Source organism: Ailuropoda melanoleuca, chromosome X (genome assembly GCF_002007445.2).
Source record: "Ailuropoda melanoleuca isolate Jingjing chromosome X, ASM200744v2, whole genome shotgun sequence".
NCBI lineage: Eukaryota > Metazoa > Chordata > Mammalia > Carnivora > Ursidae > Ailuropoda > Ailuropoda melanoleuca.
The window spans coordinates 98,216,501-98,360,679 of record NC_048238.1 but is presented as its reverse complement, the minus strand read 5'-3'; the positions used below and the strand labels follow the sequence as shown (position 1 = coordinate 98,360,679).

General features: G+C 43.0%; 3 protein-coding genes and 1 non-coding gene across 6 annotated transcripts in view; 3 read left to right on the top strand and 1 right to left on the bottom strand.

Moving 5' to 3' along the window:
* The first annotated feature begins 33,336 nt into the window (after positions 1-33,336).
* Positions 33,337-34,818, top strand: GPR101 (G protein-coupled receptor 101). Its single transcript, XM_002919921.2, has one exon. The coding sequence runs from the start codon at positions 33,337-33,339 to the stop codon at positions 34,816-34,818; it is 1,482 nt and encodes a 493-aa protein (XP_002919967.1).
* A 9,281-nt stretch (positions 34,819-44,099) lies between these two features.
* Positions 44,100-113,430, bottom strand: LOC100469088 (transmembrane 9 superfamily member 2). Of its 3 annotated transcripts, XM_034649391.1 has the most exons (18): positions 113,163-113,257; positions 112,028-112,101; positions 111,609-111,676; positions 110,432-110,525; positions 107,790-107,917; positions 107,440-107,566; positions 97,234-97,361; positions 91,685-91,796; positions 79,246-79,325; positions 76,023-76,131; positions 75,238-75,370; positions 74,061-74,180; positions 73,802-73,859; positions 65,155-65,314; positions 61,243-61,391; positions 59,463-59,574; positions 56,732-56,903; positions 44,100-44,309 (listed from the first exon to the last, which is right to left on the bottom strand). In XM_034649391.1, the coding sequence occupies exons 2-18, from the start codon at positions 112,028-112,030 to the stop codon at positions 44,242-44,244; spliced, it is 1,821 nt and encodes a 606-aa protein (XP_034505282.1). In that variant the 5' UTR covers positions 112,031-112,101; positions 113,163-113,257; the 3' UTR covers positions 44,100-44,241. The 3 variants fall into 3 exon arrangements, with proteins under 3 accessions (XP_034505282.1, XP_011224134.1, XP_034505281.1); XM_011225832.3 differs by lacking the exon at positions 112,028-112,101 and having other exon boundaries at positions 113,163-113,430; XM_034649390.1 differs by lacking the exon at positions 112,028-112,101 and having other exon boundaries at positions 76,035-76,131; positions 113,163-113,430.
* A 23,326-nt stretch (positions 113,431-136,756) lies between these two features.
* RBMX (RNA binding motif protein X-linked) overlaps positions 136,757-144,179 on the top strand; it is a 9,086-nt gene continuing 1,663 nt past the window's right edge. The window contains exons 1-10 of the mRNA XM_002919915.4: positions 136,757-136,910; positions 138,022-138,150; positions 138,352-138,458; positions 138,978-139,149; positions 139,735-139,887; positions 140,430-140,544; positions 140,637-140,762; positions 140,862-140,944; positions 141,572-142,801; positions 143,701-143,783. Of these exons, the coding sequence (XP_002919961.2) occupies positions 138,042-138,150; positions 138,352-138,458; positions 138,978-139,149; positions 139,735-139,887; positions 140,430-140,544; positions 140,637-140,762; positions 140,862-140,944; positions 141,572-141,882 (1,176 nt within the window). The 5' untranslated portion in view covers positions 136,757-136,910; positions 138,022-138,041 and the 3' untranslated portion in view covers positions 141,883-142,801; positions 143,701-143,783. The remainder of the gene's footprint in view (positions 136,911-138,021; positions 138,151-138,351; positions 138,459-138,977; positions 139,150-139,734; positions 139,888-140,429; positions 140,545-140,636; positions 140,763-140,861; positions 140,945-141,571; positions 142,802-143,700; positions 143,784-144,179) is intronic.
* Positions 138,199-138,270, top strand: LOC117797564. The gene has a single exon (XR_004622571.1). It is a non-coding gene; the product is annotated as a small nucleolar RNA SNORD61 (small nucleolar RNA).

Here is a 144,179-nt window from a genome sequence, read left to right as displayed (position 1 = left end):
ATATTTTATGATTCCTGCAGGTTGTATTCCTGTCATTATTACACATCACAGCATCACATTAGCTTTCAAAAAACAAACCAGCATTGATTTGCTGACTCACTCTATGGTCTCCTATGACGCCCAGATCTTTCCATTATGTTTGCATCTCCAGGCAAGGAGAGAATTGATTTCCTTTCCAGCCCTCTCTAAGAGGTTCCTGTTCACTTGCTGCTCCCCATCTCCACCCTGCCTCAGTCCGGCACGTGGAAAAGTGCAGAAAGCAGCAAAACCCTGAGGTCTATTTGTTAAACCCCTGAGCAACAACAAAACAAGACAAAACAATCACAAGAAGTAAACTAAAGCCTCTTGCCTACTTTCCACCAGAAGTCTCCAATGTTCCTTTGGAAAAACTTGGAGGGCCAAAAGTAGTTTATTTCCTGGGCTGTACGTGAATACACTGGGAGGTAGTTAAGACCTTAAGCTACAGGGTCAGAGAGATCTGGGTTCAAAATCCAGCTCCAATACCTCCTAGCAACAGAGATCTTTTTTTTTTAAGATTTTATTTTTATTTATTTGACAGAGATAGAGACAGCCAGCGAGAGAGGGAACACAAGCAGGGGGAGTGGGAGAAGAAGAAGCAGGCTCACAGCAGAGGAGCCTGATGTGGGGCTCGATCCCACAATTCCGGGATCACGCCCTGAGCCGAAGGCAGACCGCTTAACCGCTGTGCCACCCAGGCGCCCCAGCCACAGAGATCTTGAACAAATCACTTTGCCTCTTCAGACCTCAGTTTTACCACCTGCAAAAGGGGAGTAATTATGGTCCAGTCATTTCTGCTATAAAGTGATGCTTGTGTTTCTAAAAATCACATGCTATGTAAAATCGTGCATTAAAAGCCACAGGACTTATGGGGGGAAAAAATAAGTTTAGAGGCACAACACTCAAACCTTTCATCAGCAACATATTTTCAAAGATGGGAAAGTAATAAAAACGGTATCACAATTTCATGCATGTTAAATGGTCAAGTAACACATCAATACTACAATAAAGGTGGCCCTTTAAAAACACCTGGAGTTTGCTTGTGCAAAACTAGTCGGAAGAGCTGCAGCCTGCGAATTCTTGCCAGGTGGTGGCAGGAGGGTGATCTGAAATGGGCCAGAAATTGTAAGAGCGGCTGTGGACGGGTGTGGCTCCCAGCACGCATGGGGAACTGAGAGGGCTGCTGGAGGGTCGGGGGTTGTCCGTGCACTCTCGTGCATGCACGCACATGCTTTGTGTCCTCCTGTGTGGTCCAGTTCTGCAGAGCCCCATTTCCTGTGCTCAACTACCGTTCCTTGTGGAAGAAATCATGCACAAGCAAATAAGAAGCTCGTGTTATGCTCAAATTGTTCCCTAATATGTCAGTCGCTTTAGAACGAATTCATATTTTTCAAAACGAGAGTTCTAGGAGAACTGTCTGTACTGACCTCCTCGGCTCGGGAAGATTACGTGAAAAGAGACTTTTAGCAAAAGGTCTGGCACATTTAGCAAAAGGTCTCCCTCCATGGGAGGCGATGGAAGCCCAAGAAAGCTCAGCTCTGCTCAGAGTCAACTCCCCCAACACCCTACCTAGTGCCTATTTGCAATTCATTCTCTGAACCTCTCTTATGGCCCTAGCGTGCCAGATGTCTAGAGTAGCTAAGCAGGGCAGGGTCTACAAGAGGAGCCAGGGGCCCAGCTCTTGGTCTAAAAGAGCTTCCTCTCTCTCCGATCAGTGAGAGGGGGCAGTATAAGGCGGGGGGGTGGGCGGCAGGGCTGGCTGGCTGGAGGGTCTCCAATAAGCAATAGGAGACACTGTTGGTTCGGAAGCGGGGAAGTGACAGGATCAGAGCCATTGTTTAGAGCAGGTGTCAGCAACCTCTTTCTGTAAAAGGCCAGATAGTAACTTTTGGGGCTTTGCAGGCCATATGATCTCTGTTACAAGGGGTCAAATCTGCTACCAAAAAACAGCCATGAACACTACATATATGAATGAACATGGCTGTCTTGCAGTAAAACTTTATTTATAAAACAGGCAGCAAGCAAGATTGAGGCCACCGTTTGCCAACCTCTGCCTTAGGGAAGTCTTATCTAATAGAATTTGTGCCCCAAATGCAAACCACATTGGTAATTTCAAATTTTTCTGGTAGCCACATTTGTAAAAATCAATAGAAAATGGTATCATTAATTTTAATGTATCTTTGATTTAGCCCCCAATATATCTAACATAGTATCATTTCAACATGTAATGAACAAAACAATTATTAATGAGATCTTTTATATTCTTTTTTATCATACCACGTCTTTGAAATCTGTTATGGGTTGAACTGTGGACCCCAAAACGATGTTGAACTCCTAATCCCGAGTACCTGTGAATGCGATCTTATGTGGAAATAGGGTCTTTGCCAATGAACATGTTAAGACGAAATCATGCCAATAGGACAGTTGTCCTCATTAAAAGGGGAAATTGGAATGCAGAGACAGACAGGAAGACAGAAGGCCATGTAAAGAAAGAAGGCAGAGATTGGGGCGATGCAGCAGAAGCCAAGGACCACGAAAGATGGCCAGCAAACCCCCAGAAGCTAGAGGAGAGGCCTAGAGCAGATTCTCCCTGACAGCCCTGCGAAGGAACCAACCCCGCCCACACCTGGATCTTGGACTTCTGAGCCTCCAGAACTATGAGAAAATACATTTCTGTTGTTTAAGCCACGCCATTTGTGGTATTTTGTTACGGCAGCCCTAAAAAAAAGGAATGCAAAATCTACATCTTTGTATTTTATGTTTTTGGCACAACTCGATTCATACTAACCACATGCCAAGCGCTTCATGGCCAGCCAGCCATGGCTAGTGGCCACCATATTGGACAGCTTGAGAGACAGCAATTTGGCTGCCTCAAATTGATTAGCTTAGAGACAGAAAGGAGTCAGAGACGCAGAGAGCTTGAGGATTAAGTGTAAACAAAGGACTTTTTGAAAACTTCGACCTTCCTTGAAAAGGTATTAAATGGATGGTTCTAGGCATTTACTTTGTCTCAACTCTTTCCGGGCCCTCAGGAAATGATTCATGGCACAGCCCAGGAATGCCCCATTTTCTCTAGCTTTGGCCACAGTCATTTCATCCCAGAGCTCTGTTTTTGCTCCTATGGTGTGTGATTCTTTTAGTCTCCCAACTCAATATGTGATCTTTTCCCTTGAAGTAATTTGGCAGTGTCATCATTTTATTGATCGTGCATTCCCCATTAACTGTATTCATGCACGCAATATATCATGTGAAATGACAGGGAGATTTTAACAAAAAGTCTCGCTCCATTTCTGATATTTGACTGCTGACAGCTTTCAAGCTTCTTTTTCCTTTTCCCTTTTGGTCCCACGTCTATTAAGGCAGTAAGAAAGCCTGGGCACTCTGTCCCTTGGTGCTGGTGAGGAAGTTCAAACCAAGAACACCCAAACCCACGTGCCAGAATCTTCACCCCAGCCGCATCCTCTATTCACTATTAAAACCTGAGCCACTCACCCCTTCTTCATTCAAGCCAAATGGATGGGCTTGAATGCCTGCCCTACTCTTCCCAGAAAGCCTCATGATGTGAATTATAAACTTGGCCACACCCTCATGGTGCACGTGTGACATCATCAGCCTCAAGATCAGAATCAATTTTGGGTGGGAGGAGGGAGCTTGATCCTGCCGTCTGTGCAGGAACCTCAAGACAATCGGTGTTAACCACTGGATGATCTAAGAGATGACCATGGGCTCCTGGAGGTCTTTCTTCTATTGCTCTCGGCTTTGCTAACTGGCTGCACGTCCTGCTGGCAAGTGCGCGCTGCGAGCTGCTGCCTGCTAGTGAGCTTGCATTAGGGCTGTCAGTGCATTCAATAAGTCCTAGCAAGACTTGGTTAGGGGATATGACCAACCCAAGTCAGAAGTGTTGCATGTAAGGGCGAGAGTGTGGGACTGTGGCCCTTCTTCATGCAGCCCTGGGTTAGGCGCCTCTGTCTCAGATTGCATTATGTGTTTCAATGCCTGCACAACCTATGACGGATGCTAGACTCGGGGGAGTGACTCTTACTCTGTGACCACTGGTTGTGTTTCAAGTAGGCATTGGTCCTGTTTTATAAAGTGTTCAGGAAAAAGACCGATACCATGTGCAACATCACGGTCATGGGTGGTCACTGCTGTGAGGAAAAACAGTCACCATGTGGAGTGCTGAGACCACACTCCTAAAAGCAGATGGCTCATGAGGACCCTAAATGTCTCTGGTGAAACAAAGATTCTGATCCTCAAAATTCTAGGGGGAGAAACCCATGGGTACCCCCAAGGCACAGACCCTTATGAGAAGCACCCTGAGTGCATTATCCCCACCCCTCTTAAAGAGCCAGAGGATACCATCATTCATTGGATCAATGAAGACTCTAGGTTCTATTTAGTGCCACAGCTGGTCAACATGCCAAGAGGTTAATTCAAACTCAATTTAAGCCCAGAGTCTCTAGACCAAATAATAATAATAATAAATAATAATAATAATAATTGCCCCCCAAAAAGGTCCCTAAACTTGATGATATTGATTTGAGACTCTCTAGAGGAATAAACTTATAAATATAACCACTGTAGAGAGGATTCCCCCAACATGAGGTATATCCGATAACCCAAAACCAAAAATGAAATAAAAAATTTTTCATACACGGGGAGAAAGAGAAACCAAAACAGAGGCTTGAAATTTGACTCAATTGTAGATCCAAATTTTACTAAAATGACTTATGCAACAGAAAAATAATAGGGTTCTGAATGTCTTTTGCACTTCTAAAACACACATTCTAAATTAGCCTCCACTGAAATGCACCAATTGGCAAACTTTCATGGCCTGATTGATACCATGGGGCTCAAATTACAGTTATACCTGGAGGTCTCACTAAAGTTACCCAGGGCATCCTCTACATGCTTAGGAAAGTTATCAAACATAAAATAAAGGACAAACAGGTGTGCCCACCTTAACCATCAGAACTACTATCTTGGCTAAATTCCCTGTGGTCATCCATGCCTATAGTGGGCACACACTCTCTGACTCAATAAGTAATCAACTGAAATAAAGCTAAATATGTAGGGGCACCTGGGTGGCTCAGTCATTAAGTGTCTGCCTTCAGCTCAGGGCGTGATCCCGGCATTCTGGGATCGAGCCCCACATCGGGCTCCTCCGCTGGGAGCCTGCTTCTTCCTCTCTCACTCCCCCTGCTTGTGTTCCCTCTCTCGCTGGCTGTCTCTCTCTCTGTCAAATAAACCAATAAAATCTTTAAAGAAATAAAATAAAACTAAATATTTGGCATTTACAATTGGCTTGCTGAAAACAGAATCACATGAACTTCTTCCCTGCTGTTTAAAAATCACCAGTAATAGCCAATAGCCCAAACTGACCAATGCTAAAGCCTGATTAAAATGAATGGTGCCTAGCAGCGGATTACTTCAACCTTAACTACATGGTACTGCTGGTTGAGGCCCCTCCAAAGTTAGAAGGAGCACAGACCACAAGACTGCCCTCAATTCTGACACCAATTACAAGTTTAAGGGTTCTTGAGACCACACTCAGCTTCAGTAATTCACTAGAAGAAACTCATAGAGTGGCGCCTGGCTGGCTCAGTCAGTAGAGCATGTGACTCTTGATCTCAGGGTCCTGAGTTCAGACCCCACACTGGGTATAGAGATTACTTAAATAAATAAAAAAATAAATAAACTTAAAAAAAGGAACTCATAGAGATAACTGAAAGCTGTTATACTCACAGTTATAGTTTATTACAGTGAAAGAGTACAGACTTAAATCAGCCAAGGGAAGAGATGCATGAGACAAAGTCCAGGAAAGTTCTAAGAAATGTGGAGCTTCCAGTTGTCCTCTCTCCACAGAGTCATGGACAGCATGACTTTCCTGGCATCAATAATGTGACAATCCACACCGGGTACTGCCTTACAAGGAAGCATGCCTGAGCCTTGTGTCCAAAGTCCTTGTTGGGGCTTGATCATATAAAGCTGGCTGGTCATCCATGTGGCTGACCTCAATATCCAGCCCTTCCAGAGGTCAACTGATACCCTATGACACAAAGTCCCCACCCTAAATCACATTGTTGGGGTAGCCCAAGGCCCCAGGGCAAACAAAGATATCCCCATCAGGCATGTCATTTCAAGGGCTTAGATATTACTTCCAAGAAGCCAAGGGCAAAGGCTGGACCTGTCTTTGGACAAGGTTAAATTCCTTCCTCTACACCTCCTACCTACACACCCAATATTATTGAAATTATTAACTCCATCCAATCAACAACTGGAAACTCTTTTGCTATTGTAGATTTGGTGAATATGTTCTATTCAGTGCCTTTCTCAATAGTCTTTCAGCTGAAGTTTGCCCTCATCTTCAAAGAGACATAATAAGCCTTTACCCAGCTACACAGGCAGTATCTCAACAGCCATGCCATTGTACACCATCTTTCCAGGCATTCAACTTTCCCTATGAGCAGAGGTATGATATCACACTGATGACGTCTTCTCCAAAGAAATTCATTTGACACACTCATTCAGGACATTCAAATAATCCCAAAGGAGCTCACAAAAGGAGATAAGCCACACACAGAGTAGAAGAATCTGCCCTTCAGTCAAATTGCTGGGAGTCATTTGGTCAGCCGAGGGCCACTCTATCACCGACACTGTCAGGAAACAACTATTGACCTTCTCAGCACCCACATCATTAAAACAAGCCAAACATCTTTTAGACATGTTTGGGTTCTGGAGGCAACATAACCCTTGTTTAAAAGTTTTACTTAAGCCCACTTTATGCTGTTACTTACAAATCAGCTCATCTTAAATGGGGCTCCCTCCAACAAAAGGCTTGACAAAATAACAGGCACTCCCATTAGTGTCCTCCAGAGAGTCCTTCACTGTAGAGGTTTTAGCAACTTCCTCTCATGCCTTCTGGAGTCTCTGGACCACCCATGATGTCCAAAAGTTGTCTGTGCAAAAAACAAAAAAACAAAAACAAAAACTAAACCCCGGTTTTTCTCTGGTACAAAAAACCTGTTCTCCTCAGCTTCATGCTACACGTCATTAGAGCAACATATGCTGGGAGCATAGGGCACATCTGAAGATGGAGACTCTCACAATGACTCAATATTCTTTTGATCATGGAGGCAACATGATCCTTATGAAATGAAAATGATACTTACATGGTGCAGCCAAACCTAGTCCTCTGGTATATCTCACCTACAAGAAGGGGAGCTTCCCTGTGGTGCTGAAAAAGATGATCCCTCTCTTATACTCAATGGACCACCTGGGGAGCTCCTTGGGATCAACTGAGTGATCAGAAAAGGGAGTTTGTACCCTTTGCATTCAGCAGTGCTGCTGGAGAGCTGCCGTCCATCATCTAACCTGGATGTCTGTAATCATCATCTAACCTGGATGTCTGTAATCAAAGACAGGACTCCATTGTCAGCACAATTAGCTAAACTTCAGGCAATCATCCTAGCACTAGACAATACCTGGCCAACAATCGGTCCCATATGCACATTTTTACAGACTCTTGGGCTATTGCCAATGATCTGGCCATCTGGTCTTACCAGTGGCAACGATTCCTTATCCAAGGTTGCCCCCTTTGGGGTGAGGAATGCTGGGAATTTATTGCCTCACAGATACTCAAAATATAAATCAAGGTCACACGTATCTCTGCATGTATTTAATACCACAATACAGGGTCTCAGCAAAGCACCCCTTATCCTCTTCAGCGTTCCAGACATCATCGATAGTGAATGAGGCATTCATGTCACTTCTTAGACTATATAATGCTGGGCTCTTGAACAAGGTATCCAAAGGAACGTTCCATTCCCTTACTGGTCGCAGGCTGCAATCCTCATAGAGCACCACAGTGGCTTACTTAAACAAGTTCAAATTCAAATAAATGAAATAGGGCACAATTCAGTCATCTGCGAAACAACAGAGGTGAATTGGAATAGAGTGTGACTCCATTTTGTATGTTTGATTGCTGACAACTCTCCAGCCCCACTCACCCTTTGTCTTTTGTCCCATATTTGAGCAAGCCCATTAGGAGCCTGGATGATCCTTCCCTTTGTGCTGACAGGGAAGATCAAACCATCTAAATCTCAGCCCATGCATGGGAACCCTCAACCCTACACCACACCCTAACCATGATAAAACCAAAGCCACTAGCCCCTTCCTTTGTTCAAGCTAAACGGACCAGCTTGGGAGCCTGCCCCGCTCTCCCCAGAAAGCCTCATGATGTGAATAATAGCTTTTTTCATACCACCTTGGTGCATGTATGGGATCATCGGCCTCAACTTCAAAACCAATTTGGGACAAAGAATGGATCCCAGCTCCTCAGGGCAACCACAAAACAGAGATTCTATCAATTAATAACTAATATAAGACATACCATCACATTTCTAATGAAAACTAACCCCACCTCCAGAAGAAATCAACTTTTAGTCATAAAAGGGGATTTCACAATTGTATCCATGAGAGAATAGACATTTTAGAAGCTTATATAACATATCACATACCTCCCCCACTCCCACTTAGTTACAAATTAATTTCCCCTTAAATATATTTGCAAGAGCTTACTTTTCTAGCCTGGCAACATTCAAAGCCATGGTATGTACAGAAATCCTGTTAAAGAGTTTTAAAGAGCTGCAATTTCACAGCTACCCTGGTATTGTTAATCCTTGAAAAAGGAGGTGGTGTTGCCCAGGAAAGCTTTTAATACTATAACCGTCACACATTTGACCACCACCAACAAAAAAGTAGCAGCAGTAGGACTGAAACCCTGGTAGATTTCATAGAAATAAAGATTCTGTAAAGAAGCTTGTAGAGTGGAAATGATATTGACAAATGCCATAGCAACCAAAACTGCTTGTCACCTTGTGAAGATTAAAATCTTCCTCCTGATCAGGCACTTGGCGTGCGTCTGTAAGTGAACATATGAACAAAAAGCTTCCCTCGGGGGGCACCTGGGTGGCTCAGTCAGTCAGCTAAGCGGCTGCCTTCCATTCAGGTCATGAGCCCAGGGTCCTGGGATCAAGCCCAGCCTCAGGCTCTCTGCTCAGCAGGGAGTCTGCTTCTCCCTCTGCCTCTGCCCCCCCACCCCCAGCTTGTGCTCTCTCTCTCTCTCAAATAAATAAATAAAATCTTTTTTAAAAAAAGCTTCCCTCAGAATAAAAGCCATTCCAGGGCTGCTAATACTGTTTAAGAAAGAGGGAACTTTGATTCTGGAAGTCTCTCTTTTTCAGTCTAATCCTACATAGAAGATAACTATCCATTTCAGCTTCCAGTGACAACAGAAAGGAGAAATCTGTATTTACGTGAGAATCTGAAGTGAAAAGGCACTTCCAGAGGTACTCATTGCATTACCCATCCATCAACAAGGTTGTGCTCCCAGGCGGCGTTCTCTGGAAATACTGTGCTTCCACAGAATGGTATTTCATTTTCTTCCTTTGCCAGACGCTGATCACAGTCCTCACTCACAGAGTTATTTCTGGGTCTCGCTTCCATTCTTCCTGCCCTGGTTTCAGTGCTTCTCATTGTTTTGGAGATAGTTTTCCTTATGCCTTACTGGTAGACTTGATGACAGTTCAACATCCTGTGGGCTTCGTGAAAAGTCCTCAGCAATCTAATCCAGTCTTGTCCGTGGGCTGATATACTCAGAAATATATCCATTCTATCACAGTGCTCACCCTGGCATTAGTCCCCACTGAACACGAATGCTCTTCTCTCTCTCTCTCTTAGGAATCACTGGCACTTCATTCTTCCTACCTGAAAGGAATCCTAATGGAAGATTTCCTTTTTTATTGTTGAAGTATACTTGACATACGACATCACATTAGCTTCAGGTGCACAGCAGAGCGATTCAACATTTATATACATTACAAAATGCCCATCCCAATAAGTCTAGTTACCATATGTCACCATAAAAAGTTATTGCAATATTATTGACATATTCCCTATGCTACATTTTTCATCTTCTATTTATTTCGTAACTAGAAGTTTGTACCCTTAATCCCCATCACCTTTTTGCCCATCCCCCAACCTCCCTCCCCTCCCTGGCAGCCACCAGTTTGTTCTCTGTATCTGTGAGTCTGTTTCTGTTTGTTCATTTGTTTCATTTCTTAGATTCCACATATAAGTGAAATCATATGGTATGTGTCTTTCTCTGACTGACTTATTTCACTTAATACCCTCTCGGTCCACCCATTTGTTGCAAATGGCAAAATTTTGTTCTTTTTTATGGCTGAGTCATATTCCACTGTGTGTGTATGTGCATGTGTATACTGGACCTTCTTTATCCATTCATCTATGGATGGATACTTATGTGCTTCCATATCATGGCTCTTGTAAATAATGCTGCAATGAACATAGAGGGTGCATTTATCTTTTCAAATTAGTGTTTTTGTTTTCTTCAGATAAATACCCTAGAAGAGGGATTGCTAGATCATAAGGTAGCTCTCTATTTAACTTTTTGAGGAAACACCATACTGTTTTCCACAGTGGCTGCACCAATTTACCTTCCCACCAACAGTGTACAAGGGTTCCCTCTTCTCTACATCCTCAACAACACACGTTATTTCTTGTCTTTTTGATACTAGCCATTCTGACTGATATGAGGCAATATCTCATTGTGGTTTTGATTTGCGTTTCCCTGATGATGAGTGATGTTGAGCATCTTTTCATGTGTCTGTTGGCCATCTGGATGTCTTCTTTAGAAAAATGTCTATTCAGGTCCTCTGCCTATTTTTTAATTGGATGCTGTTTTGGTGTTGAGTTGTATGAGTTCTTCATACATTTTGGATATTAACCTCTTAAAGGACATATCATTTGCAAATATCTTCTCCCCTTCAATAGGTTGCCTTGTCATTTTGTTGATAGCATCCTTTGCTGTGCAAAAGCTTTTTAGTTTGATGTACTCCCAATTGTTTATTTTTTGCTTTTCTTGCCCTTGTCTGAGTAGAGAGATCCAAAAATATTGCTAAGACCAATGCCCAAGAGTTTACTGCCTACGTTTTCATTTAGGAGTTTTATGGTTTCAGGTCTTACATTTGGATCTTCAATCTGTTTTGAGTTTGTTTTTATGTATGGTGTAAGAAAGTAATCCAGTTTCATTCTTTTGTATGTAGCCGTCCAGTTTTCCCAGCACCACTTGTTGAAGAGACTGTCTTTTCTCCATTGTAAATTCTTTTTTTTAAAGATTTTATTTATTTGACAGAGAGAGAGATAGCCAGCGAGGGAGGGAACATAAACAGGGGGGGTGGGAGAGGAAGAAGCAGGCTCCCAGCAGAGCAGGAAGCCCAATGCAGGGCTCGATCCCAGGACCCGGGGATCACGCCCTGAGCCAAAGGCAGACGCTTAACGGCTGAGCCACCCAGGTGCCCCTCTCCATTGTAAATTCTTGTCTCCTTTGTTGTAGATTAATTGACCATATAGGTGTGGGTGTATCTCTGTACTCTCTATTCTGTTCTATTGATCTATACGTCTGTTTTGGTACCAGTACCATACTGTTTTGATTACTATAACTTTGTTGTATAGTTTGATATCTGGGATTGTGATACTTCCAGCTTCGTTTTTCTTTCTCAAGATTGCTTTGGCTTTTCAGGGGTTTTTGTGGTTCCATACAAGTTTGGGGATTATTTGTTCTAGTTCTGTGGAAAATGCTATTGGTATTTTGATAGGGATTGCATTGAATCTGTAGATTGCTTTGGGTAGTATGGGCATTTTAACAATATTAATTCTTTCAATCCATGAGCATGGTATGTCTTTCCTCTAATGGAAGCCTTCTTTTTTCCTCTTTCCTCTCTCCTCTTACACACACACACACACACACACACACTCACGTGCAACTTCCCAGGATTCACAATCTCAACAAAGCAGAAAGAACAAAAATAATTTGAGCTCTCCCTATGAGCTGTCAATTGGATGAACCCCTCTGATCCCCATTCAGCTCTACAGGTTGTTGTACTCCTTCTTCACATGAGGAAACATAAGCTCAGAATCAGAGAAGATGTACTCACGGTACTAGCATTTGGCGGAACTGAGATTCCAAGTTTTAATTCCTAGGTGCCCACAGTGCCCCAGTAACCTCAGGCTGGCCCAGTTCCCCACCATCAGGCCTGGAGATCAAGAGCAGGAACATAGCGAGGTCAGGCCATTACCTTCATCCTTCCCACCTTGAAAAGTACTAATAACAACATGAAAATATCCAGTGGCCTTTTCTGGAAGTTCAGCCTGAGGTTTACCAACCAACACAATCTTTCAAAAAGACCAAGTAAACAGAACAAACAAACCAAGCATAGTTCTACCCCTAGGGCTCTCTACCTACTCCTGTTGGGGGTCCTGCCCACTCCCCTCTAATCTAAAGGCATACAGACCTCTGCTGAATCCGCAGCAGTGGGAATCTTCTTCACTATGTAGCCTGGTATTCCCTCCTAGTTCTCCCCACTACAAGGAGGTTGCACAGTTACAAAGGGAAGCAAGCATTTGAACACCGGCAGAAGAAATCAAGTTTGAACTCTGAACTTTGCACACATACAACAATAAAATTAAAAATATAGGGGCCATGTAAGGAAAAAAGAAAAAGAAGAAACACATTTAAGAATATCCACACAATGCAAGCACTTCTGTAAGCTTTGGAATTTCTTAAATGTGACATGCAATTGTTTCTTGCAATTGTATTTCTCTTATCATTTTCTCTCTCCAACGTCTTACAGATCTGCCTTTCACAGAAAACACATTTGGCGATGGGTACTGAATTGGAACGCTCTACTTGTGATAAACCTGTCCTGCTGAGTTTATATAAAAGGAGAGGGGAGGGGGAGCTGGAAATCAAGTAAGAGAAGATAACGCCATAATTGAGACAATAATAATTCTTCTTCTTACTTTTGCTGTTAAAAAACATTTTAACATTTGAAGGGATGAATGCATATCCTCTCAGACTCTGCTATTCAATAACACAACTCCTTAGGAGGGAGCAGAGAGAAATCTCGGCGGCTTTAGAACACTGAGCAAGGGGGAAATGAAGGCGGGTGTTACAAGCCCCGTGGCCAAATTCAGAAGTGAATGATAATGAGATCGCCGATCAAAACGCACAGGCGATCCAGGCACACATTTTGAATCCCATCCACATTTGCAGAAGGAAGAGGTAACAACGCTTGGAATGTTGCCTTTCAAAACTATTAATGGTGCACTATAAATTTCGTCCACGTATTAACAATAATTCAGTCCTCATTAAGCGCCGATGCCCATAGCTACCCGCATTTCGGCACAGCAGGCCCTTGCAAATTTATTTTCCCTTTGTTAAATCTAGTTTACTTTAATAGTTTGCCATGCATTAGGCAGAAGCTGCGTGGGGGTGGAAATCAATTTCTACTTCTGATCGAATACCGGGCTTTCTAACCAGCAGCGCCCACGCTCTACGGCCACGCGGGCATCTTCCTGGCTTCCGAAGAGATGGGACTATGCCCGGGGCTGCAGATGACGTTTTAGTTCCGAACGCGCTGCCGACAGCTAAGCCCCCCCCGTTCTCCAAACGAAAATGGTGGTGGGGGCGGCAGATGACAGCCGCTGGGTCGCTGCGACACGAGGACTGGCAGGGACGCCGTGGTCACCTCGGCCGCAGAGTGCTGCAGCCTCTGCCAGCGGCAGGAGGTGGCGCTGTCGGGGGCGGGCGCGGCAGATCCCCGCGCCCAGGGAGCGCCCCGTCAGCGGCACAGTTTTGTTAAAGTAACCAAAGTCTTGAAGCGCCCCGGCGGCCGCGGTCTGTGCCCCCAGGGGGTCCCAGGATCCCGAGAAGTGGAGGCGGGCGGTGGAGGCGGCGCCGGGCGGGGCCGAGGTCTTGGCCACCCCCCCTCCGCGGGTCTGGCCGGCTCGGGGCGCGCGCGCCGGCGCANCGCGCGCACGGCTTGCTGCCGCCGCGCGCGGGGCAGGGTCGGGGAGTTGGGGGCCTGCGGGAGGGTGGGGACCCGAGCGAGTGCTCCCTAGCCCGCCGCAAACCGTCGCTCGTCGCCTGCACCGCCTGCAGGCCGCCCTGTGCCGTCCTGCGCTTCTCCCGAAGAGCCGACCAGACACTACCTGATGACAACCCAGCAAAACGCAAAGGAAGGAGGGGGAAGCATTCGTAACACCTACAGGAGCTCAACCAAATGTCAGTTCAGACTGCTGCGCCGGAGCAGTTGCCGTCAGACCCCGTCCCGAGGCACCTCACAGCCCCTCAGGGCTGGCTCCGTCCTGAGACACACCCCGCCTCCGAGACGCAACGGTGCCCCACGCCAAGGGGGCTTCCTGTGGGGGACGCCGCAGAACGGCCGCAGGGTCGTTGATTCCCATCGATCACCTTAAGATCCCCAAAAGAATCCCACAAGGCATTCTTAGCCCCACTTTACAGATGGGGAAACTGCAGCTCACAGGGTCTAGGAACCTGTCCAAGTTCACACAGAAACCTCGTTCTTTTCACAGCATGCAAGGCCTCCCTGATGGGGAACACAGCTGTCCAAATGGCTGCTTACACACTTCTTCAAGCCAGCAGGAAATATCAGAGCTAGAAGTATGCATACGAATTCATAAAAAAAATAACTCAGGCTCGAATCCCTTTTCACTTAGGAAAAAAAAACCCAAAGCTTCCTCTGGTGCCCTCTCAATGCTGTATCTCAGACGGGTTGAAGGAAACTTCCCCACTCGAGTTAGGAAGTGATCACACACAGCAGAAACCACGGCGGCGGCCCCAGACACCTCGAGCCTTTTCTTGCAGACTCTCAGGCACGGGGTCTCAGCAGCATTTGCAAAATCTGCCTTCGGGGCCCAGCAGAAGCGGAAAGCATCCTGTGGTTGAGAGGTAGCACCAAGCACACTGGTATGAGCTGCTGATGCCAGGGTCTTACCTCCTTCCAGAAGCCGGTGCCAGTTCCTTCGGCCCACATTGGCCTCTCCTGCCTCTGACCTCCCCGCAGCACTCACTGGAGGAGCCATCCTGTAGCAACTTGCTCATTGCCACCTCCTGGTCTCCGATTGTCTCATGAGTGCACATCTCCCCGGTGAGCTGGCGAGAACCACAAGAGCAGAGGCCATGTCAGCACTGGGCACGTCGCAGCTCTCAGAGAGTTGTGAAATTGAATTATGACTGCCTCTGCTTACAACATCTATCACTTTCCACCAATTAAACAAGGTAGCCCTGTTTGCTTTTCCTTCTGGTTTTTACGTTTGTTTATTGGAAACAGTGAGGCCCGCTGACAGGTATTGTTTATAAAAAGACAACAGTAATTGTGAAAATGTGAATCATCTCCTTTGCACAATACAACGTTCACAGCACCCTTCCTTCTCGTTTGGATCCCTGTTCCGCCTCTCTTCTTCAAGTTTGTATTTAAATTCCAATTAGTTAGCATACGGTGTAATAGTTTCAGGCGTACGATGCAGTGATTCCACACTTCCAGACATCAGCCAGTGCTCATCACAAGTGCCCTCCTTAATCCCCATCACCTATTTCACCCAGCCCCCCCCACACACACACCTGCCTTCTGGTAACCATCACTTTGTTCTCCATAGTAAAGAGTCTGTTTCTTGATTTGCTTCTCTCTCAATCTCTTTCTTTCTTTCTTTCTTTCTTTCTTTTTTTTTTTTTGCACCTGCATTTTGATAACAGGTAGGCATCTATACTATAGAAAGCCAAACACAAATTAACACTAATAGGAAACACTGCTGTCCAGCAAATTTCCATCTTGTCTACCATTTCCTAGAATATGCTTAGAGTAGAATGTTCTGTAGCAATCAGATGTGCTGGGCTGGATATCTCTCTCTCTTCCCCATAGTGTGGAACCCAAACTGGCTGTTACTGGTAAGAAATGGAAAGACGAGCAGTGAGGGGGAGGAAACAAGGATTGATGAAGAAACATGACGAAAAAGGCAGAACACTAGAGGGGATGTTGGAAATTGGAAAAGCAACAAGGCAGTATGGATATTACAAAGCCCAATAACTGAAGAAATGGAGTGTTATGATCTTAAAGCTTGTGTCTCCCCAAAATCCATATGTTAAAATCCTAATCCCCAATGTGATGGCATTTGGGAGTGGAGCCTTTGGGAGGTGATTAGGTCATGAGGGTGAAGCCCTTGTGAATGAGGTTAATTCCTTTATAAAAGGGACTCCAGAGAGCTCCCTCACCCTTTCTGCCACGTGAGGACACATTGAGAAGACAGCTGTTCGTGAACCAGGAAATGGGTTCTTTCCAGATACCAAATCTGCCTCGATCTTGGACTTCCCAGCCGTCAGAACTGTGAGAAATACATGTCTGCTGTTTAATCTCTCTTCTGTCACACCAGCCCAAACTGACTAAGACACAGACGAAGGCCTAAAGAGTTGGGACTTCTTGCTAGACCACGGTATGCCGCCCCAGTGGCCCCATCCAAAGCACGCACACCTGCAGAAGCTCTGGAGTTTCCAGATCACTTCCTGATGGAAGCACCTCACACCTTCTGTGAAGGAGTCTTGCCAAAAGGCATACGTGAGTCTGATGAAGCAGCAATCTAACTACCAATTTACAGGAAAACACAAAGGACAGAGGAGCATATTAAAAGACATCACAGGGATGCAAAGGTAAGATCCAGACTCTGGGAAACTCTACAGAACAAATGATCTCATTTCTTCAACAAATCAATTAGAGAGAGAGGCTATGGGGGAACCTGTAGATAAAAAAGGCTTAAATACCTATCAAGCAATCACAATTGAAGACCTTATTTAGCTCCTGATTCCAACAAACTGTATAACTTTAAAAATCCTACGGCATCTAAGAGATAATTGGAAATTTTAATACTCAATGGATAGCCTGTGATATTAACAAATTATTGCTGATTATTCCACATGTGGTAATGGCACTGTGTTTATGGTTGTTTTCTTGAAAGACTCCTGGGCTTAATTCAGAGATACGTACGGAACTATTCACAGATGAAATTATATCAGAGGTTCGCTTCAAAATGTTCTAGGAGTGAACATATATATAAAATGGTATTATTGATAACAGCCAAAAAGTGGAAACAAGCCAAATGTCCATCAACTGGTAAGTGGACAAACAAAATGTGGTATATCCATATACGATGGAAGATTATTCAACAAAAAAGTGTACAAACTACTGATACAGACTATAGCCTCAAAAACATTATGCTGAGTTTAAGAAGCTAGAGGCAAAATCTGCGTATTGTATGATTCCATTTATATAAAATGTCTGGAAAAGGCAAATATATACAGAAAGCAGATTAGTGGTTGGAGGGGGCTCCGGGTGGGAAAGAAAGTGCAGGAAAATGAGCACAAGGAATCTCTTTCGGGGTGATAAAAATGTTCTCAAACTGGATGTGGTGATATTGGTATGACCCTGTAAATTTACTAAAAGCCACTGCGTTTTACACTTAAAATGGGTGAATTTTGTAGTTTGTAAATTATGCCTCAATAAAGCTGTTTTGCTTTTAGTGCTCCAGGGGATGGGAGAAGGGAGCGAGTGGGAATTAAACGAAACAAGATTGGCTCTGATAATTGCTTAAGTTGGGTGATGGGTGTACGGGTTTTATTAAGCTATTGTCTTTAATTTTGCATACATTTGAGAATTTCCACAATAAAACTAATTAAAAAGTGAGAGGAGGAACTTGGAAGTTGAAAGTCATCAGGAGCTAAGGCTTCTCTGGGGACCTGCTACTCCCACCATTTCCCTTTCGCACGTGCCACGTTCTCTCTCCTGGTGTCTCTGCTTTCTTGCCCATGCTCCGCTACCAATCAACTGACCAAGCCTCTTGACAGTCTCTAGTCCAAATCCCAGAGGGCACTTTCTGCATGGCCTGGTTGACTGCCAAGTCCACTCTTAGGCCAAGGCCTTGGTGACAGCCTAGGTAGGGACCACTCTTGGGTCAAGTGTCCGTTCCAGGTCCAAACAGCCCATACCAAAACAAACAAAAACCAAAACAAAACACACAATGATATGAGCCTAGTACCCTGAGAAGGGGGGCCGTGGAATAGGCTGTTTGGGCTAGAAGCAGAAATTCAGCACAGCAGACACTGGCATGTTCCATATAGCTCCCATCCCTATTGCCTGTAGAACGTAACACGAGCTGGTGCGTTTCTGGATCTGCCCCCTCTGGATGTGGCTCTGGTGGGTGAGGCTGAAACTCAGAGCACGGCCTACAAGAATGAGCAAAAGTGATGGCAGGTACCCCAGTCTCGCACCGGATAGCAAAAGCCACAGAACAAGTCAAAGTCTTCTGAAGGGCCCGTGGACCTACATGGAGACTAAAGACACGCAAAGAGCTCCCAGCAACCTGGAGAGTTCACTAATTCAGCAGGCCTGGGACCCACCCTCAGCGCCTTCACTCGGGCGGCCAACTCTCAGGGTTCTGTCCTGAAAGTCCTTGACCATAAAGACGGTAAGAGAGGTCCAAGTAGAAAGAGAAAAAACTCCTGGGCAGAGAGAGTGGTTCGTTCGTTAGCAGCAGTTCACCCCTGCCGCCTCTGAAGTGGCTGATTATAAACATTTCCCCAGTTATTACCCCACAAGCACACCTACAACCACCCACAGAAACGGCATGTTGCCTTAGGCAGGGAAAGTGCTACATTTGAGCAAAAAAAAACCTTTTGAGCCTCCAAGCCCCACTGGCTTTCCCACTTGAATACGCCACAGGAAAAGCAGGATTCTCCTGCCTCAGTTACACTCCCGCCGCCACGCCAGCTCTTCGGCTGGGTCAAGGCCAAGGGTAAATTCATGATGCCAAGCAGATACCCAAGGCTGGCACAATTAATTCCAATGAGCTGGCCCCTTTTTCTTCAGCCTGTTGCTCCAAAGGAGTTTTCCGCTGATGGTGCTAGTCTAGCCCAAGCCCTCGCTCAACTCCGTGGCTTGGATACTCTTCATAAACGTTCACCACGGAAGGTGCGGACGGCCTGCCCTCAACGTTGCTCTGCCTCCAGCATGGACACGGTGCTTCACAACGGGCCAAACGCAGGTACGTGAAGGATGGATCTGCATGCCCCAAGCAACACCAGTGCCCTTTGCACAGCACCTTCTCTGGATCCCAATGTTCCCCTGGACTTTCTCCGCAGCTCCACGGCACAGAAAGGAAAATCACGACATCTCCATCAAGAAATAAAATATCCGTGTGAGACAGGTTCTGCCTAAAAACATTCCCTCTCCTCCACCGTTTACTTGTCCTTAGGCTCGCTTCTTTTTTAGGTCACTGGCTTTCTAAGTCTACTCATTTCACCCATTAGTCCTACACCCTCATTCAAACGGCCACTTTGCACCTGAACATACTTCCTTCCCTCTTTACCTTACTCTTTACTTGGACAATTTTTCATAGGTTTTGGCTGGTATAGTAGAAAGCATGGCTTCTCCTCCTCATTTGCCAACCACAGAAGCACTTCCCAGCCATTCCACACCCGCCAGCAAGCCTACCACAAGAGAAGCCCCTTGACCTGAGATGCTGTGAGAATCAGCCCACTTGGCCCTCATTCCCTCTCCTTATTATTGTTGGCAGAGCTTAGCACGACTTCTCAGCTACAGAATTACTGTCCAAGGTGAAATGGCTCCTTCCAGATACAGTCAAGGCTCTGGATCAATTCTGGTGGTTTGCTGATCACCCACACTGGTCCAGAGCACAAGTAAGCTGCAAGGGAGGATGCCAAGTTCAGCACAGGCCAGGAGCCATTTTCTAGAGCAGAGGTTAACCAAGGCTCCCTAGACTCCAGACTCAGTGGATTGCCTTCAAAGGTCATGAACACTCTACAATTAGGTTCAGACTGGTGCATATATGTGAGTGTGTGGGTGTGGGTACATGCATTTTTTGGTGGACAGGGTCCCTAACTTCCATCAGCTTTTCAAAGGGGCCCCTGATCCAGAAAAAAAAAAAGTTAAGAATAACTGTTCTCAAAGGAACAGTAGGCTTGGTCGGCGGTGCTCCTCAGACCATTGTGGAAGAGACTGGAAAGCTGGAGTCCAGGGCTGGGCCTGGTAGAACTGAGAATGATATTTCAGGACCCTTTTTTCTCCAGACCCAGACAGCCCCACCACAGCCAGCAATCCAGATCGAAATGCTGACTCCAAGTTTCAGACACTGAAGGGGTCCAAAACTCTTGCCCAAGGCTCAATCTAATTCCTTACTCATGGACAAGGGTGCACATTAAAAAGGTGGTAATGCAAACTGCATCATTGGGACCACAGTTATAGATCCCTGTCCTTCCTGTGGGTCGTCCCCTCAGGGAAAGGAGGAAAGTGAGCCCGGAGAAGGGAAATGGCCTTCTAAGTACCATACAGGGAAACTGTGACTGAGACACCACAGATTGGCATGGAGCACCCATTGGTTTCATCTGTCCTCCTCCTGCACCCCGAGCTGCTACAGAAGATGGAGACCTATAATTAGTAACAGGTACTGATCAGGTCATTGCGAGTGAAGCCTTCGGAAATGCGGATCCCAGAATAACCAGGGCCAGCATCCTGGTGGGACAGGGGAAGCCAAAGAAATCCACCACACGCTTATTTACTTCATGCTAGCAAAGGGAGCCCTGACCAAATGTGAACATTTGTTAGGAGAGGATTTGAAAGAGTTGTCAGTCAAGAACCTCAAGAGGCCTGTAGATGGTTTGGAAAACATCTAATTGGAAAACCAGGGTAACATGTGGCAAAAAAAAACTAAAATACCAGAAACTTGGGTGACACCTGAGTGGCTCAGTCAGTGAAGCGTCTGCCTTCGGCTCAGGTCGTGATCTCCCAGTCCTGGGATCTAGCCTTGCATCAGGCTCCTTACTCAGCAGGGTGTCGGCTTCTCCCTCTGCCTGCTGCTCCCCCTGCTTGTGCATTCTCTCTCTTTCTCTCTCTCTCTCTCGCTCGCTTTCTCTGACAAATAAAATCTTTTCAAAAAATAAATAAAATAAATAAATAAAATAAAATACCTGAAACTTGGAAAGAACTACCTTCCGGCAATAAGTAACCAAGTAAGAGAGAGATAAGCAGTGTGAAAAGAGCTCCTTCTCCAAATGGAAAGGTGGCTCAAGCAAAGGGAAAAAAGACACTATCCAAGAGTGGCAGGAAGAAGCAGACTAAAAATCAGGAGGGACCAAGGGAACTGGAGAGAAACCAGGCAAAGTACCGAAAAGCTAAAGCCAAGAGCCCAGCAAGATGATCAGTGAGGACAGCTGACAGGTGGGATAACAGCCATGCTGGAGAAGCCAAGAAGTGAACAGATGATACCATACAAGATATCACTGAGACATCTGTTCCCTAGCTCTCACTGGAAGTGTCCAAGTTGCTAGACCAGATAGTGGCAAATGCTGTGGATGCCCAAGGCCTACAGAGTAGGCTAGAACTACAGCCTTCACTAGAACTCAGTGGTAGAGTGTCCCCATCAAACTAGGCCAGAAGGTGCAATTTGTCCTCACCGAGGGCCCCCATGACAAAGGCTGGCACGTTGACAACATGAGTTCCATCGGTAAGGTAGGGTCCTAAGGAGGTCACAGGGCACAGGCTGGGAAATACATAATTTTTATAACAAGGAATGAGCTCAATGGCCAGGTGGACAACAGTTTACACAAGATGAAGTCATGCCTGACCAGTCTATCAGAAATTTTTAAGTAGTAAAGATGGGAATAAGCAGTAAAAAGCATGAGTAAAAAGAGAATGTGGAAACAGAAGCTTTTTGACATAGTGCCAAATCACTCTGGGATTGAGAGTATGTTTGTATCATGGAGAAGCAATGGGCATAGGGACAGGAAACAGGGATAAACCCAACTTTCTGCAGGGAGAGAAGCGTAGACACTATGGCCTCCCCCCAAAGACTGAGAAGATGTAACTTATTTGATTTACTCAAAAATTATGTGGAGGAAAGTCAGCCTAGTAAAAACTTCAGGTTTCCAAGCAACACCCAACCCTTCTGGGTAGTAACATGTTAAACTCTTTACATTAAACTGCAGGAAGATGCTGAGAGGCTGTGTGAGCGGGCTGAAAAGTAGCAGGTGAGCGTCAGTGTAGGCAAGTGCAACATAATGCGCTGAGGAAAAGAATCCCATTAACCACTCAAAATAACACACGGAGCAATCAAGCCTCCTTTGTACAAATCCTTGGGACATCTGCATACAAAATGAAGGGGCCAATTTTGCTATTAGACCAATGCAGTGACATAGAGGTCATCTACTCAAGCTCTTCCTTTGAGAAATGAGAATGTGGAGGCCCAGGGCCAGAGCCAGGACTAGAACCAGGAGTACATCCACTGGACAAGAGTATTTAGTCTTTACGCATCAGCCAACAGCTCAAGATCACGGAAACCATGTGGTGGAATGGAGGAACATGGGTTTTTGAACCACACGCAATCAGATCCCAGCTCCATTTCTAGCTGTGCACAAAGTAAGCGAGTCACTCAATCTTTCGGAGTCTCGGTTACCTCCACTGTAAGATGGGAATCATGCAAGGTTGTCATGAGGATCAGAGACATTTTAAAAGTGCTCTGCAAGAGGACCTGAATAGACATTTCTCTCAGAAAGATAAACACATGGCAGCACACACATGAAAAGATCATTAGGGAAATGCAAATCAAAGCCACAAGGAGACACCACTTCACATCCACGGGACGGCTAGAATGAAAAAATGGGAAATAACAAGTGTTGGCGAGAATGTGCGGAAATCACAATCCCAATACACTACAGGTGGACATGTAAAACGATGCAGCTCTTCTGGAAAACAATCCGGCAGATCCAGGGCTAAACGGCATCACCATATGACCCAACGATTCCACTCCAAGGCATATACCCAAAGGAACTGGAAACAGGGATTCAGACAAAAACTTGTGCACGGGGGCGCCTGGGTGGCACAGCGGTTAAGCGTCTGCCTTCGGCTCAGGGCGTGATCCCGGCATTATGGGCTCGAGCCCCACATCAGGCTCCTGCTATGAGCCTGCTTCTTCCTCTCCCACTCCCCCTGCTTGTGTTCCCTATTTCGCTGGCTGTCTCTATCTCTGTCAAGTAAATAAATAAAATCTTCAAAAAAAAAAAAAAACTTGTGCATGAGTGTTCACAGCAGCACTATTCACAGCAGCCCAAAGGCAGAAACAGCTCACGTGTCCATCAACTAATGAACAGATAAGCAAATGGTGGTCTATCCATACCATGAAATATTACTTGGCCATAAAAAGGAATGAAGGGTTGATACATATCACAACATGGATGAATCTTGAAAACACTATGTTAAGTGAAAGAAGCCAGTCACAACAGACTACATACTCTATAATCCCATTTACATGAAATGTCCAGAATAGACACATCTATAGAGACAAAAAGGAAATTAGTGGTTGGTTAAATCTGAGAGGTGTTAGTGGGGGGATAAGGGGCTATTAGCTAAAGGGTATGGGGTCTCTTTCTGAAGTCGTGAAAATATTCAAGAATTGACTGTGGTGATGGTTGCCCGTATCTGTGAATATACTAAAATCAGTTGAATTGTACACTTTAAATGGGTGTGTGACATGAGGGTTATATCTCAATAAAGCTATATAAAAAAATTGAATGCATTCTACAGACAGTGATGTGTTGGTAAAGGTTTAACATCTGAATCTCAGAGAGAAACGTCCTAATTTGTAGGGTTTGATGGTTTCCATGGTGAAAATATTCCCTTGGCCCATTTCAAGTGACCGTTGTGGTATCAGCGGATGCAGTGCTGGGAAGAGATGTGTAGAAAGCACATCATTTTAACATATTGGCGCCGTACAGACAGAATGGACGCAAATAACCACAAGATCACAGGTCATAGTAAAAGGTAATAAAATAACAAGAAGTGATGTGTTTTGAGTATTTATTACCTGTATTTTGTTCATTTAACGGTAGGTTTATATAATTTCACTTTTAACAAGCACTTGCAAAATTCCTGAAAACTTAACAGCTCTCACACATCGGTACAGACTGTCTCCAGGTAACTTCACTGTAACCACTGAATACCCCTTTTGAAGAATTTCACAGAAGCATCTTCTAGCAAAGTGCTACCTTTTGCATTCATGTGGGCAAAAACTCAAAAGACATGTATGGCCATTACAGTTTGGCTTGAAGTGGTTGATTTGTTTCCCCCCTCTAAGGCTGATATTTGAGCATGGCAGGAATATTTTCCTAAATGTGGAAACATAATCCTATTTTCTGTAGACTGGCAACATCACTACAACCCACAAGCAACACGAACTGTTCAAGGAAGGCATCTGAGCACACAAGAATTGCCTTTCTCTGGTCAACCCACTGGCTCCAGAGCTCTCTTCTGATTCTTAACTGCCATCGAGCTCAGTGCTCCTACTGTGTTGTGAAGCCAGCTTCCAAATGTCTTAATTCAGTGACCAACAAAATATAAATCAGCCTTTGAAAACTCCACAGACCCTGATATCTAATGCAGAGCCAGGAGAGTTTTGAAGTGTTCCGTACTCTGAAGATTCACTACTAATTAGCAGTGTGTCAGTTCTAACCACCCAAGCCCTCCACTCAAAGAATACACATTGTAGAAGGGGGCAGGTCTGCCCAGTGCTCCTGGCCCCGGACACTGCACCAAGGTCACATTGTGAAACTCTGAGCCTCTGGGCAAGCTGACTTAGCTTGGTTCCAAAGACCAGAGGGTTTCCTGCTTTGGGAGTGACAGTAAGCAAAGCGGCTACCAGGCAGTGAGCTCTGCCTTTTTCCACATGCTACTGGGATGACTTTGAGCAAATTATTTAGCTTCTCTGAGCCTCAGTCTTCTCATCTATAAGATAAGGAATATTGGCAATACCCATCTCATAAGACTGTTGGGAAATTAGATGAGATAAGGTGTATAAAGTTCCTTGCACATCAGTGATATGTTTTAAAAATTGCTTAGAATAGGGAAGCAAAATCTTGTAGCAGCTAAGCAACCACGTTGTAAAGTCAGACTCGGTCCTAAATCAAACTTTAGCCTTGCCTGTTCCTGAGTGATTCTGAGTAAGTCACGGCTCCTTTCTAAGGCTTCGGTTCCCCATCTATGAAATGAAGCTGATGGTGGCACCTGTCTCCCAGAGTTCATTAAATGAGCTCAGAGAGGTGAAGTGCCAGGTATGTTGTAAGCCCTCAGTAAATGGGCGCTGTTAGCCAGCCATGAGGGGATGGACACAATTCTGCAAGCCTTTGGGAAGAGCTTACATTGTGTTCCCATCATGGAAGGAAGACGGGGCAAGGACACTGATGACTAGAACACAAGGCTGGACTGATGACAGCCCAGACAAGGGTGCTGGGGGGCCTGATGGTTCCCTCGGACAAATGCCCGTGTACTAATGCTTGAGGTGGGATCCTGGGGACACAAACCACTGGCCTTGGGGTTTTCTTTTCCAGGGGCTCTTTTGTATTTACAGTTTTGTTTAAGTATAATAGATGTAGATTAAACCACACATATCCAAAGAGTACAACCTGATGAGTTTTGACAGAGGTATATACCCACAAGACCATCACCACCACGAGGATAACAAGCATTTGCATCACGTCCAAAAGATTCTTCATATCCCTTTTGTAATTTATTCCCCTCCCCTCCCTTCCCCCATCCCAAGGCAACCACTGACTTGCTTTATGTCACTTTACATTAGTTTGCATTTCTGAAACATTATATAGATGGAATCACGCAGGATGTACTCTTTTTTGTGTGGTTTCTTTCACTCAGCATAATTATCTTGACATTCATCCATGCTGTCATATCTATATCAACAATTTGTTCTCTTTTAGCTGAATGGTATTCCAATGTGTTGAAGATACCATGTGCCTGTTGGTAGACATTAGAATTGTTTCCGGTTTTTATCTACTACAAATAAAGGAACAATAGACGTTCGTGTACATCACCGCATGGGCAAATGTTCTAATTTCTTTTAGGAGTGGAAAGACTGGGTCGAACGGTAGGGCTATGTTTAACATTTTTTAACCAAACCACCTTCCAATGTGGCTGCCCTATTTGACATTCCAAAGGCAGTGTATGAAGGTTATAGTTTCTCCAAATACTTACCAACTATGTGGAGAAGCAAGCATTCTGATGTGCTGTGATACGGTTTTCTTCAGGTTCCTTGTGCTTAAATTTTGTTGAGGTTCTTGGATCTGTGGGTTTATAGTTTTTATTACCCTTTGGAAAGTTTTGGCCATTATGTCTTCAAATAATATTTCTGTCTCCCTAGCTCCCTTTGGGACTTCAATTACGCTAGAAGTTGACCCACAGTTCACTGTTGCTTTCTTTGGTCATTTTTTTCTTTTTTCTCTCAGTTTCATTCTGGACAGTTTCTATTGCTGTCTTCAAGTTCACTAAAGTTTTCTTATGCAGCATCTAACATGTAAATACTGTCATCTAGTGTATTTCTTATCTCAGACATTAATATTATTTATCTCTAGAAGTAAGATTTAAGTCTGTTTTCTCTCTTCTGTGTCTCTCCTTAACATGCCCATGCTCTCCTCTACCTTCTTGAACATACGAAGCCTATCTAAAAAAAAATTGTAATGTCTTTGTCTACCAATCCTATCATCTGCATCTGTTTCTATGTAAGGAGTTTTCTTCTCATTAGGGATCACATTTTCTTGTTTTGCCCACCTCGTAATGTTTTATTGGATTTTAGACTTAGCAAATATTATTTTGTTGGGTGCTGGATAATTTCTGTACTCCTTCAAATATTTTTGAGTTTTGCTCTGAGTTGTGGTAAAGATACTTGGAAGCTGTTCAATCCTTTCAAAGCTTGGTTTTAAGCTTTGCTGTGTGGGATCAGAACAAACTTCAGACTAAAGGTGATTTGGCCCCACCACTAAGGCAATCTTCTGAGTATTGAGTCTGATGCCCTATATGTTATGAAGTGTCTTCTCTCTGGCTTTTGGGAAACTGAGCTATAGCCAGCCATGCGTGAGTTCTAGAAATCACTCTACCTGCTCCTTTTGAGTCATTCTTTCCCCAGCCATGGGTAGTTTTCTCACACACGTGCTGATCAGTATTTGGTCAAAAATTTGAGAGGTACCTTTTACAGATCCCTGGAGTGTGCGCTCGCTCTCTCTCTCTCGCTCTCTCTCTCTCTCTCTCTCTCTCTCTCTCTCGGAAGCTCCTCTCTAGTATATTACCTTGTAAATTCTAGCTAAGTTCACCTCCCTGAATTCTAAACTCTGTTTCCTCAATTTAAGCAGATTTTCAGGTTCAACCTGAGTTCCCCACCTGGAAACCCTTTCTATGTACTGAACTGGGCTCACCTCATTTATTTCTCTTTTCCTGAGGATTACTGTCCTGTACTTCCTGTTTTCCAGTGTGTGACAATCATTATTCCATATATTTTGTCCACTTTTTTAGTTGTTTAAGGTAGAAAGGTAAACCCAGTTTTTGTTATTCTTTCATGGCCAGAAGCAGAAGTCCAGATTTCAGCTTTTAAATGTTTGAGTTGGATTAGTTTAGGGGATTTTTAATAACATCTTGATAGAAAGTAGATGGAATCAGGGGCGCCTGGGTGGCACAGCGGTTAAGCGTCTGCCTTTGGCTCAGGGCGTGATCCCGGCGTTATGGGATCGAGCCCCACATCAGGCTCCTCCGCTATGAGCCTGCTTCTTCCTCTCCCACTCCCCCTGCTTGTGTTCCCTCTCTCGCTAGGTGTCTCTATCTCTGTCAAATAAATAAATAAAATCTTTTTAAAAATAATAAAAATAAATAAAAATTTAAAAAAAGAAAGTAGATGGAATCAAAAGTCAGAAACTGACAAGATCCTTAGAGATTATCTAACACTCCCCTCCCCTCATTTGGTGGGTTAATAAAACAGATCAGAGAGGGGAGGGGATCTTCTCATAGTCACACAGCAAGTTAGCCACAGAACTAGGACTAGAACTCAGATCTCCTGCTCTTCATTTCTAATCCATCCAATTATTTTCTGCCAATACTCTCTTCCAAACCATTTGATTTGGATAGACATAGCTTTGAAATCCAGACCTTCCGTCCTGTCCAAACCCACAGAGTGGGCAATATTAGCTCACACCCAGATGGTACCTAATTTTGTTTGGATTTTGCAAACGCAACCCCTAGGGTTGGTCCTAAGTGAATGCCAGAGCAGCTCATACCATGGAAAAACGTAAAACGCCCCCATGGGTAGGCACTCCAGAACAAAACCATATATTATTCCCCACTGACTTATTACAAACTTGCTAACCAAGAAGGAGTGTGACTTAGAATTTAGATTAGCTAATTTAGTCATTTCACCACCTATGGGAGCCATGTATCCCACTAAGAGAAGCCATTATCACCGCACTTGCATTTGTCTTCCTGCAATTCTGGCAATTCACCGGGATTCCAAACGTTTTTTTCTGAGTTGGGTCTCTGGGGGTCTTTCTGTTTTGCCTCTTGAGCCTTCCTAGAAGCAGTCTAGGAAATGTCCCTGCGTGGGAGTTGGGTAGAACAGGTTTTAACCTCTCAGCTCTAAAATGTACTTGCTGTGTGGCCTTGGGCAAGTTATTCAACCTCTCTGTAAGGACAGGGATGGTACTATCATACACTGATTCTAAAGCACATTTAAAAAATTTGTTTTGCATTTTAGCATCTTTGAAATCAAGAGGTATATTGCTATGAGTGATATGACAGTTAAATTTCCAGCATTTTTTTTCCTTAACGATATATGATAGCTTGGGTTCTAAAAATACTGTATTAATCTCTAACTTGCAGAGTTTCCTCAAGGATTAAAGAGGATAAAGCAAACGTAGGGCTTGGCACATGATAGGCACTCAAGGACCCCTGCACCTCCAGTGTTACCAGAACCTACACCTGACTGGGTCGTGGGCCTGTGACTTCCCTCACTCAGCAGCTGGTTCAGCCATCAGAGCAGTCTGATGAGGTGAACAAGTCTGGGAAGAAGGCTGGTATGCTGCTGACCACTGCTGCAGCGTGTGACTGTCGCCAGGCCCTAGAGCCCTTTCTTCTAGGAGCTTCTTGCTCTCCAGCCCTGCCTCATTAATAGCATTATCCCCAGCTTACTTCTGCTGCCACAGAATTTTGAAGGTGGGAAAAGGACTAGGTGACTTGTGCCATCACCCCAAACTATCCCTGTCTCATCCCCCAAGAACCTCTCCAGAATCTAAGGAAGCTTGTCAGTTGAAGGGCTCTTCCAAGGCCATCAGAATCAGAGCCTGCAGGGCCTGAAGCCAAATCCACATTCTCCAAGGCCCCCCACATACCTCCAGTTGGGATGCTGATACTTGAATGCCTTTGAAATTCAAGGACACCAACTCTGTTCGCGCCTGGAGGGAATAAGAGGAAACAGACACCTGAGGATTTACAACCCTCAAATAGCTCCCCTTACCAAAAAAAAAAAAAGACTTTCATTTCTTTCCCAGAACTTCCTTGGCTTTCTTGCTGTCCCCTACAGGCAGACTGGCCTCAGTTGCACAGGCCTCATCCCACTGGGGCTGCTCCACGCCCCTTATCCCGCTTGGCGCCCAGGGGAGCAGCCGCAAACCCCATGCGCCCTGCCATTCTGAGGCACCCCCCTTTAATATGTACCTCATGGTCTGCGCCCTGTCCCTGATGGATCCCAGCAGTCCAGGGAACTCTCAGGACCACAGTGGACAGGAGGAAAGGGCGGGATGGACTGAACTGGCCTTTGTCTCTGGCCACTTCTCACGGTTTGACTGCCTCCCAAGGGATTCCAAAATACCGGGGTCTGAGGGAACTTCCACCTGATGATGCATGTGCCACCCCGGATTCTGCACCATGGCCAGCGTGAGGCTAGAAATTAATAACTGTGAGCGATTATCATGGAAACTCTCTCCAGGAAAAACGACCAGGTTTGTACCATTCAACCTTGGGAAGATAAAATCAGGCCTAGCAGAAAACAGACAAATGATCTACAGCAAATGTAGGACTTAAAATCCAAAGAGCGTCCTGGAGCCTGATTAGACACCTGCCTCGTCTCCCTGTCCAGGAGGCATGGGATGCAGGAGTAGGGGGCATCTCTCTCTAGCCCATCGACCAACTCAGAATCTTGTGCTCATTCTAGAGCCTCTCCAACACCTGCCCTTATCCTTCACCTCTGTCAGTTTTGCCTCTCTGTGGGTCTCTCTGTTCAGCCCCCTCTGTGTGACCTGTCAAGACCGGACTTGCCGCCTGCCACAGCCTCCTTTCTGCTCTTTGTCCATTCAATGTCTCAGCCACCCCCACCTCAGCCCTGCTTCTAGAAGCCCTGGAAAAACAGAAATCTCATCACATTGCCCTGCACGGAAACTATCGATGAACAATAATGGCAAAATATTTATCATTGTTAAGGCTGAATGGTGGCAACATAGGGGTTTACCTTATTATTCTCATTACACTTGGGTATGTTTGAAATTGTTCATGATGAAACAAATCCTCACCAGCCCTCCAGGGACCTCAGGATACAGTCCAAAGTCCCCAGGCTGGCGTTCAAGGTCCTTCAAGACCTGCCCCGGCCCCATTTTTCCAACTCCCCTCCTGACACTCACCATGCTGCACTCTCTCTTGGCACCCAGCTCTCTCCCGCAGCCTTATTTCTGCCAGCGTGTCTCCTTCTTGCAGAACATGTTTTCCCTTCATTCCTACCTAGAAAACGTTTCCTCATCTCTTGGAAACCAGATGCAAATGACCCTTGGACTGGGATACGGGATGGATACTTTCCCAGGCCTGGCCCTCCCTTTTGATTTGCGGGGAGGGGGTCGGAGGGGGAGACGACTATGCCCTGTGTCTGCCCAGGCGTGATACAGAGCAAGTACTCCATAGGTTTGGGAGAGACCAGAAAGTTTTGGTTAATAAAGCAGGTGCAACATTTACTTGAACTTGGGCAAGTATGGTAATCTCCCTTAGCTTCGGTTTCTGTCTCTATAAAATGAAAAGAATAGCAGTACTTATCTCACAAGGCTGAGGTAAGTATTTGGTGGTATTCTCCGTGTTAACAGCTTGACATGGTACCACAGTACCCGGGGGGGGGGCGGACTTACAGACAGACTTCAATCAAGTAGTATAGTGGGTACTTAAGCAGCGTCTCTTCTACGAAATGCTCCCAAAACCCACAGGAAAGGAACTACTGTTTAGCCCCTACTGGGAGCTAGAGAAAACTGGAAAATTAGTGACCTCAAAGTCAAGATTCCTCTCTCGGGCCCAAGGGTGGTTCCTACTTTAAGGGAGGGGGGGTGTCTTCAAAGGTCGTGGCCCGAGGCCCGGGCCCAGGTTTCTGCTCCTCTTTGGAAGAACTGAGCAGGTCCGTGGCTGGGGCCTGGCCCGAAATCCGGGGACCGGGAAGGCACAGGTTTGCATGAAAATCCGTCCTGGTGACAATCCCCAGTCTGTGAGGTGTCGACGAGTTCCGGCCGTCCGGTGGGGGACGCGGAGGGAGAAGATCCGAGCGGGGTCCGCGGTGGCGCCCCCCACCCTCCGGCCTGCTCCTCCCGGCTCCCGCAGCCTCGTGCGTCACCGGCGCGGGCGGGGGCCGAGGNGTTCCGGGCGGCGCCGAGCCCCGGAGCGCCCCGCTCGCCTGGCCGCAGCCCTCGCCCGTGCCTTCGCACTTCTCGCGCGCGGCCCCCCGCTCTCCCCTTTGCTCCCCATCCTCTGTTTCTTAGCCTCTCTTCGATTTTCTGGTCTCCGTCTCTCCCTGCGTCTCATCCGCTTGCTGTCTCTCATTCGTTGCCTCCATTCCGCTTCCTATCATTTTCTCTGCCTCTCCGGGTGGCTCTCATCCTGTCTCTGTCTCGCCTTCTCTTTCTGTATCTCCGGGTCTCATTTTTTTTCTCTCACTCTCTTTCTTTCTCTGCCTCCCGGGGTCTCCCACCCTGCCTCTCTCAGACTCTCGCAGCAGCCCGGCACCCCTGACTCCTCTCCTGCTCTCCCCGAGCTCCCTCTCCCCAGCCGCGCCGCTCCGAGAGATAGAGAAATAGCGGGCGGGCTGGAGGATACGGAGAGGGGGTCGCAGGAGGCATCCTCCCTGCATCCAGAGGTGGCTGCGCCACTGAGAAACTAGTTTTATCCGCCGAGCCCGCGGTGGCCAGGGCGGCAGCTGGTTTCCGTGGCGATATAGTGAACCCAGAGATAGAGATCGCAGACAGAGATCCGTCCAGAGAAAAACCGAGGTGAGGGATCGTCAGAGACAAACGGAGAGACACACAGATACGCAAGCACTAAAACATACAAAGAAAGTGTTCCGCGAGAGTCCCGGGGACAGAGGGAAAGACAGAGAATCCGAATCTGTAAGTGCACGCGCTAGCGAGATAGCCTGAGCAATGAGAGACAGGGACAACCGGGAGAGACAACGGCAGATCTTCAGAGGCAACGGCGAGAGACGCGCAGACAGCTGTAAAGAGGGAACTTCACGCGCGGAGAGACAGAAACCGCAGGGGGACACGCGGGAGACAGAGGGAGACGCGCAAGCGAGAGCCTCGGGGAGACACGGAGACCGACAGGGACACGCAGGCAGCGAGGGATACTGAACAGGTGCACTGGGGACCCACAGAGATTGTCGGGGAGATAGGCTGGGAGAGACCCGGAGAGAGGAGACCGCCTCGGGAAAAGACGGAGGAGCGCACGCACTAGCGAGAGACATAGACCGCGGCAGGCAGAGACACAGAGAGAGACGGGAGCGCATCAGCCAGAGACGCAGGGAGAGACGGGGACGAGACCGGGAAACAGGCGGAGAGAGACAGAGAGAGACGTGCGCACACAGCTACAGGGAAAGTGCGCTGGCGAAAGAGTAGCGGGGCGGGGGTCGCGGGGGGCGGGACTGAGTCCAAGAAATTGACTGAGACCTGGAGGGACAGATGGGAGTGACAAAGAGACAGAAAGGTTGGAGAGAGAGCGACTGACGGAGAACGACTGCGCGCACGTGCTAGCGAGAGACTGGGAAGGGGAGACAGAAGGCAGAGTGAGAGACACGGGCGAGAGAGTTGGAGAAAAACGGTAAGACACGGCCACGCACCCCCAAGAGACACAGGACAAGTGCGCCGGTGAGGGACACTGGGGAGAGATAGAGCGACACGTAAACAGGCAGAGAGAGCGCGCGGGCATGAGACAGCGCGCGCGCACGCGCCAGCGCAAGAGAGTGCTGGAGAGACGCAGAGACGATGTGGGAGAGACGCAGCGCGCGCACGCCCGCGGGAGCGGCGGGTGGGGGTACCCCGAGACCCCGAGACAGCGGGGCGGGGGGACCGGGAACGGAAGAGGAAGTGCGGAGAAACTGCCCTCCCGCTGGCCGGGGCGGCGCGGGGGTCCCGGGGAGGGGGTCCCGGAAGCGGCCCCTCTCGGCGGGATGACTAACCGGCCCGGGTGTCTCTTTCGTCCCCAGCACGGGCACTGACTCCGGTCCGTGCCCCCCTTCCGCCGCCCACCCTCCGTCGCCATGACGTCCACCTGCACCAACAGCACACGCGAAAACAACAGCAGCCACACGTGCGTGCCCCTTTCCAAAATGCCCATCAGCCTGGCTCACGGCATCATCCGCTCGACCGTGCTGCTCATCTTCCTCACCGTCTCCTTCGTCGGCAACATAGTGCTGGCGCTCGTGCTGCACCGCAAGCCGCATCTGCTGCAGGTCACCAACCGGTTCATCTTTAACCTCCTCGTCACTGACCTGCTGCAGATCTCACTCGTGGCCCCCTGGGTGGTGGCCACTTCCATGCCTCTCTTCTGGCCCCTCAACAGCCACTTCTGTACCGCCCTGGTGAGCCTCACTCACCTATTCGCCTTTGCCAGTGTCAACACCATCGTGGTGGTGTCCGTGGATCGCTACCTGTCCATCATCCACCCTCTATCCTACCCCTCTAAGATGACCCACCGCCGGGGGTACATGCTCCTCTATGGCACCTGGATCGTGGCCATCCTGCAGAGCACACCCCCTCTCTACGGTTGGGGCCAGGCTGGCTTTGACCAGCGCAATGCTCTCTGCTCCATGATCTGGGGGGCCAGCCCCAGCTACGCCATTCTCAGCGTGGTGTCCTTCTTGGTCATTCCACTGGTGGTCATGATTGCCTGCTACTCTGTGGTGTTCGGCGCAGCCCGGCGGCAGCATGCTCTGCTGTACAATGTCAAGAGCCACAGCTTGGGGGTTCGAGCCAAGGACCGTGTGGAGACTGAGGATGAAGAGGGAGGGAGGAAGGATGCATTCCATGGCCAGCACGGAGGTGAGGTCCAGGCCCAGGAGGGTGGCGTGGAGGCCAAGAAAGGGAGCGTGGAGAGCAGCGCAGGTGGTGCGGCGGCCAAGGGCAGCGAGGAGGTCGGAGAGAGCAGCTGGGTGGCCGGGGAAGGCAGCGTGGAGGGCAAGGAAGATGGCATGGAAGCCAACCGCCGCCTAATGGCAGACCTGTGCCGCATGGAGGAAGGCCAATGCAACATTGACCTGGGCGAAGATGACATTGAGCTTGGCGAGGATGACATCAATTTCAGTGAGGATGACATGGAGGCCGTGAACATCCCAGAGAGTCTCCCAGCCAGTCGTCGCAACAGCACCAGCGACCTTCCCCTGCCCAGATGCTACGAGTGCAAAGCTGCGAAAGTGATCTTCCTCATCATTTTCTCCTACGTGCTGTCTCTGGGGCCCTACTGCTTCCTCGCGGTCCTGGCCGTGTGGGTGGATGTCCAAACCGAGGTGCCCCAGTGGGCGATCACCATAATCATCTGGCTTTTCTTCCTGCAGTGCTGCATCCACCCCTACATCTATGGCTACATGCACAAGACCATCAAGAAGGAAATCCAGGATATGCTGAGGAAGTTCTTCTGCAAGGAAAAGCCCCCAAAAGAAGACAGCCGCCCGGACCTGCCTGGAACAGAGGGTGGAACTGAAGGCAAGACCGTCCCTTCTCGTGATTCTGCCTTTTTGCCTTGAAGCCAGTTTGGAGGCGAAGCCTGAACCATGCACAGTGTGCCGTAAAAGGAGCAGCTTTGTTTTACGTGGAGCACCCCCAATCTCAGTAATGCCACCCCATACCATTTCAGGCAAAGGCCTTGCACACATCCTTCTCACCACAAGATAGATACTTATATGGAAGAGGTAGGAACTGGAGTTTTACCTTAGAAGTGCGCCCCTCAAAGCCTGGACTTGAGGATTCTGACTGAAATTCCCCCCCCCAAAAAAAATTATTAGGCTCTAAATTTCTTAAAGCAACAAGGGCTATCCACTTTGGACCTGTGTCTGTCTCCCCAGAGCTACAGCGTGTAGGCTTTTGCTCTGAGGAAAAAGGAAGATGATGCCTGTGAACTTAAGGACTTTTAGGCCCTCAGGTCAAGAGATTATGGGTAAGGGCTATAGCCAGTGTTGAACTGAAAGGAAAGCAGCGGACCAAATCATTCGTGGAGCCCAAGAAGCAGAACCCGACTGACTGATCAATGTACGAGTCAAGTTCCAAACTCAGGAGACCCACAGTCTGGTGTAAAGACTACTATAGAAACTAAGGCAAAGGGCATTGTGTGGTGAAAATACCAAGAATGTTTCTAGATCCTCGAGAGGGATCCAGAAAAGCAGAAGAGGACATTAGGGCATGTTTGAAATGGGAAGGTAGTCCAGGGAAAAGTTAGAGAAATAACACACATCCATGAGGCTAAACAGTTGACTTTTTCTGTAAAACCCTGAGTTTGTGCAGGGGCTGGGACCCAGGTCATTCCGTGCAAATGGAAAATTGTCAATTGACACTAAAACTATTTTCTGTCTCCTATTCAAATAATAGTGAGACAGAAAGCATGCCACTATTTTACAGTTTTCCCTTTGGGATTGAATGGGATGTTCATAAGAATCCTCCAGACCTCCTCTGCCAGCCACTTTGGGGGGGGGGTGCAGGGGTTCCAGAAGAGGCCTTTTTGGTCAAACGGTATTTCCAGGAAAAAAAGAAAAAAGAAAAAGAAACGTAAGTGGGAGTGGCCAAAAGTTTACAAAATTCACACTGCCAATCAAGAGTGACGTGCCCATTAGAAATCTCTTTTGTGTCCATGGGATCATAGACAGGAAACGTGACCTCCACATGGGGAGCAAGTAAGGCAGGCTAAACATTTTCCTTCCTCCAGGCACACCCACGCGTCTTTTCCACCTGTGGCTCTCTCTAAAGCCTTTAAGCTCCCTGCAGAAGTGGAAGAGACAGGCGAGAGAGTCCGAAATAGCAGAGACGGTGATTTCACAATACCTGGCAAGCATCTGATCTATTTCAAACAATCCTAAACTAAAGCATTCAGGTCAGACATATCCTAATTATTGCTACTGCAATACATTGCTTTGGGAAAGACTTTCCAATGCCTAAATTATCCCCAGGGTTCACATCTCAAACGCCGAAATCACTTTGGGTTAGGATATGCCAGTGTATTTCTGAGGGCACAGACCACATCGACATGACCAAATTAACATGGACCCCCAAAATGGTCAAGACAGTGCTTTTGATCCTCTCAATGATCAGATTAAAGCAACTCTGTGGCCAGTCAACTGTTCGTGCAGAAATCCAACGTTAATATGGGTGGAGGGAGAGGAGGGGGTATTTGGTTGAAAAAATGGTTCACCAGGTGGTCGTACATAAAGACGGCCATATTCGGAGTTTAGCCTCATTCTTGTGTGATTACCATGTCTATATTAGAACTCAAACTTCATTCATGTAAATGACCAGCTCATTGAATTTTTTTTATCTCTTCCTCCTCACAGATTCCAACATGAGCTTCTCAAGGGGGAGAGGTAAACAGCAGTGTATGTGGGCTCTGAATAAGTCTGCGTGGAAATTTGGGATTGCCACATTCAGAGTTTAGGAAAGGAGAGGGGTATAGAAGCAAACAGTACTGAGCTGGCCAGTCAACTCAGTATGTCCGTGAAAATCTTATCAATTCCAATCTCATCACCGTGGCGCGTGTGGTAATTCAGACAAGACGTGTGGGCTGAAATTTCCCCTTGCACTATCATTTATTTTTCTACTAAAATGTATAAAGTGAAGTAATAGTCATAAATTTATTATACCAATTTATTGCCAAACTCTTATAGTGACCTATCCTCAAAGGATATGTGGGTGGAGAAATGGCCCTTGTGGCCAGTCCTCTTATGGGGGGAGGGGCATCGCCTTGAAGGTCTGTCATGGTCAGAACAGTTCAAAGTAGCGAGAGCCTGTCCTTTGAATAGAAATGCTTACCTGTGTAGGAAACAGGATTTCAAACACAAGTGTCTCCAAATATTTTGTTGAAACTGAACTTCTTGTTTTATTTTTTAAAGCTCAACCCCTTCAAAGTGTATCAGAGAAAATTGTTTGCCAAAATTCCAAATCAAAATGGAACCAGAACCTGTCCAAGTGTGGTAAGTTCACTTAACAGCACACGCAACAGTGTCCGGGGCGCCAAGACTCACCAATTTCCTTTTTAAAGTTCCTCTTTTCCCTATTTTAGTCATTGTCTATTCTTACAGCAAACTGGATTTTTCAAAGGTGAAAATCTTTTGAAAACAGGGGACTGGAAAAGAGGACCTTTGAATTAAGAGCACTCCGCTCTGTGGACATTTTCTACTTAATGAACAATAGGGCCTCTAGTTAGTTCGAGATAGCAACTGCTTCAAATTTTGTGGTATTTTGAATAAAACACTATCAACTTAATGAGGTTTTACTGCACATACTGTTTTGTTATTTAAAAATCTGAAAGCACACAAAAAAGTCATCATCAGCCTCACAGATCCTCTTGTGCAATAGCTTTCCCTAAATGTTTTTAAGGGTTGTATTCTTTTGCCAAGGCCACTTCATATGTGCAGTAAAAATCCCATTAAAGTACAGGGGCCAGACAAACCAGACTTTGAAATGATGTGATTTCCAATTTAATGATTTCCTTATTTTAAAATAATAAAGATTCTAGTTTGCCAAGGAGTCGCAGGTGCTTTCCCTGACACACCAATTTCAAAAAGCTTGGGAAGGCAGTAAGAAGGAGCAAGCCTTGGGCTTCTGTGGCTTCTGTGACTCGAGGATCCATCTTCTCGAAGGTACCACAAATAGCAGCTCCCTACCTACCTCTTGCCGTCAGGCCCCTACCCCCACCTGTCTTACTCCCCCTCCCCTTGCCCCGCTGGTCTGTCCCCTCCTGCACCCAGAGTTGACAGATTCGAAGGAACCTGGGGGCCCATGGAAGCAGGAAAGGAGAGAAGTGAAAGGTAGGAGTGACCAGCAGTGAAAGGTATTTTTCTGTCTCCTCCCCAACTCCAGTCCAATTCAGAGATGACGGAATAGCAACTTCAAATTCAACAGGTAAGGAAAAGTGCCATTTTACAACTTAGGAGGAGGTAGGCACCTCATTTCCTACCCATAAAGCCCCCAGTACAGCCCATCTTTGGGGACACATTCAATCCTGTAGATACTGTCCACGGATTGCCGCAAAAAAAAAAAAAAAAAAAAAAAAACCACTAAAAAATCTTTTACCTACAAAATTATAAGGTGCCTAACATTGCCTTATTTTATATATAATTAGCCAATTAAACTAGATAAAGTTACTTCAAAAGCTTTTTTCATACTACCTTGAAGAATAATTTACAAGATGAAACTAGGCATTCTTAGACTTTGCCAAAATGCTCTTAAAAATGTCTGAAATACACCATTTGGAGAGAAGAATTAGGCATGATCTGGGTTTTTTTTTTTTCTCTCACAACTGCCCTCCCCTATATTTTGAGGAAAAAAGAACCAAAAGAAGTGTTTGCCCCTCACAATGTTTGGTTGTTTTTTTTGTTTTTTGTTTTTTTTTTTTTTTGCTGTGTTCCTCTTTAAGACAAACTCCGTGCTGTCAGGAGAGGCTTCTCTAAGCAAAATGTCTTTTCCTCCTAGAGCAGACAAAAGATTAAAGGAACAGTTGGCTGCCAACCAGTTACCAAGATAAGGAGAGAAAATCTGGTCAGTCATGGCTTTTAACCCTCTCCCTCCTTATCTCTGTCCCTCTCATTTTCTATGGGCTGGACAGGTGCTCTTGAGCCCCCTCAAAGCCCCTCCCAGCTTAGGCAGGAGGGGACGGAAGCGGTGAGCTGCAGACAGCAGACCATGGCCTAAAACTTGAAAAGAAAAGAAGCCCTTGTCATAAAACTCTTTCCAGTTACTTACAAACGATCTCTTCCTCTATGGCCAATGCCCAGCTTGCTTACAGCAGTCTTCTGCTAAAAGCAACAAGACTGGCTGGAGGAAGAAGTAGGAAAGCTACAGTCCACAGAACTTGACCACTGATTTCCACGTCACTGGCAAGTTCACCGCTCTTTGGTAAGTAGAGTTAAGAATCCTCCAGGTAAACGAAGATTGCCAGTAGGAGTCAAATGTTCCCACCATGGCCTCCCAAAGCTCTTAGATCTCAAAGTACACACACCAGGAGGAAACAACATAATTTCTACACTCACGAGAGGCTCGCTATGTTTGAGGACTCATTCCCGGATCGCCCTTGTTCCAAACCGCAGATGAAAACAAGATTGGTTTTAGTTCGGTGCTTTAAAGTTGAGTGGATCCCCCCCCCAAACCCCGCTTCATCTGCGTTACAACTTTGATGTTAAAAAATTGATATTTTGGTCTGTTTCGGTGGTGTGTTCCTTTCTGTGGTCGTTCTCCTAAATGTAAGCTGTAACTGTATATAAAATACCAGTGTTCTTGGAGATAAGGTGCCAGATATTAGATTGTGTGTGTTCATAGATAGTGTCATCCTTAACAACGGGTAGTTCTTACCTGTAAAGTTAATAAAATGCATGCAGAATTTTATGTGTGACCCACACTTCGGTCAGTTTCTGAAATAGAACATAGTACATTCGTTTTTAAACTTTTCCTTCTCAAAGTGCATACTACAGACTGTATGAGATGGCTCCAAGGTGGGGTGGCAGGGACAGGTGCCCCTCATTCCTTAAATCCCTGATAGTCTGTGACGGGGGAGAACTTATTCTGGTACAATTGATCCTTACTGGGAATTAATCATCTTGGCTGAAGTCCTCACTGGTGGTTCTCCACAACACGCTTGGCACTGGTATGCCTGTTGTCCCTCAGGTGAATGTACAGAACGCAAAATCAAAAAAGACAATGCTTTCCCCCTCAAAGAGCACAGACCCCAGAATAGAGTCCTATTGGAGTCCTGTTGGCGGGATAAAAAAAAATACCGTACCCTCAAGACCCAACCAGTACGTGACTGTGAACTGACAGGACGCGCATTCAGCAGAGCTACACCGTGCCCATCCCTCCCCTCCTAGAGCAGCACCCAAAGCCAGAAGAAGGCTGCTCTGGGTTTTTCCTTTGCTCGGTTGCCTGAGAGGTGAGCTAGAGCACGAATGGGTAAAGTAGTGGGACTCCTCCGGGGGTCACAGCTAAGGTGTTTGAGAATATTACAGTCATGTAGCAAAGCATTTGCATCAGACAAAAAGAGAGAACCATGTGAGTTTATTATATTTTAAGAACAAAAATATGAAAACAGAAGACTGTGTATATATGTATACCCTCATTGAGAAATTTCTAAAACTGCCTTGAAAACCAAATTTTACGTGCTGCTGTGACTGAAAACCACAGAACGATGCATTCAGTCGAATACAGTTCTCTTTAGTATGTTCAATTTTGAATTTAAAATTTTCCTTTTCCTTTGAAAAAAAAATTTGTAATTTAAAAGTGCCTTTTCAAAGGATTGCCACATCACGATCCTGAGGCCAAGTTCCCGTTGGCACAACTTACCTTCAGGTGCACAAAAGGGGTGCGCTTTATCCTCCTGCCACAGCAAGAAGAGAAACCCCTTCACACCCCGATCAAATTCATTAATCAATACTGTTAACACAGGCCAGTAGTCTCAGAGACTCTGCCCAAGAACAAGGTTTCATGTATTGGTTGGTTTAAATTGGATCCTTTCTAAAATGGTTACAATGCATTTTTTGCTAGACAGGAATAAGGGACCCCAGCTTGGGGAAGGCAGAGAGATTGATGTTTGTGGCTTAACTAAATATTATTAAGTAATGTTTGTGTTTCTTAAATAGGTGCTGTCAATCTGTCCTTGGTATTCTTAAATTTGCTAAATAAAGTCTAATTTTAGTGTGCATATGTGGTCATTATTCCGAGCTCGGTGGGAAAACAGCGAGGAAGACACACAACTAGGTCTCCATGCATTTCTCTCTCGCTGGAAGGGAAGAGACGGGATAAACTAACGGTATTACGTGGTAGGGTGGGACATATGGGCTCCAAGACTTCACATCGTGCTGTCCCAATACAAGAAATATGCGACGGGATGGGGGAGCCATCCTGATGGGCTTGCTGGAAGAGGGGCATGTGCCTCAGTCCTCTGAATGAAAGGGATTCCAAAGTGACAGTGGGGAGGGCAGAGTGGAGAAAGGGCCGGGTAGTCTGTGGGGTTCCCAAATGCCAGCCTTTGTTCCCAAGGCAATGAGGTTTGACCAGGGGGAGGGGGGGGAATAGCCCTCATACTACCCAGCACCCAGGTCACCCCCACTGGGCTCCTGCCCCTGCTGCCCCACTACTCAGGACCGGGACACCCCCCTTGGCACAATCCAGTCCCAGCCACCTCAGCTCAGCCCCAACTCACCAGGGGTTACGGAACAGGAGGGCGGGTGCCTGTTCCCTGGAGCCCCAGGGTGAGAAAGCTATACCCTGAACACCAACCATGACATATGTAGACACAGGACACTGACGAGATAGTCAAATTCATCTGAAACCTAAGAGCCCACTCGTTCCTCTGGCGCTGACGTGCTTGCCTACTAGTAGCTCTTCCGTTGTCTCATCAGCAGCAGTTCAAGGAATTGCACACCCCGTGTTTCCCGAGTGGCATTCATGGCCCACACTCAGATGCTCAGGGAGCTATTCATCTCCGTTTCAATCAAAGTAAAGTGCTCTTCTCCATTTTCACTCCAAAATCAAGCTAAATTCTGACTTACACATTGTATTTCAAGATGTTCAAAGATGGCTGCCATGAGACCTGCATGCGGCTGCAAAAATAAATTTGCCCTTCTATTTCTTTTTAATACTTATTATTGAAGCAGAGGTGGCCTACAATGTTATATTAGCTTCAGGTGTACAACGCAGTGATTGGACAATTCTGTAGTTACTCACTGCTCACCGCAATGGGTATGGTCACCATCAGTCACCATACAACATTGTTAAAATATGATTGACTGTATCCTCTATGCTGGACTTTTCTTCTCCATCACTTATTTACTTTTTAACTGGCAGTTTTTACGTCTTAATCCCTTTCACCTATTTCGCCCATCTCCCATTCCCCTCCCTGCTGGCCACCACCAGTTTGTTCTCTGTACCTATGAGTCCCTTTCCGTTTGTTTGTTCATTTTTTTTAGATTCTAGTATGAGTGAAATCATATGATACGTGTCTTTCTCTATTTCACTTAGCATAATATCCTCAATGTCCAGCCATGTGTCACTAATGGCAAGAGCTCATTCTTTTGACAAATTTGCCTTTCAAGCAAACTACTACCATCAATGCAAATAGGAGGCCTTGTGAGCTTAGATAAAACTCCCAGGCAGCCAACCTGGTGGGAGGAGTCCCCTGAAGCTCACTATAACGCTGCTTAGTTCAAAGTATTTAGAGGAGAATGGAATTGGATCCGATGAATCTCAGAACAGCAGTTACTCCTCTCAGGCAGGGCGTAGGGCTCGGCCTGATTTTGAGGCTGAATGGGAGGAGGTGGAGAGGATCTGAAAATTCCACTGTCAGGAGACACTTTGACCTTCTAGAGCCACTCCCTCTCTCGCCAGTCTGCTCCTATTGGCCTGGGTTCTGAGCCTGATCCTTCAATAGAGACAAAGGCATCCTACTGGCTAGGGAATTACCTTCCTCCTTGAGGCAACCAGTCAACTTCCATTCACCTCCCCCCTCCTTCAGAACGCAACTCTCTGACCCCATCCGTCCCCATCCCAATCTCCCCTTCAAGAGCAACAGGGCTTCTTTGATCCCCACACACTCAAACAAGTACTCCTCAGCTTAAGGCAGGCTTTGAGAATGTTCATGAATTGAAGCTTGTGCATAAATAGTTTTCAAACATTTTCCTCCACAAGGAATATTTATCAATAAAATGTATCACAGAAAATATATGATTTTCATGACTGCTTTCCCAAAATTGCAAGCTTGGGGAATATTTGTCATATGAATTCCTGACATTTGGGGAGTTATGACACCTGACTATTGTTTAGTCAAAGCAAATAAATTCCAGCAAATTGGCTCTAAAGATTTTTCATCTACACACAGCTAAGTCAAACTTGAACATTCTCAGCCTCCAAAGGACAGCAAACAGAAAAAAGACAACAACCAGAAATGCGCAGATTTAATTAAGGTATAAAACAGCAGTACCTGGTATTTCATAAACTTTATATACTAAACCAAGGTGCAGGGCGCCTGGGTGGCTCAGCCCGTTAAATGCCTGCCTTCAGCTCAGGTCGTGATCGGGGTCCTGGAATGGAGCACCGCCTCAGGCCACCTGCTCAGTGGGGAGTCTGCTTCTCCCTCAAATAAATAAAAGCTTTAAAAAAAAAAAACAAAAACGATGTGCACTCTTAAAATGGTCATCCAGGGGCACATGGTTGGCCCAGTCAGTAGAGCAAGTGACTCTTGATCTCAGGGCTGTGAGTTTGTGCCCTATGTTGGACGTAGAGCTTCCTTAAAAAAGTAAATAAAATAGGGGCACCTGCGTGGCTCAGTCAGTTAAGCGCCGACTCTTGGTTTCAGCTCAGGTCCTGATCTCAGGGTCATGGGATCGAGCCCCATGTCGGGCTCCCTGCACAGTGCAGAGTCAGCTTAAGATTCCCTCTCCCTTTCCCTCTTCCCTGCTCTCTCTCTCTAAAATAAATAAGTCTCTCAAAAATAAATAAATACATAAAATAAAATGGTCATCCAAATACAAGGGTGGAATATAGTCTATACAATCCATTTAAGTTAGAAAAATTCACATTTTACCTAAGATTTAATTGACAATTGTTCTGATGCTGTAAACAAAATGAAGAAGGGAAAAAAAAAACAACAATTTCATCTGAAAAGCCCGTGTGCTCAGCTTTCATTTTGTAAAGAAATGTGCCTCCCTTGCTCTAATAGCTTTCAATTAAATCTTTTTATGGTATCTTTTCAGGACAGTCTGACTTAGAATAAACCTGTTTTCAAACCAACCTGTTTTTTCCACATAATCAGTATTTTGTGTCATACAAACTGAGGCCAGACAATGAGATTTTTGAGTGATACATATATTTAAAATGTGTCTAGGAAGCACATATATCTCCATAGATGTTCATAGAGATATAGATGTATATATTCAAAAGCAGCGGTGATGTGCCTGGAAGCCTCTGGGGGACACTCTTTAATTCACTTTCACCGCACCGTAGATTTTAGTAATAAACCAGAAACAGGAAAAAAAACCAATTGTTCCTGAAACAAAATGAAAAAGATCCTTGTTAACCAGACACTATAGCAAATCAAAGTAGCTTTCTCAAAAATGCAAAGCATGTCAGTTTTGAGGTGGACTACTGATTCTCTAAATCTCAAGACTCATACATTATCAAATAAAAAATCACCAGGCTCTCTTGCTGAGCAAAGAGGAGGAGCAGCAGGGCTGGAGGCAGCTGCCTGCAACAGGGTGTGAGAATCCATTTGATCGAACGCTGCGGGTCTCTAACCAAAGCAAAAAATAAAAAAATAAAAAAAATAAGTAGCTTAAGTTCTCTATTTCGAAAAGGATACAAAGAGGTCCAAGGCTAGTTTCTCATATAATAAACTTGGTATAACTTGATTCAATTTAGAAAATGTCAAGAACTATCATCACTGGATGTAACAAAAGTGCAATAATCTGTTATTTACTTGCACACTCAGGACATAAATTAGTTTTATAAATCAAAGTTTTGTCTTATTAAACGTGAGAAATATCCCATTTCTGGAGATTTATCCTAAAGAAATGGCCCCATAGGGGCGCCTGGGTGGCTCAGTGGGCTAAGCGTCTGCCTTCGGCTCAGGTCATGATCTCAGGGTCCTGGGATCGAGTCCTACATCAGGCTCCCTGCTCAGCAGAGTCTGCTTCTCCCTCTCCTTCTGCCCCCTGCTTGTGCTCTCTCTCTCTTTCAAATAAGTAAATAAAATCTTAAAAAAAAAAGAAATGACCCCATAGAAGAAAAATTACATGCAAAAGTGGTGTTCATAATACTATGATTAATAATATTGAAAAATTATAAACAAACCAAATGCCCCCCAATAGGTGACTTAGCTAAATGATGGACTAAGTGCTCAATGAAATCAGATAGTTATCAAAAATGACAAATTTAAAGACTATACAGCAGTGTGGGGTGATCTGTATAAAATGGTGTTAGGTAAGCCAGATCGTAACTCACCAGTGTGAACACTGTACATACTTAAACCTGTGGACAAGACAGAGGAGATCATGGGCCAAAGAAGATACCCTTATATGTAGGGTGATACAATTCTGGGCAAATTTTTCTTTAACATAGGATTTCGTTGATGTACATATTATAAAAACAATTCTCAGATGATATTACGGTTCAATGACTCAAAGAAAACTCTAATAGGAGTTTTCTTTTCCAGATCCTATAATCTAATGGGGCACCTCAAGACAATTCAGTCATCTAGGAAAACATGTTAATCACAGAAAGCTTTAGGCAGGGTTTGGTCCCTTTTTCTTTGCCAGCTTCCAAGCTCAGAGTAACTTCCCATCCAATATACCATCATGCCACTTCCCTCCCACCCTTCAAAGCTCCTTGTCAGGAGTCTGTGGTATAGTGATTAAGATCACGGGCTCTGGAGCGACATAAACCTACTCGTTGGTTACTAGCTGTCTGATCCTGGGCAAGTGACAATCTTGCCAAACCTCAGTTTTCTCAGCTGAAAAATGGGCATGATAATACCTATTCGCATTTTAAGCTTCCTTTTCTGAATCCAACAATTTCAAAGGTTCAGGAGATGACAATGTGTAGCTACTAACACCACATGTCTCTGAATCTAAGACATTCCTGACTTCAATTTGCTGCATTTTATCCCCATACGCTACGGAAATGTCTGTGAATTCTCAAACTTTTTGACGCAACTTACAATACGCAACTTGTCCCCTACCCGAAATACAAAGTTCCATCAACTCTCACACTGTTCTCATAGGCAGCTGAGCTAAGTCCTCTGAATTCTATCCCCACCCAACTAACGGGATTGACCTGAGAGAAAAAGATAAGGTACATTAGGGTGCCCGTCAGGGTACGCTCTTAAGAAATGAGAGCTAGCATTCATGTTCTGATTTGGGGCTTGAAAAATATAGCCACGTGGGGCTTATTTGACTACCGTAGTAGTCCTCAACATCGCCTGTACCCTGGAATCATCTAGGGAGATTTGACAACTACTATTGCCTGGATCACATCCCCCAGAGATTCTGATTTAATTGATCTGGGATGCAGCCTAAGTATCAAGATTTTTAAAATCTCCCCAGGTGATTCTAATACACAACCAGGGTTTCAGAACCTCTGCTCTAGCCTGCCTTTTTCCGTCCCTCCCCTCCTGTAAACAAACAGCGTTAACTATAAAGAGAGGTGGGGAAATTTCTCTTCTAAGGGCCACTGAACCACACAATTGAAAAGCAACTTAAAGGATCTGGAAAAATGGAAATTTTTTTTTTCTACGACCCAATTGCTTGTACTACAGTTTGCGGGTAGAAAAACAGACATGGGCCAGAAAGGAAGAGAATGGTCATTTTGGTGTCTTGGTCTAATTTTGCCTCAGGTCAGAGAAAATATGAAACCGATACTAGAAATGTCCTAGTTTCTTTCTAAGCTTCATAACCTTATATCATTAGGTCAGGGGATACAGGATCTTGATCAAGTCAAGCAGAGAAGCCCATATTTCCCCTTGTCCGGTCCCTAATTGCAATTCTGTAAGGTGAAGAACGCACAGCCTGACCCTGGGACTGCTCTCCAATACACATTTCTTCCGAGGCATTCTCAAAGTAGTCATTATAGAGGCACACTTGAAAAAGAAGAAGAAACTAGCCAAATAAAACATTTTGAAAGTCCACCATATTCCACTCCATATGAACAAACCTTGAAAGAGTCTTTCCACAGCCACTGTGGGGGCTATATTTCAATACACATTAATCTCAGAATTTGCAGCAGTGAGGAAGACATGCAGACAAAAGGTCTTCCTCAAGTTGGAAGGAAAGCCATTCCACAAAGGAATAAAGAAAAAGCTTGTTTGGAGAAAAGAGTCCTGGGGGCCTTGACTCCCTTCAGCCATGTTTCAGTATTCATGAAGCACTTTCTCTAGGCCCGGCCTTCGCTGGGTGGGTAATGAGAAGGACAGAACAGGGCTCTTGTAGGGAATGATCTCAGGTGATGGCCATCCTACACATCTCCGCTGACATAGACGTCACAGTCTCCTCATCTCTCATCTAGAAAACTCTCTTGGCTCACCTCTACTCTAGTCTCTCTCTCTCTCTCCAATCCATCCTGTACTTGGTCAGAGTGACTCTGAGCTTTCCAAAGCACAAATTTGATTGTCATGCCTCTACTTGCAAACCTTTAATAGCTCCCCATGGCAAAAGCACTCGAACCCCTGAGTGTATCAGAAACCTTTTAAGCGGTTAAAAATAAACATCAGCAAGGATTCTGAGTCAGGGCTTCGAGATGGGCCCTCGGCACCAGTTGTGTTGGTTTTCAATCATTCCCACAAATGAATGTGATGCATACCCGCGTTGGTGTCAGCTCACAAGGCCCCCCAGGACCACGCCCCAGCCTCCTTCGTTAGGACTTGTTCCTGCCGCCCCATGCCTTAAATTTCAAACTCCAGCAGCCCGAAATTACGTACAGATCTCCCCATCCCATGCCTTGCTCAGCCTGTCAATTCCACCTTCAAATTGTAAGACTCAGTCTTCCCTCAAGGAAGTGCTATCACTTCCTCCAGCAAAGCTCTTTCTGACCTCCTTTGCCCTCCCCATGCCTGCACTGGGCGCCCCAGTTCGCTGCTTTCATGAAGCCCTGAGCTTCATTTTTAGGCTCCTTGCTACAATGCGTGGAATGATCTGTTCAGAGGCCTTCTCTCTCCAGACTATAGCTGTGAGGCTGGGGGTTAAGGCTGATTCAGTTTTGTACCCCCGGTGCTGAGCACGTTGTGAGCAGATAACAAAGTTTAAACTGAACTGTTTGGATGAACTGCATAGCAATGTAAGCTCCACGAGGAGAGAAATCTTCGTCCCTTTAAATGAAGTTTTGTTCACGGCTAAAGCCCCGGCCTCTAGGGCTAGTGCCTGACACCCAGTAGGTATTTGAGATATACTTCTTGAATGAATGACAAGAATTTGGAGAGGGCATCACAGAGAAGGTCCTCTAAAGTTGAACTCAGAGCCGTTTGAGGATGGGAGAAGTACTGGGACATCAAGGGTGTATGATCAAAGAATTAAGGGAACATCGGGCTGTCTGGCTGGCTCAGTTGGAAGAGCACGCCACTCTTGATCTTGGGGTCATGAGTTCAAGCCCCATGTTGGGCATAGAGATTACTTAAAAATAAATAATAAACTGAAAATATTCTTTAAAACATTAAAAGAAAAAACAGAATTAAGGGAATATCAAAGAAAGCACATAGGAGAAAAAACAGCAAAAGTAGGTGAGAGCCAAAGAGTGAATGCCAAGGCAAGAAGTTGGGAGCCACTGAAGATACAGAAGCCAGAGAATAAGATGACCAAATTTGTATTTCATGACAATGACAACAATGATGATAATAATGATGAGGATGACATGTTGTTTACTAAATACTTACATGCCTGGCTCTGGGTTAAGTGCTTACATGTGCAATCAGATTGAGCCGAAGTCTCTGAGGTTAGTGCTAGGACTTTCCCCATTCTATAAGGAAACAGGCTCAGAGAGTCTCTTGACTTGCCTTACAACACCCAGACAATAAGCAATACAGCTGGGCCCCAAAGCCAATTCTGCCCGATTGTTGTAGGATAAGGAGATCAATTCGGGCTGAGGTGACCATGAACTAACTGCTTTGCGCAGAAAGACCTCAGAGACTGAGCAGCAGTTGGACAGGAAAAGCTTGGGTTGTAGGGAGTAGAAATCAATTCAGGTACGAGATGCCATAGAATGTCAATGACACAATACGAGGATGCCAAAGAATGCAGACTCTGCTTACCACCGCGAAAGGAACGCTTCCCTTCCTTTGAAATATTTCAGCATGACACTCTAAACTAGAAGAAGACGGCTAGCTACCGGAGGGCCCAGAGTTAGCGCAAGTGCGTAACTACTTGCACTGGGAAAAACAATGGGAGCCCCAGGTTTTCCATATCCTCAAGAATAGAGAGGACTCCATCCTGCTCATTCCTACAGCACCTGGCACGTAGATCCATACATGTAAATTGACATCAGAATGAGCTGGGCTTGAAGAAGTGAATGAAGTTAATTCCAGAGGAAAAACTGGAAGAATGTGCTTCCATTTTTTAAAGAAGGCTCAAAAGGGTATGGGAAAGACTTGAGATAACTCGTTTCCATCATCTATTCCCAAGGGCAATGTTGTGTTGTCTTAGATGTGCCAATCTTAGCTCTCCCAATTCAGAGCAGTCCACCTGATCAGAGGACCGCAGAGGAGATTCCTCAGGCATTCTCTGGTTGTTGGCTTGGCCTCAGCTCAAGGAAGGTGCCTCTCTCTTGAGGAGGACATGGAGAGTTGTAGGTAAGAGAATGAGCTTTGGAGTCAGAGCAACCTGGGTTCGACTGAATTGGACCTCCAACACTTACTAGCTGAGTGACCCCAACAAGTCACTTAATCTCTCTGGGTCTCAGTTTCCTCATCCATATAATGGGAGTAATATGACCTAACACCTCGTGATAACTAGACAATTAGGTGAAAATTAAGTGACATAAATGCATGCAAATAGTTGGCACATAGTCAACAAAAAACAGATCTATGTTTCTGTATTCCCTATTAATACATTGCCAAGCCCGTGGAAGCTTAAAAACTTTTTGTTGGTTGGTTAATGATTAGTATTAACATATCTTTATCCCCTTTTGATCTTTTGGCCTTTTAGAACTGAAATCTTTTAAGATTTTTTTTTAATTTATTCATTTGACAGCAAGAGGGCACAAGCAGGGGGAGCTGCAGGCAGAGGGAGAAGCAGGCTCCCCTCTGAGCAGGGAGCCCAAGGGGAAGGGGCTCGATCCCAGGACCCCGGGATCATGACCTGAGCCGAAGGCAGGCGCTTAACCGACTGAGCCACCCAGGTGCCCCAGAACTGAAATTTTTAATAAGGCAGAGACAAGTTGGCATAGTAAAACACAAAAGGCCCACTACAGCTAACATTTGCGTGTTGAGGTAATTGGACTTTTACTTCAGTGTATTTCATCACACTGTATGAGAACAGGGATTCTTCACTTTAATTTAGTGATAAAATATTATACAGTAGACATTCTCAAAACATACTGAGCTTCATTAGGGTTTTTAATGAATAAAAATATATTCAAAGCACAGACACTTAGTGAGAAAGCTACCAGAAAATCACTCTGCACTGGGATAATACTTCTTCTGGATATTAAAAGCTGCTGGTACCAAACTGGCTTCAATCACTGCACAATGATTGGTGATTCAGTCTCAGATTCTAAACATCATCTTGATTCTTGAGACAATCAAAACTGTATTTGGAAAATAGCATTAACTCCTACGTAAGAGTGAGGTTCAAAAATAGTTCACTCCAGACCAGACTTTCTTAACAGTGGCACGACTGACGTTTTGGGCCAGATAATTCTTTGTTGTAGAAGGCTGTTCTGCACATAGTAGGATGGTTAGCAGAATTCCTGGCCTCTACCCACTAGATATTTCTAGCACCCTTCCAGTCATGACAATTAAAAATGTCTCCGCATATTGCTAAATGTTCCCTAGGGAGCAAATTCACCCCTGGTTGAGAAACACTGGTCTAGAATAATAGACTGTGGCTGAATAATAGACCTTGGTTAAATACAAACATTTTTCATTGCTTGCTTAAAATATACATCATCGCATAAAAGATTTCATTTATCACCCAATAGCAATGCCAAGGTTTACCTTAGGCTATAAATGCCATTATTATAACACGACATAGCACTTCAGACTTTTAGAAAAGAAATCCTAGGTGTTAGATCTTAATTCTTGTGATTTTATGTCCTTCCTATCAAAATAAAACATTATTTCAATTCATTTTCTTAAGACTTTGACTCATTTGGGGCACCTGGTTGATTCAGTCAGTAGAGCTTGTGACTCTTGATGTTGGGGTTGTAAGTTTGAGCCCCATATTGGGTGTGGAGATTACTTAAAAATAAAATTTTTAAAAAAGACTTTAACTCAGAGTCTATAGACTCTCATGCTTCAAACTGAGGGCTTCAGAGGGGAGGGGGGTGGGGGAATGGGATAGACTGGTGATGGGTAGTAAGGAGGGCACGTATTGCATGGTGCGCTGGGTGTTATACGCAACTAATGAATCATCGAGCTTTACATCAAAAACCAGGGATGTACTGTACGGTGACTAACATAATATAATAAAAAACATTAAAAAAAGACTTTAACTCATTTGTTGATAACTAAAACAAAACTTGATGCAAATAGATAATCACTAACTATCCTCCAATCAATACCAAGTATCTGTAAGTGAACCATCAATGAGCATCCATTAGAAATCGGAGGAAAACAATCAAGGTAGAAAAGAGCATAGCTTACTCAGTAATGCACAGACTTAGTTTCTTTTTTTATCTAGATTAACCAGCTGATAAACTAGTTTTTTAAAACCAGTTAGGATTTGGGGCAAGGCACCCACACTTAACTGAAATTAATTTATCTTGGTCTATACATTACAAGGTTTCCGTCCTGGTACCCTTTGATGATATTGTTGATATATTGCGGCTTATCTTCCCTCGCTCTGTCCCTTGAATCCTATTTCAACATGTTGTTTACACATCTGTAAGTGTGCCACCAACTGAAAATTGGGTAGAGGAACACCAGCCACATGCACATCACTTCCTTTGGCTCAAAAAAAATGAGAGGAAGAAAACAATGGCATGCTACTTTAGCCATACTGTGTTAACAAAAAAGAAAACGACTTTTGGGGTTTTGTTTTGTTTTTTCAAAAATAATACTCAATGCCAGCCAAGGTTGTGGGGGAACCAATACACTGTGCTAATGGCAGAAAAGCATAAAGAACCATAAAAATAGGGGCGCCTGGGTGGCCCAGTCATTAAGCGTCTGCCTTTGACTCAGGTTATGATCCCAGCATTCTGGGATTGAGCCCCGCATCGGGCTCTCTGCTCAGTGGGAAGCCTGCTTCTCCCTCTCCCACTCACCCTGCTTGTGTTCCCTCTCTCGCTGCCTCTCTCTCTGTCAAATAAATAAATATAATCTTTTTTTAAAAAAAGAACCATAAAAATAGTCATGCTTTTTGACCCTGCTATCCCATTTCACCAACTGTCTTAAGAAAATAATTCAAAACAGAAAAAACAAGTTCAATAGGCAAGAAACAGTTAAGTAATCGTGGAAGGAGCCGAGATGCCCTTCAACAGATGACTGGATTAAGAAGCTGTGGTCCATATATACAATGGAATATTACTCAGCTATCAGAAAGAACGAATTCTCAACATTTGCTGCAACATGGATGGCACTGGAGGAGATAATGCTAAGTGAAATAAGTCAAGCAGAGAAAGACAATTATCATATGATTTCTCTCATCTATGGAACATAAGAACTAAGATGATCGGTAGGGGAAGAAAGGGATAAAGAAAGGGGGGGTAACCAGAAGGGGGAATGAAACATGAGAGACTATGGACTATGAGAAACAAACTGAGGGCCTCAGAGGGGAGGGGGGTGGGGGATTGGGATAGACCGGTGATGGGTAGTAAGGAGGGCATGTATTGCATGGTGCACTGGGTGTTATACGCAACTAATGAATCATTGAACTTTACATCGGAATCTGGGGATGTACTGTATGGTGACTAACATAATAAAAAATCATTAAAAAGAATAATAATAGGGGCGCCTGGGTGGCACAGCACTTAAGCGTCTGCCTTCGGCTCAGGGCGTGATCCCGGCGTTATGGGATCGATCCCCACATCAGGCTCCTCCGCTATGAGCCTGCTTCTTCCTCTCCCACTCCTCCTGCTTGTGTTCCCTCTCTCGCTGGCTGTCTCTATCTCTGTCGAATAAATAAATAAAATCTTAAAAAAAAAAGAATAAAAAAAATAAATAAAAGTGGACTAGGGTAATGGAGGTGAAAATAAAAAAAAGACTATGACTTTAAAAAAAAAGAAACAGTTAAGTAATCTGCTCGATAGATTAAGCAGCCTTATAAATGATAGATATAAAGGATTCATAATTGGGGCACCTGGCTGACTCAGTCAGAAGGGCGTGCGACTCTTGATCTCGGGGTCGCAAGTTTGAGCCCCATGTCAGGTATAGAGATTGCTTAAATAAATTTTTTAAAAAAATAAATAAAAATAAAGTATTTGTAGCAACATGGAAATATACTTAGTATATAAATAGAGAGTCTTCCCTACAGTCACAATACTCAATATTGAAAGAAGACAGCTGTGAAGTCTTATCCTTCTGCTGCGATGACACAGGGAATCCAAACACCAAAGACATTGTGGAGACCACGAGGAAGAGCTTGGGACGAATGCATATTCATTCTAAATGAGTGTGAAACTCCTCGGCATTTTTAACATGAGTGGATATTGCTGATTTTCAAGTCGCCGTTTTAAAAAAAAAACCCTCTCAGAAGCATTTGTCTACAGCAAGAAAGAGTAATCAGCAATTAATAACTGTACTTTTGTGTACATCCATATTCTCAAGACTAATGATTTAATTAAGGATGTCTTCCTCAAAAGTGAAACAATGTGAACATAAGCAATAAGCCTTGCTTCCTGCTGTGAGCCTCAAAATATAATGATGATGAAAAAATAAAAGTAACTCAACAGAAAAAAATATATAATGATGAAATATAAAGGGATGCCATTTAAGGCTCTATAAGCAGACAGGGCTTCTTAAAGAACAGTTCTAGGAAATAGATACCAAAAACACAGTTCATAGGATGCCCAGGTGGCTCAGTAGGTTGAGTGTTCAGCTCTTGATTTTGGCTCAGGTCATCATCTCGGGGTTGTGGGATCGATTCCCACCCCCATCCCATCAGGCTCTGCACTCAGCGGGGAGTCTGCTTCTCCCTTTGCCCCCCCGCCCCTCCCCTCCATGCCTGGTGTCTCTAAAATAAATACATACATCGAAGACGGAAAGAAATTAAAATGAGTCAGTCTTGGGGAAAGGAAGCACTACACTCACTGGAGTTGGCGTGTTGAGTTGGCAGTGCCAGTGGGCATGCAAATGTTCAGAACCTAACTGCACAGAATTTACAGCTTGGGGTACAGACTTAGGAGCTGCCAGCATTGCGGAGGTAGACAAAGCCATGGGACTGAATGAGCTCTGAAAGGGAGAGGGCACAAAGAGGGGACTGAAATGCTGAAGACCAAACCCTGTATAAAGGCTGGAGGTAGGTGACAGGAAGAGGGAGGCAAAAGAAGGCCCAGAGCAGTACAAGGAGAACAAGGAGAATGATGCAAATCACACTGAGAGGGTTTCACGGGATAAGTGTTGAGTAGTTAGCTGCGGAAGCCAAGAAGGGTGAAGGCTAGGGAAAGGCTATTAGATCTGCAAAGGGATCACTGGGACCTTTCAAGAGTCAGTATTCAGGGGCACCTGGGTGGCTCAGTCAGTTAAGTGTCTGCCTTCGGCTCAGGTCATGATCCTGGGGTCCTGGAACTGAGCCCTGCGTTGGGTTCCTTGCGCAGCGGGGAGCCTGCTTCTCCTTCTCCCTCTGCTGCTCCCCTGCTGCTTGTGTTCTCTCTCTCTCTCAAATAAATAAATAAAATAAATAAAATCTTTTTTAAAAAAGCAATCCTAGTATTAAAAAAAAAGAGTCAGTATTCAGTGGAGTGTGACAGAAGAGACGACAAGTGGTGGAGCGAACCAATGGGAGAAGATTTCTGTCAGCAGTGTGACCATTCAGCATTTCATCTACCTTCTGAAAGAAGCTGTTGTCATACAAGACGCCCAGAAAACAGCAACCTGAGTCAAAATACTAGGTATTAAAGAAAACAGAAGCCTGAAATTACTGTGTGAGACACATCCAGCTGCACATCACCCAAATATAAAAGCCAGTCAGTCACTGGGGGAGAAATCCAAAACAAAAGACATGAGGGGTATAGACAACGTCTACACACAGCAACATGGAGGAACCTCACCAACAACACCGAGGAAAAGAAAGCAGACGTAAAAGAGTACATCCTGTAGGATTCCATTTATGCACAATTCAAAAACAGGCCAAACTAATCCACGAGGCTAGGAGTCAGGGGAATGGCTGCCTTTGGGGAAGGGGAGTGGAGAGAAGTGGCTTCCAGGGCGCTGATCATGTACCATTCATTGACACCGGCACTAGTTTCAAAAGTGGGCTCACTTTGCGATAACTCATCAAGCTGTACGTGTATGTTGCGTGCACTTCTCTGTATACATACATCAAATACAAAGTTAGAGAAACTGCAAAACACATGAGGAGCCTGGTTAGACTAGAATGGTGAGACGTTCTCAGGCCTTCAGTTTTAAATAGAACGTCTGGTGGCTGAGACCTGAGAGGAATCCTGCATAGTCTTCTGTGTCCTGGGGGGATGAGACTGGCACGTCATGGGTAATACAATATTAAACAAGGAGTCACCACCAAGATGCCTTGGTTTCTCAGGTAACACACTTGTCTTAAGGCTTTGATTTCTTTTTCTTTTTTTTTTTTATTATTTATTCGACAGAGATAGAGACAGCCAGTGAGAGAGGGAACACAAGCAGGGGGAGTGGGAGAGGAAGAAGCAGGCTCATAGCAGAGGAGCCTGATGTGGGGCTCGATCCCATAACGCCGGGATCACGCCCTGAGCCAAAGGCAGACGCTCAACCGCTGTGCCACGCAGGCGCCCCTAAGGCTTTGATTTCTGACAAATTCCCACAGTTGCTTTTTACCTATCTGTTGAACCTGAGAGTTAAAATCAGAGACAATACTTGAAATTTGTCCAAGTGACCTGCATAAGTCATACAACTTGAGTGAAAACCAGAACTTAAAAGTGAGGCAGGTAGAGGGGTGCCTGGCTGGCTCAGCTGGTAGAGCATAGGACTCTTGATCTCAGGGTTGCAAGTTCGAGCTTCATGTTGGGTGTGGAGATGACTTAAAAATAAAATCTTAAAAAAAAATTGAGGCAGGTAGAATGGAACGCTGTCTTGCTCGTCCTGCTCTCCAACTTCTAAGCTCTCCAACTTCATTATTTCTCTAACTGGATCATTTTATAAAGCACTCCATTTTGCCACCGGCTTTAAGCAGTAATCTAAACAAGAGTTGCCATCACATCTTGAACCGAAATAACAACCCCAAATGAGTAATCCTGAGAAATATACATCTTGTCCCTCGCATCTAATTGCTTATATGACTACACATTTACTTAATCTATTTTTGCTAATTTAAAAGTTATTCAAGCCAGTTAATGTTTATGCTTGGAGGCTATTCAAAGGTGATTACACATAACCCTTTCTGTGCTTTGGAACACGTCCCTACTGTTTAAAAACATTCACAAGGGACAACCTTGAAGCTAAGTACATAAGGTCCCTCCAGTTCCCCAGGCTTTGCAATCTTGTAGCCCCAAAGCATAAAAATAACACGACGACTTTGTTCCTTATTCCTTCCATTAATTGTTAATTGATGCTTATTACATTATGGCTATCTCCAAGTCTCTTCATAGAGTCTGAAATGCATGAAGTAATTCTGTGGTTACCTGTAAAGAGGAAGAAAATCAAGACTAGGACCATCGTGTACCCAAAGTATAAAATGCTGCTTGCAATGCCCGTGATTTGAAGTTTGATAAAGAAGTAATAAACTGCATATATGAAAAGGTAGACAGCTGTAAAACCGCTGGTTAAAAAGGCTCTCCACCACCAATGATAGTCCTGAAAAAAGAAACAGAAAAAAACTTTTTAGGTGAAATCTAACTATTGTCATAAAATAGGCTCCGTTAGATTATGTAGTAAAAGAAATAAAAGGGGAAGTTTTTATAAGAAATTCAATGTGGGGGGCACCTCGGTGGCTCAGTGGGTTAAGCATCTGCCTTTGGCTCAGGTCAAGATCCCGGGGTCCTGGGATCGAGTCCTGCATCGGACTCCTTACGCAGCGGGGAGCCTGCTTCTCCCTCTGCCTGCTGCTCCCCCTGCTTACGCGTTCTCTATCAAATAAATTAATTGATTTTTTAAAATCTTTAAAAAAGAAAGAAATTCAGTGTGGTATACAGTGTCTCACTAATGTGCGTCTGCTTGGGGTGCCTCAACATGTCTAAAGTCTTTTGTTTCCAGGGAGACCACATGTGCCCTCAGGGTCTGCACTTGTAATGCACGCGTCCTTTCTATCAGGAGCTGCCTCAGCCTTGGAAGGCTTTCCGGTCAGCTTCAATTTACTGGCTAGAGCTGCCTCAGGCTACGCAGGAAAAGGTTAGTATAGAAACTTCAGCTAGAGCTTTATGGCGGATGCGATTTGTTTTACCCAGCTGAATTCGGGACCCACAGAGGCATGACCGAGGTCAATATGCAGGTTTTGCGTACTCTGCGGGCTCCTGCTGATGCTAATTTTCCTGTAGGGGCACCTGGCTGGCTCAATGCGTAAAGCATGCGACTCTTGATCTCAAGGTTGAGTTCAAGCCCCACATTGGGAGTGGAGCCTACTTAAAAAAAAATTAAAAGGACAGGGCACTTGGGTGGCTCAGTTGGTTAAGCGTCTGCCTTCAGCTCAGGTCATGATCCCAAGGTCCTGGGATCAAACCCCGCATCGGGCTCAGTGGGGAGTCTGCTTCTCCCTCTTCCCCCTGCTCATGCTCTAACTATCTCTCTCTGTCTCAAATAAATAAATTTTTTTTAATTTAAAAAAAAAAAGAAAAAAATTGTACTGTAAAGGCACTGTGATCAAGGGTCAAGGGGACCTACAGCGCAGAAAAGAGTTAACATAGCAGGTCTGAAGTTACTATCTTTAGAAGGGCCTGCTTGCAAGGCTGGCCCTTGGCTTACATCTGGGAATTTGGCATTTAATCATCCCTGACTGATAAGGCTGGTTTGCTATACCTAGACTGTACAAACAACATGATTTATGATGAGCACTTGCTTTCCTTTTGGGAGTCTGGAATTTTTGTAGTTGCTAGGCAGAGCGTGCCTATGCGGCTAGCTCCTAATGAAAACCTTGAATGCGGAGTCTCTAACGGGCTTCCCTGAGCACAAACATTGCACATCTATTACTCTCTTTTTTTACTGCTGGAGAAAGGAGCACAGTTGATATATCCTCCCGTGGAGAAGAGAAAGCATAGGAAGACTGTACATGGATATCTCCGGGCTCCACCTCTGTCTTTACCCCTTGCTGATCCTGTCGTGTATCCTTTGGCTGTAACAGGCCCTAGCCATGCATACATCTATATGCGGAGTCCCATGAGTCCTTCCGGTTAACTGCCAAATGTGTGGGTGGTCTTGGGAGTCTCAAAAACATTTCTTTTTTTTTTCCTTAAGTAGGCTCCACACTGGGTGTGGAACTCATGACCCTGAGATCAAGACCTGAGCTGAGGGGCGCCTGGGTGGCACAGCAGTTAAGCATCTGCCTTCGGCTCAGGGCGTGATCCCGGTGTTATGGGATCGAGCCCCCACATCAGGCTCCTCTGCTGAGAGCCTGCTTCTTCCTCTCCCACTCCCTGCTTGTGTTCCCTCTCTCGCTGGCTGTCTCTATCTCTGTCGAATAAATAAATAAAATCTTAAAAAAAAAAGTATAAAAAAAAAAAAGACCTGAGCTGAGATCAAGAGTTGGACACTTAATGACGAGCCACCCAGGCGCCCATCTAAGAAATAGAAATATACACATCATATGCCCATGAAAATGCTCTCAGACATCATGTATATGATAACCATTCCCTGAACTCTCTATTGTCACATTTAGAGAGTCATTCTTAACTACCAAAACAAGAAGGATGGAGGTTATTTACGAAAATAATGTTCACTACCACCTTAATTATCCAGAATGACATCAGAAAAAAAAAAGGGGGTGGAGTGGGGTAAACAGAACTATTTATGTCCATGGTAACCAAAACGCAATGAAATGAAAATAAGAGAAAGGGCCTTTAGCAGCAATCTCAAACCCATAAAACACAATGCTGGCCTAAGCAGCAAAAATTTTAATTGTTAAAAAAAAAACCACCATTGAACCAGATCTTTTATATGTCTAAATATCAAATCAGTTCCCTATATTTTTCTATGTTAACTGAATAGTATGCAGCAATTATAGTAACTAGCCAGAGAAAAATTGCTTTCTGTTTAAATCTTCCATCAAAGTCGCATTAACTTGATAGCTCCATCAAAATCAAAATGTGTCATCAGGAAACCATGTAGTTAACAGTTGTTTCAATTCCTTTCCCAACACAGGCTTCTAATTCCAATAACACAAGTTCAGGAAGCAGAAGATACATTCATTTCTTAGGTCTTTACCTCAGCGCACAAATGGAAATAACACAGCAAAACTGTAGCTTCTGAACAGGTAATCAGGAGAATTATAAAGACCAAGAAAAGGAAACCAAACATGAAGTACATCTGATGAGACCTGAAAATAAAAATGACAGCTTTAAAATTAACTTCACAGTACACAGAAAGCCCAATCCAAATCCATGCAAGAGATGGCCACACTTCTCGACCCTTAGCAATTCATTGCAAATCTTTCTCTCTCCATCCAGTATCCAAGCCATATTCCCTGACCTGTGTGGCTTCTGAGTTCCGCGCGATCTTGTCCAGGGCGAATCCGTGTGGCTACTTACCCATAATTCTCTGCTCACGTCGTTCAGTATTCACTTGAGACCCATCAGTATCTGTCATTTTCTTTCTGCACATTTTAAACCATGCTTTCTTTTTAGTGACAGAAGGTTGTAAGTGCCATAAATACCAGCAACTACGTTATATAACAGAAAGCCACAGAATCAAATACCACTTTGCCTTTGAAGCTCTATTGACAAGGAGCCTCCCGCAATAGGTCTTGATAGGACCGCACACATAATTCTATCAAAATACTTTCAGACATGCATCTCCTTAAAGCTCTGTGTGCGCATTGCATTTCTGCCAGACTTGGGAGGAACAAAGTCATTCCTTTCATTATTACAGAGCCGAGCTGACTAAATTGGGATGAGCAATTTTAAAAGCCTCCTGAAGAAAAGAAACCGAGGGAACCGATCGATACCCCATTTTAACATCTCCTGCGGAATGCATACCGGGGCACGGGGGCGAGGGACGGGGCTTGGGGAGAATCATCTCTATGGATAATGAACATATACAAAATTGCATCCCGCAAGCACACTCTGTTTCACTGATATAAAACTTGTCTGAAGACTCTTCTAGTTTTCACTTCAAAATTCTTTTCCCATCAAAAACATCTGGAAAATGCAGTTCCCATAATCTATTTTGCAGCAGGTTAAATATTTAGTTGCTGACGAGGTAATGGATTTTATTGCTTATCTCTTAAACAAATTTGGCGCAATCCTGTTTAAAAGGTGAGCAATTAATGTGCATGATGAAGCCTAACTTTTGAGGACTTGAAGGCTGAAGCTGTCACCCTTGCATCAGAGAGCAGGGGTTCTTCCTTTACATAGCAGAATTCTTACATCACGACAGATTCAAAGTAGCAAATAGAAAGAGGAACGCTGCAAGGAGCAGGCATCCTGACATCAGAGCTAACAGAGGACAGACGGGAAAGCAGAAAAATATTACTTACAGCTCAGTACAGAGGAAGACCCAGAGTCAGTGGTCTTCAAAGTATTTTTAGCAGAGGAACTCTGAAATCTTGCGTGGAAGGTCAGTACGGAAAAGACATACACATCAGGGCCGCCTCTTCCCATCTTTAGGCGCCTCCTTCCAAGGGACACCCCTGCCCCACCCCCTGCAAAGGCTCAGAGAAGTACAGTGTGAGCCAACTTTCTAAGTCATCTGGAAAGGCTTAAAAAGAGGTTATTACTTTTTAAAAAGGGAACACGCATAGATATTTCCATCAAAAAGTGTCTTTAAAAACTTGTGAATTAAGTCTCAGTTCCCTAGGAAATTCCGCCCCCACCCCCACCGTCAGATCGCCGTTTCCTGGATAAAAAAAGCGTGCAGAGGGGCGGGAGGGGGGGCGGAGAGGGGGGAATGAAGTTTTCCATACCAGAATTCAACCTCCTTGAAATATAGGAAAACTAATTGATCAACAATTAAGATTTTTTTGAAATTATGAAGATACAATACTCACCAAATACTATTCAGAATAAAAAAGAGTTGAATGAAAATACAGCCAAAAGGTAAAACGCCACCGATTATGATGCCAAAAAATGGTTTGGTAAAGAAACTCTGCTGAGGAATATGACGGGGAATCCGGTTTGTGTCAACTGGACACTTACACTGCTCAAAAAGAAATCAAGTGAAAGTCACAATGACATGAAATTGAAGTGAATTTATATACATATAATCACAACACAGAATCCTGACTCATAACACAGAAGCCTGAATCGGAATGGGACTTGGAACACTTCCAAGAGCAGTCATGTGGGCAGAGGCTAGACCAACACTGTGGGATAGAAATATTATGCAAGCCATATAGGCAATTTTAAACCTTTTAGAAGCTGCATTTTAAAAAGTGAAAAGAAATACACAACATCAGGACACCTGGGTGGCTCAGTCACTTAAGTGTCTGCCTTTGGCTCAGGTTATGATCCCAGAGGCCCCGCATCGGGGCTCCCTGCCCAGTGGAGAGCCTACTTCTCTCTCCCTCTCCCTTTGTCCACCCCCCCCCCAGCTCATGCTCTCTCTCGCTCTATCAAAAAAATAAATTAAAAAAATTTTAAAAAGAAATAGGCAGAATCAATTTATAAACACATTTCATTCGATCTAACATGTCCAAATATTATCAGTTAAATTTTTCATCAACATAAAAAGTACTAAATAGATGTTTCATATTTTGTTGTTGTTGTTGTTACGTTTGAAATTCACTGTGTATTTTACACTTCCTTACACCACTTACCAGTTTGGAACCAGCCACATTTCAAGCACTCAAAAGGCATGTGTGGCTGGTGACCACCATACTAGAGAGCACACAGCTAGATAATAAGGATGTTTATCCATTCATATCAGTTTCAAGGGAGAGATTAGATAAGATTTAGTGCTGATTATTCCAATATGAAGTAATCAATGACAAAAAGTCCTCTCAGAATGTGTAGAAAACCTGAAAGACTCCACCAAAAAACTGATAGAACTAATACATGAATTCAGCAAAGTTGCAGGATATAAAATCAATGTACAGAAATCAGTTGCATTTCTATACACCCATAATGAAGCAGCAAAAAAGAGATCAAGGAATCCATTCCTTTTATAATTGCACCAAAAACAATGAGATACCTAGGAATAAACTTAACCAAAGAGGTAAAAGATCTTTACTCTGAAAACTATAGATCACTTATGAAAGAAATTGAAGAGGACACAAATGGAAAAACGTTCCATGCTCGTGGATTGGAAGAATATTGTTAAAATGTCTATACTACCCAAAGCAATCTACACTATCAAATGCAATCGCTAATCAAAAATGCAATCCCTATCAAAATACCACCAGCATTTTTCACAGAGCTAGAACAAACAATCCTAAAATTTGTATGGAACCACAAACGTCCCCGAATAGCCAAAGCAATTCTGAAAAAGAAAAGCAAAGCTGGAGGCATCATGATTCCAGACTTCAAGCTCTATTACAAAGCTGTAGTCATCAAGACAGTGTGGCACTGGCACAAAAGCAGACACATAGATCAGTGGAACAGAGTAGAGAACCCAGAAATAGCCCCTCAACTCTATGGTCAACTAATCCTCAACAAAGCAGGAAAGAATGTCCAATGGAAAAAAAGACAGTCTCTTCAACAAATGGTGTTGGGAAGACTGGACAGCCACATGCAAAAGAATGAACCTGGACCGCTTTCTAACACCATACACAAAAATAAATTCAAAATGAGTGAAAGACCTAAATGTGAGACAGGAAACCATCAAATCCTAGAAGAGAACACAGGCAGCAACCTCTTTGCTCAGTCATAGCAACTTCTTACTAGATATGTTGCTGGAGGCAAGGGAAACAAAAGCAAAAATAAACTATTGAGACTTCATCAAGATAAAAAGCTTCTGCACGGCAAGGGAAGCAACAAAACTAAAAGGCAGCCTGCAGAATGGCAGAAGACATTTGCAAACGACATAGCTAATAAAGGGCTAGTATCCAAAATCTATACAGTTTGTCAAACTTAACACCCAAAAAATAATCCAATTAAGAAATGGGCAGAATGGGGCGCCTGGGTGGCACAGTGGTTAAGCGTCTGCCTTCGGCTCAGGGCGTGATCCCGGCATTATGGGATCGAGCCCCACATCAGGCTCCTCTGCTATGAGCCTGCTTCTTCCTCTCCCACTCCCCCTGCTTGTGTTCCCTCTCTCGCTGGCTGTCTCTATCTCTGTCGAATAAATAAATAAAATCTTAGAAAGAAAGAAAGAAAAAGAAAGAAAGAAAGAAAAAGAAAGAAAGAGAAAGAAAGAAAGAAAGAAAGAAAGAAAGAAAGAAAGAAAGAGAAAGAAAGAAAGAAAGAAAGAAAGAAAGAAAGAAAGAAAGAAAGAGGCAGAAGACATGAACAGACATTTTTCCAAAAAAGACATCCAGATGGCTAACAGACACATGAAAAGACGCTCAACATCACTCATCATCAGGGAAATACAAATCAAAACCACAATGAGATACCACCTCACGCTGGTCAGAATGGCTAAAATTAACAACACAGGAAACAGCAGATATTGGTGAGGATGCGGAGAGAGGGGAACCTTCTTGCACTGTTGGTGGGAATGCAAACTGGTGCAGTCACTCTGGAAAACAGTATGGAGGTTCCCCGAAAAGTTAAAAATGGAACTACCCTACGACCCAGCAACTGCACTACTAGATATTTACTGAAAGGATATAAAAATACAGATTCAAAGGGGTACATGCACCACAATGTTCATAGCAGCAATGTCCACAATAGCCAAAATATGGAAAGAGCCCAGATGTCCATCAACAGATGAATGGATAAAGAGGATGTCGTATATGTGTGTATATAGATAGATAGTAGTAGTAGTTAGTTACAGATGTGGTATGTATATATACACATATATATAGATGTGGTATACACACACACACACACATAACAAAATATTGCTCAGCCATCAAAAAGAATGAAATCTTGACATGTGCAACCACGTGGATGGAACTAGAAGGTATTATGATAAGCAAAATAAGTCAGTCAGAGAAGGACAAATACCATATGATCTCAATCATATGTGGAATTTAAGAGACAAAACAGATGAACATAGGGGAAGGGGAAAAAAAAGAGAGGGAAGCAAACCGTGAGACTCAACGATAGAGAACAAACTGAGGGTTGATGGAGGGAGTTGGGTGGGGATGGGCTAGATGGGGGAAGGGGAGTAAGGAGGCACTTGTGATGAGCACTGGGTGTTGTATGTAAGTGATGAATCACTAAATTCTACTCCTGAAACCAATATTAAACTACAAGTTAACTAACTAGAATTTAAATAAAATTTTGGGAAAAAAAGAATTTCTTTTAAAATGTGTCAGTACTTCTCAGACATTTTTCTGTTTTCTGCTCTGTGTGGAACCCTTAACTCCTGTTTTGTCTTATCTAATTTCTCTCCTGCAAACTCACACTGTATCTTTATACAATCTTTTTGCAGTGTGGCCTCATTTAGTCTTTTTGATATCCTGCTCCTTTACCCTATGCATGGAATAAGCTAACTTCAGATCTATAAACTGAACAGCTATATTTTTCAGACTGTATCTTTTCTTTCTTCCCCCACTGTATAATCTTATTACTTTTCTTTGTTAAAGTCAGCCTTCCGACAATATGTCCCTTTAATTTCACCCAACAGAGATAGACAGAAATATAAACAACCTATAAAGTGGGAAGTACATTAAATAGTGTCTTTTGAAGTATTACTGTGTTTCATTTAAAAAAATTTTAAATCTTTTATTCCAAAATGATTATTCTTTGTAGTTTTCACCAATGGTATATTTCACATTCCATGTATAATAATATACGCGTTGAGGTATTATTTTAGACATCAGTCAATGGCCAAAAGCAGAATTTTACAAATTTACCTTTTTCTTGCTTCCAAAGTATGCACCCAAAAATGTTAATGGTACTGAAATTCCAAACCACATCACGAGGATACCTAATAAGGTACCAAAGGAGATGGCAGCTGATGACCCTTCCACCCAAAGAATCAGGTTTATAAAGAAGAAGTCGACAAAGACGACACTAGGGAGAAAAAAAAGTCATCAGTAAATAATACGCTTTCAGGAAAATGTTATAATCATACTTGATGTGAATGTCAGAACATCCTTTTGGTGGGAAGGATATAAGAAATGACAAGGCTAAACCCTAGAAGAATATTAAGTCTCCCTGTGGAAACCCAGCCATTGAGCTGGGGCTTAAACCCCATACTACATAATAAGGCAGCACTTTATTATAAGACATCATTTCCACATCCTACTCATCTTTGCATCTCCAGAATCTAGCAGAAAAAAAGTAAGGTGTGGAGTGATATACCATGGAAAAACTCAATGTGCAATACAGCAAACACAATTAAGAACATGCATATACTACAAACAGATTTTAGAAACCCAGACTGAAAGGGGCTGTGAGCCTCAAGTCAACCAAGTGCTCGCTTCAAACAAGAGCTTTAAATCAGCCACTCAAAATCAACGGTCAGCTGCTGAACCTACTGGATAAATCACCAGGCAAGCCCAGCTATTGTGCCCTTATTTGTCCCAGACAAGCTTGGTCTAAGCTACAGGTGAGTATGGGTATGGGTAGGGATGTGAGTGTTTCTGAAAGCCTAAAACATGAGGGTGAAGAGGTGGGCAGAGGCTAGGTTGTGGAAGGCCTTGAACGCCGGGGTAAGGAACGTAGACTTGCTCCCGGTAGCATCAGGAGGCAGCTGAAGGGGTTCTACGCTCAAAGCTCTGGGGTACATAGCGCAGCCTTCCAGGCAGACGAGTCTGCATGGCCAAGGACACACCTAAGGGAAGAGAAACTAGAGACAAGGAGACCAGATACAAAGCGGTAAGTATGTGCATAAGGTGATGGTGGTTAAAATGTAAATGATGTATATAAAAGACAGGAAGCACTGAGAGACTTCTGGCAGATTGAAATCATATATTTAGTTCTGCCCCCTCCTCAAAACTCCGATACAATGATAGTAAAGGAACTTTAAAGGGGCACAAAGACACAAGGATGGGGGATACAGGAGAGAAGGCATTAGCAACAAATTTTGGAAAGCAGACAGCAGATGGACAAGTAGTAACTGAGTTAGTACCACTGGGAAACCTGTATCCCAAGTCATCTGCAGGAAAAGCTGAAAGACAACTCAGGTTATAGCACAGAACTCCAGAAAAGGTTCACAGATGTGTGGCGCCAGGTACCCCTGTTAGTGGGAGGGGAGGAGTGGCTAGAACTAGGACTGGTTGAAAGGCAGCCTAAGACACTCATAGACTTGCAGATTCCCTCCCCTGCACCGCAGAGCCTAAGACCTTTGCTTCCCAATGCCGGCAGAAGACTGGAGGGTCTAGCCTCTTAGAGAAGGCCCCTGTAGCTCAGAAGAAAACTTTAGAAAGGAAAACCTATGATTGACATCCGCAAAGAGATTACAAGAGCCACTGCAGCCATGAAGCAAGATGACACTTTAAGGACTGGTGAGAAATAAAAGAGCTCTTTGGAATTAGAAATACGACAACGGGAATGAAAACCACAGTAAAAGGGCTAGAACATAAAGCTAATGATATGTCTTAGAAAGCAGCGTTAGGAGGAAGAGGACGAGGAGGAGGAGGGGGAGGAGAAGAAATGAAAACACCCTAAGTGCCCATCGAAACATGAGTGGATAAAGAAGTTGTGGTGTATATATACGCTGAAATATTATTCAGCCTAAAAATGAAGGAAATCCTACCATTTGTGACAACATGGATGGACTTTGAAGACATTTTGCTAACTGAAATAAGTCAGAGAAAGACAAATACCATATAATCTCACTTACACATGGAATATAAAACAAAAACAGAAGCAAACCAAACTCGGGGCACCTGGGTGGCTCAGTTGGTTTAGCACCTGACTCTTGGTTTCGGCTCGGGTCATGATCTCAGGGTCATAAGATCAAGCCCTGTGTTGGGCTCTGTGCTCAGTGAGGAGTCTGCTTGGGATTCTCTTCTTCTCCCTCTGCCCATACCCTGTTTGCTCTCTTTGTCTCTCTCTCAAATAAATAAATAAATCTTAAAAAAAAAAAAGCAAACCAAACTCATAGAAAAAGAAATCAGACTTGTGGTTAACTGTGGCCAGGGTAGGGGGAGGAACGTGGTCAAAAGGTACAAACTTCCAGTGATAAGGTAAGTACATACGAGGGACGTAATGTACAACATGATGGCTTCCGCTAACTCTGCTATGTGACAGATAGAAAGATAGATAGATAGATAGAGAAGTTAAGAGTTTAAATCCTAAGAATTCTCATCATAAGGAGAAATTTTTTCCCCTTTTTCTTCTTTATTTGCCTTTTATTGTAGCTATATGAGATTACGGACATGAGCTGAACATACTGTGGTCATCATTGCGCAGTATATGTAAATTGAACTATCATGCTGTACACCTTCAACTTACACAGGGATGGAAGTCAATTAGTTCTCAATAAAACTGGAGGGGAAAAAATGAACAGATCAAAAAGAAAGAAAGAAAAATTAGATGAACAACCCAGGCACAGGAGAAATAGTAGTCACTTGAATAGACAGTGTTCTTCACGTCTTTAAGGAATATTAAGTAATTTGCTCAAGGTCAGACAGCTGATAAGAGGCAGAGCTGGGATTCTAATTCAGGTGTGTGTGTTTCTTTACCAGCAAGCTGTTTCCATTCCACTGTGCTATCCTAAGGCCTCCATGGTGGGAACCCACCCCACCAACCAGGTCTATCTTCTCTTCCCCCAGCCATTGTGTCAAAGACAAGAGAGAGGGAATGTGGCATCAGCCATGTCGTGATGCACCAGCCAAGGCTCTGAGGTCTCCTGTTTAAGGAATTTCTGGCTAATTCTTTAGTTGGAAGTTCTCTCAAGGTCCATTCTAATTCTAGGATATAATGCTGCCCTCCTATTTGCCATCTTTCTCCAATTTCTTATTCAGGACCATTTTTTTTAATGTTCCTTATCTCTCATTATAAAACAACTTCAGCCATTTCTTCATGTTACTATTTCTGCTTCACCCTCCCCGCTGTGTGTACGATCTCTGCTGCCGACTAAACCTATGTCGGTAGGTACCTCTATTGTGCTTTTTAAAGGCTCACGCGTGCTTCTGCCAGAGATGTGGTTTGAAGCCCTTTCAAGCAACAACAAATGCAACAACAGTAAACCTCCACCTCCGGTCTCGTTAGTTTCTGGCATCATAATAAGGGAGTCTGGTTTCCTATGATTTAACCACACTTCTTCAAATGTTTCTTAATACTTTTCTGCTCTAATGAATTTGTTCAGCCACAATATTCCTCTGCCAAATTTCCTAGCTTTTGGAGATTCATTTCAGCTGTTATCATTCCATGGCCAGAAAAATTACTTCTCACTTGACAAATCATAACCTCCCTTCTTATACATAAACTCAATTAACCCGTCTCAACAATTTCCCTTTTGCAAGTACACTCTAGAATGTTAATATGTGTTTAACAATTCTGTCACTGCCCTTCAGTTTCAAGTTTTTATATTCTAAATAGTTCTTCCTTTGTTGATCTCTAATTATTTCTAGACCTTTTCATGGAATTTTAAACAGCAAAACTAGAAGCAAACTTAAGAGGTCATCTGAGTTCATCTCCTACCTGAAACATTTATTCACACATTCATCAAACATTTATTGAGTACTTATGTGTTAGACCCTGGCATTCAAAGATAAATAAAAACCCTGGCTCTGAAAAGCTCAGTGTACTGGGGGACAGAGATAAACAAATAAATTACAATACAACATGGGAAATACTATAGCAGATGATAAACACAGAGCAGTAGGAACACGGAAGAAAAGAGTGACCAAAAATACTTTATAGCTCACAAAACAATTTCACAATCCATTAGTTCATTTACTTCTCGAAACAACTCTGTGACACAGGCACTATAGGCAAGGAAATGGACAATCAGGAAGGTGCTGGAATTCAGACTTGCCTCTCTCTAATTGTAAAGTTTGGGTCCCTGCCTATCAAACTAGGCTACCTCTTCCTTTTCCTACCTACCACTTTTGGGGTTACATGAAGGAAAAGTATATGGTTTAATAATCTTACTTTCTTCAATTTCTTTTAGGGAATATCTATGTTCATTAGTAAACGCTTCTCCTTTTAAATTTCAAGCCATTTGTGGCAACATATGAGCTACCCTCACATTGACATCCTATGAGGCACTGAACTTCTCTTTCAACCTACTACATTCTAAGAAATAAGAAAGCCAGCACCTTACGATTCTCTCTCCCTTCTACCTAAGACAGCCCTTAAATCACTTGAGGGAAACATCTCCTTTATATCATGTCTAGTTTATTGCTTTAAAATTGCATTCAGTTCTAACAGAACTAGGAAACCAAATCTGTTTTGCATTTTTAAATTATTCACTTGATTCAATCATATAGTAGATATTTACTGAGTGCATACTCCATATAAGGCACTTATACTCCCTATAAGGCACTTGGTTACACGCTGAGAAAGATACAGAAATGAATACAACATAGTACTCACCCTCGTGAGTTTTAGAATGCACAATGAGATAAGTATTGCAAATAACTCCAATCTAAGGAACACTGTGATAAGTGTTATAATAATGATAATAGACACTGTATAATTCCAGAACATGGAAGTGGTGGCATTTGAGCTGGGACATAAAAAAGAATAGAAATTTGGCATTGGAGAATTGGAAAGGAGTGATTACAAAAAGATGGAACAGCATAAGCAAAGGCATGACAGCAGAAGTCAAGAGTAGCTAATAACCACAGCGACCATTTATTGAGCACTCAGTATATGCTAGGCACTCTTTCAAATCCATTATACACATTATCCCATTTAATCCTCACAGCAACCATGAGATAGACATACCATGATTTGCATGCATCTTGGAAAGCCAAGATCAGAAAGGTAAAAACCACTTACCCAACATCCCATGATCAATAAATATGAGCTGAGGCTCTTCTTTGCCTAATTTAAAAGACAACTGCATAATGCAATCATTATAAATCTGTATTGACGAGCATGCAAAGTATTAAGACATAATCTGTAATGGCGATAGCAGCACAAAGAAGGAAGGAGGGGGGGTGCCTGGGTGGCACAGCGGTTAAGCGTCTGCCTTCGGCTCAGGGCGTGATCCTGGTGTTATGGGATCGAGCCCCAATTCAGGCTCTTCTGCTATGAGCCTGCTTCTTCCTCTCCCACTCCCCCTGCTTGTGTTCCCTCTCTCGCTGGCTGTCTCTCTCACTGTCGAATAAATAAATAAAATCTTAAAAAAAAAAAAAAAGAAGGAAGGAGGGAAAGGAGCTATAGAGGAGCAAAGTTTTTTTATAATATTGAAATTAAATTGGAATTAATCCAAACCAGATTGATATAAATGGACACATTAACTGTAATCGGTAGGGTAACCACTATGAAAATAACTAAAAAAAAAAATAGAAGAAATGACAAGGGAATAAAAATGGTGCAGTAGAAAATAACTATTTAACGCAACCGAAGGCAAAGCTCTCAAAGAGATGCCTGAGCCCCTATGTTCATTGCAGCGTTATTCACAATGCGCTCAAGGCCTGGTAACTAGGAGGCGGCAGAACTGGGAAATGAACTGCTATGTGTGTGTGGAGTGTAGGGTATGTGTGCATGGGAGCACGCGTGTGTGTGTGTGTGTGTGTGTGTGTGTGTGTGTGTGTGTGTCTGACTCTAAAGCCTGTGCTTGTAGCTTCTATGACTACCTCTCCACTTTAATATATGATTATGAGTTGTTATTGTTGTTTATAATGAAATTATTTAAAAATAGGTGGGGTGCCTGGGTGGGTCAGTCAGTTAAGCATCTGACTCTTGATATCAACTCAGATCTTGATCTCAGGGCGTGGAGCCTACTTAAAAATAATAATAATAATAGAAGTAAAATAAAAATAGGTAACACACGCATATGGTATACGATGCAAAAGGCTAAAAAAAAAAAGAGTGAAAAGTAAGTCTGATATAAATAGTCTCCTTCACATTCCTGTCCCCCAGCCACCCAAAAACCCACCCAGGACGCAGCCACCATTACGTAAATTTGCTTTTCAAATTTAAATTTGTTTTTTACTTTTACAAAACTGTGGCTTGACACTGCATCATTTCATAGTCCATGTAAACCTTAGCCATGTTATTATGGATTTCTACTCAAATTTTTAAATTTTTCTGTGTAAAACAGTCTTCAAAATTGATCCCATAGAAAACATGATGAAAACAGCTCATAATGCATCATGAATGCTAATGCTTTTCAGACATTAATTGTTTAATTTGGCTAATCAAGCTTAGTGATATGGTATATTCTAATTCTTTTACATCTTCTCTTTCAATGATGTGACTTCTTTTTGCAATAAGATGGAACATCTGTGTGATGAAAAATGGGCCATTATTATTCATCTTAAGCCACGAAGGCAGGGATTCAGGGGCAATTTGTATTTATTTCCTCTACAGTGCCTAGCATAATGCCTTAAATATAGTAAAAACAAAAACAAAACAAAACAAAAAAGACCACAATAAGTCTGTTGAATGAGTAACTAAATAATGCAGAGAATAGTGAATGGCTTATTGACTGGCTCTCACGTGTAATATCTCTTGTATTACAATCCAGTATAATGACTTTTGCACAATGGCACTTCATTGCCAAATTTATTCAGTTTTAGATTCATCTGAGTCTTGAACTTGAAGCAACAACTATCTGAAGTATTGTCAAGGACATCGCTTTCTTACAGAAATGTAAGAAAGCATTCACCTCAGAAAAGACCACCCTATCTAGTTCCCTTGAAAAGAGTTATAGGAAAAGCAGATGGCTCTATTCAAGGTGGGGAAGGGGAGCGGGGTGTATTGTCCTTATTTTAAATAAGTCAAAAATTCTGAGCTTCCTGGATTTGATGTGCAAACTTGTAATGTTCAATCCTTTCAATGATCTAATCTTTTTCCCCCTGGACTTTTGAGAGAAGCCAGCCACATGGAGATGAACGGTTATGGGTCTACAGAACACATCACAGCATTGTATGATTTATCGCGTGACATGCATTCACAGAGCATTAGTACCACACTGGCTCTCACTGTGTCACTAATCAGAACATAACTGAATTTACCATGTTTAACTTTCACTGTAGGACCTCTACCACCACTGTGACATACTCCTAGCATCACAGACGTGGGAACTTTGTAACAAATAGGAATTAAAGTACCACATGACAATTAAGATGTCATCCACTACTTTTTCCTTAGAAAAAAAAAACAAAACCGTCCTTCATAACGTATCAAGGAAAGAGTATTAGAAATGAAATGTGCTATGGACTGCATGGCGTCCTCCCCCACAATTCATATGTTGAAGCCCTAATCCATAATGAAATGGTATTTGGAGGTGAGGCCTTTGGGAGGTGATTCAGCTTAGATGAGGTCATGAGAGTAGGGCCTTCATGATGAGATCAGTGCCTTTATGAGAAGAGACACGAGAGTTCACCATCTCTGCCTGTCATGTGAGGAAACAGTAAGAAGGCAGTCATCTGCAAGCCTGGAAGACAGCTCTCGCCAGGACCCGACCCTGTTTGTGCCCTGATCTCCAACATCCTTGCCTCCAGAACATTGAGAAATCAAATTTCTATTGTTTAACCCCCCCGCCACACACACACATCCCAGTCTATGGTATTTTGTTATGGTAGCCCAGGCTAACTAAGGAGATGAAACCCAAAGTGCTGGGTGCCCAGGCAGCTGGCTCGGTCGGTGAAATGTCTGCCTTCAGCTCAGGTCATGATCCCAGGGTCCTGGGATCGAGTCCTGCATCGGGCTCTCCCTCTACCCCTCCTCCCACTCGTTCTCTCAATCTCTCTATCTCTCTCTCTCAAATAAATAAATAAAATATTTAAAAAGAAGAATTCCAACAAAATCTTAATAAAAAAAAGAAATCCAAAGTCAGCACTTCATCAGCGAGGCTCTATGGGAAGAGCCCTGGACAGAATATAGGGGGGACATTCACTTATGTATAGCCTGGGCTCTGTCACTGACTTCCGATGTGACCTCGAACACTTGCTCCCTGGCTTGGCCACCAATCCCACCACTGTGCAGCCCTGTCCACTCCCACTGGGACAATGACTCTACATGGGAACTGCAGTCACTAATGACACCCCAGGAACTAGGGGAGACAGGAAGAAAGGATCACGGAAGCCAGTGACTAGGGGAAAAACACAAGGTAGTACGGAAATTGCCACTCTAACATGATCTATAATGCAAGCTATATAACCGAGATGCGCGTTTATGAAATCTGCTTCCGAACCAAAGATCAAAATCGAATACAGTGGCTCCATGGCCATCTCTTTGTGCTAGAGGTTACGATGCACAAAAAGATGAAAGCAATGCAGATACCACAGAGAGAGAATGCTGGTGCTACAGAAAACACAGTGGGCACTCATCTCCTTTCTACTCCTCATTATTGCGTACAGTGATTTTTTCCAAGATGAAGTCTAAGCAAGAGTATAATTGTGTAAAGAAAAGAGAACGAGCAATACTAACCCAGGACACAATAGTGCTGTCAGCAAAAAATTTGACTTCCAGTTAACACCTTTAAGTGCTGAGGAAGGAAAAGACAGAAATAGTTACTGTGGCAACTCATTTAGTCCACTTTACAAGTACTTTATACCCAGGGCCCAATTACATGTTGATAGGCCGGCAAAAATGCCCCATGCAATTTTTAAATGTTTTCTTTTACAGCCTTTTAATTTCTACGTTTAACACACCAACTAACCGGAATGATAACAGTTGCAATACTTACTGTTATACATTCTAGCAGACACATATCCAGCAGGGGTTCCCAGGAGGACCCATAACACAACGGCACAGGTCATTAAGGCCCCCCGATTGGCGGGGCAAAGAAAACCAAAGCAAGCTAGAACTAAAGGTACAAAACAGAAATATCAAAGCAGTGACAATAAAGCCTCAGCAGCACACAAGGCTTTATAATAAATTAAAGACCCTCTTATTAAGACACATTACGTGTAACAGCACACGAGGAAATTCTGTGGTGTGAGGACTCAAGTGACACTGTGAATGACTGTTATTCACTTAGCTAATGACAATTTTTTCTTAACGAAAAGGTGTGATTTTCAATACTGGGCAAATGAAGTCAGTTTCCAAGTGGGGTCTAGTCTTTAATCTCACTGCTTAAATCAAGATTAAACAAACGAACTCCCCCTCCCCTACTCCGGGATCACTCCCTAAACAGTAAATCATTTTTCCCCACAAAAATTCCCTTCTGTTTCCTTTTATTCAAGGGGAGGAATAAAAAGAAAAATCAAAGTGAGACTTGGTCTCAGGAAAATACAACCTTAAAAGCTGAATTTTGAAATTATCACTGATATGTGAGACACCTAACAAGCCCTTTTTCTTTCTTTTCTTCTTTCTTTCTTTTCTTCTTTCTTTCTTTTTTTTTTCAGTAGCTTTGTTTATGAAAATCACCACTCTGGCTATCAAAACCTGACAAGCTCTATTTTTACTTTATAAAAGAAAGCAGCCAGGGTTTACCAGTCGTTGTAAGACTACTGAAGATGCCATTGTGTTTATACATTTAAAGACTAGCACCTCAGCTGGCCATAGCATTTCAAAATGCTAGTTGTTGATTATGAATTCCCTTAGTCCACGTTAAATATGCTTCTACCCACATGCTGGTTTTCAAGAAAGCATCTATTTTGCAAAGCAACGAATATGTGTATTGGACGTTACAATAAATTTTTCAGAACTGAAGAAGCCATGAAAGGTCCCTGACATAGGAACATATTCAGATGCCTACCCTTAATTTGAGAAGATGGAAATGTAAATGCTATAAAACATACATTTTCTTAAACTTCAGGGTATTTTCAAAGTCCTTGCATGCACATGGGTCAAAATGTAACATACGTCAGGAGTTGACTAAGAGTGTTTAAGATGACACTTATTGATCTGGGCCTACTCACACAAGGTAATAAACGTCATGATCAAAACTTGTATTCCTTGACCCAGGAAAGCTGACAGCAGCATTCTACTCCTTGGAGGTCTGAACACATCCGCATGAATCAGCTTCCAACCGAAGTCCTCCTGGATCTCTTGCTGCATACGAGAAAGTCTTTGGTAAACACACGCTATGACAGAAAGTTACCTAAACTCTGAAAGTTAGATGATAATGAATTTTCCTCTAAAAATAGATTAACTGGTAACCAATAGCTCATTTTGGATACAGCAGGTCTCTGGAAGGTATGTCACTCCCTTACTCGAGTAAGAGGGCACACACCTGGCTTAATTTCATGAAGAAAGCAAAATGATTTCACATACGGAAGGAATTCAACCAATTTTATAGATATTTAAAATTCACCAATACACAAATGATTATGAGTCAAAACAGCATAAATGAGATAAAACTAAATTTAACCTAAATGATAGCATTTTGCAATGTTTGGTATATTTATCTCATGCTCCAAATGAATGAAAACCTTAAATAATAATATTCTGAAAGTTCAGAAACATATAAAAAGGAATAGAACCAGAGTGGATAACAAATTCTTCTCTAATAAGCTTACTTGTACTTTTTAAAAATCTACACAACTCCATAATTTCTGATTTGGTATAATAGGCAAAACGACTAGACATTGAAAATATGCTGTATTCAAGGTATTATATACTCCAAGTACAAATATAACATTGACAACTGGGTAGCGTAGGCATTCAAATATGTGCGAAATCAAATATGTGCATTTTTACTTACAGAAAAACTTGCCTGATTATAACTGATAATATCTTTATGAAGAGTTCTTAATAGAATCATAGCCACCAACCCAGACAAGAACAGCGCGATAACAAAGGAATTCATAATACTAGAAAATTTAAGGAAGAAAAGAGAAGTTAAATCTCAAGTTCCTTATTTGAACAATGAAAAGAGAATGTGTGTACGTATAAAAGACAGACATGCAAATTATCATTATGTTGACCAGTTTTCCAAGGTTAAGCTTAGATCAAATAAAGCAATAGAAGCAACACTATTCTTTTTTTTTTTTTTAAGATTTTATTAATTTATTTGACAGAGATAGAGACAGCCAGGGAGAGAGGGAACACAAGCAGGGGGAGTGGGAGAGGAAGAAGCAGGCTCATAGCAGAGGAGCCTGATGTGGGGCTCGAACCCATAACGCCGGGATCACGCCCTGAGCCAAAGGCAGACGCTTAACCGCTGTGCCACCCAGGTGCCCCGAAGCAACACTATTCTTAAGGTGATTTTGGAATTTTTTTTAAGAGTACATTCCCAAAAAGAAGCAAGGAGAAGTAACAGAAACTCAGTTCCAGAGCAAGGAACTGAGTACGAAAGTTCAGGAATCAAGGTTGAACTAATGGCTGACTGACTTCTTAGCTGATAGGCCAAGGTTGTAGTCTTTTTATCATTCTACGAGTTTCAGGGTAATGACCCCATGGACAACTTACCTACCAGCTCTTCCTGTTACTAAAACTAAAACTTAAAAATTATCCCCAAATCAAAACCAGTACCTGTGGCATGCCACCACCCAGCCAAACCCAGACCCGTCAACAGAGTTTCACCAGAATCTATGAAAAGTCCAGCACTGTTTTAGAAAGATGCCAATAAGATGATTGGGGTCTGTGGCTGCCAGAGGGGAAGTGGGGGGCGGGGGAATGGGCAAAGCAGGTGAAGGGGAGTGGGAGGTGCAGGCTTCCAGTTTATGGAATGAGTAAGTCACAGGGATGAGAGGCACAGCATAGGGAATATAGTCGGTGGTACTGTAATGGTGCTGTATGGGGACAGATGGCAGCCACACTTGTGGGGAGCACAGCAGAGCGTATAGACTTGCTGAATCACCACGTTGTATACCTGAAACTGTTGTAACATTGTGTGTCAACTAGACTTTCTGATATAAATAATTAATTAATTAATTAATAAGCCAGTCAGCCAGCCAGCCCTGGGGATGAAAAGTACAGAACAGGGAATATAGTTAATAATACTGTAATAACTGTATATGGTGACAGATGGTAACAACACCCATCATGATAAGCATCTTGCAAAGTACAGGATTGCCAAATCGCTATGTTGTACACCTGAAACTCATAATATTGTATGTCAACTAGACTTCAATTGAAAATTTTTAAAAAGATGATTGATGTCAAAGGGTCTGTTAAATGTCGTGAGTAAATTAGCTCATGACAGAAACTAAAGTACATTCCTCATTACACTATAAATATCACTACTAATAGAGATTAACCCCCACAGTGTATCCAGAGGCCCTTTGCTTTCACAATTCCTTTGGAGAAACCATTTACACAAATTTTATCTGAAGAGACTGCTGGGGGTGTAACAAAATGGGACCTGGACAGTTGCCCAAACAAAACTCTGTGGGAAAGCTATGATACGATCATAATAATGAAGACGAGAAGGAGGAGGGAGAGCAGGAATAGAAGAAGGAACAAGTCTAGAAAAATAGGAGTGGGGGATGCTATTCTCACTTTTTTTTTTAAGATTCATTTATTTAGAGAGAGAGAGAGAGAGAATGCATGCAGGGGGTAAGGGCAGAGGGAGAAGGAGAGAGAGAATCTCCAGCAGACTCCCACTGAGTATGGAACCCAATGCGGGGCTCGATCTCATGACCCTGAGATCATGACCTGAGCCACAACCAAGAGTCAGACACTCACCAACTGCACCACCCAGGTGCCCTGCTCTTCTCACTTTAAAGGCAATGGCAATATAAGGAAAATCATCACCTCAAAAGACCATACTCAGAATCACACCTTTCCTCTCTTCTTCCACCCCAAATTGAGCTAACACCCTGCCCCTCCCTCAGTACTTTGCCTAACCATCACGTTGTCAGCTGGTCCAGCCCTCGTCTCAGGTTGAAACTTCTAATGCTCTGGTTTGGCCCTGTTGACGACTCCTGAGGAATCCAGCACCTCCCCCCTGAATCCACTAGAACGTAGTAAGCTTCATGGGAGCAGAAGCCCACGTGCCTCCTTCACACTGTCTGAGAACCCAGCAGAGTACCCGGACTGGCAAGAACACCAGGGGAATGAGCCGCCCTTCACTCCCTGATCGTATCTCCACACAGTCCTCTCCATTATCTGACCTGCTGAGGGAACATCCCCTTGAAGAGTTTTGGTTTCTCATCCCTTCACCTTTTTCCTGGCCCTCTTCCCAGTCTTTGAGACATCCCAACTTTTCTCCACCCCAGCTGGTTACTGCTTTGCCCACTCTCTGGTTCACTCAGACTTTCTGAACCCACAAACACAAGTCTCTATTCTGTTTTCCTTTAATCTCTTGTGTCCTGTCCACTTCTGCTGTCATCCCCTGTCCGCTTCCCACCTCAGTATTCTTTGCAAGGAGCACAGTCCCTCTGACATCTCAAGCTGCTCTTTCCCTTCAGCATAAGACACATCTTCTTTTTTACTTTTTCTTTGGGTATGTGGGGGGGGGGAGGATGGAGAGGGGAAACTAGACACAGAGAAGAAAAAATGTCACTCAAGATCGTCTCTGGTAACAAAATAATTTTAAAAAATATATATGTACAGGGCTGCCTGGGTGGCTCAGTCGGTTAAGCCTCCGACTCTTGATTTGGGCTCAGGTCATGATCTCAAGGTTCTGGGATGGAGCCCTGCATGGGGCTCCATGCTCAGTGGGGAGGCTGCTTAACATTCTCTCTCTCTCCCTCTCCCTTTGCCCCTCCCCCTGCTCCCGCTCTCTCTCCAAAATAAATAAAATCTTTAAAAATATATAAAAATGTATATATAATACAAATATATATTTATGTTTCCCCCCTTAAGCTAGGTATTCTTTGTTGCATAAAATATACTTATGTAGGGGCGCCTGGCTGGCTCAGTTGGAAGAGCACACGACTCTTGATCTCGGGGTCATGAGTTCAAGCCCCACACTGCGGGTAGAGATGACTAAAAAAAAATAAATAAACTTAAAAATAAAAAAATAAAACTAAAGTACTTACCCAAACCACTGAATGTTGGTATGAGGCATGGACTCCAAAATATAATCCCATCTAGATGCCCACTTGATGCTTTTGTTTTCCTAAAAACAAAAATACACAATTGTATGACCAAACTTACACTGACCTTTTGCTGGTTATAATCCTAAAACAGACAGAAAGTTATTCTGCATGTGCTTTCTCCATTTCTTTACTACTAACTTCATGGAATAATGAGATGTACCCTGGCATTTTTATCTAATTTTTATTAACTGATATTCTTCATTTCAGGAAGGCACTAGGAAGAAAGTAATTTTAGCTTGCTGCTGTTCACCAGAGGTAGCAACCTTTTTTTAAAAAACAGACTATCTAGGGGCACCTGGGTGGCTCAGTCAATTAAGCTTCTGACTTCGGCTCAGGTCATGATCTCAGGGTCCTGGGATCGAACCCTGAGATGGGCTCTACACTCAGCAGGGAGTCTGCTTATCCCTCTGCCCCTCCCCTTACCTGTGTGTGTTCTCTCTCTCTCAAATAAATAAAATTTGAAAAATAAAACGGACTATTTATTTGCTTAAAGTCATCTCTACACCCAACGTGGGGCTCAAACTCACAACCCCGAGATCAAGTCCCATGCTCTTCTGACTGAGCCAGCCAGGCACCCCTACATTTTTATATGTTAAGTATTTTGAGACGTAGTAGCAACAAGTTTATAAAAGATGTTTTGTTTTCAAATATTGTAATTTTCAATACTGAATAAACCACAAGAAAACATAGTTAGCAGTCATGCTGTTTCTGCTGATGTGTGATCAAACTCAAACTGTCAGTAGTTTTCTTTTTTTTTTTTTTTTTTTAAAGATTTTATTTTATTTATGTGACAGAGACAGCCAGCGAGAGAGGGAACACAGCAGGGGGAGTGGGAGAGGAAGAAGCAGGCTCCCAGCGGATGAGCCCGATGTGGGGCTCGATCCCGGAACACCGGGATCACGCCCTGAGCCGAAGGCAGAAGCCCAACGACTGCGCTACCCAGGCGCCCCTGTCAGTAGTTTTCTTACAAAATAGCCCCAGTAGATGAAGATCTTAACTGGTAACCCCCATAAACACTTACACCATTAATTCAGAGTAATCACCCCTCAGGTCAATAACACGGTCTCAGCGAAAGGAAAATGCTGGTACAAATTGACCAAGTAATGTTTGAAATTACTTATTTAAAATTGGGTGTTTGTAAGACAAAATCAGAGAGGGAGACAAACCATAAGAGACTCTTAACTCTAGGAAACAAACTGAGGGTTGCTGGAGGGAAGGGGGTGGGCTAACGGGGTGATGGGCATTAAGGAAGGCAGGTGATAGAATGAGCACTGGGTGTTATATGAGACTGCTGAATCACTGACCTCTACCTCTGAAACCAATTATACATTATATGTTAATTACTTGAATTTAAATAAAAAACAAAATAAATAAAAGTGGGTGTTTGTTAGGTGTTTTTTTCTGAAGTTTAGAGTTAGAGTATGGAGAAACTCAATGTGCACTGCTTTTTTTTTTCTTTTCTTTTTACAAGTAGCCTCCACACCCAACATGGGGCTTGAACTCACGACCGTGAGATCAAGAACTGCATGTTCTACTGACTGAGTCTGTCAGGTGCCCCTAATATGTACTGCTTAAAAAAAAAACCCAAGGGGCACCTGGCTGGTTCAGTTGGAAGGACATGCATGCGACGCTTGATCTCAGGGTTGCGAGTTCGAGCCCCACATTGGGTATGGAGCCCACTTAAAAAAAATAAAAATTAAAAAAATTCAAATGATAGATTTTAATTGGGTTTTAATTCTATGGTGGATTTTAGTTAAAACCTGATGACCAGATCATGGTTACCATCACCAGTGATGAGGCAGGTTGACTGACATCACGTGCCTCGTAACAAGCAGCATCACTTGTGCCATGTAACCTCTGCCATGAATCATCAGACCCAGATTAATGGTCATCCTGCAGATTGTAAAGTCTTTACTCTACAAAAATGTCAAGGATGTGAAAGACGGAGAAAGACAGAAGAACCAGTCTGGATTGGAGCTCACAAACAGAACAACACATACTCCTGGGTAGGATCTCAAACCACAAAGGGGAAAAGTGACATTGTTGGCCAGGTGGCGACATGCGAATGGATGGATGTGGACCGGATGGTCATGTGATACCAATGCAGATTCCTGATTTGGAGAGTTCTATGGGGGGATAGCCTATGCTAGTAGGAAAGGGATCTTGTTCAGGGTAAAGACTGGTGGGTTTAGGGGTGATGGAACACCTAGCTCTTCTAAGATTCAGAGAAACACTAATGCTAATGGACACACAGAGAAGGGTAAACAATGCAGCAAATGAGTAAAAGGGTAACAATTGGGGCGTCTGATGAAAGGGATTACGGGAGTTCTTTGTAGTGTTCTGGCAATCTTTCTGTAGTCCGAAACTGTTTCAAAATAAATTATTATTTAAAACCTATAAGGAGGGGCACCTGGGTGGCTCGGTCGGTTAAGCCTTTGGCTCAGATCATGATTTCAGGGTCCTGGGATCAAGCTCTGCATCAGGCTCCCTGCTACCCCCCCCCGGGGGGGCCTGCTTCTCCCTCTCCCTCTGCCTGCCACTCCCCCTACTTGTGCTCTCTCTGTCAAACGAATAAAATCTTTAAGAAAATAAAAATAAAATAAAACCTATAAGGAAATAAGTATTTATAGACAAATCAAGGGATAAATATTCATTGTATAAAAGCATGTATCTTAGCCATTCTATTAAAATATTGTTTCCATAGTAAAATGTGATTTAATTTGTAAAAATTGGAATTACAGGCATCTTCTTTACCAGCCTATCCATTGCCTTAAGCAAGTTAACTCATAGCAAGTCTTTCAAAAAGGAGAGATACTTTCACATATGCGTCCTGAAGTTTGGATTTTAAATACAAAGAGTCTAGAAAAATCTGCAGTTGTTAAACCTAACAGTTTTTGCACCAAACATTGCCATCTGCTGGAAATAACAGACCATAACACATATTACTCTTCCCTAAGAAAATAAGAAACTACTTTTAAAAATCCTAAGGCACATTTGAGAACAAAATGACAAATGCAGACAGATAACTAAGTGGTGGAACCTATTTCCTTAATCCACTGAAAACTAATGAATTATTCTGCTTCTTTCCATGCCAGAGTTTCAGTCTTTTCTAAGACATAGCAATTCTCCTAAGACCATATGAGGTGAGCAAGTCCTTAATGTTCATACTGGAGGCATGAGAAGCAAAGGTAGAAACACACACAGGACTTCTTGAGTCCTGACAGTGTCCCACAATGGATCTCACTCAATAAATATTCAGGCAGGGGCTGGGAGAATCAAATGGGCAGCCGGCTAGGGCTTCCTCTAGTCCAGATGTTTTCAACATGGGGAGCAGCACCCCCTAGGGGACAGAATGAAAATGTGTAGGGATGCTCCGGGTGTTTGTGGCATAGAATGCCAGACGTCACACAGGGCCCTGGGAGACCAGCACAACAACGAATTGAGAAAAACTTAACAAATGAGCCATCCGATATGGTGCGAGGGAAAGACTGCTCAGGATTAAGATCTGTGGGGCACCTGGGTGGCTCAATCGGTTAAGTGTCTGCCTTCGGCTCAAGTCATGATCTCAGGGTCCTGGGATAGAGTCCCGCGTGGGTCTCTCTGCTCAGCAGGAGCCTGCTTCTCCCTCTGCCCCTCCCCCTGCTCATGCTTTCTCTGTCTCAAATAAATAAAATCTTGAAAAATAAATAACATTTTTAAAAAATTATGATCCGTGCCTAGATTCTAATCCCATTTTACAGATAAAGTATTTTTACACGTTTTTCATATACATTGACTTTTTCAAGGACTGCAACTACCATGTAAATTGAGGGAAAACAGTATTATGTTCAATTTGAAACTTTTTTTTTCTTTTTATTTGACAGAGAGAAAGCACAAGCAGGGGGATAGGCAGGCAGAAGGAGAGGGAGAAGCAGACTCCTCGCTGAGCAGGGAGCCCAATGCGGGGCTGGATCCCAGGACCCTGAGATCATGACCTGAGCCGAAGGCAGCCGCTTAACCCACTGAGCCACCCAGGTGCCCCTTGAAACTTTTTTTTTTTTTACAGTTTTTTTTTTTCAGGTAATCTCTCTGCCCACATGGGGCTCGAGCTCACAAGCCCAAGATTGAGAGTGGCATGTTCTAGAGACTGAGCCAGCCGGGCGCCCCTAGTTTGAAACTTGACCAAAATTGATCAGCATTTCAGAAAATCACGCCATCATTTGGAAATATGGGGCACTTGAGCTACCTATGTACGGTATTCTCTTCTCCGTCTGCATCCACAGCTGTCACACTTACAGTGATTATACACATTGGTGCATACATCTGACAGGGGCTGAGATACATACTGAACTACATGCTATTTTATTAGAAGTTATCTCCTTTTTGTTTATTTTATATTATAGTTAGGGTGTTATGCTGATATTTATTGAAACTACTTGTATAGACAGGTTCAATCATCTAGTATCTATAAATATGAATTCACAGTAGCAAAGGGAGACTGCAAAAACATTTGATACTAAAATAGGACATCGGGGCACCTAGGCGGCTCAGTCGGTTGAGCGTGTCTGACTCTCGTTTTCGGCTCAGGTCATGATCTCAGGGTTGTGGGATTGAGCCCCCATGTGGGGCTCCGAGCTCAGAGCAGTGTCTGCTTCCCCCCTCCCGCCCCCCCCANCAACCCACCCCCCCAAACACGAGCACAGGTGCTATCTCTCAAATAAATAAAATCTTTTAAATAGATAAATAAATAAAAGAGGACATCAGTGTGATAGGGTTGAGAACTATTGATCCGTTTCAACTCTCTCATTTTATTATGGGGAAACTGAAGTCCAGAGAGGCAAATGAACTTGCTCAAGGTCACAGTATGAGTTTGAGGCAAGAGAGCGCCAAAATACCAAAACTTTCTGCTTCTCAAATCAGTTAGTGGCCCATGCACCCTACAAATCAAGAATATATTTTGGAGGAAAAAAAAGCAATGCTATAAATGTGGCTAGGGTCCCAGGCTAGCCCACAAATAAAGCTTATATAAGTCACATACATAGCTAAAAGTATTGGGATTAGAATGAAACCAAAAAACATTTGGTTGGTGATATAAAAACAATAAGATTCTGAAATAAAAGTATTGGGAATAGAAATACCTTAGCCTGGCACTTAAGTCCATTCAAAATCTGGCCCATGTCGATGTTTCTAACCTTTCTACCAATACTATATAAACGATTAAAGTCTAGAGTGTTAGACTGAATCTTTTTGGCCTTTACAGACCACCACCTAACACCTGGCACATAAAGTGCATTTAATGTCCTTTGATGAACAGATAAGCAAATGAAAACAATTTTGTTTCAATTGGACACTTGTTTGCTGTTCTCCACATACACCATGTACAATCTTACCCAGAAAGCCCTACCTCAGCTCTCCAAATTCCTAAAATCCAGGTCTCTTAATTCAGTCCATTGGCCTTCCCATAATGCCTCACACACCTCCGTCCCTTCTATCCAAATCACACACAGCATCCTTAGAAGCCCAGCTCAAGGCCCCTCTCTTATAAAGCCATCTTGGACAATTCACCCACCGTCATTCCTTCCCATTTTAAAGTCACACCGTGTATTTTAGAGGCTGCATTAAAAGCCTGGACTCTCTAGTCAAACTAATCTTGGTTTATAATCCTTTACAGTTGTGACCTTGGGCAAGTGACTTTCCCTCTCTGACTCTCGGTTTTATTTTCTATAAAATGGAGATTTAAAATAGTACCTGCTTTCAGAGGACTATTGTGAGAAATGAAGTTAAAGTAAGTACTTTAAAAAAATTCCCATGCCAGGCATATAATAGGCACTCGATAAATATTTGTCATATAAATGGATGAATAAAAGGTCTTCACTCGGATGTTAATCTTTATGACCCATCCTTCAGTAACTTCTGAACAAATTTGTTATATAAACTCCCAACTTTATACCCATTTGGGAACATGAATCCTTTTCTGAAAACATAAAGTGCACACGATGCTTCACTAAAAAAAAGACAGAATTTTTTAAACTAAAAAGTATACTGCCTCTGGACCTTTCTGTAGCTAGTGGCTGCCTGAGCAGGGGCTCAGGCCCACAGTCTCAGCCGGCGACCATGGGCTCTGCTTCCCAGCGGCAGCTCGCAGGTGGCTGCAGAGGAGGTACGAGGAGGTCTAAGGTGAAGGAGGAAGGCCAGGAGGAGGGAGGTCACAGCCCAGGTGGCTGAGGAGTCCCAGCTGCTGCGTGGCACTGACATCTGTAAGTGGCTTGACACGTGCATTAAGTTTGGCTTCCTGTCCATGTCCCCCTGGCCCCATCCCCGTGTCAGGATTGTGTGTACCCCTCCCCCGCAGATTCCAAGAATGACTTTGTGGGCCAGAGGCTTCCACACTCTGTACGAGGGGGAGACAGTGTAGTTCACCCAACCAAGGGCCTGGAATCCATCCATGTCACAGGACCCGGTGGGATCTTCTGTCCTGGGAGCGAGGAGCAGCAAAAAGAGGGAAAACATGTGGAAGTACAGACCAAAGGGGAAACTCCCAGGAAATGTGGAGGTCTAGATCTTTGCCAAGATGGCAGCCCCTAGTCACCTAAGGCTATTCAGCACCTGAAATGTGGCTGGTCCCGAGTGAGATGAGTTGTAAGTGTAACACATATGCTGGATTTCAAAGACTTGGTACAAGATAAAAGAACATAAGGTATTTCTTTACCAAAACAAGTGTTATACAAAAAAAAAAAAACGGCATCCTAGTTAATAAATGTGTCTCTCACAGGGGTACGGCTTATCAGCGCTGACACTACGTGTATGCTATGGTTGAACAAATAAGTCAACATAGTGTAGACGATAGAGGCCAGGTTTCTCAGTGTCAGAGAAAGAAGTTACCAATGAGCAAGGGGAGAGGGCTAGACCGAACACTGCAGTACTGAATTACAGTCCGAGATACTGGTATGAACTCATGTGCACTTATTTCCTTATCCACTCACTTAGTTTTATATTTTCCCCTTTGCAATTAACAAGTCATCTGTGGGGTGAGAGTAACCAGTTTCCCCAATACTCATTCACTTCCAATTTTAACATCCATTGATAACATTGACCTGAATTGATTATTTAATTGGAGGGTGAAAAAGAGTGGTTTTCAAATCCAAACTCAATTTCCACTTCAAATAGTCATGACCACTGAAGCATTTCCACGAATGATGATGTCAACCCAGTGAGTTGACAAAATCCTTCATAAGCCATAATGCAGTTTATTTTATATTACAGTTAGCAACGTATGAAGCTTTGTTCCTTATTTGTCCACTGAAAGTTCAAGCTGTGTTATAGGTTCAATAAGATTTTGTGAGCTACTCCAAGATGCAACAAGCATGTACACTTGGGACACCCAAAGTGACATCCACGATGCAACATAAATTGTACTCCAGAAGAATTCTCCAGAGCCAATTATAGCTGTAAAATGCTGGGTTAGACTCAGTCAAAAGGTTTCTCTTAAAATAAAGATTATATTTATTTATTTGAGAGAGAGAGAGAGAATGAGCCAGAGCACGGGGAGGGGGAGAGGCAGAGGGAGAAGCAGACTCCCCGCTGAGCAAGGAGCCCAAAGCAGGACTCAATCCCAGGACCCTGAGATCATGACCTGAGCCGAAGCCGAACACTTAACTGACCAAGCCACCCAGGCGCCCTAGGAGACTTTTAATATTTTACTAATGTGCTTTGTGAAGCTAAGAAAGGAAGTAGTAGAAAGCAGCATTTTCCAAACTTGTTGGACTAGTGTTCTAGGGAATGCACTTTGGGAAATATTGGTGTGTCTCATTATCATTGGGTTAAGAAAAAAAAAAAGCCTTTTTCAACTAAAGACAATAAAATGAACAGCACCAGAGCTATACAATGCCACTCCTCCTGACACCCTCCCCCACCTACAACAGCAACGTTCTGGTGTTGAGATCAAGAATACTGTGGCTTGGTGTGCTCTCTGCACGCACGAGCTACCGTTGTGTGAGCCACGTGAATCACATGCTCCTGTATCCGCAAGAAAGAAACGTTGTGTGTCTACTCCAGGCTAGGCCCCGGGCTAAACGGTTTATGTTAGCTCACATATCTCTGAGAGTGATCACCAGAGGTAACGATTCTATGACCATTTTACAGATTAGGAAAAAAGAGGCGCCGAGTGCCCTGCCCAAGGTCACACAGCTAGTAAATTCAAACTCAGACATGTCTGGTTTTTTCTTGAAGCCGAGGGCCTTCTAAGCACCCTAAATGAGCTTCAGCAGGAGAGGGAGATAATTCCCTCCTCTGGAAGAGCTTCCAGGATGGAGACCTGTTAAGAAACAAGGGGTGGGGGCGCCTGGGTGGCGCAGCGGTTGAGCATCTGCCTTCGGCTCAGGGCGTGATCCCGGCGTTACGGGATCGAGCCCCACATCAGGCTCCTCTGCTATGAGCCTGCTTCTTCCTCTCCCACTCCCCCTGCGTGTGTTCCCTCTCTCGCTAGCTGTCTCTATCTCTGTCAAATAAATAAATAAAATCTTTAAAAAAAAAAAAGAAAAAAAAAGAAACAAGGGGTGGAGCCCTAACCCCGAATAAGGCGATTCCCCGAACTCCCCCCATTTGGTATCGCTACATCTGAACTTGTACCTTGGCTTCGCATAGCCACAGTCGCTTCCTGACGGGCGGACAGTCCACTAGCACCATACCATGTAGGCTCCTGGTAGGAATTTAAACTTCAATTTAGACGTGTTCTCCCTTGGCTTTTACTATAAACATGGAAGTGCCTACATTTAATTTAAAAAAAAAATTTTTAAATAGGTTCCACACCCAATGTGGGGCTTGAACTCACAACCCTGAGATTAAGAGTCGCCTGTTCTACCAACTGAGCCAGCCAGGCGCCTCCCCCCTACATTTAAAGTTTTAACAGCTGATGAATAAGAGGTAAATATGTAGAAGGGCTTCAGTTCTTTGATCAACTTCTGATAGTAGCTTACACGCTTAATAGTATTCTCAATCACTGAGGAAAGTTTATTTTAATTTCTTCGCGGTGTATTTCACTCCTTCCCCCAGATTACACTCCTGCATCTCACCCGGAGATCAGGCGGCTGACTGAACTATACTTACTGGACTAGTAAATTGCCTGTTTTTACCAATTGCACTTTGGGTGAACTGCAGGATGTAGGATCAAATAATCCTGACCTCTAGCTGGATGATTCAAAGTACACACACATTTCTAACAAAAACGTTTCTCATTTTCCTTACAGTAACTCTGTGGACAGAAAATATAACAGCCCTTTCATATAGCAAGCCAGAATGGTAGAGTAGAAAAGCTATGAGTCCGGGGGCCAGGCAGACCTGACTGAATAACACTTCCACCTCCTGCCAGCTATGATCTTGAGAAAATTACTTCATCTCGCTGGGCTTCAGGATCCTCTTTTATAAAATGGATATAACCACACACGGGTTACATAGGGACAGAAGCAAGGCATCCCCAACCTGGAATTGCTTTCCGAATGAGATTAGGAAAAAATCGTGTTGTAATGGCTGTCAGGCCATCTATAGAAATGACACAAACTGAGCACAATTTGTAAATATTTGAAGAAATTTGAGACCTAATCCCAAATAATGTGACTAGGGTTTGGTCTCAAGAAAGCACGTCTAAAGCTTTAAGAAATAAGCCTTTTATACAAAAACAAGTATGATCAAAGCAGAATAAAAAATATGAGATACAGTCTTTAAAAAAAACTAAAAAGAGAAATGTATAGATCTAGATATAGTCATAAAAGGTTTTCCTTATAAAAGGAAAGCCCCAATGTTAATCTTTTGGTGAAGCACCTCTAATACTGTCCAGGGCTGAGTCCCTAACCCATGAATATAAACATTTGGTCCATGGGCAAGCAGAGCACTAGAGTGCCATGAATATCATCCTTTCATACCCATTTCCCTTTGCTCTGGGGTCCTATGCTCACCAAGAAACTTTCTATTTATTCTGTTCTATTTATATTCGCTTTCTCACATATTATTTTAACAGGCAGATGTGCTAACCAGCTAACATGAATGGTGTGGTCTGCTAGGCATTTATATTTCTCCATGTAAATTAATAAATCGATATTCTGGTTTATACATTGGACCCTTAGGAGTTTGCTTAATATGACTCAATCTTCCTTTGGTATACTCACAGAATTAAAACTCTGAAGCAAGATTTTAAAAAATTGACAAAAACCTAGAACTGCTGTGTGTGTGAGGCAACAACAGATCCTCAGGCCCAGAAACTTGTCTGGACAAGAATTCAGCAATGTGTTACCAAATATGTACAGCCTTTTACTGAAATAATCCTACTGCTGGGTATTTAACTTTGGGAGATAATCACACAAGGAAAAAAGTAAGAATGTTCATTAAAGCATTGTTTATAGTAATTAAAAATTAGACATTTGGGTCATTCTTATCAATCGTACACTAAGTAAATCAACTATGGCCTGCACACTGTGTAGTAGGGGGTGTCTAGGTGGCACAGTCGGTTAAGCATCCAACTCTTGATTTCAGCTCAGGTCATGATATCAGGGTCATGGGATCAAGCCCCACCTGGGGCTCCGTGCTCAGCACAGAGTCTGCTTGAGACTCTTTCTCCCTCTCCCCTGCCCCTCCCAACCCCACCTCTCTCTAAAATAAAAATAAATCTTTAAAAAAATTTTTTAAATGGGGCACTTGGGTGGCTCAGTCAGTGAAGTGTCTGCCTTCAACTCAGGTCATGATCTCAGGGTCCTGGGATCGAGCCTCATGTGAGGCTCCCTGCTCAGCGGGGGTCTGCTCCTCCCTCTCCCTCTGCCTGCCTCTCTCAAACAATTAAATAAATTATTTTAAAACTTTTAAAAATAAATGTACTAAGTAGTAAATAAAAAGAAGGATGTGACTCTATGTTTATTGACATAGAAAGATGTCCATGACATATACATGGAGTGAAAACAGCACATGTAATATCTCATTTGTATAAAATTGCATATTTTTGGTACCACATGCAGTGTTTCCCTTGTATACTCTACAGAACATTATAACCCCATGAGTTCTACCATAATCTACAAAATGCCATGTATCATAATCATCTTTTGAAAATTCACAGTGCTTTTTAACATAATGAGTACTCTTGATGTCATTGTTTTAACATTGTTTAATTTAGCATTATCCAAAGTAACCTCATCATAGAATCCCTTTTTCACATAACACTTTTGAAAATACAAAGCAAAAATAAATAAAACAGGGATGCCTGGCTGGCTCAGTCGTTAAGTGTCTGCCTTTGGCTCAGCTCGTGATCCCAGGGTCCTGGGATTGAGCCCTGCATCTGGCTCCCTGCTCAGCGGGAAGCCTGCTTCTCCCTCTCCCACTCCCCCTGCTGGTATTCCCTCTCTGTGTCTCTCTCTGTCCAGTAAATAAATAAAATCTTTAAGTAAATAAATAAATAAACAAACAAACAAACAAACATGAAGCAATGAGTTTCCAGAAAAGCCTTTGGGAAACATGGGCATCAGAGAGCTGATAGGTTATTCACCAGAATGTTAATAGTCAGTGTGTATATCTACCTAGCTTCCCAAAATACATACCACTTCATAAAAACAGCTACTTACAAAAGAAAAATGACAGATGTAGAAACAATAATGAATGCCATATGTTGCGGACCTACTGTGTGTCATGCTAAGGTCTTTACATATTCTGAAAATGAGGACGAAATGACATAAGAAAAAAAAATTGAGCCTGAGATCACATGACTTACCTAAGCTCACACCTCTAGTAAGTGGCCAAGCCTCAATTTGAACCACAGGTCAGTCTGAGCCTGATAAGGATGTTCTTTTTGGGGTGCCTGGGTGTCTCAGTTGGTTAAGCATCTGACTCTTGATTTGGGCTCAGGTCATGATCTCAGGGTCGTGGGATTGAGCCCCACATCAGGCTCTGCACTCAGCTCGGGGTCTGCTTGAGACTCTCTCTCTCCCTCTGCCCCTGCCTCCCCTTTCTCTCTCGAATAAATAAAATGTCCTTTTTTTTTTAAAGGATGCTCTTTTCACTGCATGATACTCTCTCTCTTCCACAACATACTCTTCATTTAAGGTCCTACTTGGGCAGCCTGCCAGCCTGCCAACCCCAGGCGACACCCCTCTGGTTTCCCACATACTTCATTCAAATTTCCACATAAAATAAGAGAAAGTAAGTTATCTGACACAGTACCTTAAATGTGGGAGATTTAATACAGAATTCCTTTCACGATTGTCCTCTGACTGGTTTTAATATAAAGAACTTACCTACTTTCCTGGGCTCTTACCTGTGTTATAAAACTTAGATGATGAAAATTAAGGCTTTACTATTAATGAAGTATATGGTATTTATATACTTGATTTGGAACAAAAGTAAAATGATGTCATGGAATACTTACTTCAAATCTCACGGAGTAAGTGTAGGTTACTCTCAAATTCTCTGTATGTTCTCTGGGAATTTCCATAGGGGGTCCACTGCAAGTTAGGTGGTTTTCATCTGAATGCTTGTAGCTAAGAAAAGAGAGGGGAAAGGAAGAGAAAGGAATTTTTATGCCAAACTGCCACTGTAAATTTCCAGTTCATGGCTATACAGGCATGTAACAATAGCAGACTGAAAAAAAATATGCCTTCCATTATATTTCATATTTAAAACTATGACTTAAAATACTTTTGCTTCTAAATGTCCCTAACGCTCAAATGAGACTCAATATATTGCCCCAAAATGCAACACAGTTACCCCCGCTTTTCCGAAGCTCACTTTATGTCACTTCGCTTTAACAAAAGACCTACATTAGTACCTGTTTTCACGAACTAACTGAAAGAAAGGCGAAGACGATTTTCACTTTTACGAAAAATCAAAAAGAGGATTCAGCATCGCTTTGGCAGGGAGCCATCATAAAGGCAGCTCGCACCCCAGCAGCGGGAGTGGCACCACCCAGCCCCTGCCCCGGAAACTACACAGCATTTTCACACCAAGCCACCAATGCTTTGATCTGTGTCTGTGAGCATCTGTGCTTTATCTCGGTTTACTTTGTAAGATGTGTCTTCGGGTATCAGCAAAGCCTAAGAGAGGTGATTTGGGGGGTCTGGGAAGGCTCACAAATTTTTCCATATAAATTAATGGCAATTGCTTCTACACTTTGGTATTTCAGCTTCCAAAAGCTTTCATAGGAACACTCTACTTTCGGATAGCAGGGGAAAACACGTCCCTAAGAACCTTCTCATAGGGCACCTGGCTGGTTCAGTCAGTAGAGCGTGCAACTCTTGATCTCAGAGTTGTAAGCTCAAGCCCCATGTTGGATGTAGAGATGACTTAAAAATAAAATCTCAAAAAAAAAAGAACCTTCTCTTTGGCTGTGGATAGATTTCTTAAAGTCCTTCTATTAGCAAATGGCTTTATTTCTCATTTTTCATCTCATCCTTCTCCAATATATTAAACAACCTATCTTGTAATCTTAGCTATAGGCTTAGAAAACCAAATAGGTGAAACAAATCATATTTATGAGCAGACAGAGATCTGAGGGCCTACTGTGTGTAAAATGCCACGCTTAGTGATGAAAGGTAATGAGGACATAATCTATGCAAACCTTTTGTATTTGAAAAAGATGATTATAAACAATAGAAGATGGAAAGAAAAACTAAAGAAGTGTGAAACTAAACAGGACTGTTGAAGCTAACAACTGCCTGGTCAGGAATAAAGAGACTGTAATATTACTTGAAAAATAAAAGAGGAATAAAGGGGAGAGAGAAAAATCGAGGGGCGCCTGGCTGGCTCAGTCGTTAAGCGTCTGCCTTCGGCCCAGGGCGTGATCCCAGGGTCCTGGGATCGAGTCCCGCATCGGGCTCCCTGCTCCGCTGGGAGCCTGCTTCTTCCTCTCCCACTCCCCCTGCTTGTGTTCCCTCTCTCACTGGCTGTCTTTCTGTCAAATAAGTAAATAAAATCTTTAAAAAAAAAAAAAAGAAGGGGCGCCTGGGTAGCGCAGTCGTTAAGCATCTGCCTTTGGCTCAGGGCGTGATCCTGGCGTTCCGGGATCGAGTCCCACATGGGGCTCCTCCGTTGGGAGCCTGCTTCTTCCTCTCCCACTCCCCCTGCTGTGTTCCCTCTCTCGCTGGCTGTCTCTCTGTCACATAAATAAATAANCTCCTTGTTCAAAAAAAAAAAAAAAACTTAAAAAAAAAAAAAAAAAAAAAAAAGAAAGAAAAGAAAAAAGAAAAATCGAAAGGAGAAACAGTGGTGCTTCCCTTTTGAATTATTTACTCAACATACAACTTATCCCTTGGTTTCTGTGTAAGGGATAATATGCAATCATTATGGGATGGTTATTTCTACATGTACACGCACAATAAAACCATTCACTCACAATTGCAGGGGTTATTGGCGTGCCCCTCTTCCTATTCATTTTTGTAACCCTAGTTTCTGGCATATGATATGCCCATACTAAGTATTTGTAGGTTGAATTCTATTTAAAGCCAAAATATATTTTAAAACAGCTATGAATTGGGGTGCCTGGGTGGCTCAGTCAGTTAAGTGTCTGACTCTTGATCTCGGCTCAGGTCTTGATCTCAGAGTTGTGAGTTCAAGCCCCAAGTTGGGCTCCACACTAGGTGCGGAACCTACTTTTTTAAAAAAATTAAAAAATAAAAAATAGGGGCGCCTGGGTGGCTCAGTGGTTAAGCATCTGCCTTCGGCTCAGGTCTTGATCCCAGGGTCCTGGGATTGAGCCCTGCATCGAGCTCTCTGCTCAGCGGGAAGCCTGCTTCTTCCTCTCCCACTGCCCCTGCTTGTGTTCCCTCTCTCTCTGTCAAATAAATAAATAAAATCTTTCAAAAAAATAAAATTAAATAAAATTAAAAATTAAAAATAAAATAAAACAGCTATGATTAAAGAAATGATCACTGTTAAGGCTACCAATAAAAACATCTATAGAAAAACTTTACATCACCAAATGATAACACATATCAAGGTTTACTATATAAGTATGGGCCTTGAACCCAGCACAGGAAATACCTGCATTTCATATGAGAGAGATCATGCAGCAAAAAGTGTATTAAGTTCTCCAATCAATGTAAAAGCCCTATTTTAAACCACTGGCCTTACATACGGGTTGCATAAGGCCTTCTAGGCCATTTTCACAACTTGGGCCTTGGCTCTAAGTGACATGGGAATTCACTGGAAGATTCTGAGCAGAGGATTGACATGAGCTGACATTTCAAAAGGAATGCTCTGCACGCTGTATTGAGAACAGACTGCTGGAAGACAAGGAGAGAGAGACCGGCGAGGGTGTTGCCATCAGTCAGGTGAGATGGAATGATGTCTTGGACCAGATGATAGCGGTGGAGGTGATGAGAAGGGGTGGATCCTGAATGTATTTTGAGAATAGAGTCCCATGGTCTGCCAAAGGATTGGAATAGATACGGGGTATGAATGAAAAATGATAAAGAGGAGTCAAAGGTGCTGCCACGGTCTGGGGGCCTGAGCAATTGGAAGGATGTAGTTGCCATTTGCTGAGATGGAGAAGACAACAGGAAAAACAGGTTGGAGGGAAGATTACAGGTTCATGTTTGGTCATATTAAAGTTCAAATGTCAGGGCGCCTGGGTGACTCAGTGGGTTAAGCATCTGACTTTGGCTCAGGTCATGATCTCAGGGTCTTAGGGTCCAGCCCTGGGAAGGGAGCCTGCTTCTCCCTCTCCCTCTGTGCCTCCCCCCCACCACTTGTGTGCTCTCCTCTTTCTCAAATAAATATTTTTTTAAAAATTTCAAATGCCTATTAGATATCCATGTGGTCATGTCAAGTAGACAGCTAGATATACAAGTTTACAGATCTAAGAGTCATTGTAGGGTCTAATGCCATGAGATAGGATAAGATTACCAATGTTTAAGTATATATAAAGAAGAAAAGAAGTTCAAAGACTCAGTCCTGAGGCCCTCCAATATGAAGATATCAGAGCAATGAGAAGACTGATAAGCAACCAGTGAGACAGGAGAAAATCAGTGAAGTATGGTAATCCAAGAGCCAAATGAAGCAAGTATTTTAGGAAAAAGAAATGATCAACTATGGTAACCATCAGGGAAATTAGCCAGGTACAGTCCCTAATAGAAAACGCGAGACTGTAGGCCTAGAATACCATTAGGCCTAACTCACTTCTTAGGACCTTGAGCAGACTGCCTAATTCTAACAAAATGATTTATAGCACTGTCCTTGTTCTCAAGGGGCCCACATAAATGACCTTTACAATAATTAGATAAAAGTTTTATTGCGTGAGTACATAAGCTGTTACTAGGAGCCGTGCAGAATAAATATAAGACTAAAAAATTATTTTCTTGGCTTTTTTACTCTGGGTCTGACAATATGAGATATAACCATAAAGCATTAGGTTTGATTTTCATAAAGATGGGACTAACTTCCTGGATGATCACACTTTATATGTTTACTACCCAATGACTTCGAATACGAGCAGCCATCCTGAGTTAGACCTCACAGTCCATCCTCCCAACATTCTACTGCCAGATATCAGAAGTGACAAACACCAAAAAAAAAAAAAAAAAAAAAGCATGGGTGATTTCCCTTGACAATGATTAGTATTTCCTGGCCTCTCCTGGTGGCTATGTTTATTCCCTGTTCACAAATATGCCCTGATCCCTTTAATTCTTCTTGGATTTCCCACCTACAACACTTTGTGATGATAAAAAATCTTCAAAATTTCTACCATAGACATTAATTTCCAAAGAATATCCTTTTACTGAGATAAACCTGAGTTGGAAAGTACCAAAGTTCCTCACCATTTGGGGTCTGTTTAATGAAATCTATAGGCCCTTTTACCCAGAAAAATACATATCAATAAAAATTTCCAGAGTTTGATATATCAGGGACCATATTAAAAATTCCTAATTCAGTCCTCTCCTTTCACAGATGAGGAAATTAAGCCAATGACAGATCAAGTTAACCTACCCAGTGGTCAAAAGCTTGCCACAATACAGTCTCTAACTCTTCTTTCCCTTTGGAAATCATCTGTGCCAGACGGAACAACCTTGGCTGAAGTCAAATAGGGCGGTAGCCTTAAAAACAATGAAGTCTGATCCATTTCTACAAACTTCGGGTTGACTTACAAAATGGAACCAGGAGAGATGAGACTACAATCCAAATTTCCTAATTGCTTGTTCTGTTTCAGAAAACTATACCACATGGACCTTCCTTAACATACTCACAGAAGTTTCAAGGGATAACTTCCTTCCTCCATCCTAGTATTTCAGGTTTCATAATATTTTGCCCATAATGGACCATGATTTTATACATTGTGTGCTGTATTCCCCTGTCGTAGTTGAAAGTTCTAATTTATCCTATAGTTTCGAAGGATCTTAGTCGGAACATTCAAGGTCACCTGTCTAGTCTCTTCCGTAGTGCTGATTGTCCTTTACAACTCATTGAGCACTTACTTACCAGGGACCAGACACTATGCTGGATGCCTAATTATGAATTCTCTAACACCTGGGTCATCTAGGCTCTTTCTATAAACGTCCAGGGATAAAGTACCTGCTAATTCTTGAGATTACTTATTTAATTGTTGGAGAACTCTAATCGTTAGTAGATTCTTCCTTATATTCAGCTGATATCTGCCTAACAGACTCCAGTAATAGACCTGCACTCTGAAGAAACACTAATCTAAATCTAAGCTCTTTGTCACATGGCAGCAAGTAAAGAAGAGAGTTAGGATGTCCTCAATAAGTCTATTCCCTCCCAGATCTGTCAATTCTTCCTCACATTACATGGTATTCAAACGCTAACTATAGGTAGAAGGGAATAAATTGCCTGTTTGATTTTTCAAACTGTATATCTAAGGTTACTTTACATGTGTATCCTAAAAATGAAAGTTCTAGTTGAGAACTTCTACATTCTGAATTAATTTTTAAATTAAGGGAGCTAATTAAAAAGATATTCTATAATTACCTTTGGGGGTCAAGTCTAGCAGCAACCAATCTTGCAATACCCCGATTTCTTTCACTTTCCTTGTGATATGTAATAATAATATCAACATGGTTGAAGAGGTAGAAAGTATTACTTTTGTTGAATTCAGGCTGCAAAAAGACATGAAAATTTTAAAGAAGTTTGAACTTTTCCCAGAAACTAAAAAATATAAAATCTGACCATGGAATTAAAAATGAGATTCACTATAATATTATTGGCTATGTTCCCTATGCTTCTCATCTTCATAACTTATTTATTTTATAACTGGCAGTTTGTACTTCTTAATCCCCCCTTCACCTATTTTGCCCATCCTCCATCCCCCTTCCCTCTGGCTACCACCAGTTCTCCCTCAGAACCCTCAGAAGGAGCCAATGCTGCCTACACCTTGATCTTGGACTTCTAGCCTCCAGAACTATGAGACAATAAATTTCTGTTGGTTTTTTTTTAAGATTTATTTATTTCAGAGAAAGAGAGAGAACATGGGGGGGCAGAGGGAGAGAGAGAATCTCAAGCAGACTCCCCACCGAGCAGGGAGCCCAAAGGGCTTTGCAATATAAGTGTTGAAATTAGACAGCATTTACTAGCTATATGACCACAGAGAAGTCATTTAACCTCTTTGAGCCTCAGTTTCCTCTTTTTAAAACTGGGAACAATAAGGGCACCTTGGTAGCCCATTTGGTACAGCATGTAACTCCTGATCTCAGGGTCATGAGTTTGAGCCCCATGTTGGGTGTCGAGATTACTTATAAAAATATCTTTTTAACTAAAAAAAAAAATGGGGACTATAATAGGATTGCTCATACAATGGTTGAAGATGAAATAGAATAATGTATGTAAAGTATTTAGTGCAGTGCTTGGCATAGGAAGCCTTCAATAAATATTAGCTATTACATTACCCAAGCCCTTCAATCTTCAGAAAATGAATCCAACTGAACCTTGTCAATTACCATATTGAGTAATCTACAGCATGCAGGATGCCTAGATTAAGAATTACGGCTCTGCAAATCCCAGAATTGAGGGTGATGGTCCTGGAGGAATTTTAGAGATCCTTTAGTACAATGATAATAGAGAAGAGGGGAAGAGTGATCTTACGGGGGAATATCACAGTCAGCTTGCGGTGGAGAGTAAATACTGCTCGCTGCAGGGCTGTCCATAATTGCAAAGGACTAGAAACCACCAAGACTGTCTATCAACACAGTTAAATGAAATATGGTGTAACCATATAGAGAAATAAAATGCAGCTAGCAGATTTGCATGTCCTAGTATGTAGTATACCATGTACTGGTGTTGGGCGTCCATGACATATACCAAGCAGCCCAGCGTTGTGGTCAAGGATGTGCTCTCCATAGTCAAACTGTCTAGGTTGGAAGCTCAGGTATGGCATATAGTAGCCTGTGTGACCAAGTCGCTTAGCCTCTCAGTGTCTCAGTTTCCACACCTATGATGTAGAGATCATAAGAGCACTTCTCTTCATGGGTGCTGTGAGGATGAAACTAACCCATGAAAAGCAGCTCAACCAGCCTTGGGCATAAAGTACCCAATATGAGAGGTAAAGTGGTAACAAGGCCCTGAAGGATCCGTATCCTACTTGTCTCTCCAGACTCATCTGCTGCCACAGCCTCTACTGGTAACCAGCTAAATGACTACAAAGAATTCTTTATTCTATGCTCTCATAGCACTCAGCTCAGATCTCAGCCACTCACGGACCACATCAAATTGTAGTTCGTGTATTTCCATGTTTACATCCCCTAGTCAGTTGTGTTCCCCCAGTAGATCACAAGGCTAGGAACTTTGCTTCATTCATTCATTCATTCATTCATTCATTCAGCAAATATTTTTGAACATCTATTATGTGCCAGGCACTTCTTCTTAACTATGCCCTAAGAGCTAACATCCTACAGGAGTTGAAATAATACAAGAGGTAGTTTCGTACGTTGCAGAGAGAACAGAATTTGAACCAAAAAACGCTGGGATGGGGTGCCTGGGTGGCTCAGTTGGTGAAGCATCTGCCTTTGGCTCAGGTCATGATCCTGGAGTCCTGGGATTTAGTTCCGCAGGGAGCCTGCTTCTCCCTCTGGCCTCTCTCTGTCTCTCACGAATAAATAAATAAAATCTTTTTTAAAAAAAACCACTGGGATGCACTTCATATTTTGCCACATATAATCTTTTGTACATCAGTCTTTCTTGGCCTTAGTTTACTTAAAATGGGGATACCATCACTTACTGCATAGAATTGTTACGTGGATGAAGTGAGAGATTACAGAGAAAGAACTGGCATGGCACCTGGTGCAGAATAAGGAGATCATTAAATGCTAGTTTCCTTCCTACTAGATGTTAAAATTGTGCTTGAAAACTTCAACTAGATTTCCAATTCCAATCCAATTTGGGCTAAATCTCCAGCTGAAAACTACAAATGGTAAATATAACAAATACCTTCATAAAAGCAACATGAACATAGAATGTACAACACCAGAAGTAAACCCTAATGGAAACTACAGACATTGGGTGTCAATGTAGGTTCATCAGTTGTATAAAATGTACCACTCCAGGGGCGCCTGGGTGGCACAGCGGTTGGGCGTCTGCCTTCGGCTCAGGGCGTGATCCCGGCGTTGTGGGATCGAGCCCCACGTCGGGCTCCTCCGATATGAGCCTGTTTCTTCCTCTCCTACTCCCCCTGCTTGTGTTCCCTCTCTCGCTGGCTGTCTCTATCTCTGTCGAATAAATAAATAAAATCTTTAAAAAAAAAAATGTACCACTCTGGGGCGCCTGGCTGGCTCAGTTGGTACAGCATGTGACTCTCAATCTTGGGGTTGTAAGTTCAAGCCCCATGTTGGGTGTAGAGATGACTTAAAAATAAAATCTTTTTAGGGGCTCCTGGGTGACTCAGTCATTTGTCTGACTCTTGGTTTCGGCTCAGGTCATGATCTCAGGGTCCTGAGATCAGGCCCCACATTGGGCTCTGCGCTCAGCACACAGTCTGCTTGTCCCTCTCCCTCTGCTCCTCCCCCAGCTCGCGCTTTCTCTCTCTCTCTCTCTCTCTAATAAATAAATAAAACCTTAAAAATAAAATATTTTTAATTTTGTTAAATAAAATATACTACTCTGGTGGGGGAGGTTGATAATGGGGGAAGCTATGTATATATGGGGGCAGAGGGTATATGGGAACTGTCTATACATTTCCTCTTAATTTTGCTGTGAACCTAATCCTGCTCTAAAAAATGAAGTCTTTTAAATTAAAAACAAAAATAAAACATGAGCTGACAAGAAAGTAAAGAATTGCCATGCCAAATGCTAAGGGAAAGCAGGAAGTCGGAGAGGTAAGCTGGGTGAGAGAGCACTGATGCTGCTATTACCCTGTGGAAACTGCTGATCTGAGCAAACGTGGGTAGCCTCATGGGATAGGGAGGAGAGAACTCAGGGAGGGTCCTCCCAGGTGAGAAGGCTAACATGAGACCCTCTCCACATTAAGCCGAGACCACGGACCCCTCGCAAAAGCAAGACCCTCAGGGTAAAGATGAGCCAGAAGTAAGCCTTCTCCACGCCCCCAATGGACTATAGGGAATACGGCCTTCATGCTAAACAGAAAAGGGGAGTGGGGAAACTGCCCTTGAACAGCTGTTGCCACAGGCCAGCCCTCACACAGATTTGCACTGTGGATTCCCATCACCAAAGTGGCCCCAGAAAATTCAAGTTGTGAATTTGCTTTAAGGTAGTCCCAGACTGGTATTTCCCAAAGATGCTTTGCAGAAGTAAATGAACGTCTTCTCTGGAGGAAACTACTTTGACTCTAGGACTCAAACTTCACAAACAGTTTTTTTAGAGATCGGGGCAGGGGGGGTGCGGTTGGGGGCAGAGGGAGAGGAAGAATCTCAAGCAGGCTCCATGCCCAGTGCAGAGCCAGGCATGGGGCTCGATCTCACGACCCTGAGACCATGATCTGAGCTGAAATCAAGAGTCAGACACCTAACTGACTGAGCCACCCAGGCACCCCATCAGAAGCGTATTTAAAAGTACCTACAATTACTATACTTTAAAGAAGTAAAATACAAGCATGACAGCATGTGCATGAAATAGAAAAATATAAAATAGTGACTCAGCAAATTTGTTTCCTTTTTTTTTCTCAAGTTTTATTTAAAGTCTAGTTAGTTAACACACAGTGCAATATTGGTTTCAGGAGTAGAATCCAGTGATTCCTCACTTACATACAACACCCAGTGCTCATCACAACACGTGCCCTCAATGCCTACGCTTATAAGAGAAGAAACAAGGGCACCTGGGTGGCTCAGCCAGTTAAGTGTCTGCCTTCAGCTCAGGTCATGATCTCAGGGTCCTGGGATCGAGCCCCACATTGGGCTCCCTGCTGAGCCCTGAGAAGCCCTGCTTCTCCCTCTCCCTCTGGCTCCACTCCCCCTGCTTGTGCTCTCTCTCTCCATCAAATAAATGAATAAAATCTTTTAAAAAAATAAGAGAAGAAACAAGTGAAGAAGAAAATGTACAGATTAGGAGATAGGCCAGAACACAGCACAGAAAAAAAATGGAAAATACAGAAGGGAGGTTAAGAGGCATGGAAGAGAAAATAAAAACATTCGACACAGCTTTAATTGGAGTCTGAAAAGGAAAGAAGAAAGTATCTGACAATGGCTGAGAATTCCAGAACTGATAAGAGGCACCAATACAAGAAACTCCAAAAATTACAAAGAAGATTAAAAACAAAGCAAAACAAAAATCTATAACTAGACACATAATCACGAAGTTGCATGAGACCCTCTAAAGAAAGAGGTGACTAACAATTTCATTTCATAAAATGCCACCAATTCTAAAACATTATTTGAGGGGCACCTGGGTGGCACAGTCAGTTAAACATCTGACTCTTGGTTTCGGCTTGGATCGTGGGATCGAGCCTCGTGTTGGGGGCTCCATGCTCAGCTTCAAATCTGCTTAGAGCTCTCTCCTTCTGCCCCTCCCCCCACATTCTATCTCTGTCTCTCAAATAAATAATGTTTTTAAAAAACATGATTTTATGTGCGGCTAAGAGAAAACATTGTCAATTAAACTTTGACAAGCCATCATCTGAAAGGGACACATCCTGATTTCATAAATATTAAAACATGGGAAAATATGAGTTTTAGAATCAATAAAATGTGGTATATAAAAATAATAAACAAAGCATAAAATAAGAGAAGTGAGACCAAGTGTCATATCAGTAATTGTAAATGGGCTTAACTCACCTATTAAGAGGAAAAGGGCTTTCAGAAGATAGCACAAATTCAAATTCAACAATTTTGTTGTATACAAATTCAACAATATGTTGTATACAAGAGATACATCTAAAACAAAGAGGTTCTGAAAAGTTAAGAAGGGACAGGCAAAGTTACACCAAAGGAATGTAGGCAAAAAAAAGCAAGGGAGTTGGACTTCCTCCTCCTGACGCGATAATAATGCAAGACCAGATTTATCCTTTCACTTTAAATAACCAAAAAAAAAATGGGAAAAATATATGAAGACAACATTTTTTAGACCTCAGACAACAAAGCACTTTAAGAGACTGATCACTGGGGCACCTGGGTAACTCTTGATTTCTGCTCAGGTCATGACCTCGGGGTCCTGGGACCGAGCCCCAAATTGGGCTCCATACTCAGTGGGGAGTCTGCTTGGGATTCTCTCTCCCTCTCCCTCTGCTCCTCCTCTCTCTCTTTCTGCTCTCTCTCTCTCAAATGAATAAATAAATCTTTTTTTTTTTTAAAAAGAGACTGATTACCAGGAGAAAGGCAACAAATAAGGTGAGCCCTACTATGGTTGCAAGCTTACTTCCCAGGGAGAATTTCCAGGCTGTGGTGCAAGGAAAGGGTACCCAAGCAGAGCCCTGCAGTCTCCGGAATTGAGGAGACCAAGTTCACAGTCCAGGGATGGCCAGAGGCTAGATGGTGTGGGGCAGAATACCAGAGAGAAGAGAGCCACACACAGATTTCCGGAGCTATGCAGAAGGCTCTGTCATCACGGTACTCATCGGTATATGCGCACAAAGTGTGCCACTCATGACTTCTTGCCCCTCATCTCCGAATTCATTCCTTTTGGCCTCTATGAAAATTATCTAGGCCCTTTAAAAATTTTTCCTTTGTGGGTGCCTGGGTGGCTCCGCTGGCTCAGGTCATGATCTCAGGGTCCTGGGATCGAGTCCTGCATCAGGCTCCCTGATCAGTGGGGAGTCTGCTTCTCCCTCTCCCTCTGCCTGCTGCTCCCCCTGCTTGGGCACTCTCTCTCTCTCAAATAAATAAATAAAATCTTTTTAAAAAATTGTTTTCCTTTGCAAGAAGGCATTGAATGGAGTGTAGCCAGTAGAGAGTGCCAGACAGACATTACCAGGGAGAAGAGTTTTGTTTTTCTGGTTGAGGGGAGCTCACTCCACACGCCCCTGTTTCTCTAGTGGACACAACCTTCAAAGAATTAACGGATCCATGTGTCACAACAAAAAGAGAGGCAAAAAGACATCAGGGTCGGGGAGGGAGAGAGGGATGAATAGGCAGAAGGCAGAACACGAAGATTTGTAGGGCAGTATGACTGCTCAGTATAATACCATAGCTGTAGATACATGTCCTTATACCTTCGTCCAAACCCATAAAATGTACAACACCGAGAGTGAACCCTACTAAAAACTATGCTCTCGGGGTGATAATGGCATATGAATGTAGGTTTATCGGTTGTAAGAAATGTACCACACTCTGGTGAGTGATGTTGATCATGAGGGACGCTATGCACGTGTGGGCGCAAGGGGTCCATGGGAAATCTCTGTACCTGCCTCTCAACTTTTCTTTGAACCTAAAACTGATCTAAATAATAAATCTGTTTTGGGGGAGCCTGGGTGGCACAGTCGGTTAAGTGTCCGACTCTTGGTTTCGGCTCAGGTCATGGTCTTAGGATTGAGCCCAGCGTCATGCTCCACACTCAGCACAGAGTCAGCTTGTCCCCCCCCCATGCCCCCTCTTCTCTCTTTCTCAAATAAATACATAAAATCTTAAAAACAAAAATAATGATAAATCCATTTGTTAAAAAGGAGACATCATTTGCCTCTTGATAAAAGTACACACCACTACCTTATCTTGCCAAAGAGATCAAACCTGAATCTGATCAAGCCACTGGATCCATCTGCCAGTTTGGCAAGAAATAAAAGAGAACACGCAGCACCGTTTGGATGAATGATACAGGGACAGACAAATGGATAGACATGTGATAAATCAAATATTTTAAAATGCTCATTGGGGGCACCTGGCTGGCTCAGTTGGCAGAGTATGCAACTCTTGATCTTGGGGTCGTGAATTTGAGCCCCATGTTGGGTGTACAGATTACTTAAATAAATAAAACTCTAAAAAAATTAAGATGCTCATGGTAGAATCTAGGTGCTGGGTATATGAGTGTTCACTATATAATGAATTAAGCTTTTCTATGGGTTTGAAATTGCTCATAATAAAAGATTTTTAAAGAGATATATAGGGGTGCCTGTGTGGCTCGGTTGGTGAAGCGTCTGCCTTCAGCTCAGGTCACGATCTCAGGGTCCTGAGATAGAGCCCCACACTGGGCTCCCTGATCGGCAGGGGTCTGCTTCTCCCTCTCCCTCTGACCCCCACTCATGCTCTCTCTCTCTCTAATAAGTGAATAAAATCTTTTCTAAAAAGATATATAAAATGTTCAAGTCTAAACTACAGTATCTAAAACTACAAAAGAAACTTGAGGGAGTGATTAGGGTAAACGTTAGGATAGTGGTAACTTTAGGAAAAGGAAGGATGTTATAAATGGGTAGGGATAGTGGATATCTTTTGGGTGGCTGGCCAAATTCTATTTCCTGACCCGCTTGAGGTTTACAAAGGTGTTCCCCTCATAATAATTCATTAAATTTTATATCTGTTCTGTGTGGTTTTCTATATCTGTATTTCCCAACAAAAAGGCTTTTTTTGAAGTCCATATCCTTTGACTCAGCAATTACCCTTATACGAATTTATCCTAAGGTAATAATTAGACAAGACTACACAGATGTTTGTACAATAATAACTATCATTCGTTGAGTGCCTACTACGTATTAGACACAGCTCCAAGCACTTTTTAAGATTTTATTTAGTTGAGAGATGGAGAGAGAGAGAGCAGGAGTGGAGGAGTGGAGTAGAGGGAGTGGAGGGAGGGGCAGAGGGAGAGGGAGAAGCAGACTCCCCATTGAGCAGGGAGTGACTGGGGCTCATTCCCAGGCCCCTGGGATCATGACCTGAGCCAAAGTCAGATGCTTAACCGACTGAGCCACCCAGGTGCCCCTCTAAGCACCTTATCAGTAGTATCCTATCTATCCTCTCAACAACCCTATGTGGTATATACTACTCTTACTCCCATTTTACAGATGAGACTCAAAGAAATAAAAGAATGTTAAAACCAATGTAATATTGAGTATCAACTATACTTCAATTAAAAAAAAGAAAACAGGGGTGCCTGGGTGGCATAGTTGGTGAAGCATCTGCCTTCAGCTCAGGTCATAATCCCGGGGTTCTGGGATGGAGCCCCATGTCAGGCTCCCTGCTCAGCGAGGAGTCTGCTTCTCCCTCTCCCTCTGCCCCTTCCCCTTCCTGCATGCTCTCTCTCAAATAAATAAAATCTTAAAAAAAGAAAACAGCTATTAAAAACAAAAAATAAATGTTCACTGCAGCATCATTAAATAACGAAAATTTAAAACACCTAATTATGATGAAGTGGATAAAAAATTATGTTCCAGGGGCTGGCTCAGTTGAAAGAGACTCTGACTCTTGATCTCAGAGTCATGAGTTTGAGCCCCACACTGGGTGTAGAGATGACTCAAATAAATAAATAAAAACTTTAAAAAACAATCTTTACAAAAAAGGGGAAAAAATGGGGCTCCTAGCTGCCTCAGTTGGTAGAGCATGACTCTTGATCTCAGGGTTGTAAGTTCGAGCCCCACATTGGGTGTAGAGATTACTTAAAAATAAAAAGCTTTAAAAAAAAATTTAGGGGCACCTGGCTGGCTCAGTCAGAAGCACATGTGACTCTTGATCTCAGGGTCCTGAGTTCAAGCCCCAAGGTAGGTGTAGAGATTACTGAAACTAAATAAACTCAAAAAATTTAATAATATAGGTGCCTCAGATTTGACAAAAATCACCAAGATGGTGCATCAATGACTGAAATTTAAGAAGCACTGCCTTTTCTCTGGAAAGAAACAGTTAAGAATACCATCAGTTAGACAAGCAAGCCAGAAACTGGGCAGTCACCCTACACTCTTCCTTCTCCTTTCCCCTTTGTCCCCAACACTGACCCACGTCAAGTCACTATACAGAAAACAGATTGAAAGCAGCGCTGCCCTGGCTGAGCTCTTTCATGGCCATTCAGCCTCTAAGTCATCCTCCATGGCAGTCCTAAGACACTCCTGTTAGTCTAGGGCCCAGTAGGAGACTGACTGAGAACCACAAGGCAGAACGGTGTGATTGGGACTACCAAGCTCAAAAGATCTGAGTTGGAGTCCTACTTCTACCACTTAACTAGCTGCATGCCTCTAGTCATGTCACAACCTCTCGGAGACTGACTTTTATCACCTGTAAAACGGCAGCAGGAGATCCTAGCAACAGGGCTAGTCTAAGGATGAAATTAATCACTGTATAAAGTAACATACCATTGCTCCCGGCACGTAAGAGTCATTCAATACAATTTTTCTTACAATTGCACACAGGACCTCCCTCTACGACCTGGCTTCTGCCTACCCCCATTTTTGCTTCATCTCTAGCTGTACCTCCCAAACCCCAAAAATTATGCCCACAGACATGCTCGACTCCTCACAGTCCCCCAATCATAGCATCCTGTTTCAGACTTCCAAGCTCTCGATCACACTGATCTCCCTACTAGAAATGCTCACCCACCCATTTATTTTGCAAATACTTTTTCATTCCCTCCATTATATCCTCCTTGTCCCTTAATCTTGTATCATAGGACATTTTAGTGTATTGATTTCTCTATAGGGCTATCTCCTTACTCGGGACTGTGAGCTTCCAGAGGACAGAGACCATATCTACTTGAGTTTGTATTCCCAACACCAAGCCCAAAACCTAGGAGATGGTAGGTGTCCCATTAATGTTTGCTAAGTGACTATAATAGAAAACAAATTATAAGCAACTTGTATTTCTGTAGTAAGTTCTCAACACTTACGTGGATAGCACAAGCATCTTTTGCTTCGTCGTTTTTGGTAATAAAGCATCCTATCGGAAATCCTGGTGTGCAGTACTTTCCATCCTCGATAATGTGACACCATATTACTGGCATATTATCAATAATCCTATAAATATTTAAAAATTAAAAGATTTAAAAATAAAAATAAATACAAGCATTTCACACCAAGCAATACCAACATCATCTTGCATATAAGTTCAAATTTTTAATCGAAGTCACAAAAATAGTATACAATGTCAAGTATCTGTAAAAATTACTTTTTTAAAAAACTACTTCTGAAAGGACTTAAAAAATTGAGTCATGTTATCTCAGTGTTGTGTCAAACCTACCAGTGATGTTGATAATTTAGTTGTATTCCTTTCTTCAAAAAAGCCAGCTTTCTCTTGTGGTCATCGTTTTCACTATCGTAGGATTTTACACAAACTTTTTTACATGTTTCTGTTTTGTTGAAAGAAAACTGTTAAGAAAGAATTAAAATAGTAAGAGATTTGACTAAATTTTATAAAACGAGTGTCACAAACTAAGCATTTTACCTTACAGATAAGACATTTCCTCAGAGACTTCCATTATCCTCAACACCATCTCCTTTGAGTTTCAATTCATACCTGAAATGATTACACTACACACACACAAACACACATGCATGCACGGACGCACAATCACACACAATATGCTTTCACCAGTAAGCAGAAGAATTTGCCTTCTTCAGTAGCATACAAGGTGGGATAGAATGTCCACTGTAGCTTCCTAAAAACCATCCTGATATAGAACCCTTCACTTAAAAGTGGTAACAAAATTGACTGTAGTCACACAATGCTCCGAAAATATTAAAAAAAAATTAAATCGGATACTTCAAGGGGCGCCTGGCTGGCTCAGTCAATACAGCATGTAACTTGATCTCCGGGCTGTGAGTTCAAGCCACACCTTGGACGTAGAGCTTACTTAAAAAAAAATTGGACACTTTAAGTGGGTGAATTATTTGGTATGTGAATATCCTCAATAAAGCTGTTAACAAAAAAGTGATAATAAAATATTTGACACTTTTAATATGAAACCTCTTATTTACAAAGTCTAGCTATCAGGGATTATCCAGGTAAAGTACCAGTGTTACTAACCAGGAAATAATGAGCAAAAATAAACTATGAAAAAGAGTTCTAGTTACCGCCTCATATCCTGAAATCATACAAATATTAACCAAAAAGTTCCCTATTGGCAGCTGAGAAGAACACTGTTGGCTTGCTTTTCTTCCTCTTTCTTTCTTTCTTTCTTTCTTTCTTTCTTTCTTTCTTTCTTTCTTTCTAATACTGTCATGTTCTTCAATTCCAAGGGACAGCATTTCTTGAAAAAGTTCACTTTTCTGTTAGGACAGTGGTACTCCACAGAGATATTTTGTGCAACTCTAATCATCGAAAAGCTAATCCTGACACACAGACCAGAGAAATAGATCAACAGAAAACCCAGAATAGATCTGTACAACTATGTCCATGTGATTTTTGACAAAGGTGCAAAAGCAGCTCAGTGGAGGAAGGACAGTCTTTTCAACAGATTGTGCTGAAGCAACTGGACATCCACAGGCAAAAAAAAAAAAAAAAAAAACCCGAAAAGCAAAAACAAAAAAATCCTGTAATTTCAATCCAAACCTCAGACCTTATACAAAATAACTCAAAAGCGACCACAGACTTAAATATATAAAGTAATTATATAAGTTTTAGAAGAAACCCTAAAAGAAAATCTTCAAGACCTAAAGGCTATGTCATGTCTCCTTAGACTTGACACCAAAAACACAATCCATAAAAAGGAAATTTGATTATTGGACCCCTAAAAACTATTTGCTCTGTGAAAGACTCTGTTAAGAAGATGAAAACACGGGGGCTCCTCGCTTGCTCAGTTGGTAGAGCACGCTACTCTCGATCTCGGAGTCATGAGTTTGCGCCCCACATTGGGTATAGAGATTATTTAAAAATAAAATCTTAAAAAAAGAAAAGATGATGAAAACAAAAGCTACAGACTGGAAAAAAAAACTGTTTGCAAACTACTGTTGCAACAAAGGAATCACACCTAGAATATATAAGGAATTCTGAAAACTCAATAGTAAAGGAATAAACAACCCAAATAGAAAATGGGTAAAAGAGCAGACAGGGGCGCCTGGGTGGCTCAGTCTGTGAAGTGTCTGCCTTCGGCTCAGGTCATGATCCCAAGGTTGTGGAATGGAACCCCGCATCGGGTTCCCTGCTCAGGGGAAGTCTGCTTCTCCCTCTCCTTCTGCTGCTCGCTCTCTCTCTCTCTCTCTGTCAAATAAATGAGTAAAAATCTTTTTTAAAAAGTTTTAAAAGAAGCTAATGCCCGATGTTTTCACAAGTGTATACATAAATTAAAATTGAGCAAACTACATGCTTTTTTAAAAAGCTTTATTTAAGTGATCTCTACACCCCATGTGGGACTCAAACTCACGACCCTGAGACCAAGAGTTGCATGCTCTTCTGACTGAGCCAGCCAGCAGCCCCCAAACTATACACTTCTCAAGATGTGCAGTTCATTGTACTTCAAGCAGACTTCAATGAACTTGGAAAAAAGGAAAAAAGTTAATGCCTTCATAATCATAACTGCTTATGAAAACATCCTTACTTTATCCCCATTACCTATCAAGATATTGAAGGCAAAATCAATAGACAATGACAGTTGAATGACATCTGCTTATACCACCCTACCCGAAATATGCAGGGACAATAAAGTAAACTTTTTTTTCTTTACAAAGCAAAAATAAAATTTGAAAGGCAAACACTTTATGTTTCAAACTACTACCTACTACAGATAGCTCAAGAAGCACATACTCATGCATTCTTCTGGCAACACCACATCCTATCTCCTTTCCTTTAGCTCAACCACCTTTTAAAACAGACTCTTTGCTATAAGTAGCCAATTTCAAAAAGATTCCATTTAAAATAATAGTAAATAAGATCCGCTGAATAACCTTATACGGAGATGATGTTATTCGATCTCCAAATAGTACTTGTCCGAGATTTTCAGAAGGGTTTCTCTTTTCGCAGTCTTGACAGAAGTCAAAGCTAGAGAAGTTCAAGTAAGGTAAAAAAAAAAAAATCAGCAAAGAAATCCATCTTTATAATTTGTCATGCCTCTCCACTGTTAATGGTTGATACTTCTAAAAACATGACCCAGAAGGTGTCTAATTATGATTTATAAACCTCATTATAGATTCCTTTTTAAACTGTTTAACCTCTTACAACTATGAATTCATTATTTAAGATGCTCATGGTATTGCTCTTGACTTTTGAAATGTAGGTAATCACCGTCTTAAAAAAAACTAACAGTATTTTCAGGGTGAAACTTCAAATTACATAAAAATAAGAAAAGAAGACTTTAAAATCTGTACTGATTCTAACCTGAGACATTTAGAAACTGCTGTTACCAGTTCTGATCGAAGGGGAACTTAAACAACAAAATCCCTCCTCAGATACACGCCCACAGATTCCCTCACGAATCAAATGGTTACTACATGAAAAGAATTACAAGTACCTTTAAGTAAATGTGAATATATGAAATTGAATATAAAATGGTAGAAGATAAAATCAATGGTAGGCTTGTGTAATATTTTAAATGCTCATGCTAACACCCTACATTTAAACCTAGTGGTTTAATGAAAATTAGACCTGATTTTACTTCTGTTTAATTAGTGGAAATAAAGTAATACCAAAGGGGGCTACAATCATTTTTCTAAAAAGCACATCATTTGTTGTTATCTCTTAATCTTGATTATGTGAACTAAGCACTTGCGTCCATTAAAAACCTTAGTAGAAACCTCCCTATCCCGTGTTTTAAAAATAAACTACAACTCTGCAATGATTTTTTTAAAGTTCAAAATGTAGTACATTTATAATTTGCTTTTCTTAGAAAAACCAAGTATGGCAACTTCCTAAATTTTTAAGCATTTGCCTCACACTGAAAGCTCTCTATTTTAATCATTTTGTTCCTGTTACCTTTATTACAAAATTACCACCATATTTCTCAATATATCCAGGGCTTTCATTCACTATCTTTAAAAACTTAAAACACATTTAAACACAATATCATAATTATGATGTAACCGCAGTTATAGTATATCAGATTTAATTATAATACTTATAACTTACGTGTTATATTCATAAGGTAGGACAGATTCTGCCGAGTCCAATCTATTTACAAAGAGTGCTACTGATGACTACAGAAAGGAAAGAAAACACTCATTAATAATACAAAATAAGGTAGCACTTGCAAAATACATAATGAAGTAACTGAAAGGTAACTGGGTCTATTGCTCCCATCAATTTATAACTGTGCAATTATAAATTTATAACTTAGTACAGTGTGTTGAAGGACACACAGAAGAGGAATTGGGTCAGAAATCTCTGTCCAGGGGCACCTGGCTGCCTCATTGGGAGCAGCACGTGACTCCTGATCTTGGGGTCTTGGGTTTGAGCCCCAGTTGGGTGTAGAGATGACTTAAATAAATAAACTTTAAAGAAAAGAAAGAAATCTCTACCTAAAGAAAACGAATGATGATAATAATTACCATTTATGGAACGCTGAGTGCCAGATACAGTTGTCAGTGCTTTTCATACATTGTCTCATCTTATTCTCACAAGTCTGAGAGGTAAATAATATCTTGGTGTTTGCAGGTAAAGGGCTCAGGGGAGACAAAAGTGCATTAACAAGAATTAAGGAGCTAAAAAGATCAGAGGAGTGAAGAAATGACACAAACGAAACATGGTGGGGATGTATCTAAGACCACAGTGAGGTGGGTGGGGGGAGGGGTGAAAGAGCTGATGGGGATTAAGTAGCGCACTTGTGATGAGTTCCCCGTCTTTATATGGAAGTGTTGAATCACTAAATTGTACACCTGAAACTAATATAACACTGTATGTGAACTAACTGGAATTTAAATTTAAAAAAAAAAAGACCACAGGGAGTGAGTGCTGAAAGGGAGAGAGTACAAGTGGGACAATAGGAAAGGGAAGAAGAAGGAGAGGAAAGAGCCAAGGAGGGGGAAGGAAAAGAGTTATGACAGAAGGTGAGGAGCTAAGAAAGGTGGAGGAGCAGCCAATAGGGAAGGAGGAACAGAAGGAGCTAAGAATGGCGGTGGAGTAGCAGCCCAGAAAGGAGGAAGCAAGGGGGCGGGCCCAGAGGGAAGAGAAAGAGGGAGGGGTGGAGTCAGGCAGGAGGGGCGGGACCTAGAGGGGAGCGTGTAATGAAGGGGCGGAGCTAAGGGGAGAGAGGCGGAAGGGGCGGGGCCAAGACGCTGGGCGGGGCCGAGAGGGAGGGGCGGGGCAGCGAGGGAACTGGGGAAGGGAGGGGCGGAGCGGAGACAGAGGATAAGAGGAAAAGCTGAGATGAAAAGGAGGGAGCCAAGAGAAATGGGGTAAAAGGAGGAGCTATGAGGGCGGAAGAAGAGTTGAGCGGGAGATAAATGAACGGAGAGTAAGGGGAGGAGCTGAAAGGGAGGGAAAGAGAATCTGGTAAAAAGAGAGGTCCGGATCCTCCAAGTGCGAGGCTCAGAGATAGAGACGCTAAGACACACACCCACAGAGAGGGCTTTGGCATTCTGGGTCGGACGCAAAAGAGCTAGCAACCGTGATCTTCCCCGGTGTGCCCCATACCCCTACCCGAAGCCTTCCCCTCACAGCTCACTGCTTCCCACTGGTCCTCACCTTGCAGGTTGCGGTCTCTTGGGCCTCCTCGCAGAAGTTAACTGGAGCCAGCCCAGGGAGGTAGAAGGCCGCGCTGCGGGTGACCTGAAGCCCCAGGAGCAGCCCCAGAGCCAGCAGCCACCTCAGCCCAGGGAGGGCGAGCCTGAGGCGGCAAGGGTTGGTTCCCACGCGGAAACCATGAGTACCCATTTTAGGAGCCGCCTAGGGCTCTCGGGGGAAACACACTATAGGCGAGATCGAACCAGTGGAGAGAGACGGAGAGGATAAGAACCGTTTCTACCTCCCCCACTCCCCCCATCCCCCACCCTCAGCCTGGCACTTTCCTGCGGTTGGAGGGGCCTCGCGGAGCGGGGGAAGGGGGCAGGGGAGGCCGGCTGAGAGGTCTCAGCATCGCAACATCACAGCTTCACAGGGTGTTGTGTCCTCCCCGAGTTTGCCTCAGTCCCAAAGTAGCAGTGTTACCGCCTCCCACCATCTTCACTTCTTCCTTCGGGGTGGTGGGACAAGAAAGGGAAGAGGGGGAATACCAGGGCCAGGCTGTCCGGTATGGTGGGTGTCAGGCGCTTGAAATGCAGCCAGTCCAAAATTGATGTTCCGGAAGTGTCCAATGCACACCCAGTATCAGAGACTGCATGGAAAAAGAAATGCAAACCTCTGCATTTTTACAGTTTGCACGTCGAAATGATAACACTTTGGGTCAGTTGCATTAAATAAAACATTAAAATTAATTTCACCTGTTTCTTTTTAAAGTGTGTCTGCTAGGCGCGCCTGGCTGGCTCATTAGGTAGAGCACAGGCTTCTTGATCTCAGGGTCATGAGTTCAAACCCCATGTTGGGCGTGGAGCCTATCTTAAAATAAATAGCTAAAAATAAAGCGTGGCTGCTAGAACATTTAAAATGACATGTGGCTCGCATCATATTTCTTTTTTTATTCGTTAAAGCAATTTTAATATAAATAAACTGCAAAACTATTACAGCAAAACAAAGTCATGCAGCGATAAAAATTAACTGGTTCAGCTATTCGATATTTTTTTTTAATTTTATTTTATTATATTGTGTTAATCACCATACAGTACATCCCCAGATTCCGATGCAAAGTTTGATGCTTCATTAGTTGCGTATAACACCCAGTGCACCATGCAATACGTGCCCTCCCTACTACCCATCACCAGGCTATCCCCTTCCCCCACCCCCTCCCCTCTGAAGTCCTCAGTTTGCCTCTCACAGTCCATAGTCTCTCATGTTTCATTCCCCCTTCTGATTACCCCCCTTTTCTTTATCCCTTTCTTCCCCTACCGATCCTCCTAGTTCTTATGTTCCATAGATGAGAGAAATCATATGATAATTGTCTTTCTCTGCTTGACTTATTTCACTTAGCATTATCTCCTCCAGTGCCGTCCATGTTGCAGCAAATGTTGAGAATTCGTTCTTTCTGATAGCTGAGTAATATTCCATTGTATATTTTTATGTTGTCTGTGATGCTACATGTATCGCTCAATGTGAAATAAGTTCTGGCAGACACAATTTTTATTTTACATTCATGACTTAATCAGAATGTTTATTATATTATGATTCAATGGTAATCTGGGAAATCTTAATCACCTTAAGAAAGAAAATCACACACACACGCGCACACACACACAAAAGAAAACCACAAAAATCACATCCTAGAGAATGCCAGATGGACTTATCCTAAATATGTTCATTGAAGTATGGTTGACACACAATGTTACATCAATTTCAGGTGTACAACATAGTGATTCCACAAGTCTATACGTTCACTGGCATTCTATTTCTATTGGACAGCGCAGATCTGGGGAAGGAGGGTGGAAAGGGAAAAGACTAAAGAGGGAGGGAGAGGGAAGGGTCGCTCTTAGTCTTTGAAAGAAAGTTTTCTTTCACTTAGCGGCAGGGGTCTTATTTTCCGAACTAAGAATCCTTGTCGCCGTCACCCTCTGCTCCTTGTGCTGTCCTATAATGCAAAGTGCTTGTATTTGTACCTAGACAGTAGTGTAAGGTATCATACAACAAAGATAGTAGCAGAGCTTATCATTTTTCCTCCTTGTCTGTCGAGAGCTTTGGAGAACAAGAGGTCACTTGTTTACGCTGAGACCAGCGCTCCTCGCCATTCTGTCCAAGCTCCGTCGCTCTGAGAGGTCTGCGTGCTCTGTTGATTGGCAGGAGGCAATTCCAGGCAGAACAAAGGCAGCGAGCTGGCGGGTAGCAGAGGCCTGTAGAATTTAGCAAGATAACTCTTGGCCTAGAAAGGCAGGAAAAGTTGCAGGAGAAAATGTACCAATGATCAGAATTCGGGGCGTTTTGAGAGTGGGGAGACAGAACTTGACCCCGCAGACTGGAGAAGCCCTTGTAAAGATTTGGAGAACAGGAGAAGGTGATCAGAAGGGGTACCACTTTTATGAAGAGGAACAGGAAAGGGGCGCTGGGAAGCGGTAGAGTGGTCCCGATTAGAAGTCACCAGGGACGCCTGGGTGGCACAGTGGTTAAGCGTCTGCCTTCGGCTCAGGGCGTGATCCCAGCGTTATGGGATCGAGCCCTAGATCAGGCTCCTCGGCTATGAGCCTGCTTCTTCCTCTCCCACTCCCCCTACTTGTGTTCCCTCTCTCGCTGGCTGCCTCTATCTCTGTCGAATAAATAAAAAAATAAATAAATAAAATCTTAAAAAAAAAGTCACCAGAGCTTGACTAAAATTCTTGCGTTTTACCACTGCATCACCACCCCTCTCTGGTCAGCCTTTGGCCGAAAAAGTGTACGTGTTAAAATAACTGGGATGCTCGGCCAGCCTCCCAGGCCTGGGCCCGGGCGTCTAGCAGCTGCCCTAGGGCCCTGCAGGCCGGGACTGCCGCAGGGACTGAGCGCCCTACTGAGCGAGCTCAGGCGGCTCACCAAGTGTGAGGACCGTGGGCGACGGGGCTCCCCGGGTCCGGTGTGCCACCCAGGTCACCTACGGACGCCGGCCCCAGTCCCTCCGCAGACGTCAGAGACAGATAAGCAGGAAAGAGCGGCAGTCACCCTCTTCGTGATTCTTTTGCCCCATCCCCACCCTCCTGTACAGCTCAAACTGTGCCTTTGAGGTCTTCCGTTAAAATTCCCCGCAGCGCCGTGTCTGTTAAACTCGAGAACTGAAGCATCACCGAGGGCTACCACGTCCCCATTCTCGGCAATAAGACACAGCCCTCCCGGGGTCCCCACTGCGTGATTGTCACCAGCTCCATCCACCTGCGGGGCCTGAAATAGAGGTGGCTCGTTCTGGGGGATTCTGTGTGCTGCCTGTGCTCCAGGATGTGTCTACTGTCCCCCCCCAACCCCCCTCCCTTCAAGAGCCCCCAGGGCAGCCTTGAGCAAGCCATTCACTAGGCAAGCCTGGCTTTGCCCAACTCCGAGGCTCCTCCTCCCACACGCGCCAATTTGAAGACCTCTTCCAGAGTGAGGCCTGACTGCCACCTGTAACTAGGGACAGTTTGACTTCTTCCTTTCCAATTCCTATGCCTTTTATTTCTTGTTCTTGTCCTGTTGCACTAAATAGGATTTCCAACAGGATATTGAATAGAAGTGCGAGGAGACATCCTTACCTGTTCTCCATTTCAAAGGGGGAAAGCATTCCGTCTTTAACCATACAGTATGATACCAGCTATAAGCTTTTTTTAAAAGGTTTTATTTATTTATTTATTTATTTATTTATTTATTTATTTATTTATTTATTTCAGAGAGAGCAAGACAGAGCACAAGCAGGGGGAGCGGCAGGCAGAGGGAGAGGGAGAAGCAGGCTCCCCGCTGAGCAAGGAGCCCTCATAGGGGCTCAGTCCCAGGACCCTGGGATCATGACCTGAATGGAAGGCAGATGCGCTTAACCAACTGAGCCACACAGGCGCCCCCCAGCTATAGGCTTTTTATACTTGTCCTTTATCAAGTTAAGAGAGTTCCTTTCTCTTCCTACTTTGTTGAGAGTTTTTACCATGACTGGATATTGAATTTTATCCAATTTTTTGGCAGTGTTTCTTATTAAGACTATTAACATGATGCATTACATTGACATTTAAATGTTGAATCAGTCTTGTATTTCCAGAATAAACCCCACTTGGTCGGATGATATGTTAAAAAAAAAAAAAAGAACAAAACAAAAGGGCTATCTTGTGGTGTGGAATGCAAAATTTGCAAGGCTTTTAGAAGATAAAATTCAAGAGAGAGAGGCAAACCAAGAAACAGAGGCTTATCTATAGAGAACAAACTGATGGTTATAGGAAGGGAAGTTGGGGGAGGGGATGGTGGAAACAGGTGATGGGGATAAAGGAGTACACTTGTGATGAGCACCTGGTGTTGTATGGAAACATCGAATCACTATATTGCACACCTGAAACTCATATTACACTCTTAACTAATTGGACTTAAAATGAAAACTTGAAAAAAAGATAAAGTTCAAAGAAATTAATTTCTTAATGTAGGCTATGCCCCAAACTCCAGGGAGACACGGGTTTTCCCTTCTATGCCATTAGGACTATTTCAGTGGAAAGTGAAGAATACATTATGCATTTTATTTGCCTACTTGTCTCTCACCCTCTACTGAAAGTAAGCTCCTTAAGCACAGGATCCTTTTTTTGTCTTCATAGTCCTAGCACGGGCCCAGGCACTTGGTTAGAGCATATTGGAGAAGAAAAATTTTCTCTACCCTTCAACGTTTTTTTGACTGGTCTAAGAATTACACTGACATAAGGCAGATTAACAGGAGAAAAAGCTAATTTAATTACGTACATATGGAGAATCCACACAACATGAGAGATTTCAAAAACAGGAAAAATGACATATATGTGTCATTCTGGCCTAAGGAGAAGGGAATAGAGGTCTGGGGCTTCAAAAGGAAGGCAGGCAATTCACAAGAACTTGAAAAAGAGCAAATGTTTTGCAAACAAATGTTTGCCAGGCCATACAGAAACAATGGGACACAGAAAAGAATTTTAGCAGATTTTGCTAAGTTCCTCTCTGTCTACCATACCTAGATTTTATTATACTATAGTTATCTGTCGCTATAGCTCCCTTTCTAAAACAGGTCCTCTATCTAGATTCTTTTGTGGGGGAGGTGTGCAGAGGGAGAGGAAGAGAGAATCTTAAGCAGGCTCCACACCCAGATGCAGAGCCCAACATGCAGGGTTCTATCTTATGACCCTGAGATCATGACCTGAGCTGAAATCAAGAGTCACTGCCTGAGCCACCTAGGCACCCCAAGATTCTTTTAGGCAGTTAAGGGGAAGGTAAAAAATAAAAAGAAGAAGAAGAAAAGAAAAACTTCCTGGGGCACCTGGCCGGCTTAGGTGGAAAAGTATACAATTCTTGATCTCAGGGTCCTGAGTTCAAGCCCCATGTTGGGTGTCTAGATGACTTAAATAAATAAATAAGCTGAAAAAAAAGAAAAGAAAAATTTCCCCAATCTTCTGTTTCTTAATAATCAGCCTAGGGGCGGCTGGCTGGCTCAGTCCGAGGAGCCGTGACTCTTGATCACAGGGTCGTGGATTCAAACCGCATGTTGGGTGCAGAGATTATTTAAAGAAATAAAACTTTAAAAATTTTTTGAAGAGGAAAAAAAAAAAAAGAATCAGCCTAAAATAATCCACATGCCCAAGAGGCACATTTTTGAGGTGTCAAATTTTGCTCAACAAGCACCATACATTGATTCCGAATAATGAAGAGATGGAAAAGTGAATGCCATGTAACTTATGCTGTCGCCGGAATTTTTATATATTTTTACTTCATTTAGAAGTCAAAAGAGGATGCAATCAAAAGATGGGAGCAAGTGTAGGTAACCAGGGTAATCCCCCTTTATTTACAGCAGGAGAGGCTGCAGTGTTCCTGCCCATCCATCTTCCACGCGATCCTCCCAGTGCCCATGTGAGGCAGGCAGGGTAGTTATTTTATGTGAGATAACTTAGGCCAAGAGTAGTTAGTTTGCTTGTCCAAGGTCACACAGGAATAGAAGACCAAGTCAAGGCTAGGAAGCAGGTCCCCTGATATCGAATTTAGTTCTGAAATATAATGGAATTAAAAGGAGGTGCCAGGGGCACCTGGGTGGCTCAGTTGGTTAAGCAGTTAAGTGTCTCCCTTTGGCTCAGGTCATGATCCCAGAGTCTAGAGATCCAGCCGGCGGGGGGGGCGGGGGGGGTGTTCCCTGCTCAGCAGGGAGTCTGCTTCTCCCTCTACCCCTCACCCCTGCTCGTGCTCTGTCTTTCTGTCTCACTCTCAAATAAATACACACAATCTTATAAAAATAATAAAAGTAAGTGCCAAGTGGTAATAAAAAAGAAATAAACTCATTTTATGTAGCTGGAAATGCGACAGCTCCATCAACTATGAAACACGCAAGTAAAAGCTTGAGTGAAACATACGATCCTGAAGTTAGGAGCTATCTTTGATGGTGGTGCACACAGAGATTCGACCCTGAAATCAGTGATATGCAGCGTCACTCCAACGACTTTGGGAAAGGAGAGAAACGCAAGGAATGGCACTTCACGGAAGTGTGTGCCTAGGGCTGCACTTAGACAACGTGCAGAACAGGTGAATACAACGACTAGGTCTTTAAGGGTTCATCTTTAATAGTGAAGTTTTCCCCCTCGATCCTAACCATTTGGAGTTAAAGATATCCAAGTGATAGTTCCCATCCTCTTTACAGTTCACTCCGACGTAGAACAAAGGAATACTGTGATCCAGTGAAATCATACTCTATTTAAGCCGTAGTTCTCAATCAGCATATTAGAACATCAAAAAAAGAACTAATGTGCCATGGTAGGCCACGGTGCCAGCTCCGGAGGCGACATCCTACCTTTCATAGTGTGCTGATGGGGTCAGTCTAGCTTAACCCTTGGGCCTCCTGCCTTGACTCACTTTTTCCTTCCCAGTTCCCCCAAATCTAAATAGGTTTCTTTCAGACTGATAGTATAAATCTCATCATTTCACACTCCCCCTTACAACCCTTTGCTGCACAGGGGTGCCTGGCTGGCTCAGTTGGTCATGAGTTCAAGCCCCACATTGGGTGCAGAGATGACTTCCACAAAAATTAAAATTAAAAAATCCTTTCCTGGGGCCCCTGGGTGGCTCAGTCTGCCTTCGGCTCAGGTCATGATCTCCAGGTCCTGGGATTGAGCCCATGTCAGGCTCCCTGCTCAGCGGGGAGTCTGCTGCTCCCTCCCTCTGCCTCTTCCCTGGCTTGTTCTCTCTCTCTCACTCTCTCTCTCTCAAATAAATAAATAAAATCTTTTTTTAAAAAATCCTTTGCTGGGGCGCAGGGGTGGCTCCGTTGGCTAAGTGCCTGCCTTTGGCTCATGTCATGATCCCAGGGTTCTGGGATTGAGCCCTGCACTGGCCTCCCTGCTCAGCAGGGAGCCTGCTTCTCCCTCTCCCCCACCCACCTGCTCATGCTCTCTTGCTCTCTCGATCTCTCTCAAACAAATAAACAAAATCTTTAAAATGAATTAAAAAATAATCCTTTGCTGCACAAATCAATGTAATGTGGGGGGCCTAGACTGGATCCTGGCACAGAAAAAAGAACGCTAGTGAGAAAATTGGTGAAAGCCAAATAGAGTCTTAGTTTGCTTAATACCATTGTACTGATGTTTATTTCTTCCTTTGATCATTGTACCATAGTTACATAAGATGTTGACATTAAGTGAAGCTCAACGAAGGGTATATGAGACCTCTGTGTACTATTTTTGCAATAGCCCTGTAAATCTAAAATTATCTCCAAGTAAAAAATTGAAAAACTCTCCTACTGGCTCTCCACGGCCCTAAGGGTTAAGTCCAAATTCTACTTAGCTAGGCCTGCTCCACCTAACCCCCAGGCCCAACACACACCTCTCCAGCATCAACCCTCAGGTGTGGATGGGGCTCCACTCCCACAGTCACTCTGATCCTGCTTCAGAGAATTACTTTTAGTTATGTGAACAGGCCATTCTCTGTAGCCCCTGAACAAATTGATCCTTGCTGTTCATTGGTCTAGTATGCTCTGCTGACGCCCACCCCCTCTCCTACCTTTTGCTTGGCTGAAATCTTGATCCTGTATTTCAGCTCACAATTTGGAAGTTACTTTTCCCAGGGTATGTTCCCTGACTGTGCCCCACACTACACATATCCCACCCCCTCACTCCCGCACAGAGAGTTGGATCAAGTGTCCCTTCTGTTCCCACTGTACTCTTGTATACTTCTGATTTGTCACTTTCACACTGTATTACAGTCCTCTCTGCCCCGCCCCCCCAAACTGGTTGATTGTGAACTCTCGATCTTGTCCTTCTAGCCACACCTACCACTTTTGTATATAGCAAGGCAGCCATTAAGGTAGCTTGACTTCATGGGTTTAACACTTTGAAGGTTAAGCTTCCCATTTGGGTAATTATTCTTGTAATTTATATACTCTGATAGAGTGAAAGGGAAGAGTTTTAGTTTTTCCCTTTGTACTATAGAGTTTCTGACAGACAACCATATTTTTGCACAAATATCAACTTGTTATCAAAGGATACATAGATCCCTGTATTACAGAAATCATTGCAAAACGATCACCACAATAAGCCTAGTTAACATCCATCACCATACATACTTATAAGTCTTTCCTTTTGTTCTTTTTATTTTTTTAAAAGATTTTATTTTTAAGTAATCTCCACACCCAATGTGGGGCTCGAACCCACAACCCTGAGGTCAAGAGCCCACCAGGCCCCTCGCAAAAAATTTTTCTTATGATGAAAACTTTTAAGATTTACTCTCTTAGCAACTTTCAAGTATACAATACAGTATTAACTACAGTCACCAGGCTGTAAGTTACATCCCCATGGCTTTTTAATTTTATAGCTACAAGTTTGCACTTTTTAACCCCCTTCACCCATTTTGCCCACCCCCACACTCCCACCTCTGGTAACCACTAATATGTCCTCTGTATTCATGAACTCAGTTTTTTGTTACTGCATTTTTTTGGTGTTTGTTTTTTTGCTTTTTGCTTTTTGTTTTGCATTCCACACGTAAGTGAGATGATATGATTATTTGCCTTTCCTGTCTGACTTACTTCATTTAGCATCATGCCCTCAACATCCATTCGTGTTGTTACAAATGGCAAGATTTCCTTCTATATTAAGGCTAAATGATATTCCGTTGTATATATTATACTACATTTCCTTTATCCATTCATCCATTGATGGATATTTGCGTTGCTTTTGTATCTTGGTTTTTGTAAATAATGCTTCAGTGAACATCGGAGGGGGGCTATATCTTTTCAAATTAGTGTTTTCATTTCCTTTGGCTAAACACCTAGAAATGGAATTGTTAGATCATATGGTCATTCTACTTTTAACTTTTTAAGGGACCTCTATACTGTTTTCCACAGTGGCTGCGCCAATTTACATCTCCACCAACAGTGCACAAGGGTTCCCTTTTCTTCATATCCTTGCCCACACTTATTATTTCTTGTCTTTTTGATAGTAACTGTTCTAACAGGTGTAAAATGATATCTCATTTGGTTTTGATTTGCATTTCCCTGATGATGAGTGATATTGAACATCTTTTCATGTGTCCACTATCAATTTGTATATCTTCTTTGGAAAATGTCTGCTCAAGTCCTTTGCCCATTTTTATTTTTATTTTTATTTTTTTTAAAGATTTATTTATTTATTTGAGAGAGCAGGGAGCCCAGACAGGGGGCTCAATCCCAGGACCCTGGGATCATGACCTGAGCTGAAGGCAGATGCTTAACCAACTGAGCCACCTAGGCGCCCCTCCTCTTCCCATTTTTAATCAGATTTTTTAAAAAGATTTTATTTATTAATTTGACATAGAAAGACAGCCAGTGAGAGAGGGAACACAAGCAGGGGGAGTGGGAGAGGAAGAAGCAGGCTCCTACCGGAGGAGCCCGATGTGGGGCTCGATCCCAGAACGCTGGGATCACGCCCTGAGCCGAAGGCAGACTCTTAACGACTGCGCCACCCAGGCACCCCTAATCAGATTGTTTTTTTGTGATTTTGTTGCCATTAAGTTGCATGGGTTCTTTATATATTTTGAATATTAGCTCCTTATCAGATATATGATTTGCAAATATTTTCTCTCATTCAGTAGATTTCCTTTTCATTTTGTTGCTGGGTTTTTTGTTTGTTTGCTTTTTGCTGTGCAGAAGCTTTTTAGTTTGATTGAGTTCCATTTGTTTATTTTTGTTTTTGTTGCCTTTGTTTCCTGTGTCAGATCCAAAAAATCATTGCCAAGACCAATGTCAAGGAGCTTATCACCTATGTTTTCTTATAGGAGTTTCATGGTTTCAGATCTTACGTTCAGATCTTTGATCCATTTTAAGTTAATTTTTGTGCATGATATAAAGTAGTGATCCACTTTTATTCCTTTGTATGTGACTATTCAGTTTTCCCAACACCATTTACTGAAAACACTATCTTTTCCTCATTCTATATTATTGGCTCCTTTGTCATAAATTAATTGACCACATATATTTGGGCTTATTTCTGGGCTCTCTATTTTGTTCCATTGATCTAAGTGTCTGTTTTTATGCCAATACTATACTGTTTTGATTACTGTAGCTCTGTAGTGTAATTTGAAATCAGGGAGCATGAGGCCTCGAGCTTTGTTCTTTCTCAAGATTGCTTTGGCTATAGGGGCACCTGAGTGGCTCAGTTGGTTAGGCATCTGCCTTAGGCTCAGGTCATGACCTCAGGGTCTGGGATGGAGCCCCTGCTCAGCAGGGAGCATCCTCTCTCTCTCTCTCTGCAGCTCCCCCTGCTTGTGCTCCCTCTCTGTGTGTGTGTCTCTGTTTCTTTCTCAAATAAATAAATAAAACCTTTAAAAAATTATTCTGCAGATAATATGTTTTTAAAAAAGATTGCTTTGGCTATTCTGCGTCTTTTATGGTTTCATACAAATAATAAGATTGTTCTATTGTCTAGTAGTTCTAAAAAAAACCCCTATATTCTCTAAGACAAAAAAAAGCAGTGAGAAGAATGGTACTGTTTTTCATTTTTGCAAATCTCTTTAATGTCTGGCTTAATAGAAGATAGCCAGATTCTCCTACTTGCTTCTGCATTCAATTTGTTGTGATACCACGTGTCATGCAGCCTCTAGACTACTGCAGATTCGAAAGAGAATAAGAGCGACAAAGGCACATCATATCTTGGTATTTTTATGCATTTTTTTTCCATCTTGTGAATGCACTGGATGTGTCCCTGGATCCCTCTAGAGTTCTCAAACCAAGCTTTGAGAACCTCCTGACTAGAGCATTAACCTAGTGTTAACCATGGACCTAATGAGATATTTAGGAGTGAAAACTGATAGGATTTGGTGACCGATGGAGGATATTGGGGGCTGAGGGAGAGGGAAGTGTCATTGCTGATTCATAGGCTGCTTACCTGCACACGTAGCCGCATGGCGAAGCCATTCCCTGAGGCATGGCATTGGAAAAGGACCAGGTTTAGGGCGACAGAGTGAGATCAGGAGGGGTTTTTTTGGGAACTGTTATACCTGAGGAGACCCTGAAAGTTACAAATGGAGAGTTCTTTTTTTTTTAATTTAAATTCAATTTAACATAGAGTGTATTATTAGTTTCAGGGGTAGAATTTAGTGATTCGTCAGCTGCATATAACACCCGGTGCTCATTATATCACGTGCCCTCCTTATGCCCATCACCCAGTTACTCCATCCCCTTGCCCACCCCCCACCAGCAACCTTCAGTCTGTTCTCTATAGTTGAGTCTCTTATGGTTTATCTCCCTCTCTAATTTTGTCTTACTTTCTTTTTCTTTCCCTTCCCCTATGTTCACCAGTTTTGCTTTTTAAATTCCACACATTGAGTGAAATCATATGGTATTTGTCTTACTCTGAATGACTTATTTCACTCAGCATACTACCCTCTAGTTCCAGAATGTTGTTGCAAATTGCAAGATTTCACAAATGGAGATTTCAAGCATTAATATATAGCTGTGGAATGGAGACACGAATTTGGGAATTGAGGGCTTATGACAGAATAAATCACATAATGGGCGAGTACAGAACGAGAGCAGAAGAGGATCTAGGGCCGGTCTTTGAAAAATGTCAACAATTTGTGCTGTAGTAGAAAGCAGTAATCTACAGAGTTGCTAGAAAAGGAGCAGGTGGAGAGGTAGGTGGGAAACCAGAACTGTGTGATGTTCAATATCAAAAGGCTTGGAAGCCAAGGGAAGAGAGCGTTTCAAGAGAAAGTGGTCAAACAGAGCTACCCTATGACCCAGCAATTGCTCTACTGGGTATTTACCCCAAAGATACAGATGTAGCGAAAAGAAGGGGCACATGCACCCCAATGTTCACAGCAGCAATGTCCACAATAGCCAAACCATGAAAGGAGCTGAGATGCCCTTCAACAGACGAATGGATAAAGAAGATGTGGTCCATATCTACAATGGAATATTACTCAGCCATCAGAAAAGATGATTACCCAACATTTGCATCAACATGGATGGGACTGGAGGAGATTATGCTAAGTGAAATAAGTCAAGCAGAGAAAGACAATTATCATATGGTTTCACTCATTTTTTGAACATAAGGAATAGCAGGGAGATCGGTAGGAGAAGGAAGGGGAAAAGGAAGGGGAAAAACAGAGGGGGAAATGAACCACCGAGAGACTATGGACTCTGGGAAACAAACTGAGAGTTTCAGAGGGGAGGGGGGTGGGGGATGGGCGAGCCCGGTGATGGGTACTAAGGAGGGAGCACGTATTGCATGGAGCACTGGGTGTTATATGAGACTATGGACTCTGGGAAACAAACTGAGAGTTTCAGAGGGGAGGGGGGTGGGGGATGGGCGAGCCCGGTGATGGGTACTAAGGAGGGAGCACGTATTGCATGAAGCGCTGGGTGTTATACGCAAACAATGAAGCATGGAACACTACATCAAAACTAATGATGTACTGTATGGTGACTAACATAACATAATAAAAAAAAAAGGCCAAGTAAAATAGCAGACAACATCTTATCTATTTGATTTGGTGACACAGATGTCATTGGTGATATGAGAGAGAGCTATCTGAGGGAAAATTATCAGGAGAAAAGCCAGATTGGAGCAGATTGAGAGTTGAGTAACAGGTGATGAAATGAAGGTAGTTGGTTTGAACAATTCTTTCCTTTATTTGATTAACTTTTAATTGCATAAGTAATACAGAAATATATTTCCCCTTTATAAAAATTAGCACATTACAGGGGCGCCTCGGTGGCTCAGTCAGTTAAGCATCTGCCTTGGGCTCAGGTCATGATCCCAGGGTCCTGGGATGGAGCCCTGCGTCGGGCTCCGTGCTCAGTGGGTAACCTGCTTCTCCCTCTCCCCCTGGCTTGTGCTCTCTCTCACTCACTCTCTCTCTCTCAAATAAATAAAATCTTTAAAAAAAGAATATTAAATATCCTTGCCTTAAATTGTCTTTTATTAAAAAAAAAAAAAAAGAACATTACAGAGAAGACTAAAATCCTCTGACAACTGCCACCAATCCTGGTGTTCTCCAGCTTCCAGAGGTAACCATTGTTACTTGTTTGCTGTGTCCTTCCTGGCCTTTTTCTATGTACTAACGTGTTATTGTTATCTATAGTATAATTTTACATATGTACCCACATATACAAACAGGCATGTACCTGTTTTACATATAGTATAATACGATGTATAGAATGATGTACTTCAGTGTTTTAACAAATGTGCTACAGATATCACATCCTACGAGTATATCGTTATTTATTCAGCATTCCTCTACTGGTAGTCATTTAAGTTGTTTCCGCTTTTTTCCCCAGTCACAAACACTTCTGTACAAAAAACTGCCTTATACACACTGGCCTGGGCGGGAAAGGCAACGAGAAGGGTATGCTCATTTAAATTTTAATAGACACTGCTTGTCCTTTTGATATTTTCAGAGATACCACCAAACTGCCCTCCCAAATGGCTGTACCAAGGTTTCTTCCCACCAGCAGCGGAGTCTCACAAGAAATACTGATGACCCACTGTCCCAGACACTCAACTCTTTTGAGATGTTTGGCCGTGTGGCTGTGGAGGGGAGGAAAACTAGCAAGTGGTAGCAGGAAGGGGATGGAAGACTGAGGTAGGGGAGGGTCTTTCCTTTTTTTTTTTTTTAAGTAAACTCTATGCTCAACATGGGGCTGGAACTCACAACCCTGAGATCAAGAGTGTAATTCTCCACTGACTGAGCCAGCCAGGCACCCCAGAGGGGGTTTTCTTTTCTTTCTTTCTTTTCTTTTTAAATGTTTTATTTATGTATTTGTGAGAGAGGGAGAGGGAGAGAGATCACAGAAGGAGAGGGAGAGGGAGAGGGAGAAGCGGACTCCCCACTGAGCAGGGCTCGATCCCAGGACCCTGAGATCACGACCTGAGCCTAAGGTAGACGCTTAACTAACTGAGCCACCCAGGCGCCCCCAGAGGTGGTTTTCTTTCTTTTTTTCTTTTTTTTTTTTATTTTATCATTATATTATGTTAGTCACCATACAGTACATCCCCGGATTCTGATGCAAAATTTGATGCTTCATTAGTTGCGTATAACACCCAGAGGTGGTTTTCTATATGAAAAAGGCTTGTGCATGTTTTAATGTGCCAAAGAAAGTTCCCGTTGAAAAGGAGTGGTTGAATATACACAAGAAAAGAAGAAGAATTAATGACATAAAATTCCCAAGAAAGAGGGGAGGACATTGTCCAAAACAAAGGTAGAAGGACCGTCCTTAAATGAGAAGAGCCAGTATTCTTGCATTGCATTGGTTGCCCAACTTGATTGTGCAGCAGAGTTCCCTGGAGAGTTTGTCAAAACACAGATTGCTGCCCCTTCCTCCGCCAGAGTTTGGGATTCTGTAGGTCTGGAGATGGAGTCTGCAAATTTGCATTTCTTACAAGTTCCCAGGCAGCGTCAATGCTGGGGTGGAGGCTAACTACACCGTGGGAGCCACTATCCTACCTAGCGGGAGGAAAGGAAGATAGGATGGGTAGAGATGTGGAGATATGCATGTTTGGTAACGAGGAGATGAGGATTTCCCAACTACTGCCTTCTATTTTGTCTATGAAATAAGAGTTGAGGTCCTATATTGGGGTGCCTGGGTGGCTCAGTCGGTTGAGCAACCCTCTCTCAGTCATGATCTCATGTTGTGGGATCAAGCCCCGTGTGGGGCTTTGTGCTTGGCAGGGAGTGTGCTAGGGATTCTCTCCCTCTGCCCCTCCCCCCACTCGTGAGTCCTCTCTCTCTCTCTCTCTCTCAAATAAATAAAACGTCAAAATAAATTTTAAAAAAAGAATTGAGGGGATGACTGGGTGGCTCAGTCGGTTAAGTGTCTGCCTTTCGCTCCAGTCATGATCCCAGGGTCCTGTGATGGAGCCCCGCATCGGGCTCCTTGTTCAGCGGGGAGTCTGCTTCTGCCCCTGCCTGCCGCTCCCCCTGCTTGTGCTCGTGAGCTCTCTCTCTCTCTGACAAATAAATAAAATCTTAATTGAAAAAAAAAGAATGGTGGTCCAATATCGTTAAGTTGGGGGGCAGGAAGGAAGTGATGCTGGGGTAGGAGGTTAGAGAAGAGTGAGAAGTTTCGAAAAAAATAATTGCGGTAGATAGGACAGTTAATTGACTAAAGATATGTAGTAAAATTACTAGGCAATACTGAAGTCTCACTTGAGGTCTGGGATCAGGAATTTTATAATAGACCCCATCTGCCTGATTGTGTCAGTTTTTCTGGTAGATACGGAGAAAGTAAATTACCGGTTTTATCCAAGACAGAGGTTTTGCCACCCTAGTGTCTCAAAAAGACATCCAGTAGCTCCTGCCAGAAACCTGGCATCACCGTGGATTCCTCCCTCCTCCCCATAGCCAATCCCTCACAATGTCAATAGTTAACTCTTAATATAGTGCTTACTCTTCTCTAGGAAATGTTATAAATGTGTGTATATATTAAATTCATGTAATCCTGACCCGTCCTATAAGTACTATTATTATCTTCATTTTGTGAATGAAGACGGGGGTACAGAGGAATTAGTAATTTGCTCAAATTCACACAGCTTGGAAGGGGCAAAGCCTGGCTTCAAACCAGGCATTTTAGCACCAGGGTCTAGTTCTTAGGTAAGCTATTCTGCATTGTTTCAACTTCCTAACCAGCTTTCTGATCTATCCACGTTTCTCTGTCTCCACAACCACTACCCTAGCGAAAGCTGGGTCCTATCTTGCTCTGAGTCCTGCCTTAAAATCCTAAGTGGTTTTCCAGCTTCTGTGCCCGCCCCCTTTATAACTCATTCTCTCTTCAGCTGACAGAGTGATCTTTCAAAAATACAAATCAGCTCAACTTTTTCTCCTGGATTAAAGCCCTTCAGTGGCTTCCTATCTATTATTGCTTCTAGCATAAACCCCCCAAATCCCAGGCATGACTTACAAGGTTCTGGATGCTCTGATGCTTCCCCAGTCTTCCAACTGACATCACTTGTCATTGTTTTCCTTAATCCCCATGTGCCAGCCAAAGTAGCTTCATTTAAGTTCTTCAGACACATCAAATTCTTTTCCTCAGCAGGGCCTTTGCACATGCTGTTGCTGCTATCTAGAATGTTCTTCCTATGCATTGAGAACTCTCAGCTTCCATGGCACTTCCTCAGAGAGATCTTTCCTGGCTATTGTCAGTAGGTTTCCTCCCCTTGCATACACATACTTTTAAAAAAATTCTCTGTCACTGCAACTTGTGTTCTTCATAGCGGTTTTCACTATTTTTTGTTTATTTTCTTGTCTATTCTCTCTCTCTCTCTCTCTCTCTCTCTCTCTCTCACACACACACACACACACACACACACACACCAACTAAAATATAAGTTTCATGAGGGCAGGGACAAAGTTCATTTTATTCACCATTGTATACTGTAGGGGAGCAAAATGTGCCACCCCAAAATGTGTCTCTCTGACATGTGGGTTACTTTAGGCTGATGATTTTTATTTATAAAAAATAAACTTGAACTCACGACCCTGAGATCAAGAGTCACTTGCTCTACCAACTGAGCTAGCCAGGCGCCCCAGGCTGATTATTTTTGAAAAATCAGAGGACTCAGGAAGTTTTTCTTTTTGCCCATTAACTGCCTAAAAGAACCTAGATAGAGGACCAGCTCCAGAGAGGGAGCTGTCACCACAGGTAACTGTAGTATCATATGAACTAGATGTAGACAGGGAAGAACTCAGGGAAGCCTGTTAGAGTCCTTCTGCACCCCCGTTTCTGTATAGGCCTGCAAACATTTGTCTACCAAACATTTGCTCTTTTTCATCTTCTTGTGAACTGCCTGCCTTCCCTTTGAAGCCCCAGACCCTCCCACCTTCTCCTTAGTCTAGAATGACCTACCTACTTCACTTTTCCTGACTGTCTTTGGAATCTCTCATGTTTTTTTGTGGATTCCCTGTATGTACACAATTAAATTCCATTTTCTCCTGTTAATCTGTCTCATGTCAATTTAATTCTTGGGACAGCCAGAAAAACCTTGAAGAACAGAGGAAATGTTTCCTCCCCAACAATACAAGCCCCAATCTTGGTGACTAATGCATAGTAGTAGGTATCCCATAAACATTCAGCAAGGGAATGAATTTAAAAACTTGAGGAAGCTAAGTGGTAATATGGAAGGAAATTGGATATGCAGGTCGAGGAGCTCAAGTGAGAGATCTGGCATGGAAATATAAATCCAGGAGACATAAGGGTATTTATTGTAGTGGACACTCTGGTAATGGATACAACTGCCTAAGGAGTGCGAATAGAATGAAAGGACAAGAGGGTCTAGCAACAAGACTGAAGACACTCTAATATTTAAAGACCTACTGAAAAAGAATGAGCCCATCAAAGACGTTCGAGAATGAATGAATGCTCTTACAGTTGAATGAATCGGTCTTTCCATTCATGCCATCTGGATTTTGTGTCAGAATGTCCTTTTGCTTCAACCTTTAAAATGTATCCAGAACATAATAACTTCTCACCACCTCCACTGCTGTCCCCTCCATCCCAGACCCTATCACCATAGTCTTCTCATTGGGCTCCCTGCTTTCACCCTCACTCCCTACAGTGCATCCTGGACAGAGCAGCCAATGTGATACTGTTAGGAGGTAAGACAGCTAAGTCACTCTTCTGCTCGAGCCTTGCCAGTGGCTCTTGATTTCAACCCCAGTAAAAGGTGAAGTCAGAGCAGAGCCACCCCCAAATATGTCTCTTTGGCAAAAGGGTTATTTTAAGATGATTATATTTTAAGAACTGCAAACTCAGGGACACCTGAGTGGTTCAGTCTATTAAGCATCTGCCTTGGGCTCAGGTCATGATCCCAGGGTCCTGGGATTGAGTCACACATCGGGCTCCCTGCTCTCTCCCTCTGCCTGCTGCTCCCCCTGCTTGTGCTCTCTCTCTCTCTCTCACAAATAAATAAATAAAATCTTTAAAAAAAAAGAACTGTAAACTCGTGAAGCTCTAAAAACCCAAGTAGAAGTTGCCTTTTCCTATTAACATTTATAAGGGACTCTCCATTCGTTAGGGTGTCTCCCTCTGTGGCCCAGGAAGAGGATGGCACCGAATCTCTAGAAACTCTTATCTATGGAGAAGGTAATGACTTAAATCTGCATAACAACCTCACCCTTGTTTCCTGTACATTGCCTGCTAGCCTCCCCTAACTGACTCCTCCATCCCCAACATTTTTCTTTTGTTGTTAGCCGAAGATGCTGTTTGAGATGATGATGGCTAGGGCCGTTTCAGAGAATTACTCAGATTTCCTGGGTCTCTCCCACGCAGATAGGAGGTATACATGTTACTCAACTTGTTTTTCTCCTGTTCATCTGTCTTTTATTATGGGATGAGGGGGCATCTCCTCAGCCAAGAATTTAGAAGGCTAGAAGGAAAATTCTTTTTCCTAACAACGGTAAAGGCTTCACCATCGTCTACAAACATCTACAGGATCTGGCCCCTGTGCTACTTGGCATCCTCTCTTCCTACTCTTGCGCTCCTTCACTCAGTGCTGCCCATACTGGCCTCCTTGCTGTTCTTAGGACATGGCAGGTGGGCTTCAGTCTTTCTGGCATACTTTCCCCCCAGATATCCACACGGTTTACTCCCTCTTTTATCTTTGCTTCAAATGTTACCTTAGTGGGCCGCTTCGGTGGCTCAGTCGGTTGGGAGTCTGCCTTCGGCTCTGGTCATGATCCCAGAGTCCTGGGATTGAGTCCTGCATTGCACTCGCCGCTTCTCCAGGAGCCTGCTTCTCCCTCTCCCTCTACCTGCTGCTCCCCCTGCTTGTCCTCTCTCTCTCTGTGTGCAATACATAAATAGATAAAATCTTAAAAAAAGAACAACAAATGTTACCTTAGTGAAGCCAATTCTGATCCACCCTTACAATTTTGCACCCTTCCTTTTCATACTCCAGACCGTCCCTCCTTTATTTCTTGCATAGTACTTTTATTTCTTGCATAGCACTTCAAACATACTGATTGATTGATTGATTTAGATTGTTTATGGTCTTTTCCCCTGTAACTAAAACGTTAGCTCCAGGTCGGCAGGCACTCTTATCTTTTTGTTCACGGATGTATTGCCAGCACTTGAAACAGTGCTGGCACAGAAGAGACACCGTGTTTGAATAAGGGTTTGCTAAGTGGATAAATGAATGGATGGATGGTCTTCATGACCAGATGATAAAAGCACTTACCCATTTTTCTTCTGGTACTTCAATGGTTCTACCCTTTCCATTTAAATCTTTGAGCTGGAATGTATTCCGGAATAAAAAATGTGGTATGAATCCAGATTTTTTTTCTCCCTTCAAACGCCTAATTGTCTCCACATAATTTGTTGCCAAATTCATCATTCTCCACCCCCTCATTTGAAATGTTTCTGAAGACATACAGTTCCTTTTAATCAAGTATTAAGTTTGGCTAAAACTCATAATCTCCTTCGTTGTGGAGAAAGGTCCAGTAGAATTAGATCTTCATCCCTTCCACCAGTTTCTATGGAGATACCAGAGCCACACTTCGGTTTACAAAGTTTTTATTCCTCGCTTACTGTAGCTAAGTTGGCTATCTTCTGGACGGTGGCTACTTTAAGTGGTTTGGAAAGTCTCCCAATCTTTAATCTCTCGAAATTCTTCCCTCCCTTCCTTTTTCTTGCTGGAGACCAGATAACAGACGTTTTTAGAACACGTGGCAGGCTATCTTTCTGTCGTTTGGACAACAGGCATAACTGGATGCAGAGTGACCTTACATCCGCCCTTCCTGTGAAAATGCAAGACTGCCCAGAGACCTTCAATTTACTCATCTCAGAGTGAGCCTTAATTTGATGATCAAAGTTTCTTTTTTTTTAAAGGGTTTTTTTAAATTAAGTGAAAGCTATTTCTTAATCATTTAATTGCTTGAAGCTTTTAAAACTATGAAGCGCTTTCCGTTGTAGTTTGTTTTTGTAAAGAAAAAAATGTGAGCTGTTTGCAGGTAAATTGAGATTTAAGACAAGGCTACAGTATTCATTAAAACCTCGCTATGCCCCCATCTCATACTAAGTACCATGGAGAATAAAAAGAGCTTGCAAGTCATTCAGCCAACATTTCTTTGTCACTGATTATATTCCAAGGATACCTAGCAGTGGAGTAATACTGCTTGACTCAGTCTATCAGTCAATCATCGCGACGGCATCTGGACAGAAACAACCGGACTGAGCAAAAAATTATAGTAAGGACAACATATAACTATACTTAATGATAATCCAAAGGAGTAAGTCGAAAGAAAGCAGCAAATGGAAAAATCTAGAGGATCCATCAGGGGGAGGGATGGGTTTCAGAGATTACTTCTGGGCAGTGTGAGACCTGCTTCTCGCGCTGTCCATTGGCCAGATCCCCTCACACTGGGCTGGCCCATTTCCCCTCTCCAGGATTACATCAGCAACACCCTGCTTCCTGCTCCTCCCTCCGCCAATATAGTCTCCAGACAGCAGCTGCAGTGATCTCTTCAAGATGAAATCTGATTACCTCGTTCCACCTCTTCAAAAGGCTCCTCTCTTCATTGCTATCTGAATCTAGTCAGTAGGCCCTCCCTCTCCAGCTTCTTCTTTTGTCCCCTCTGCCCTGACTTGCACTCTGGCTTCTTGTCCTTGGAAGTCCTGTCCTCCCCACCCCCACGCTCCTGGGCACTAATTGCAAAGACCAGGCTGATCTGGCCCACATAGATGAACATTTCCCTCTTGAGACCCAGGGGGACAGGGACATTTATTGTAAAGTTGGCCCTGTTCTGCCCTAGCCTGGGGGAGGCCTGGCTGAGCCTCAGAGCCTAGGGGAAGATCCTGAAGTGCTCTGTCTGGATTTGAGACGGAGAAAGACAGTGCCTGTCAATCCAGGGGGAGGGATTTCTCCTGATTCCTCCTGGGGGCGCAGGCTGCTTGCTGAGCAGGGCATTTAAGTGGTTTTTGCCAACCTGGCCAATTCCCAACTATTGCCACAGTCGGTAATTTACATAACTCATCCTGAAGGCAAATGGACAGGACTTTTGCTTTATTTGTCATTATTTGGCTAGGAAATAAAGGAACAGATATTCTTGCCCTACTGAGTACTAGTCCCTCCAGTAATGTTAATAATTCAGAGCCGGTTCCAAGGCTCCTTGGGGTTTTTACCCATGACCTGAACATCATTTACTACCACCTGCCTGGCGTATACCATAATACACCATAGGCAGAGTAACTGGTTTTTTTAAAAGTTTTATTTATTTATTTATTTATTTACTTATTTGCCAGGGAGAGAGGGAGAGCACAAGCAGGGGTGGGGGAGTGGGGGGGAGGGAGGGGCAGGCAGAAGAAGAAGAAGCAGACTCCCCGCTGAGCAAGGAGCCCCATGCAGTACTAGAGCGCAGGACCCTGGGATCATGACCTGAGCCAAAGGCAGACGCTTCACCAACCGAGCCACTCAGGCATCCGTGGGCAGAGTAATTGTAACTGTGAAGAAGAAAAGTAACAATTGTTAGTAAATCTTACCCCCACCAAGATAAACTGGTAACATTTTAGCATATTTCCTTCCAGTTGTTTCTCTCCATATAAGGATTTTCTGGTTAATAATGTGTGATCTTGGGCTTTCTTTTCCCACTGTGCTCTCTTTTTTGGTGGTCTCATTCTTGTATTACCATTTTTAAATGACGATTTAGACCTGATCTCTACTCTGAGCATCAAGTTTCTCCAAGTCTCCATCCCAAACTTGCTTCTCTGCAACCATTTTGGTAAGTGGCCACCACCATACTTACTTAGTCATCCATACTGACTTCTGTTGCCTCAATTCCACCCCAACCCCTCCCAGTCTGATTCATTAGCAAATTCTGTCCAGGCTACCTGCCACATACACCGAACAATTGTTCCTTCCATCTCCACTACCACCACCCTAATTCAAGGCCCCGTCCTCTCTCCAGGTCTGTTGACACAGCCCAGGGGTACGCCAGCTTTCACACTTAACCCTCTGCAATCTTTTAACGGGGTTCGAAGATTCTGCCTACCTCCTGGATTCCCTCTCTTGATACCCCTTAAATTCCTGTCACCCTGGATCTCTGTCTCTTGATCTGTGCAGGCTGTTTTCCTCCACTTTCTGCTCAGTGCTCTCTCTTCTTGAAAAGCTTTCCCATGGCTAGTTTCTTTTCTCCATTCAAATCTGATGTGATGTCTAAAATCAAATTTGGTTTCCCATATGTTGTCCACCAAAGCACCTAGTTTACTTCCTCCCTGGCACTAATCAGAACATGTAATTGTTTTGTTATTTCTATTAATTTTTTTGTTGGTTTTTAAATAAATTAGAGAATTTTCAATTTTTGTAATCCCCCCGAGTAGATTGGCACAGATAAAATACACAATGTCCACTTAAATTTGAGTTAAATATTGAGTAAGTTTTTTGTATATGATTTTGGGACATACATATATTGAAAAAAATTATCTGAAATTGAAACTTAACTGGGCGTCCTGTATTTTTATTTGCCAAATTTGGTAGTTTTACCTTCGAAGTAAGTGCCTTGCCCTTGTCTCGCTTGTTGTATCCTCACAGCCAAGCCCGAGAGCCTTTTATTAGTAGGTGTTCAGTAATTGTTCTTTTTGAAGTAACTATCTGGTCTGCCGTTTTGTACTTTTTTTTCCCTTTAAGTGACATTCATTTAAAAATCTATTCACTGAAAATCTTGTTGAAGATATTTTGGGAAGATGTGTTTTATTATCTAAACTTCTTTGTTTCCTATTTACGCAAAATTAGCATAGATAGGACTTATCTACCTTCATCACATTGTTTTGAGAATGAAATGATTAATAGGTATAAAGTTAGCACCGCGTCCGGCCCCCTAGAATATGCAATAAATTTCAGTTCGGTATTAAATGTAGCCCGTGAACCATTTTAGCCGAAAGCAAAAACGCGGGTTTGTGGAGCACGGGTGGGGGCTGGGAAAACGGTTAGAAACGGGCGCCGGCTAGAACGCGGAGGGCCCGGGGAAAGGGGAGGAGCAAGGAGTGAATGACAGAGAAGACCGCCAATGGAGAGACTGGGAACCGCTCCCCCTCCCTTTGCGTTTCAAATTCTAAGCTCGGTTTCCATCCGGGTCCTTCAGCCTCGTTCCCGGGCAGTATAAAGTTTGCTGTCTCCTTTGTTCGCCCTCGTTGCGCAGTAGTGCTAGCGGCTTCCCCCTTCCGTCTTCGGAACCGGCGGCACTCCCTCGTGCTGAGCTGCTACGAAGCCCCTGCCGGCGAGCTCGTAGGAGCTTGGAACCGTCGTCACCCCTCTGGTACGTGTTACCCTTTTCTTCGCCCGTTTCTCGTATCTTCTTGCCACGTTAGAACTTGGGATTATCTCCCTGGAGGTGGGGGTGGCGGGCGCCATTTTAAGAACCGAAAGGTGCCAACCTATTTCGATAAAGCTGCGCGTGTCCGGGGAAAACAGACGCGGGGGTTCCGTGCCGTTGTGTGCCTCTCGAGAAAGTTTGGCTGTCGCTTGAGGGGTTGGTGCCGGAGGTCGGGGCTGGAACGGTTCGAGGGCAGACCGCGCCGCCGCGGTACCTGCATTGGGATGGCGCTGGCGCTACGGATGGGCACGTGCACTTTTACGCGAGTCCTTGTTCATTGGCGGCCTTAGAGAGGAAGCCCTTTGAATTTTCCCAGCCACTGCTGATGGCAAAAGTTACTCCCCTGACCAGTGTAGGTTTTTCTGGGTTGTATCCAAGTGTCGCCATTTTGTGTTTTCCACGCGGTTTTTAATGACGGGTTTTAATTGGATTCTGCTGCAGTCATGGAGTGTTGAGTGATACGATGCGCGCTTCCACCTTCCGTTATTATGAAACGATACTGAAACCTTTTTTTTTTTTTCCTTCTAAAAGAACCTTTTCGGAGGGGTTAGGGGCTGGTGAAGAAGAGGAGGTATAACTTGGCTCAAACTTTAAATTTGGGCTTGGATTGATTAGAGAATCCTAATGAGGAAAGGCAAAGTTCTTGGAAGAGGACCTGCGTCTGGCCTGTGACCTTGAATGAGGCGATACACTTTAAAAAACCATTAGGGTAATTGGAATGTGATAATTGAATCTTTAAAAGGGAGCACATCCAGGATTAAAACTAGAATTGCTTTCTCAAATGCCGAGTAGGTGTTAACTTTATTTTAAATTGCCAAGGTGGATTAAGGATGAAGGTATTAGTTAAATTGGCCCTTTTAACTAGTTTAATATGAACTACGGTATCACTAAACTACTTAAATTGGCTTCCTGCTGAGGCATAGAAAAGAATACTTTCTGGTGTCTGCAGTTTTTAAGGCATGATTTTAGTAAAACAAGGATGAACCAGTAAATACACATATGTCCCATAAACTTGAACTTTTTATAGGGAGGTAATACTGTTCTTTTTCAACAGACTCTCACCAGGGGGAAAAAATGGTTGAAGCAGATCGCCCAGGAAAGCTTTTCATTGGTGGCCTCAATACAGAAACAAATGAAAAAGCCCTTGAAGCAGTATTTGGCAAATATGGACGAATAGTGGAAGGTGAGTTATCTGAAAGCTTGTAGGGAGCTGTTACAATTAAAAATGTAAGCTGTGATGTATTTGATTGTGTTGATCGTCTGAAATGATACGTTATTTTGTCCTCTAAGAAGTTCTGAGCTTACGTTTTGTAGGCGCACTTTTGTTATCTAATTCGAACTAGAGTAACACTCTCCCCCCCCCCCAAAAAAACTACTTTTTTAGTTCTGTTGATGAAAGATCGTGAAACCAACAAATCAAGAGGATTTGCTTTTGTCACCTTTGAGAGCCCAGCAGATGCTAAGGATGCAGCCAGAGACATGAATGGAAAGGTGAGATTGCACAATGATACTGTTTCCTTGTGCATAAACTAACAGTGTTACTGAAGGTCTGGTCTGGGGAAGTTCTTGAGTTGTGTTTGAATATACCTTTCCAGAACCCTCTAATCTTCGCCCTTTGTAATTTCAAATTTTGCAAAGTTGTGGATTATACTCTTAAATTGTTTTGGTTCAGAAAATGGTACGACCATGTGTTATCTAGAATCCATAAAATGATAACTTTTTTTTCGGTTATCGCATTTGATAAGTTGACTGTCTGGCTTTTTAAACGTTATTGGCCAGCAGTGTGATGGATTCACGTTATGTTGGGGTTCAACTGATCAGTATCTGTTCGAAAAAAACTTTCAATGGAAAAATGACCCTATGTTTTATTGCTTTTCTCAGATTAATTGGTGAGCTAAATTTACCAAAAAACTTCATTTTGGAGGGCACATTGGTGTCACAATGCATAATGAATGGATCTGCAAGATCTCTTTAAATACTGATGCAATTAACTGTTGTGATGTTCTTTAGTCCTTAGATGGAAAAGCCATCAAAGTGGAACAAGCCACTAAACCATCATTTGAAAGTGGTAGACGTGGACCACCTCCACCTCCAAGAAGCAGAGGCCCTCCAAGAGGTCTTAGAGGCGGAAGAGGAGGAAGTGGAGGAACCAGGGGACCTCCCTCACGTGGAGGGCACATGGGTAATGACTTGAGTCTACCTCAGGCTTGTAGAGTTTTAAGAACTGCAAACCCCACACCAATCTGTGCATTGGTTAAGTCCTGTTGTAAATTGTCCAGCTTTTGATATGGAGAACACCTCATTTATCAAAGTCACTATGACTTAGGAGAAACCTAGAAGGCATCCTAAGTTAGTGTTTAAAAAAACGATGGGAGCCTGGCTGACAACTCTTGATCATAGGTCATGAGTTTGAGCCCCGTGTTGGGTGTAGAGATTAGTTAAATAATTAAAAAAAAAAAAAAAAACCATGGACAACAAAATTATCCAGAATTTGCGGAAAATTCTTCGCAGAAAATCTTTGATAAGGCATACTTTTTTAAGTGTATAAAAATGAAACAATTTCTATCTTTGAAGCAGCTTAGGCTACACTTGAGTTTTATTTTATTCGTGTGTATAAACTCCCTTATGCTCAGTAGTCTTGGGCAAGTGAAAACTCAAGCAAGATTCCCCAACTAAACAGAAAATGGTCTTTGATACAACAAAGAAAACTTACAAAGCTTTTATTGATGCTAGGATTAACATGTTTTTCTATTCTATTTTAATGTAGATGATGGTGGCTATTCCATGAATTTTAACATGAGTTCTTCCAGGGGACCACTTCCAGTAAAAAGAGGACCACCACCACGAAGTGGTGGTCCTCCTCCTAAAAGATCTGCCCCTTCAGGACCAGTTCGCAGCAGCAGTGGAATGGGAGGAAGAGGTAAATGCTGGATTTATAGAAAATGTGTTTTACCACTATAGCAAAGGATTGATAAGTGAATTTCAAAAATAGTGCCTTAAAATAAAAAACTTTGGGGAGCCTGGGTGGCTCAGTCTGTTGAGTGTCTGCTTTCAGCTCAGGTCATGATTCCCAGGGTCCTGGGATTGAGCCCCACGTGGGGCTCCGCGCTCAGCGGGGAGCCTGCTTCTCCCTCTTCCCCTCCTTCCTGCTTGTGCTCTTTCTTGCTGTCTCTTGCTCTCTCTCTCAAATAAAGTCTTCAAGAAAAGAAAATAAAAAAAATGTTAAATATAAAAAAATGCTTATGAAGCTGACTCATGGACTAGAGGTGAATCTAGGTACATGAAGTTATAAGTACTGAAAAGAACTTAGTTGTGAGTAGGAGATTTTAAAGAAGAGACTTCTTGATTTAGGCCATACTATCTTATTTGAATCCGTGCTTTTCATTGCCTGAATGTAAGTTCACATTTTAGCTTTCTATTTGGGGTATGTTTTAAAAATGTATGTTTTTTTTTTTCCTTAAGCTCCTGTGTCACGCGGAAGAGATAGTTACGGAGGCCCACCTCGAAGGGAACCCCTGCCCTCTCGTAGAGATGTTTATTTGTCCCCAAGAGATGATGGATACTCTACTAAAGACAGGTAGCAGACAAGTGTAGTAGTTTGTCTTAATAATTGAGGTTGAAGGGAGAACTTTTCAAAAGTGTGAACCAAGTTAAATTTTGTTTTTGTAGCTATTCAAGCAGAGATTACCCAAGTTCTCGTGATACAAGAGATTATGCACCACCACCAAGAGATTATACTTACCGTGATTATGGTCATTCCAGTTCACGTGATGACTACCCATCAAGAGGCTATAGGTAAAGTAATACTGCTGCCTGCCACAGCTTGCTGTCAAAAATGAAATTGCTCTGAAAATTATTGCCCTGTGACTTACTAAGTTTTTCTCTTTAATTTAGTGATAGAGATGGCTATGGTCGTGATCGTGACTATTCAGATCATCCAAGTGGAGGTTCCTACAGAGATTCATATGAGAGTTATGGTAAGATGCTGGTTGAGGGTCTTTGGATATCACCAGCTTGAGTTTTTAGGTTCATGAGCCACTTTATTAGGCTGTGTGGTGCTTGCTTTTTAAGGGATATTTGCTTGCTTTTAAGGGGTAACTTTATCAGCTGGGCTTTTCCTAGTTTTGTGAGGGGCTTTTGTTTTTTCTAAGTTTTTTTTTGAGGCTGTTTGCTTGCTTTGGAGGGGATTTTGCTTGCTTAAATTGGCAGCCTTATGTGTTTTCCCCCAACAGTGAAAATACAATTTAAAAATTTTATTAACAAGATCAAATGTTTACCATTGCAATATGAAGGAAAGTCTACAGTTCAAAATTGCAACTTATCACTGGAAAGTGTCTGAGTGTCTACTATAAAATAACAAGCTGTCTGGAATATCCTCTTGAAATACACACCGTCTTCAGTCTTTTCAAACAAACATTAAAACCCATCCATTTCCGTATCTCAGCAGATGAGCAAATCCCTGTTAATGGCCAGCAATGGCAGAGTTTAAAACCTCCCATTTAAGAAAGTAAACGTTTAATACAAGAATTCTGTAAATTCAGATTTAAATGTTGTATATATACAATTTATAGTGTTGCCATATTACCTGACCATTGACCCTGCAGGTAACTCACGTAGTGCTCCACCTACACGAGGGCCCCCGCCATCTTATGGTGGAAGCAGTCGCTATGATGATTACAGCAGCTCACGTGACGGATATGGTGGAAGTCGAGACAGTTACTCAAGCAGCCGAAGTGATCTCTACTCAAGTGGTCGTGATCGGGTTGGCAGACAAGAAAGAGGGCTTCCCCCTTCTATGGAAAGGGGGTACCCTCCTCCACGTGATTCCTACAGCAGTTCAAGCCGCGGAGCACCAAGAGGTGGTGGCCGTGGAGGAAGCCGATCTGATAGAGGGGGAGGCAGAAGCAGATATTAAAAAACAAACAAAACTTTGGACCAAAATCCCTGTTCAAAGAAACAAACAAAAAAGTGGAACCTTTTCTGTCATAACTACCCAAGGACTACTAAAAGGAAAAATTGTGTTACCTTTTTTTAAATTTCCTGTTAAGTTCCCCTTCCATAATTTTTATGTTCTTGTGAGGGAAAAAAAAGTAAAACCTGTTTAATCTTATTTGACTTTATGACATTGCTTTCAATAAGCAAATGTTAAATGTGTTAAGACTTGACTTGTGTACTAGTGTTGTAATTTTTCAAGTTAAAAGTGTCCCTAAAGGCCACTTCCTATTTCTGATTTTTCCCAGTAAATAAGGCAAAGCAATTCTAAGAGCTTCCACAAACATCTAGCCATCTAAAATGGAGAGGTGAATCCTTCTGCCTATACAAACAAGCTAGCTATTAGAGGGTGGTCGGGGTATGCTACTCTTAGGATTTCAGAGTGTCTTCAAACTGAAATCTCAATGTTCTCAGTATGAAAAACCTGAGATCAGATGCTTATGTAAGGAAAGTGCTATTCACCCAGTAAACCCAAAAAAGCAAATGGATAATGCTGGCCATATTTTGCCTTTCTGACATTTCCTTGGGAATCTACAAGAACCTCCCCTTTCCCCTCCCCCAATAAGACCATTTAAGTGTGTGTTAAGCAACTACAGAATACTAAATAAAAAGTTTGGCCAAAACCAACCATGAAGCTGCAAACGGTGCTTGCTCTTACTGTTTCAAATTTTTGCAACTCTGTAGTGTCTCACTTTTAAGGAACAGCTTGATTGCAAAGGAGAAAATAGATAAGCAATGAAGTTATCTCCAACTTCTCAAAGGCTTATGACTTCTAAAAAGTGAATCTATCAGCATTCCACATCAGATTTAAAGCATCAAATGCCTGTGAAACAGCAAAGATGGTAAGCAAAGCAAACTAGTTTTTCCGTCTAAGTCGAGATTGAACACTTACCTTCCTCATAGTACAGTGAGACATACTGTACCTCATGGCAATGGAAATGCTTTCTAGATTTAAAAAAAAAACTTTTGGAAAAGCAAAGTGTTCGATAGCATATTAGAAGTCCTCCAAATTCAACACATGGATTTTTTTTTTTTTAAGCATGTATGACACTTAAAGGCCTTAATAATTCAGCTGTTGATTACCAATGGCGATCTGGGGCTTGGGAGGGGGTGTCTTTTTTTTTTTCTTTTTTAAAGTATTTTTGATGAAGACCTTTAAACATGCTTCATACGTTTTAACATTTTTCAAAATAGCCTTTTAGTCAATATAGGAAATGGCTTAAGTTTGGGGTCCCACTCTCTGCCCCTATAAGCCATTGCAAACTTGACATTTAGTTGGATGCCTGACTTGTTTTTAGTTCTATGAAACTACACTGTATGGAGAAAATCTATTGCAAGTGGTCTTTTAAAAGCAAAACCTGAGGCAGCATGACCCAGGTCCAGCCATGAAGTTGAAAAAGATGCTCTTGAATATAGTAAACTTGAAGACCTCCAACTAAAATCCTTACACTGCACTTATTCCTTCAAATAAGTTTTGTCCGTTCAACTTATGGATTTAACATGGCAGTGCACCATTGGAACAGAATGAGAATCCATAAGCCATGCAACTTAACCATTTTAAGCCATTCCAGTCCATCCCAAGCCAGTGAATCTTCCACCACTTTGAGAATTAGTAGAACATGAAATAACGTTAAGCTGCAAGTCTGAACTTGCCTTTTCTTTCTGGAAAAGAGCAGTTGTAGGCAAGTTTTGAAGATTTTCCTTTAAGAGGGATAACTAGTTACATATTTAATTTTTACAGGTTGAGGATTTTGGTCATTATGGTTGGAGTGCTGATTAATTCACACTAGATAAAGCTGGCAGCAAGAGAAATCAAATGCTAAGGTAAGTTTCAAAAGCCTTGGCCTTTATAGGTGTTAAGTAATACAGCTTTTCCACTTTGCATATCTGTGATACTTGCAAGTTTCTCTGTGAAGGGGGTATAATCTAACTTGTGGATTAGGATAAGGTGCCGTAATGTGTAACACCTGGTGTGTTAACTTACCCATTAGAATGTGGAGCAAAGTTATTTTAAACAGGTATATTTCCATTAGTGACTCAGTCATGCAGTATTAGTGTTTTTTCCTGTATTTTGTACTTTTCAACGGAGTTGTTTATCCAGTAACTGAAAGTTTGTACCTCTTAAGCTCCTTTATAATTAGTTTATTTTTGAATGTATAAAGCTTGCTAATACAGTCCTCATAAACAGTGGTCGATTGGAGTTCTATACTTTGTGTTTTG

Excerpts from the sequence above, each read along its gene's own strand:
- GPR101 (XM_002919921.2), top strand. The coding sequence starts at position 33,337 with ATGACGTCCACCTGCACCAACAGCACACGCGAAAACAACAGCAGCCAC.
- LOC100469088 (XM_011225832.3), bottom strand. The coding sequence starts at position 113,351 with ATGGGTACTCATGGTTTCCGCGTGGGAACCAACCCTTGCCGCCTCAGG. Across the intron at positions 107,567-107,789 it reads CTAAATTATCAACATCACTG|GATTATTGATAATATGCCAG; the intron begins GTAGGTTTGACA and ends AAATATTTATAG. Across the intron at positions 59,575-61,242 it reads TTTATTCTGAATAGTATTTG|GTCTCATCAGATGTACTTCA; the intron begins GTGAGTATTGTA and ends TTTTATTTTCAG.